Here is a 128,631-nt window from a genome sequence, read left to right on the forward strand (position 1 = left end):
GTTCAGAAGCTCCCCGATGCTAACAGACCCAGCAGCGCCCTCACGGGCCTGCACGGCGGCACAGTATCATTTCTTGGTAGTGACACGCACTGGGTTGCTATTCAACCTGAATCCTTTGAAACCATTGCCCATGGCACCATTAAAGAGTTCGCTAAAAATATTAATGGCAGCTGCTGTGGATCTCTCCCTTAAATCTTCACCATGATGGTCCCATTGTGATATATTCAACAACTCCTCCTTAAAAGGCCATGGGCTACATTTTTGTATCAACGTATGCCCTAACTGTTCTTGGTTTTACTGGGGTGCCTCCTTCCTCTAGCAATTTACTTAACACTCTTTCGGTTTGTTTTTTACTAATTTCTGATCCCATATTTCTACTATAAAGATAACACAACCCAACAAGATAACACAAAACAAAACCGAAACAGAATGAAACAAAAAACGGAACAAAAATGCATTGTATCAATTTTCCTATTTTCCATGTATATTCATGGTCTATCTTTATCTCTTCCTCAGGGCCGACCAACTTTTCTAGCATCCTATTTATTTCTAGGGGCAGGCAGCTTGAAACAGAAACGTAACAAATCAAAACAAGAACACATTGTTTTTTGAAATGGTCACCCATTCTCTCGCCCTGCCCTCAGGGGCGAGCAATTTCACTTACCCCCAAGCTTCAGGCGTCTGCACAGGCCACCAAATGCCGCAGTCTGGCTGGGCACAAATCACGAGCCACTCAAGCAGGAACAAACTTTATTTCCGAATTCACGCGAACGCCACCCACGCGGCCCTTCCAGGAACTCCACACACCAACCAGAACTCCCTCCACCAGAACTTTTTCAACCAACACGAACTCTCCAGGAATCCCTGCAAGAGCTCAACCGGAACTCTGCGAGAACTCAAAAGTAGCGGGCGCCCCAGGCAGCAGGAACCACCCTATTGCCGGACAGCAGGGGTCTATATACAACTGAATACACAGCCTGTTTCAATCCAGCATCATCCAGTCACAGGGATTATACACAGTTTAACTTAATTATCACCATCTTAATGGCTCCCTGGCCTCACCTCTCAACCACTCCTTCTGGCAGAATGCTAGGCGCCATCCCGACTCAGCTGTGGCTCTCAACAGAAAAGTGTGCAGGACAGTCGGACACCCCAAGAGCCAGCATGGTCACGGCAGCAGGAACAAGCACAGGACATCCCAAGGGGATCCCTGAGGACAGAGTCCAGGCCCTGGTCTCTCTGCTGAAACCTCAGCCGTTGCGGGTTTTGGGTGAAGAAGGACACTCAGGCCTTCCCCTTCCTCTAGAAAGGACTTCAGAAATGTCCAGTCCCTCCTATTTGCTTCCCAGATGAGGAAACCAAGACCCAATAAAAGATCAAGGTGGGAAGGAAGGAAGGAAGGAAGAATCCTAGTGTCCCTGATAGACCCCAGTCGGCTCCAGAAAATCTGCCACCGTTTACTTCAACCAAAAAGCTAAACTCCCTGTTTGCTTAAACCAAAGAAAGGGAACAGGAAATGGCTAAGTCCACAGAGGGAGGTGGAGATCATTCCAGAATTGAGGAAAGTGCTGAATGAAATGACATGAGAACTAACTGGGGGCGCAGAGCTGAGGAGCTCCCCGGGCCCCACCTGGAAGCTGCTCACCTCTAGATAAAGCCACTCCCTGTGACATCTCTCCTCCTCCATGACTTCCTCTCTCTGCCACTGGACTTGCCCTGTGATTCCAAAAGGGCTGCTCCCACCCCCACTCTACTTGACATCCAAGTTCAACTGGCACCACCAGGTGGGGAGGTTCTACCTAAGTCTAGTTCAAGTCCCAGGGCAGAATCTGATTGGCCAAGCCCAGCTTCACAAGCCCAGCCCACACAAGGGATAGGCGGAGGGGCAGCCAATGGCTGGGCTGCCTTCCAGTCACATGACCACTCTGCTCCAATCAGCCAGGGCCAGGCAGAGAAGGCGTCCCCTGTCACTCATGACAGTGGTTCAAGGTGGCCAGGGCTGTAAGCAGGAAAGTGTCCCACAGATGTCGGAGGATGGCAGGTGTGTCACGAGCAGCTTCTCAGCCTTGTCCGGTTACCAGGAGTTCCCTTCCGGATATCTGCACTGGACCCCGGACCGCGACGTACGCGAACACCAAGCACGAACTCGATTGCCTTTTGAAATGCTGGTTTATTCGCACACCACACAAAGCAATACACGAGGTGGCTGGCTCACACTGCACGATCTTACTCTCAGGCGATGAGAGTTGATTGTGAGCAAATACATGGAGTTTCCCTCGCGCTTATATACTCTATATGTTTACAACAAACTTGTTTGTGTCTAACTTATCTAACATAAGCACACTACCTAGTTACATCATCAACTTATCTAACATGGGCATACTATCTAGTCATCCTATAGCCAAAAACATGTTTACAACTAAAAAGTCACTTAGTCACTGCAAAGTCCAAAACAAGTCCAAAACAAGTCCTTTTGCTGATTCATGTTGTTTGTTCATCCTTGATGTTTACTCCTGTCAAGGTGGTAATTAGTATCTCTAGTCTTTTTCACCTGTAGCCTTTGTTATTCGTGGGGAACCTACTCCTGATATCAGAGCAGAGGGTCAGAGATGTGGTGATCAGCATGAATGTCTTTTAGATAATCTGTATCTCAGAGTTAGAAAAAATGAACAAGACAATAATTAAAAGTGCAGGTTTATAGAGACAGCAAACAGTGATCTGCCACTTAATAGCTGGGTGTCCTCGGGCAAATTACTAAACCTCTCTGACCCTTCCTTTCCTCATCTGCAAATGTAATTAACAGTAGAACCTGCCCCATAGCGTTGTGAGGATTAAACGTGATGGGACATAATGTAAAGTATTAACTCAGAGCTTAGGACAGACAAATAATAAATGTCAATTTGCTCTTCTGAACAGAGAGCAGCCCTCATCAACAGACACATGGCCACAGCCTTTGAGCCCCTGGATGCAGCCAGGCCTGAAGTTACTCACCCTGGACTTTTTGTATGAATAAACTCCCTTTTATTTTCATGGCCTGTTTTAACTCTTGCTATGACACTTGCATCACAAGGCATCCTGACAAGAATTCCTTTAAAACATTCTTCTCACTTCCCCGAAGATTCATCACTTCACACAGGAAAACACTCTGCTCACTCACTAGTTCTCAGATGCATTTCCTTGCGTAGGGAAGGAGAGCAGGGGCCAGCACAGGAGACTGAGGGGACACCTTTGAGCTTCACCCACCCAAATCGGCCTCCTCTCACCCACGCCATGGCTCAGCCGTAATGGCACTGGGGTCTCCACACACCCCATTCTCTCTCCCCTCCTCCTCTCCTCTCTCGCCCTCCCTCCCTCCCTCTCCCCACTCCCCCGTCCCTCTCTGGGGACACAGTGCTGTCCAGGGATGAGGACGCCGCCCAGGTCAGACCATGTGGATCTCCAGGGCAGGGAGCCATTCTTTCTCTCCCTGGCTCTTCCTGGTTTCCTGTTTAATGTCCCATTCTTCTTCCTAATGCACATGTCCTCTCTGCTGGGTACAGGGGACACAGAATGAATGACCACCATCCCGAGGAGCGAGAACTCACAGCATCACAGGAAAATCAGCCGTGGACAGAAGCGGCCTTACAGCCCGTGGTCAGTGCCAGAGGAGAAGAATGGACACAGGTCGATGTTCTCAGAAGCAAATGCCAGGCCTTGCCACGGGGGATGGGATCAGGGTGGCAGAGACTCTGGGGAAGAGACCTGGCCAGGGCGATGACAGGCAAGGGACACCGTGTCTGGAAATGGAATGTGGACCATGTGAAGGTCGGTAGGTTGTTCGGGAATATTGTTGCTCCTCTTTCTGGCTGTGCAATAGGATCACTGTCTTTACCTTAGATGGAGCCATGTGGCTTGTTTCAGCCATGATGTGTAAGTAGAAGTGACAGCACATGCCCAGCTGGGAAAGGCTCCGTCCACCAGAGTCCCTGCCTGAGGAAGATTTGAGTGGAGCCCCCATCAGAACTCCTGAGGCATGGGAAGTACATGGGAGAAGGGAATCTTTGCAGTTTTAATCCATTGAGACTGAGATGTGGGGTTGCTTGTTACTGCAGCATAACACCATCCGCCCTGACTGATACACTCAAGGATGAGGATGAAGGATGGAGTCTGCTCAGTGGTAGAGCACTTCTTTAGCATATGTGAGGACCTGGGTGTGAAAGAGAAAAGATGGAGGAGGAGGAGGAGCAGGATGGGAAGGGGAAGAGGCAGAGGAAGGAGAAAGAGAAGGAGGGTGGGGATGAGATCAGGGACAGCACTTGGTCAGGATGGAGAAGGCCTGAGACTTCGCAGTTCCCTCCCCTTTCCATTTCACCCTGGCCCTGCAGACAGAGCTGTTGTCTGAGCCACAGCCTCACCCAGGCTCCCAACACGCAGGGAGACAGACAGGAAAAGACAGCAGTTGTCTTCATCTTTATTCCAGAAATTTTGCCTGATTTCGCTGGAAGGGGCCTGGGGAGCGCTCTCCCTCTCTCTCTCTCTCTCTCTCTATTACATTCTGAGGATTCCCCCTCCCCTCCGTGGAGCCTGCATTTATCCTGAGCTCGGTGAGCTTGGCTGAGCAGCTGTAAACCAGGAGGTGTCAGAAAGAGACTCTGCTGAGGAGAAAGTCAAAGCCAGGTGCTCGGGCACAAGAGGGGCCTCTGAGAGCGGAGACCCCGGGGGTGCCCACTGCCCCTCGCCACAGCCTCTCCAGAGGCTCTGACAGTGGCAACCCGGATTTATGGAGACCGTATTTCAGCAAATCCGAGATGCCATTGATTGCAAGGGGCATCTTTATGTACCACTAAGAAAGAGAAAATGGTACCAATTAAACCAAGACACGATGCTTTATTAGTACTCAGAATTTTTATTTTATATGTATTGAAAGGGCTCTCTTCAGCCTGTGTGGACATATTTTTATTATATATCACTGTGTGCATGCAGAAAACGGAAGATATCAGCAAAGACTCTTGTGAATCTCCTTTCAACCCGATTATTGATGTTTGCGTTTTTCATACAGTGGCCTCTTCTAGGGCACCAAGAGGGTAGGAAAGCTGAGCACGGGGGCCCACGTCTATAATCCCAGCTACTCAGGAGGCTGAGGCAGGAGGATCTCAAGTTCAAGGCCAGACTGTGCAATTTAATGAGACCCTATCTCAAAAAGTGTGGTGGCACACACCTGTAATCCCAGTGGCTTCGAAGGCTGAGGCAGGAGGATCACTAGTTCAAAGCCAGCCTCAGCAACTCAGCAAGACCCTGTCTCTAAATAAACTGTAAAAGGGGGGGGGAGGTGTATGGGGATGTGGCTCAGTGGTTAAGTGCCCCTGGGTTCAATCCTTGATGCCCAAAACAGGGGGTGAGGGTGGGCTGTAGACTAGCTCAGAGCACTCCTGGTTTCAATGCCCAGTAACCCACCCCCCCCCCGACCAAATGGAAAGAAAAGATGGTCAATGATGAAACATTTCTTGAAAGAACGCTCTACTGTTATCTCGCAGGCTTTATTTCAAACAGACTGCATAAAGTTTTGACACTGCAATTTTGTTTTCATGTTTTTAAAATTAACTTAGTTTTATTGCATTGTGATTATAAAAAGAGGGGATTCATTGCGACTATTGTCACATGCACACAAGACAACGACTTCCCCTTCACCTCCCCTCCCCCCTCCCTGGGCCTCAGGGGCACTCAACCACTGAGCCACATCCCCAGCCCTATTTTCTATTTTATTTAGAGACAGGGTCTCACTGAGTTGCTTAGGACCTCGCCATTGCTGAGGCTGGCTTTGAACTCGAGATCCTCCTGCCTCAGCCTCCAGAGCTGCTGGGATTATGGGCGTGCACCAATGCACCCCACATGACCTTAATTCTTTCGGAAAAAATACCAGGAGTGGTATAGCTGGGTCACATGATGCCTAGTCTTTTGACCAAACCTCCAAACCTATTTCCACACTGATCGTCCCAATTTACAATCCCACCTAGAGTGTAAAAGCGTCCTTTTTCCCCCAAATCCTTGCTGTCACTTATAATTACTTGTATTCTTGATGATTGACGCTGGCATTTTAAAATCTTGCCAAAGTAATGACAACTGTGTCACGGTGCTGACAGGTTAACAATGGTTACGAGATGCCATTGGTTATGAGGTGAAACCTGATTACAGAAATGTTAAAATACAGAGAGAAAAATGTGAGTCCTTGAATCAATATGAAACCTCGCCCACCTTCCGGGATTCTCCATCAAATGCAAGAGAGAAGAATCTGGGGTCCAGAAAGGTCTGAGTTCAAATCCCAGCCACACCTCTTCCTAGCTGTATGATTGATGCATTAAGCAAGGTGGGCTGAGATCTGCTGCAGTAACAACAACCCCCACACTTCAGAGGCCGCCGAGCACCATAAAAGTTTGTCTTCATGCAGATCTGCTGCAGGACAGGCCAGTTGTCAGCACAGCTGTTCTTCGTGTGCTGATTTCTGTTTCCATCAATTTCACAAAGCCTCATCCACCACCACCAGGCGGGAAAAGAAACTGGGTATTTGCAGAAGGGCTTTGCCTGCTTCAGCCTGGAAGCCGACACCCAGTCCTTCCGCCCACATTTCCTATCTGCAAAGGGCTGGGAATTGGACTTTCCTGTGTCCTCAGGAAAGAGAAAACAGTCGTGCCAATAGTAAAATGCGGCACAGTGACCTTAAGAAATTGGCTGAACCTCCCTGAGGCTTTGGTTCTTGTAAAGAAGGGGTTTGAACACGCTGGCTTCGCTGACCACGTAGATGATACCACACACAGCACTGTGAATGGTGCGTCGCGTGGTGAGGGTCCTCGCCCCTTCCCACCTGGAAATGGCTATTCAATCCTCCCCTGTTTTCTGCCAGCAAAATAGTCCCAACTCCTCCATCTGCTTCTTCTCTTTCCCATCCTCCCCTCTCCACCCTTTTAGGCATTCAGTTCTTTTCCCAGATGAGACCCTCCTATGAATTCATCTTTCCCTCTCTGTGTCTCTGGTTTCTCATGGTCCTCAGTTCTGACCCCAACTATGCCAGACACTTGCTGTGTGACCCTTGCCAATCCCATAGTCCTCTCTGGGCTCCAGCAGAATCCTCCACCATCAATTGCCTGGGGCCAGAAGGGAGCATCAGTGAGTGGACTGGTCCAGGAAAGTCCATGCTAACTCGAGAAGCCTCACCCTTTCTCTAAAGGGAAGGTCACTCCTCATTCCAGCCTCTAGTCGTCATTGCCAGAGCTTTTGGTGTTTAAAAAGAAAGTGAAAATCCCCATTTTTATGTGAAATTTGCTACTGTTTAAAATGTTGACAACTACTTAGGGGAAAAAGTGATTCTATGCCTGCCAACCAAAAATATGTTAACGAGGAAGGTCTGGCTGGTTTACAAGCTCCGGAGTCCTTGAGAAGCGGGGCCTAGGACATTTTCTCTTTTAAAAACTCTGATTCTGGGTCCAAAGGCCTCACTGGGTCCCTCTCCTCAGACGACATGCCACACCCAGGGAACAATCTCACCCAGAAGGGCTGCTAGGCAGCGGGAGGGGCTGGTCCTGGAGGACCCAGGCAGGAGGCAAGGCATTGGATATGGTTGTGATCCGATCCGCGGGTTTGACCTAAAGGCAGTCCTAACAGTACAAATGTCTATGAGCAAAAGCAACCAGCCCTGCTCAGTGGCGCACGCCTGTAATCCCAGCGGCTCAAGAGGCCAAGGCTGGAGGATTGTGAGTTCAAAGCCAGCCTCAGCTATGGTGAGGTGCTAAGCAACTCAGTGAGACCCTGTCTCTAAATCAAATACAAAGTAGGGCTGTGGACCAGTGGCCCTGAGTTCGATTCCTGGCACCCATAAAAATGTTTTTAAAATCCAGACCTGGGAGACTCTGTGAGGAATCAAATCCACGCCCTGCACTGGGGGACTGGGGGGGGGGGGCGGGTGGACTCCTGCACACAAGGCAGGAGAGGAGGTGGGCTGGGGATGTGCCCTTGGAACTCAGAACACGGGGCAGGTGCTTTGCAGGCATCTTTCAGCCACACCCCACAGAGAGCTGCTCTGGTGGAGGAGGCCTGGGGGGTGAACGTGCAGCCTGAGACAGCTGCACTGCAGAGAAGTCTCCCGGTTCCTAGGACCGTGGGCAGAGGGCAGAGTTAAGTCCCCTGTCCCCTCCCCCTAGCACTAGTTGGCATCGATCAAGAAAAACCTTCAGCCCAGCCACAGCGGCAGTCTCCCCTGGTTGTCCATCAGGATGATTTTTAAAAGTCTGGAGGCTTGTTCCGCAGTGCCCAGGCAGGGACCCAGGGCCTCCTGGGTGCTAAGCAAGGGTCCCCCTCCAGCCCCACCCCCAGCCTTGGTGACTCCGAGGTGCAGCCAGGCAGGGAGCCAGGGGCTGAGCGTGGGGGCCCCACTAGTGTCAGGAAGGTAGCGCGTGACGGACAGAAGGCAGGAAAAGGGAAGGGCGGGCGGACCGATCACAAGTGGCATGAAAGGGGAGGATGAGGAGCGCCAGCTGCCGTCCTGGGGGAGCTGGAGTCCCGGAGCAGCCACCGCGGAGCGCGGGGTCGGCGAGCCTCGCCTTGTGGCCTCCCAGCCGCGGGCCGCCGCCCGGGGACGTGTCCGGCATCCACGGCTGCGTGCCGGCGGCGGCTGCGGGGCCCGGCTGCCCCCTGGCGGCGGCGTGCAGCACTGCAGCGGCGGCGCGGCGGGACGGGGTGGTCCCTCCCCCGGGGCCAGGGCGCGCCGCCGCGCGTTGCCTAGCAACCCCCTCTCCAAGCCCCTCCCTCGCTCCCGCGGCGGCGCGCCCGCTGCAAACTTGAGCGCCCGCGGGCCTGGCCGCCGCCGCCGCAGGGACGAGGGGAGGGGGAGGAGGGGGAGGAGAGCGCTCGCCGGGGCCTTTTCCTGGAAAGGGCTTCTCTTCCCTCCTCCGTGAAACAGGATCCCGGTGGGGGCGGGGAAGGCGATGGTTTAAGTTATTTTAAACTCCGTCCGCCGCGGGCGGCCACCGAGGAAGGTTTCCCTTTTCTTTTCTCTTGGAGCCTCGAGGAAGCGGGGAAGCTCTTTGCTGCCGCCCAGCGGCCGCTGGCGGAGCAGCCAGGAAGCTGCCCGGAACGGCCCAGGCAGCGCGGCCAGGGGGCATCCCAGGTCCCCGTGCCCAGGGAACCCGGGGACGGGTGCCGGACCCTGGGGACAGGGTGGCCAGTACCGACTGGGGCTCGCTCTTTGCCAGGCACTTTTCCCTGGTGAGCCCTGAGGTTGGTAGCACGGACCCTGACTTTGCAGATAGGAAACAGGTCCCCCAGGAATGAAGGACACCAAGACAGTGACAGTGACCCATGCTGGGACTTTAAACGCTCAAGTCCATCCAGAGCCCGCAGACCTCGGGGCTCCACCGCCAGGGGTGGTGCTGACCTCTCTAGTTCTCCAAGTAAAGCTGCGGGGGGTCCCCAGACACTCATCAGACCCTCCACCCCACCCTCACCCCCCAGCGCGGTGGTGCGTAGTGTTGGGCGTCGGCCTCCAAAATGGCCCAGGGCTGCCGTCCCTGCAAGCATCCCCTATGATCCTGGCTGTGTCAGGGCACAGGGGACAGGGTTCGCCTCTTGCCTCCTGTGAGTGCCACCCCCAGGTGTGACAGCTGCAAGATAGAGCCATCTTCCCATCCTTGTGCCCTGACCTCCTAGGACCCGGTGGCCTCCCGGTCCGGCAGCGCAGGGAAGGAAGCACACACAGTTAACCTGGTACTTGCCGCCTATGGGAGCCCGGAAATGGCCGCTGCCTCTCCCTCCAGGCATTTGAACTTGACCCTGGTTTCAGGAGGGAGATCATAGTGAACCGTCCCCAGCTCTGAGGCCTTGCCCTGCCCAGGCATCTGTTGGCCTCCTCTCCGTTCATCTCTGCAACAGGTCTTTGAAGTAGATCCTGTTACTAGTGCGTTGCACAAGTGTGGGCGCTAAGGTCACACCCCTATTAAAGGAAAACCAAGACTTGAACAGAGAGTCTGAGTTTAGCCCTGTGCTTCTAAACAGTCCAGCAGCCGACCTTACCAGGGAGGAAGTGTTTCAAGGAAGAAGGGACATGGGTCTGTGACCTTGAGCCAGTCACTTTCCCTCCAGTTGGGTGAAACTGCTTGTCTACCTTAGCGGAGTCATTCACTGGGAGAATTAAATGAGATAATGCAAATAATTTGCCTTCCCAGCAAGAAGCCTGGAATTCAGGAATGGGTTGCTTAATTAAAGAATAAATAGATGAGTCCAAAAATTGTAGTCCTCTAAGTCTTTAATGATGCAGAAATAAAAACGTCTACTGGGCTCCAGCTCTGTCCCTACCCTGCACATCTCAGTGACCATCCCCAACCCCGGCCACAAGCCACATGCACTTGCAGCCCGTCTCTAGAGCTGAGCTCATCAGGCAATATAAGCACTAGCGGTGGCTCAAATCTAAGGCAAGATTCTCACTGAGCCCTTCCACACAGGGTGTTCTTGAATCACACAGATCCAGGTCCAAATCCCCACCACAACCACCAACTGCCACTTACTTGCTGTGGGACCTGGAACAGATGGCTTAACCTCTCTGATCCATGAATTCTTTTAAAAGGGATCATGTTTAAACAACAACAACAAAAAAGACACTTGCCTGATAGGAATATCCTCAAGTTCTGGTCCCAGTCCTCTTTCCCTTTGAAGTAGCACAAATCAGCAAAGAGACCAGAGGGGTAAGTCTTCTCACACTCCTGACGTGGAGCTTCCTGAACTTCAAGAGAGGCCAAGGTTGGGATAAACTTTGTCACATGGCTTTGCCCCACCCCACATGCAATCCTCCAGAATTTCCTGAATTTCAAAATGTAAATCTCAGGCTCCTGCCCTCTTCTCCTTCCTCATTGCTTCTATCTTGGTATGCGCTACTGGCATCACCCAGCGGAGCGATCCGAACAGCTTCCACACTGCCACAGTGTCCTAACCTGTGTCAGTCAGTTCCCCATCACTGTGACAAAATACCTGAGAAAATCAGCTTAATAAACAAAAAGGTTTATTTTAGCTCATGGTTTCAGAGGTTTCAGTCCATTGTTTTTTGGTCCTGTTGCTTTGGGTCTGTGGTGGCCCAGTACATCATGGCAGGAGAGTAGGGTGAAGGGTACCTGTTCACCGCATGGCAAATGGGAAGCAAAGAGGAAGAGGAGGGGCCAAGGTTCCAAGATCCCCTTCAAGGCCATGCCCCCAGTGACCTCACTTCCTCCCACCAGGTCCCACCTCTTAAAGAGTCCATTATGAGGCTGGGCGTGGTGGCACATGCCTGTGATCCCAGTGGCTCAGGAGGCTGAGGCAGGAGGATCTCAAGTTCAAGGCCAGCCTCAGCAACTTTAGTGAGGTTCTTAGCAATTTAGCGAGACCCTGTCTCAAAATAAAAAATAAAAAGGGTTCAGGATGTGGCTCAGTATTGAAGTGCCCCTGGGTTCCATCCCCAGTACCAAAAAAAAAAAAAGTGTTCCACTGTGAGAAGGAAAGATGGCAGACTAGAGGAAGGGGCATCTTCCAGCCACTCCTGGCTCAGGACTCGAGCAGCGGGAGTGGGTTCTCATTGAGGTGGATGACAGAGGGGATTCAAAAGAATAGTACTTAGAGCCAGGCCCGTGGCACCAAGGGCACCTTTACCTCAGAGGGGAGGGTGACACAGGCAGAAAAAGAAACATAGTGAGTCAACTTGGCATGGGAGAACCAGGGACCAGAGAGGCCATCGGATCGTGACTGAGCCAGAGGCTGCACAGCAGGCTGGTGTTGGACAAGGGCCCTGGCTGCCAGCACTGAGTGGGTGGGGGCATCCTGGAGGGGACGCACCCTGGCTCTCTGCGGCCAGTGCCTGGAGGTCGTGGGAAGCTTGGCAGACTGTCCCAGCAAGCACCTGCCACAGGGCCTAGAGCGTCCCTGGTGGGGTGCCCAAAACAGGCAGAGAGAGGACTCGGGTAGGGGACATGCAGAGGGGTGTGGCTGGCTTTCCTTGGGTCTGGAGGCTCACAGGACCAGCCAGGCAGAGTCCAGAAGCTGGACAGGCAGGCGCGATTACACCTGGGGACTGATCATTTGTGGATGGTGGTGTGTGTGAGACCCACGGAGGGTTGGTTACCTGCCCTACAGGTGAGTTCTCAGGGGCCCCCTGAGATACAGATGCCCAACAGAGATCAGCATCTGTCCAGCCCTGGAGCATGGTCATCTAAATCTCTCTGGAGCAGACACCACCGGACAAGGTCCTGGAATTCCAGTCAAAGCTACACATCAGCTGGCAGCCCACACCTGTCACCCCTGCAGCTCAGGAGGCTGAGGCAGGAGGATCACAAGTTCAAAGCCAGCCTCAGCAATGGCAAGGCACTAAGCAACTCAGTGAGACCCTGTCTCTAAACAAAATAGAAAATATGGCTGGGGATGGGGCTCAGTGGTTAAGCTCCCCTGGGTTCAATCCCCCATGCCAAAAAAAAAAAAAAAGTTATGGGGAGAGAAGAGGTCCTGGAGATACACTAATGACAAGAATCTCATCAGTGAAATGGAAGGTTTTATAAACATTAGGAATAAAGATGAACATCCACAAACAGGCGGCATATAGAACCCCAGATAGACAGGATCAAAAGAGAAGCTCTTCAAGAAACATCACAACCAAAATTCCTAACATAGAGAATAAGGATAGAATATGTAGACACCCAAGAGAAAAATGTCAGGTTGCATTTAGACGTAAACCAATAACGCCGACTTCTGACTTCAGCTCAGACTCTAAAATCCAGGAGGGCTGGAAATGGAATAACCCAAGGTCTGAAAGAAAACGATTTCCAACCAAGATTGTTATATTCCGCAAAGCTATCACTCAGAATCCAAGGAAAAAAGAAAACTTTTCCATAATAAGGATAAATGAAAAGAACTCGGGACCACTAAGCCAGCACTACAGAAAGTACTTAAAGAATTGCAACACACAGAAGACCTCAAAAAACAACCCCAGAGCCTTAAAATGGAGGAAGCTCACTAGAAGAGCAACCACACAAGTAAAAATTGAGACAAAATTAAATATATGAAGCAAACCAAAATGGTAGGCAATAATAAACCTCTCCACATAATAAGGTTGAATGTAGATGCTCTCCATTTACATAATGGTAAAGGGACACTTTCTTCACTTTCTTCTCAGCAGATCATGGAACCTTTTTCCAAAATAGACCATGCTTTAGGTCATAAAGCAAGCCTTAGCAAATAAAAAAAAAATCAGTACAACCCCTTGCATCTTATCAGGTCGTAATGGAATAAAATTAGAAATTAACCACAAGAAAAATTATAGAAACCACATTAGCACATGGAGATTTAACAATACCCTTGTAAATGAGGAATGTGTCAAAGAAAAATGAAAGAAGGAATTTTTTTTAATTCCTAGAATCAAATAAGAATAGAGTAACATAGAGCCCTCTTTGAAGCTTGATAGGCCTTGGGTACATAAGCAAAGTCCAGGGTGATGGTGGATAATCGGGGTCAGGGATGAGTTGGTTAAATGCATGGGAAAGGGAGAAGGAAGAGAAGGAAGAGGGAGTGGGAGAGAGAGGGAGGGAGAGGGAGGAGGAGGAGGAGGAGGAAGAGAATGAAGAGGGAGGAGGAGGAGGAGGAGGAAGAGAATGAAGAGGGAGGAGGAGGAGAAGGAGGAGGAGAAGAGGGAGGAGGAGGAGAAGGAGGAGGAGGAAGAGAGGGAGGAGGAGGAGGAGGAGAAGAGGGAGGAGGAGGAGGAGAAGGAGGAGGAGGAAGAAAGGGAGGAGGAGGAGGAGGAGAGGGAGAAGGAGGAGGAGGAGGAGGAGGAGGAGGAGGAGAGGGAGAAGGAGGAGGAGGAGGAGGAGGAGAGGGAGAAGGAGGAGGAGGAGGAGGAGGAGGAGGAGGAGAGGGAGAAGGAGGAGGAGGAGAAGGAGGAGGAGGAGGAGGAAGAGGAGGAGGAGGAGAGGGAGAAGGAGGAGGAGGAGGAGGAGGAAGAGGAGGAGGAGGAGAGGGAGAAGGAGGAGGAGGAGGAGGAGGAAGAGGAGGAGGAGGAGGAGGAGGAGGAGGAGAGATAACTAGGGACTAGCCGGGAAGGTGGTGTGATTCTGCAAGGTCAACGTGGATCAAGACTTCAAGGTTGGCACTGATGCTCCTTGACTCATGAGGGATTATGTTCCAATAAACCCTTTGTGAATATTTTAACTCAAAAATGCACTCCGGACACCTAAGCCACCATACGTAATAGCTCAAATGACCCTAAATGTGCTTGAAACACTCCCAATAGCGCACAGTAGAGCAAACTCACCTAACGCAAAGCTTGTTTTATATAAAGTATGGAATATCCCGTGGACGTGTGCAGATGGAGACACGACGGGACGCCAAAACACAAAGCACCACATCTTGCGGACAACAGTATGCCAGGGTGTACCCCAAAGGGTAGCCCAAGACCCAAACTCAAAATTCATCATACAGTCTCTACTGAGTGCTTATCACTTATGCACCATGGTGAAGCTGAAAAATTGTAAGCCAAACCATCCTAAGTCAGCAAGCATCTGCATTTCCCAAGGGATGAGCCCCATGGCCACCACAGTCAGTATAGCCTAAGCTATGCTTCAGTGACAAAAGAACCCTGGAATCTCAGTGCCTTGACAATCGGCTTAGTTCCCACTCCTACAATGCCTGGACGTGCCCGAGCCATGGTATCTGGAATGCATGGCCTCCAGAGAGAAGGGAAATGGACCAAGGACCCCAGCACTGACTGCCACAGCCCCCAAGGGACACATGGCACGCCTGCTCCAGGCCACTGCCCAGAACTGGTTCCACAATCCCAACTGTCTGCAGAGAAAGCTGAGAAATGCGGAGGGATGCACAGATATTTGGAGAGCACTCATCTTTTTCTCCCAGGGACACAGACCAATAAGGGAACAGAAGAGTACTTGTAGATGGCTTCCCGAATAATTTTGGTGAATGGGGGGAGGGGAAGTTAAGGACATTGATTTGCATAATGAGAAAAGTGTTCCCAAATCCCTTATCTCAAAAGCCTTGTAACAATGAGAAAGTCTCAGCTTGGTGACGTCTTTAACACCCAGCCTTCTAGTATCACTCATCTCCTTTATCAGCAGATAAAGAGATACACAGTTGGCCTTAGATGCAGAACTTTCAAGAGAAGGAAGAGTGTCTTGCTAAGCCTACAAAACTCTCCTTGTTCCCATCAAAATCTTTTTCTCCCCTCTTTGCAGTACTAGGGACTGAGCCCAGGGGTGCGTCACCACTGAGATACACCCTTAGCCCCTTTTTATTTTATTTGAAGGCAGGGTCTCACTAAGTTGCCCAGACTGGCCTCCAACTCGCCATCCTCCTGCCTCAGCCTCCCGAGTCGCTAGGTTTACAGGGGTGAGCCACCACAGTGGGATTGGATTTTCTCCATCACCTCCTCTGTAGGGCATATGACACCAGCTTTCTAGACAGGATGGCAAAGTTTCCTTTTAAATACATCAATCTGTTTAATTAAATGGAATTTATTTTAAGAAGAATGTTAAGTTAATAATAGTATAGGTGACCCACGCATATAACAAAATGTGGGGAACGGAGTGTGAAGGATTGAGCCTGGGAGATTCTGCTCCAAGTCAAACTGCCTCCCGTACATTGGGATTGTTTGTTCATTTGTCTGATATTCAATTGCCTAAAGCGATTATGAATGTTTAAAATACACAATGTGATCAGCTGATGCATGCAACATGGATTGTATAATGATTGCCACAATCGGATTAATCACTACCTCTGTCCCCACCCTGCCGGGCCCCAGATGCCGTGTGCCGCACTCCTCAGCCTCTGGAAGCCTCTATCTCTGTGTAGTAGACTTCTTTAGATCCCACGTAAACACCAGATCACACGGAGCCCGTCTTTCTGGGCCTGGCCTGTTCCACTTGGCGTAATGGGCTCCAGGCTTGTCACAAGTGGCAGGATCTCCTTCTTTCCGTGGCTGGTGGTGTTCGTCACACCAGCTCACCTGTAAGCTGGGCCCAGCTCCAGAGGCCTGTACCCCAGGTTCTAGGGAGGCCCCAACAGGAGGGTCCCTTGGGCCCAGGAGTTGCAGACCAGCCTGGACAACTTGGGGAGACTGACTTAAAAAGGTCTGGGGATGCAGCTCAGTGGTAAAGCCCTTGACCCGCATGTGGAAGGTCCTGGGTTCAATGCCTATCACAGCAAAAAGACAAAAGCTTTCAGTGTGTGTGTGTGTGTGTGTGTGTGTGTGCATGTCCTTACATGCGTGTGAGTGCTGTGGTGTGTGGTGTGTCAGTGTGCGCGACCCTTGCATGGTGACCCTTTGAGTGGCCCCGTCCTGCTTTCCTCTAACTCCACTGTCCCCAGGCCCTTGCCCAGCCCCCGCCAACTCCATCTCTTGGCCAGTGGCTGTCCCAGCAGGTGTGAGGCTCCGAGTCCCTGCAGCCTTGATTTGCGCTCCTCTGGGGTCAGCGAGGCCGGCACCTTTCACACACCTCTCAGCCAGGGTGTCTCTTCTTTGGGGTTAAAAAAAAAAAGTTTATTCAGATTCTTAGATATTTTGAATGGGTTATTGGGTTTTGATTGAGGTTTTGAGCTTTGTCTTGCTTTCTGCTGTTGGGCTGCGTGAGTTCATCACGTATTGGGGTGCTGGCTCCTTGCTGGAGATATGGATTGCAGATATTTTCTCCCATTTCATTCCACGGATTGTTTTCTTCACCATGCAAAAGGGTTTTTTGTTTTGTTTTGTTTTTTGCTGCATGTCCTCTCACTTCTTTATTTTTGCTTTGGTCGCTTGGGCTTTTGGTATCGTATGTGAAAGTCACTGCCAAGACCAACGTCAAGGAGCTTTCTGCTGATTTCTTCTAGGACTTTTATGTTTTCAGATTTTTTTTTTTAACTTTGTCTCTTTTGTGTGGTGCTGAGGATCGAACCCAGGGCCTCATGCATGCCAGGTGAGCACTCTACCACTGAGCCACCTCCCCAGCCCTGTTTTCAGATCTTAGTATTAAGTCTTTAAACCACTGTGAGTTTTTTTTGGGGGGAAGGGGGTACCAGGGATTGAACTCAGGGGCACTCTACCACTGAGCCCCATCCCCAGCCCTAATTTGTATTTTATTTAGAGACAGGGTCTCACTGAGTTGCTTAGCGCCTCACTTTGGCTGAGGCGGGCTTTGAACTCGCCATCCTCCTGCCTCAGCCTCCCGAGCCCCTGGGATGACCGGCGTGCACCACCGCGCCTGTCTGGAGCTCACTTTTGTATCTGGTGTTATGTCCGGGGTCCGGCTTCCTTCTTGGGCATGCGGATATCCATTTATTCCTCGTCGATGTCCATCGCAGCTCCCGTTCACAGAGGGGCAGGTGAAGGACAGAACGTTTAGAAGCGTGGAGACCGCCTGCTTCACCCAGCTCTGTCCCTCCCTGGCTGTGACCTTGAGTGGCTTTAGACCAGTGACTAATAAGCAATCAATCTATTCATCCAGTTTCTCTCTCTTCCTCTCCTCAGCTTCCTCCTCTATAAATAAGGACCAAAAATGAGGCCCACTTCTCTGAGTTCTTCTGAAGGTCAAATGATGGAACACTTAGATGGTGAACAGGTGGGTGGGAAAGCTCAACAGATGTGAGGTCTCACTAGCATTGCCCTGGGGACCGCGGATGTGGCTCAGAGGTAGAGCACACCCCGCATGCACAGGACTCTGGTTCTGTCCCCAGTGCCACAGGGAAAAGAAGATAGTATCACCCTACTTTCTTCTGGGGCTGCGTATACATCTTTCTTTTAAATAGCACAAAGGTGTTGCAAGAACCTGGGGGCTGGGTCTCATTACTAGTACTTGGGGGAGGGGTACTGAGGATTGAACCCAGAGTCCTCTGCCACTGAGCTACATCCCCAGCCCTTTCTATTTTAAGACAGGATCTCGCTAAATTGCTGAGGCTGGCCTCATACTCGCGATCCTCCTTCCTCAGTCTCCTGAGTCACCGGGATCACAGGCGTGTGCCCCCTCACCTGGCCCTGTTATTGGTATTTTATAGCTGAGGAAACGGCTCAGGAATGTTCGTTGACGTGCCCAACGCCACGCAGGCAGCCACGAGAGGAAGCTGGGATTCTGACACGGGGTGGCTATCCCGGAAGAGCCTTTGATTTTGATCACGATGCCCTTCCAGGACATCCTGTGAGACACGGGCTGCTGTTGGGTCATCGGTGACGTTTGTTGTGTGACAGTATTCATTTACTGTCATGTTCCCCTTCTGTTCCCGGCAAATGGACCCAGGCTCAACATTTATAAGAACTTATTGAAGTGAAAGAGGAAGTCCCTTCCCACAACGCAGTGTGGCAGGCAGTATTATCACTGGAGCCCCCTGGCTGCCCTTCCCTGGGGGTGGAGGACACAGTGCTGTCCCCTGACAGCCAGCTGGGCAGAGAGGCGTAAAGATGGGCACATGGTTCACTGTCTCCTGTCTTCTCTCTCCCAGGATTGTTCAGATAGAGGCCGTCCCTTCAGCCTGGGTCCCCAAGTGGGGAGGACACAAGCAGAGTTACAGCCAACCCACAGTGGCCACAAAACACAGGGAACATTCAAAGTCTTTTCCTCATGGAGGACTGAGATTCGGGGACATTTGTTACAGCAGCAGAACTTAGCTTATGCAGGCAGATGACAAGGCGCCACTCACAAAGATGAAGTGTGAATGGAAGACGGGGGTTCAGGACTCTGGGTCGACCCAGCAAGGAGATGGGGAGCAGCCGTGATGCTGCCCTCTCGGGAGCCCCTCTGCGGTGCTCGGGACCCTCTGCCAGCTCTAAGGCAGGGGAAGGATCTCACAGGGCATGTCACTCAGATGCCTGTCTGTGTCCAGCAGACGCACCTGGTCCCTGTCCTCGAGTGCTAAGACTCTGTGATGGGGTGGTGCCAAACAGGGTCACTGTGCAGCGGTATCGTCCCAGGGGAGGACTCTGAAGCTGTCACCCACTGTACCATGGCTGTGCCAGTTCCTGTCACTGCAAATTATACGAAGCAGGTTTATTACTTGCAGGTGCCCAGGGAAAGCTTCCAGGAATGTGGGTGGAATCTTGTCCAAGCAGGCTTACACCACAGCGGAGGGGCCCTAGAAGGCAGCCCACCCTGGATCTTATGTCCTGGCTATCACAGACCCCTCTGGACCAAAGCATTGACGGACACCCTATTCTAGAAAGGGCAGGAACAGAGCCCCGACTCTCCGGGCCAGTCCCTCCTTATCTCATTCCACCATTATTCTTGAGACCTGCAAGGGAGAAGGGAAGAGACCTGGGTCAGTCCCCGGCCACCCTGGGAACTGCCCTGCAGGGAAGACCGGGGTCTGGGGTCTCTGCACTCCCAAGGCAGCAGCCACCGTAGACCACCTGGAACTTTGCCTCTGCCAGCCGTTAGCTTGTGCTGGGGTGGGAACCGGGCAGGCCTGGACCTGAAATCCTGGCTCTGCCACTTTCTGGCTTTGTGACCTGGAGGGGCCTGGGTTCTCCCCTCTGAGGCCTCCTAACCAGTGAAATCGGTACCTGCAGCTCCAGTGGCTCGGGATGGGGCTGGAGCTTCACTGGGGCCTCTGACCTTCCTTCATGGAGGCCCTCTTCTCCTGCCCTGGTTGAGAACTCCCCCGAGACCCCCAAGGCTCTATGGCTCCGGATCCCCCGAGGACACCCACGTTGGAAACGCCAGCCCAGAAGAGAAGGCGTCTGTCTGGTCTGATGATAGGACCAGGGACCGGAACGCAGTGATACTCCAGAAACCTTTTGGTGTTACTGGGGATGGAACCCAGGGTCCCCCCTACGCTGGGCCGGCCGGACTACCACTGAGCCATCCCCCCAGCCCCTCGGTAAACTTGTCACATAGAATCACCTGCTCCGGGGCTGGCAGGCGCTGGACACGGACTCTCTCATGGGGGACTCGCTAGCTCTTTGGAGTTCCCTGATGGGGTCTCTCCATCTGAAACGGTTTCCCGGGACCCTACTGCATGCATCTCTGGCCCAGGGTGCCTCTCTGCACGCTGTCTGTCCCCCTCCATGCTCAGGAAGCCCTCTGGGATGGACCCGCAGTGATCCCACCCCGGCTCTCCCTCCCCTGGCTGGCCCCTGGGAAACGTGCACGCCTCATGTGCCCTGAGGAACTCTAGGAGTGCAGACTCACCCAGGGCTGCTTCATCCGGGAGGAGATGAGTCAGGCACTGGTCTATGTCTCCCAGTGGACCCAGAAAGCCACTCAACTCAAAGTTCACCTAGCAGAAGAGTTGCTAGGAATTGATCACGCTCACCAAATATCTATGTGGCCCTCTGTTTCCCAATTTCCCTTGCAGTTAGAATGAGGCCATGTATCAAGTCCTGGCCAATGAAGTAAATGGAATGGCCATGTGTGCCTTCCGGACCAAGGCAGTAAAGAGCCAGATACCGCCATCCTTGATCCCATCACCCATGAAGGTAATGTGTTCCATGAAGCATGATTCTGAGATAGAAGAGGACACCCTGAACTGTACCAGACGTCAACTTGAGCAGGAAATCCTTCATTGTTGGATTATGCCACCGAAGTTTCTGGGTTTATCTGTTACTGAAGCAAAGACTGTCCTATCCTAACTAATACACTCCATATTCTAGACCTAAGGTTGAGCTCCACCCTCATCTTTAGATTTGAGCTCAAGAAAGCAGACACTCTTGGTTCTCGAAGACAGAGAGAGGATAAGGATCTCAGGACAGTCATTTTTTAAAGATGCCTTCCTCACAAATCTTTTGTCCTCCTCTAAATTCTTAACGTTTTGTATTTCTGCAGTCGGTGGAAGGGCAGCGAGAGAGGTGGTACATGTTTCCAAGTACTTCATTTAAAAATCCGCATCTGGTGAGTGAATTGGCATCCTCCTCTGAAATTTCACATCTCTTATCTTGGCACTTAATTGAAACTTCAATTTAAACATCCTGTTGCACAAGACTGTTGTGCCGATAATGAGATCGAATCATATTAATTATCATCTCATGCGTTACACTGTGCTAGGAAAATAATGCTCATGATCGCATGTGATCTCCACGGCGACTCTTAGAGACAAGTCAATGTGGTTATGATCTCCATGTCACAGATGAAGATACTGAGGGTCAGAGAGGTACGTGACTGGCCCACAGAAAGGCCCCATTTTAGCCACAGAAAGGGACAAAGATACCTCCCTACTCACAGCAAAGTGACACAGCCGGAGGCCCCCGACATCCCCTGTCCACCGGCTGGTCAGCAGTTGTGGGGACAACACCAACATCTGTGCCCAGGTCCCCCTCACCAAAGCTGGCGATGACGTGGCCTCTGTGTTTTCCGGGCACCTGGTACATGGAGGGACGTGGTCATGGCAACACATCCTCTGTCCCCAGGAAAATGAGCCGAGTTAACTGATGTTTCTTTGCAGGTGTCCCCAGTCAACCAGCAGGCAGAGCTACACCTGTCCCCACCCTGACTCACTCCCGTGGTTCTGCCTTAAAAGTGCCCCTGTTTCTCGCTCCCCCTGGACAGACCCAGCCCTGTCCCTCCTCCTAGCCGCTGCCCGACTCCACCATTGACCCTTGGCGCTCACTCCAGAGGCATCATCCACAGACAACTCATTTGTCCCTAACGCCGATGTCATTCCCCGAGAATTCCAATGTAATTGAAAGTTATTTTCCGATATCTAATTTGCCTCTTATTTATTCGGGGCAATATTTCAGCAGTAGCCTCCCAGCTAAAGTGCCAGGGCTTGTTGACGGTGCCAAGCCCGCCACGGTGGGGGACCGCGTGCCCCAGACACAGACGCCACCGATTAAAAAAGTAATTACAACGTTGAACACAGCCTTAAATATAAAGGAGAATGCAGAGGACGGGAGGGAAAGCAAAATCATAAATCGGGAAAAGGCTGCTTTCCCCAGACAATGCTGTTTGGTAACATTCACAGCCTGTCTTTATTGGCACCCTGCCTGGGCACATCCGGAGGGGAGGGGTCGGTGGCTGTATCCTGTGAAGAGGTGGCACAAAGTTCCCAACTATCAGAGAGCATCTGTCTTTTATTTTATTTTATTTTATTTTTAGTTGTAGATGGACACAGTTTCTTTTTTTATTTTTATGTGGTGCTGAGGATCAAACCCAGGGCCTCACACATGCTCTACCACTGAGCTACAGCCCCAGCCCCGAACATCTGTCTTTTTGTTTGACGTCTTTCTCCAGTGAGAACTTCTCATCCTCATATTACGACAAGAGACCCACACTCAACCCAACTCAAACTGACTTAAGTGTAAAATGGGTCAGTTCCGGCTCATGATGGTCATCAGTAGCACTAGCTTCAGGCACAGTTGTATCCAGGTGCTCAATATCATGTAGAATCTCTGTCCCTTGGCTCTGATATCCACAGAGTTGACTTTGTTTCCAGTAACACTTTCTCTACCCAGTTCCTAATATAGAATCCTAGCTGCTTACACCCTACCAGATTAGCATCCCCAACAGAAAGGAAGTGATTCTTCTGCCAAAGTTCCAGCAAACATCTCAGGCCAGCCTCTCATTGGCCCTGCTCAGGTCATGTGCTGATCCTTGAACCAATCACTGTAGCCAGGGTGTTTCAATCCACTGATTGGCTAGACCTGGATCAGAGTCCCTCCCCTTTAGAACAGGACAATCCCTACCCAAAGAGTAAGACTGAGAGGTGGGTGAGGTGATCCCCCCAAAATGATCTAGGATCTGTTGAGAGCTGAATGAAAAATTAGACCAATATCCGCCACAGGTATGAATGACTTCTGCCTGTTTCCAGGACCTGCCCTCCCCACATCATCTCCTGACCCCATTCTTAGACTTGTGGGTATAGCAAGGCCCTCTGTGCCCCGTTGTTGAGAGTAGAATAGGATCATCCATTCCCCTGTGGAATATCAAACTTGTGGGTTCCTCCCTCGGCTTTATTTAAAGGATCTGTCGACCACAGCAGAGCATAACTGGGGACAGATGGCATTTTGTAATCACTGGGGGTAGCCTCAGGACAGGTCAAAACAAGTGGCCCAGGATTTACTTCATGATGGCTGACAGAAGCCACAAGGGCTTTCAGGTTTGTGGAATAACTTGTCACATTGTCTAACAGTCGGGCCACCAGGAAGGCAGGAAGCAGTAGGTATCAGCCTGTCATGTAGCCTGACCTTGGAACTGACCCCAGACCCATGCTCCTGGGTTCCAGGGAGTGACTGCTTGTAGACTGACAGAGAAAATTGCAGAAACTGAGATCGGAGGCCAAAGGTGCATCCCTCTGGCCAAGCTCAGCCCCGAAGGAGTCGGCACAGCCTCTCTCAACAGAGAGCCAGAACCTGGGCCAGCACAGAATCAGGCGTTCACAAGACTGCGCCGAACTGAGCTTCAACAGCAACCCCTTTGGCAACAAGAAGCCACTGCAGCCGTGGCCGCCACAGACTCCTGCTCTCGGCTGTATCTGGGCTCTGGGTAGACAGACAGACTCCCTTCTGACTCAGAAAGCCTCATAGACAATTCAAGCTCCACAGATCACCCCAGGGTGCAAGGGGGGAGCATTGGGAGACAGGTAATCAATGGCCTAGTAAGGCAAGAGGTACCAAAGCAATGGATCAGAAAAACGGAAGGGCTTCAGCTTTATTGATGCTTCAAGTTTGTGGGCTCCTAGATGAAGACCAGGGTCACGGGCTCCTGGGAACCATTTCTGATATGTAGTAAATGCTGTTGCGGTTGTTTCTTTCCGGGTAGCATGATCATCTTCTGCTCAAAGAAAGCTTGCATGGGATTCAGTTCTTTCAGAAATCCTGTGAGACAGATAGCAAGGTCATTCATTCCCACATTATAATTTTTTTAAAAAAATAAAGGTTCAGAAAGTTAATATGTCTTGCTATGGTTTGTCCCCCATGTGTTCCTTTGCAGGAGGCTTTGTCCCCAGTGTGATGGTTTTGAGTGAGGGCTCAGTGGGAGGTGATTGCGTCACTGCGGCTGCTGCCGTTGGAAGAGATTAATGTGGTGCTCTCAGGACCCCTGTCAGTTCTCACAAGAGTGGCTTGTTGTAAAGTGAGCCCACCCTACATGTCTGGCCTCCTCTGCCCATGACCTTTTCCCTCCCACTTATCTGCCATGTTGTGATATAACCAGAGTCCAGACAGATGATGCCACCCAATCGTGGACTTTCATCCCCCCAAACTATGAACTACATAAAACTTTTTTCTTTATAAAGCACTCGGCCTCGGGTATTTTGTTGTAGCATCAAAACACAGACTAACGCATGCCCAAGGTAACATTATGGTGGAACGAGGACTTACAGCTCAGACTTCCTGCTTCCCCATACTTCCCACACCTGCTATTTTCACAAAGGCCTTTTGTTCTCAAAAACAGGAGTCAAAAAGAGATAGGAATTTATGTTCACTGCACACTTGTTACGGCCAGGCATGGTGCTCAGCCCTGGCACAGGTAACAACTCATTCAATCCTCCGCCGAGTTCCACGGGGCTGCTGTGATATTGCCCTATTTTAGTAGGAGAGAACTGGATGTGTAAAAAGGTGAGGCACATTTCCCTCCGTCACAGCTCCAGGTGGATCCTCTGAAGAGGCTCAGCATAAGGAGGAGCCTGGCTCTTCTCCAGGAGCAGAGCTCCCCGCTCAGCAGGGATGGTGAGCCTCCCCGTCACACTGTCACGCCGACTCTCTCTCGGGAGACACTGCGGAGCCTGCCCTTCATTTCCCAGGCAGCAGAGTCTGGGCACGCTCCAGGGCTCTCAAAGAGGCTCCCATCCCAGAGCAGAGATGAATGGGCTCAAATCGTGACTCCAGGCTTCGCAGCGGTAAAGAGAAGGCACAGAGATGGGGGACACAGAGGAACCAGGAGGACTTGGACAGAACAGGGGAGAGAGAGGGAAAGGGCAGGGTCGCAATGGCGAGGGAGACAGAGGAAGAAGGGAGGAGGCACCTGGGGTGTGAAGATGCGTGACTTAAGGTGGAAGGAAACGTTAAACCGCTTTGTTAGATGAACTCGGTTCCTAATCTGCCCCATCTCTGTAGCAAACATGGCACAACTGAAATATGACCTCTCCGGCATGTACATGAGTAGCTGTTAAATGACGCAGAATCAATGCTCTGATGTGGAGGATCCAAGGTCCCCGGACATCAGATGGGTCTTCCTCTAGCTGTGGGTCGGGGACCGAGAGGGAGCAACACTTCCCCGTGTGGACCTGGGGGAGAGGAATTCTAGACAAAGGGGGCAGCCCGTGCAAGGCCGTGGGACGCTAAGAGAGTGGGCAGAGTTTAGGGACGTCATGGAGCTGGGTTGAAGCTGCCTTGAGACAGGACAGGACCAGAAACAGGTCGGGCTGGAGATGGTTCCTGGGTTGAAGACCATAGTCCCATTGGCATTGAAGGACCCTGAGAATTTGCTGAGCTACACTTAGGAACTCATGAGTTAGCAAGAACTCAGTAAATGTGGGCGTGCTCGCTAAATAAATGGCGCATCCTGGATCGTTTCTCTGACCACCAGCATTGGAATCCATGTGATGTTCATGTGGGCCATCACTTTGGGGTCTAGGGGAAATGTGTCAATTGTCCCAGGACAGGGGGAAAACAAGATGGCGGTAGTGGGGATAGTGCCGTGATGGTGGTAATGGTAGGTACATGTAAGACATGACGATGGGTTTGTGCCACACCAAAGCCATTGATTCATGGCTAACACGGCCAGTTACAGTTCTCAGAAAGGAAGAGGGGAAACTGAGGCTCCCCACCACCCCCAGAAACAAAGGCAATGGAGCGCCACCCTGCGCTAGAGCAGCAATGAACTTGGAGTAAGTGGCAGTTAAGTTTTAGCAAACCAACATCGTCTATCACCTTAAAAAGAGAATGCTAATTTGAATTTAATTACTTTTTGTTGCTTCATTTCTAATTTGTTTTAGTCTTATAGTTGCTTATGAACTCTTCTCCTTGATACTAAACAATTTTTTCACATTTTGACCCTGAAATTGGCATGCATGTTAACGTACACAGCCTCTTACAATTACACCCGACAGCACTGTTGCCCTCTTAATGCACCTAAAATAATAATGCGTCTTATAATCGATGGCATTGTAGATTTGGAGTGTGCACGAAATGAGTTAATATCTATTTTTTGTAAATAAGTGACATTGAAATTAAAAACGTCAACATGGCGGTCCACGGGATGCTTTCCACCAAAACTCTCTCTATCACACTGAAGCTGGAGTGTCCCTGATGACAGTGGGGCAATGAGGCTTCATCACAGACGTGACGTGGACAGAAGCTCTTGTCACTCAGATGCTCTAGCACTATTTTGGACTGAAACAGAGACAAGTTTGCGGTAGACCGAGTGAGGAATTGTGAGGGTCTAACTGGAGAAAATCCAGGGAAGATGAGGACAGAACTTACAGGGACACAGAGATGGAGGGAGCAGCATCCCTAAAGCACAGAAGGGTGACAAAGGTTGAGGTGGTGTGGTGTGGCCATGATGATCCTGGCAATGATACAGGTATTGAAAGATGGTGATGGTGATGGTGGTGGTGATGGAGGTGATGGTGATGGTGGTAGTGGTGATGGCGGTGATGATGGTGATGGTGGTAGTGATGGAGGTGATGGAGGTGGTGATGTGGTGGTGATGATGGTGATGGTGGTGGTGGTGATGGTGGTGATGGTGGTGGTGGTGATGGAGGTGGTGATGGTGATGACAGCTGTGATGGTGATGATGGTGGTGATGTGATGATGGTGGTGATGTGGTGGTGGTGGTGGTGATGGAGGTGGTAATGGTGGTGATGGTGGTGATGGTGATGGTAGTAATGGTGGTGGTGATGATGGTGGTGATGGTGATGGTGGTAGTGATGGAGGTGATGGAGGTGGTGATGGTGGTGATGATGGTGATGGTGGTGGTGGTGGTGGTGGTGATGATGGTGATGGTGGTGGTGGTGGTGGTGGTGATGGTGGTGGTGGTGATGAAGGTGGTGATGATGGTGATGGTGGTGATGGTGGTGGTGGTGATGAAGGTGGTGATGGTGGTGATGGAGATGGTGATGGAGGTGGTGATGGTGACGATGATGGTGGTGATCATCATGTTTGGCCTGTGTCTTTATAAGCTAATTGTCCTTATAAGGCAATTAGCTTATAAAGACACAGGCCAAACACCCCCACCCAGAAGATAGCTAGCTACATAACAAGACAAGATCCAGAAAGTTTCTCTCTCCCCAGATGCTTCCTTAATTACTGAGGGGAGACTTTGGCCCTGGCTCATGGAGCTGGATTGCCAATCCCAGAATCCTCTGCACCATTTCTCCCAGGGATCCATGGTGATGATGGTGGTGATGGTGGTGATGGTGGTGATGGAGGTGGTGATGGTGGTGATGGTGGTGGTAACAATGAGCCATGTAAGCATACACCATGGTGATGGTAGTAGTGGAAATGGTGGTGATGATGGTGGTGGTGATCATGGTTGAGGTAGCAATGGTGGTGATGAGGGTGAAGATGATGGTGGTGGTGATGCTGGTGATCATAACGGTGATAATGATGGGTCGCATGAGCATATATAATAGTGATGGTGGTAAACGGTGGTAACTGTGGTGATAATAGTTGAGGTAACAACGGTGGTGACGATGGATGATGGTTTTGATGATGGTGATGGTGGTGGTGATGCTGGTGATACTGGTGATGATACTGGTGGCAATAATGGGTCACATAAGCCTATATCATGGTGATAGTGGTAGTGGTAATTAATGATGGTGATGGTGACAGTGGTGATATTGGTTGAGGCAGTGATGGTGGTGGGGATAATGGTGGTCATATAAGCACATATCACAGTGATGGAGGTGGTGGTAATGGTGTGACGATGGCAGTAGTAATGGTGGTAATGGTAATAGTGGTGCAAACAGTGGTGATGTTGATGGTGGTGTTGATAGTGCTGCATGATGTGATGGCAATATAACTGTCTCGAGTATTGATAAAGATATCGGCGGTGGTGATGGTGTTTTTGGTGGAATTAATGAGGATAATGACAACAGTTGAAAAATCATCCTATTTTAACCAGGAGGCCTAGAACAGAGATAGCCACCCAGGCCGGACCCCATCATGAAGCACCTGCTAGGGTACATCCTACCACCTCCAGGCCTCGACCCGGAAACGCATCTCCCCCTCCCTTCCTATCAGGACTCTGGTTATCACTCTAATCACTTGATGGAAACTAAATTAGAAGCAAATGCTGAAATCATTGGACTCCCCCACCCCACAGCAGGAAATTCCCATTATTTACCCATAAAAATATTTCAAGGGTTATTAGCATGTAAACTGTGATTAATTAAATTCACAAAAAATCGTTTCTGATGCATGTAAATGAGGTGGTTCCTGCTGGGCGCGACAGAGGCGCCACTCTGTCTCCTGCTGCCGGGAGGAGACAACGGGGGAGGTTACTCCATTCTGGTCTCAGCCCCACAAACTTTTTAAAAATAGGACCATAGGACCTACCTCCAATTCGGTCCTACCCTGAGCTCTTCCAGATACACCCTTCTAGGTCAAGTCTACACAATTCAGAATACAAGTCTAGGTGGTGGTTTTTCTGTTTGGGAATTTCTTCACACCCACGTGTTCTGAGAGTCCTGGAGATCGTGGAGATAGAAAGAACTAGAAAGAAGACAATGAGCTTTTAGTCCACCCTGACCTCTAAGCCCAGGAAGGGGCCAAGACGTGCTCAAGGTCACCCTGACACATTTCCAGAAGTAAATCTGTAGGCCACCCTAAGTTCCGACATGTTTGGCATGAGGTCAACAAGAACGTGAGTTGCACGCTCCAAGGAAGCTGACCCAGAACTTGTGGCCGGAGCAAAGGAGCTCAGGGAGGCTAAGGAACCCGATGGGGTAGAGTGGCCTCCAAGATCTGAAGCTTTGGGCCATTGTCTCTGTCTTTGACTTCTTCAGCGATCCGCCTGGTGGAATCCTTGGGCTCATGAGGGTTATCGTGGACATGTCCCATTATCCTGAGCCCCCTGTGCCCACCTGGTATAGAAGCAGTTCTCAGCGGAGGTCATTCTCCCGACAGCCTCTACAGCCTCAACTGGGGAGGTTCCTTTGGTCATTTACTACAATGATCCCTTAAGCCCATCTCTCCCCTGAACTTTGCATATGGCTGCCCACTGGTCATTTCTACCTGAAGGTCCCCTGGGTTCAACCAACCTCACGATTTTCTGTTGACTTTCACTAGCTTCTCCCCGGCTCCCCGCCTTGTCCACTCAGTTGCCCAAAGACTACCCAGGGCTCTCCTTGGCTCCACCCCCTTCTCCCCAACTTCTGATCACCAAGTCCCCTTGATTCGGTCTCTACCCTCTGACCCACACGGCTACCATCTGACTCCAGTCAACCTCCTCTTTGACTTGAGTGACCAGAGCAGCCTCCTAACTGGACTCTGGGACTCCACATTCACCTTCCCCCTGTTTACCCTTCACAGCACCCTCTGGGGTCATCTCCCCCTCCCCAGCACCTGGCTCTCAGGTCTTTGGTCTCCAGCTCAGTGGCACCACTGGCCTTCATTCTCCAGCTAGAAGACAGCCCAAGGTAGAAGACTCCTCAGCTCCGTCACCACGTGAGTCCGTCCCCAAAAGAAATCCCTTCGGAGAGATCCTCTCTGTTCTGTTCTCTGATGTATTTCTCAAACAGAGAACTCTGGTCTATGAACCCCAGGACCCTGGAGCACCCACTTGGGACGGCCTCCACACAGCTGCAGGGGTCTGCCGCAAAGGAACCTGGACTAGTTCATGTGGTAGACGCCCAACATTAACCACAGGGAGGCCTCATAGTTCAGGGAATGGGAATAAACATGGTGGACCAAGGCAGGAGGCCACTCCAATCTCTTTGTACCCATGCTGCTCACTCTCTGACATCTTCTCCACGCAGAGGAGCTTCGGGAGTCTTAGAATTGCATCCCGTGTTTCCTCTGGACCCTCTGGGGCCCAGCCAACCTCCTGTCTCCCCAGGTCATTCCCACCCACAGGTCTCGGAGTCCTCTGCTGGAAACCCAGCTCCCTTAATATGGGGGTAACCTGGGATCCTCGCAAACTCAACCCTGAAGTTGACTGAGCTGGTGACGTGGGTGTGGATGGTGGTTCAGAACCTGAGGGTGCCCACGAATCACTCAGTGGTATTTTTTTTTTCTGTTATCCACAAACACAGTATCCATTAGAGACGTCCAGTAGTAAATTAAAGCAATATCAGAGGGCAGAGAGTCAAAAACTAACTTCCACCTGGTTCAGCCTCATTTCCAGTCCCCACCATAACAGTTTTTAGGGGAATCCCTTCTAGAGAGAGTCCTGAGGTACAGACGTCCCCTGACTCAAAGATGGTCCAAACTGAGATTGGTTGTTTTTTGTTTTTTTTTTTACTTTATGGTGGTGTGAAACTGTCCACATACATTCTTTTTTCTGATTTCAGGACAATAGCCAATAAACAACATGAAATATTCAATTCTTTATTACAAAATAAACGTCATGTCGGACGATTCTTCTCAGCCGTAAGCATTCTGGGCCTGCTTAAGCGAGACCGGCTAAACTCTGGTTCTCAGGAGATCCAGTGTACGGAATGCATTTTCTACTCGTGATATTTTTAATATATAATGGATTTATCGGAGTGTGATCCCGTCAAGGGGCATCCGTACGGGCCTACATGTTCATATCCCCCACTTCCCCTCCTCCAACAGACACCACAGACTCACTCTCCTGAATATTTATTGGAGACTCAACCCCAGTGATCTGTGTAAACCTGTCTCATCACTTTTTGGAATCACAGGTGAGTCACAGCGGGATTAACGGGTCTCCTTCATGATGGGCCTATCCCGAGTCACTGAACGCCATGCCTAACCTCCACAGCAGCCCCCAGGACACACCTGTCCCTCCCAGCACGGTGCCACCTACAGTGACGAGACTAGGAGTGGGGACCCTCCATCCTGGCTGAACCCTAGAATGCCCCAGGGGAGCCAGGCTGCACCCCCACCCCGAGGTGCCATCAGAGTGACAGCCTCCCCACTCTCGGTGGCCTCAGCGGCCACCTAAGCAGCTCGAAGCCTGCAGAAGGCACCACCGGGTTTTGAAGGAACCCATCCACAAGTTTCTAATTTGTATTGAAGTCTCGATCCCTGACTGCCACCACTATCTCCAGGCCATTTCTCAGGACATTAACCTTTATGGTCTTCATCTGCCACCATCCCTCGGGACTGTATTTGACTCCGCTCGTAGGACCTGGGGACACAGCTGCTACCGCAAGAGTAACTGGGCAGTTAAAACTCCAGGGCCCACAAAGGGCTACCCTTCCCAGAGGGACTGGTGGCTTTCAGTTCAGCCCCAAGACTGTGTCCTGAAGCTGGTCACAAATGCAGAAAAGGATAGAGGGAATGGAGACTCGTACTGAGAAAAACAGAGAGAAGAGAGAAGGAAATAGAAAAGGGAGCTATGCCCTCATCCCCAAGTGCCTTTGTCTATTTTGTGCTGCTATAACAAAATACCTCAGGCTAGGTAACCTATAAAGTAAAGAGGTTTGTTCAACTCACAGTTCTGATGGCCGGAGGTCCAAACACCATTGCATGGCTTCCTAGCAATGATGTGTGTCACACACAACAAAGAAACAGAAAAGGAACAGGTCCCACGCAAAAGGGGCCCAGGGATAGTGTTACAACAATCTGCTCTTTCAAGAACTAATCCAGCCTCAGGAGACCTGACCCACTCCCACCAGACAGCATTAATCCACTCATGAGGGTAAAGCTCCCAAGACCTAATTACTAGGTCCCACCTTGTAAAAGTTCCACCACCTTGACACTGCTACCCTGGGGACCAAGTTTCCAGTACAAGAATCTTTGAGAGACAAACCACATCCAAACTATATATAAAGATGATATGTGTGGATTGGTTCAAGATCATTCTATATCAAATAAATAAATCATGGATTAAGGCACTGCTATCAATAATACTAGCTACAATTGTTAAATGCCTACCATGTGCCAAAGAAAACACGCAGACATCATTTCTGGTCCTCTCTGAATCTCTACAAGGAGATATTGTGGGAAGAAACTGCAACTCAGAGAACTAAGTGCGTTTGCCCAGGTGTATCAGTCAGCATAAGTTAGGTCATGCTGCAGTGACAAATAAACCCAGATATCTTGGTGGCATAAAACAAGAGAAGGCAGAAGATTAACTCTCACTTATGTTCTGTGGAGGGCTGGCAGGGACTGTTCCACTGAGCTTCTTTAATGGCCACTGTTCTCCACCACTGAGAAAATCCCTGAAAGACTGAAGGATCTGGTCTATTCCACGGCTGATAAATGTTGATACCAATCTCCTAGGGGAAAACTCTGTGTGTGTGTGTCTGTGTGTGTGTGTGTGTGTGTGTGTTTATTATACATTTTACTGATTTAAAGGATGCACAGTGCATAGATCATACGTAGTAAAATAAACAATAGTCTTCATCATGCATTCAATACAGCCAAAGCGTTTTTACAAAATGCTCTCGTTGGTTTGCACTGAACTCCTGCAGCCATAGGAGTTCAACTCTGGCCCAACAAATCACTTTTTTGTCTGTCACAGTGTAACAGGTTCCAGTTTGGCACTCCTCAGTTTAATGTGTCCTTTTTCCATGTCTTTCTCAGGTCTGAACAACTATCCAAATAGCAAACACAGTCCTTAGTTGTACACGTGCCAATTGCCGTGGTGTAAATGCTTCATGGTGGTCAATTTCAAGCTGTGAAGATGGCTGCAAGCAGAGCTAAAGGAGTGGGACCCACCCTCGGGATCTGGTGGCCTTAAATAAGCTCAAGGACACAAGTTGGGGGGGGAATGTAATCAAAACAATTAGCAAGTGATGTGTTTGGGGTATTTGCTTTTCCCTTTGCTTTACATCTTCTAGGTTTTAATGGTGGCCGTATTTAGTGGCTGGCTCACAGAGTCCCCAGCATTCAATGACTTCCTCCCCTGGGCTGAGGGCGGCCAACTCCAGGCCCCGGCGATCCTCCCCCTCCTGGACTCGCCCCCCCACTGAAGAGCTGCGACTCACCCAGCTCTACGCCACTTCCCTGCAGTAGGTCACACCCATGGAGTGGCTGGCGGGGACACAGGAGCTCAGGCGGGCACAGCAGCTGGGCGTTGCACGGAGCCTCCTCCCCGTCTGCCTCCCCTGCTGGCCTCCCTGCCACACGGGAGTGGGTCCCAGGGGCACTGCCTAGTGTCCCTCATGCAGCTCAGTCTCTATCTAGGGGCTCCCGACCAGGGAGCCCCCCGGGGCCCTTTCCTGTGGGTCCCCAGGCTGACAAAGCAGCAGTACCTAGAACTTTCCAGTTGGTCTTCATAGGAGAGAGACAGAGAGAGGTCTGACGGGCCTCACTTCCGCTCACATGATCCTACCCAAGGCTCCTACCTCATGGTCCCGTACCCGGTCCCCAGCTGGGGAACAGCACTTCTGAGATGGAGCGCCAGGGCTCTCCGACCACCCGTCTGCTTCTCCCTCCAGGCCACCTGTGGGTTGAGAACCTCCTGGGCCCTAGAGGACACGAAGATGAGTGACGTTCCTTCCCCACCCCGAGCTTCGCCCTGAAGCACTCACAACACTAAAGCTGACATATAGACGGGTCAGGGTCGGAAATCCACAAAGCTGCCTAATCTGAGTATCTACAGGAGACCCCTAAAAGGCCATTTGTCAGGGTCAGCAAACACTCTCCACTTCTTTAGCTCACACACATTGCAGACGTCAGTAGTAAATCACGGCACTTTGTCCTCATGAGCCTGGGCCGGGCAAGAATCTCAATCCACTGCTCCGGACAGACATGACCAAACTGAGAAGATGCACGACTTAAAAAACCATTTGCCATTCTGAAACCCATTGGTTTTACAGATGGAAAAAAAAGTGGGACCAAAGAAGAAAAGCATAGAGGCCACCCGGTCAGTCTGTTTGGCCACACAACTGACCTTGGGGTACACACATATGTGTAGGCAGAAACCCCAGGTTGCTCACTGCCAAGAGGGAGAAAGCTAACCTTAGCCCAGAAGCCTGCCCAGGCCATCCAACTTGATTGGTTGGTAAGAATATTAATAACAAAAAGCAATGACGTTTGCCATTTACAAGAGTGTCAGTCAGTTTCCTGTTACTATAACAAATACTGAAGATGATCAACTTATAAAGAGAAAAGGTTTATGTCGGCTCACAGTGTGGGAGGTTTCAGTCCATAATCAGTTAGTCCCATGGCTTTGGACCTGTGGCGGCACATCATGGTGGGAACATGTGGAAGAGCACCTCCCTCACTTCCTAAACAGGAAGTGAAAACAAGAGGAAGAGGAAGGGGCGGAGTCCTGCTATGCCCTTCCAGGGAACACCCCCAATGACCTAGTTAAAGGTTCCACCATCTCCTATGAGCATCTTGGGATGGGAAACAAGCCTTTAACACATGGACACTGGAAATCCAGACCATGTCTGTAGGGCACCTCCCATGTGTGACGTCCAGTGCTGGAACACATTTATTGTGCCTTATTCTTACACCATCCTGAAGTGGCTGTGAGCATTAGGTGGCATAATGTCTGCCCATTTCCAAGATGGAGAGACCGAGACACAGAGAGGTAAAGTGATTTTCCCAACATCACACAGCCAGGAGCGATGCTACTCAGTCACAGTGAGTGAGTGTTTGTGACAGGGAGCTCTTGAAGGAAGGATTTACGTGTCCTGTCTCTAGGGATGGGATGCCTCGCCTCCAGTCTCCGGAGAGGAAACTTGGGACTTCGAGAGATCATCTCTCCATGTCTCTTCCTACCAGGTCAGTGATCTCATTCACCAGGACTCGACCCTCCACGTTGCCTAACCATCTCCTAAAGTCCAGCTCCGACAGCTCGACATTAGGTCTGAGGGCTTCACCGCGTGACGTGGTGGGGCCACAAACATCCCACCCACGGGCATCGCCGCTTCACAGCACTAAGTGCCGGAGGAGAGAAGCGAGGACTCCGACACCCTGTTGGTCTGACGCCACCGACCACCAAATGTCCCCACCTTTGAGGCGAGGATAGTCCAGCCGAGCAGGGGCCACGCAGCCAGCAGGAAGCGGAGACCAGGAGGAGGACGGCCTGGACCTCAGGCCCAGCCCTTCCCCTGCACCCAGGCCAAGCGCAGGCCTGGAGCACGTGGGCTCAGACGCGTGGACACACTGCCGACCGCCCAGCGGGTCACCCAGAATACAGTGGCTTCAATCCACGGGCTCTGCGGGTGGCTCACGACTCCACGGGTTTGCTGGGCTGGCTCCTGGGTTGGAGGTTCCAGGGGCCATCGGCTGGGACACCATCAGAGCACAGGTCCTGTGTCACCCGCAGGCTAGCCCAGGCTCCTCACACAGAGGCCCAGGGGGGCAAGAGGGCACCAGTGTCCAGGGGCAGGTAAGGACTTCGCACGTCCTGTCCCTGGATCCCGCCATCCTGTGGGTGGCGTCCACAGACAGGACACCTGGGACGTCACTCCCCACCGCGGGGTTTGCCGACATCCCGTTGGCCAAGGGCTGACCTGTCACTCGGCCAAAATTACCCTTTGGAAAACCAAACTCTACTTCCTGGGGGGAGGAAAGAGATGGCACCCAGCCGGAGGGTGACGTCAAGGTGAGCCCTTGAGTTCCGCGTGACCTCAGAACCTCTCTTACTACCAGACAGAGAGAGAGAGAGAGAGAGACCCTCTGTCCATGGCAACAGGGTGCCATGGTGCAGGCCTATAACCCCAGCAGCTCAGGAGGCTGAGGCAGGAGGATCGCAAGTTCAAAGCCAGCCTCAGCAAAAGTGAGGCTCTAAGCAGCTCAGGGAGACCCTGTCTCTAAGTAAAATACAAAACAGGGCTGGGGACGTCCCTCAATGGTCGAGTGCCCCTGAGTTCAATCCCCAGCGCCCACCCCACCCCCCAAAAACTGAGACTAAGTGACCAGAAAGAAGTCAGAAGAGGCCGGAAGCTGGGAGGTCCATGGGCTCCGTTGAACCTGGACCCTGTGAACTCTTCCCAGAGGCCGGCCCCAGGCGAGACCAGAGAGGCCCATGGAGCCAGCGGGGTCGCCCGGGTCCCTCTGCCCGGAGGCGCACTGCCCAGCTCCTGCGCTGTCCTCCGCCCCGGGGAGGTGGGTGCTGGGTGTCATCGCCGTCGATTACCCACAGCCATTACATTAAGTTTTAAAATGTTCCCTTCAAATTGAACAATGTTTTTTCAAAGTCAACAGCTGGTTCACAGCTTGAATGCCACCGTTAGGATAAATTAAATAAAAAGGGTAATAAAATCACAGTCTAAATTTAATTTCTGAAGAGTGCATAGGCTCAAAAAAAAAAGAAAAGAAAAGAAAGCCTTTTTTAAAAGCCTTTAAAATACAGCCAGAAAAGCAGAAGTGGGTCCCCTCCCGATGGCTTCCGCTAATGGACACAGCGGTGCAATTAACCCCTCAGGGCCCTGCCCCAGACACAGCCCTGGGCTGGCTCCTGGGGTTCTGGGGTTCAGACCTCGGGGTCCAGGGGGGAGGGGATTGCTGGACGGGGACTTGTGCAGATGTCCCACGGATGGGCTCAGGAAGGAAGCTCCCGTCCCTTGAAACACAATCATGACAAAGGCTATGAGCCAGGCAGCCCCGCCCCAGCGAGTCTCCGCACTGCCTGTGGCCACCTGCAGCCACCTCCACCTCCATGGCAGGGTGGCAGGGTGACAGGAGCCTCTTCACATGTGCTTGTGCGGACTGCAAAGATCGACTTCTGCCCCAAATCAGTGCACTGTGAGATCCACTTAAAAAGACCAGGCAACCCTGCCCTCCCGACTGGATCCCACATCAGCCGTTTATTTGCACCGTGACCCTAGACAGGTGACTGGCTCATTTCTCTGAACCTCTGTGAAAAGGGAACTCGAGTTCAATTGACGGGTACCAAGCACCTGCCCTAAGGGAAGCACTGTACCTGGGAGATGGCAGTGAACCAGCTTGATCTTGTTCCTTATTCCCCTGTTCTGTTCTCATTACTTCCTGATCTTGTTCATTATTCATCCAGCCTACTGGTATACACACTCCTACAGGCAGGATTTCCTGTAGTCCTGACAGTAGGAGTGTATGTACCAGGAGGAGAGATGAATAATAAACAAGATCAGGAAGTAATGAGTACAGAACAGGAGAAGATAATTAATGCTTTGGGGAAAATAAAATAGGGAAAGGGAATAAGGAAGGAGGCATAATATGATTTTAAATAAGATGTTCAGGAAACATCTTGTTGAGAAGGCAGGTTAAAGAAGAGTTCTGAAGGAAAGGGAAGCAGCAAGTCACCAAAGTATCTGAGCTAAGAGTGTACAGGTAAAGGGAATGTGCAAAGGTCCTGAGGCAGAAGTATGCCTGGAATGGTCCCCAAATACACAATAAGTGCCCCATAGGGTGTGCCTGCAGCACAGTGATCTGGGAAACTAGAAAGAAATGAAGGCAGAAAGCTAACAGGGAAATATAGTACTCAACTTTTATATGTGGTTTCACTTTCCACAGTCTCAGTTACCCATGGTCAGCTGCAGTCTGAAAATACAGAAGATAATATTCCAGAAATAAACAATTCACAAGTTTTTGGTCACGTGGCATTCTGAGAAGCATGAAGAAATCTCACTCCATCACACCCCATCCCGCCCAGGACAAGAATCAACCCTTTGTTCAATGTATCCATGCTGTATATGGTACCCACCCGTTAGTCACTAAGGAACATCTCAGATTAAGTCACATTTTTAGAGCAACTGCTGTGGTGTCACATTGCTCATGTTTAATAACCCTTATTTTAGTTAATAATGACTCCAAAGTGAAAGAGTAGTATGCCAAGGAGGCACCAGGGTATAAAACAGGCAGAGGAAATCTAGCAGTCTGTGACAATGCCAAGGTAGAATAGTCTACATGGAGTTTGATGCCACCGTTTCAGGCATCCACTGGGGTCTTGGGAAGTGTCTCCTGCAGGTAAGTACAGACGGCGGTGATAATACCCAGTTCAAAGTCTTCTCCATCAGACAGAGGGTTGTTGTGCCGATTAAATCAAGAGAGAAAGCAAAGTCAGTTTCTGATAGTGCCCCATAGTGTTAGCTGTCAGAGGTGGACTCCCAGCAAGTGGGAACGTGGGCGCTGTTCAGAAGAACTCAGATGCTGGCTCTGCTCTCTTCCCTGGGTGACGAGGCCCTGGGAGAATCTGGTTCCAAAACCATCACTGCCCAGGGTGGCAACAGTCTCTTCAACAGAAGTTCCCGGATCATCGGGGTAAGCTCTTCCGGATGTCCGTCTGCGCTGTAAGGTCTAGGCCATGGCAAGGACACTGCTGTCCTCTCAGCTCTGGCAGGACCATAACTGCATGGAAAGGGGCCCAGGAAGGGACTCCCATGGAGACCAGGGAAAGTCATGGCAAATAAGTCAAATGTGCTCTGGGGCCCCACATGGGTGTGGCCTTGGCAAAAGAATAGGACACTTTGGGCAGGGTATGCATGCATGTGCGTCTGCATGTGTGTGTGCGCAGGGGTGGGGTGGGGGAGTGGGGGGTGGTATGTAGCCCCTCCGCAGCCTGCAATTATCTCCTTATTTCCTGGGTTACCCCTGCAACCCAAGCGCCTTTCTACTCAGTACCCAGGTGGGCCACCAGGGGGCGCCGCGGCGCCGCGTCCTCTCCCTCCCAGCCAGGCGCTGTGGCCCAGGGGACTGGGTGGACCACAGGATGCAAACCTTCGCCTTCCATAAAACCGGCCTCCCAGCCCGCTCCTCGCCACACACACACCCTGGCTCCTCCTCTCCCAGTCCTGACTCTTTCAAGTCCTGGCTCCTAGACTAGCTTGCCAAGAGGTAGCCTGGGTCCCCTGCTTTGGGGCATCGTGGGGTGGGTGACTTTGTGTTTCTCAAAGGCGAGACTAGTTTCAAGTGAGCAATGGGTGACCTGTCTCTACTGATGTGCTCACACCCACGTACCTCGCCCCTGACAGCCAATGCCCTTTGGGATGAGTGACAGCGAGGGGCCAAGTGATTCTTTTCCCACGACTGTCCCTGGAGGCTGCCTCCCCTCCACTGGGTGACAGGACCTTGAAGAGTCACAGAGACGCCTCTCCTCTGAGGTTCAGGGTGGGTGAGACTCCCTCCTTACTGCCCAGGAGGGAAGTGCCACTCAAACTTTTCAGTGCCTGGGAAGCCCTGGGGGATGCTGTTCAATGCAGATTCGAATGCAGAGGGCGTGGGGCCTGAGACCTGGATGGGTCCAGGGTGGGGACTTATGTGCAGTTTCCATCCATTTCCTTTCCCTTTAGTGATGCACTGAAGACGACCCATTTATATAAATATACACATGTGCACATATGTTTCAGTCAACTCTAGAACTCGTGGATAAAACCCTAGTGCAGAGGCTCCCTCACGTACCCTAGGGTTACCCCCTGATCAACCCATAGTTGTAAACATCTTAAGTCAAAAATGCATTGAGTATGGCCCAGAGCCAGCCACGGCAGTAAAGGACAGAACATGATGTCTGTTGCTCGTATTTGCATAAAGAGCCCCTGGAAGAAAATACAAAAAGCATTGCATGTGAGCCGGGCGGGGTTGCACACGCCTGTCGTCCCAGCAGCTCGGGAGGCTGAGGCAGGAGGATCGAGAGTTCAAAGCCAGCCTCAGCAACTTAGCAAGGTCCTAAACAACTCATCGAGACCCTGTCTCAAATTTTAAAAATAAATAAATAAAAGAAGGCTGGGGATGTGGCTCAGTGGCTAAGCACCCCTGGATTCAATCCCTGCTACCCCCCCCCAAAAAAAAAGTGGGGAGAGAGGAAGAGGGAGGAAGACAACAGATGAAGAAAAAGGAGCGGTTGTGCTTTTATAGACGCGCCCGTGGGTATTGTTTTGATTTTCAAACTATGCACATACAGCCTTGCACTTATTCCAATAAAACTAAATTAAAAAGAATGCATATCAAAATACAATCAGGAGCCCTGGACATTCTTACAGGGGCCACAGGGATGGATGGCCCTAGAGCTCCTGGGGAGCCAGAGAGGCCCCATTTTCTTATATTTCTACATCGACTCACAGCCCCGTTAGTGCGGGCAGTGAAGGCAATCCAGGCTGCTCCGAGTTCTCTCCTCTCTGTGGATCTTACACACATCCCAGGATTTGGTCCAAACTAATTAGAAAGGGCTCAGGCTTCAGTTCTGTGGTCAGCATCCTTCCAGTTTCTGCCTGAGGCTGTAGAGAGTCACGGAGCCAAGAACAGACTGACAGCTCCCTGCCTACACCCAAAGCCTGCCTCTGCCTGTCACTGGCTGTGTGACTTTGAACAAGATGCTAAACATCTCTGTGCTTCTGCTTCCTCATCTGTAAAACAGGGTCCATAAAAAGTGAGAGTAGTTTCAAGTGAGCAATTGGGGACATGTCTCTACTGATGTGCTCACATCGACGTACAATGCCCCTGACAGCAAACGGGGACCCTTTCCTGGTAGGGTCCCACGCCCAAGAGAGAAAAAGGGAAAACAGACACCAATTAATTTTTCAATAATTCACGCCGGTCCCTGGAATGACTCTGAAATCAGCTGCAATTTTGTTAAAGCAAATCATTCTTCAATGTTGACACATTAACCACTTTTAACACCTAAATGACGGTGACCAGCCACTTCTGATGCAGCCACACCGCAGACTTGGGAGGCAGGTACTAGGCTGCAATTTTTTTTTTTTTTTAATCTCAGAAACCTTCCCGTCCACCCAAGCGTCTCTACGACCCCCCTCCAAAACGGCACATCCCAGTCTAGGCAAATTTTCATGATGTGATTTGGAAATGGGGCGATTTAAAAATATTCATAGAGCCTCTCTGTATGCTCAGATTTTGAAATAATACAGATCTTGCTTTACATTCATCCCTCTGGGAAATGTAGTCTTAAATAATGCAGAGCTTCAAGAAGGAAGTCCGGGTGTAAATTTGATAAAAGCTGATCTTCTTTATGGGGAGACGTGGGGCGGGGGGCACTAGTTACCCCTCTCTGTCCCCTGCTGCCTCATTGTCCCATAGGAAACTGGACCCTGAATACTGCTGGGCTGTTCGTTCTATTTGGGGGTTAGGGGGAGGTGGGTACCCGGGATTGAACTCAGGGGCACTTGACCACGGAGCCCCATCCCCAGCCCTATTTGGTATTTTATTTAGAGACAGGGTCTCACTGAGTGGCTGAGCACCTCCTTAAGTGGCTGAGGCTGGCTTTGAACCCGCGACCCTCCTGCCTCAGCCTCCCGAGCCGCTGAGAGTAGAGGTGTGCGCCACTGCGCCAGGTATTCATTCTATTTTTAAGCCAGATTTCCTGGACGTGTCACTCTGCTAAGACCTGTACAAGTGCTCACTGCATACAGATCTGTTAAGCGCCTACTGTGTGCCCTCACTGTGAGGCGGGGAGAAAGATCAGCAAGTTCTGGCCTCGGGGCAGGTCCGTGGTGCTCTGGTTGCTGGAGTCAAGGACTTTGCTGTTCTGTTCCCAGGCTTGAGGTCACACCTCCAGCCTATTTTTTTGTGCAAGAGCCCAGCTTGAACCCAGGTTGCCTGAGTCCAAAGCCCCATCTGCAGGGGGAGGAGGAAACCAGATGCTGACCCCTATCCCTCCCCTCTGCCCCCAGGCGTCTCCTGGCTCCCGCAGGGCGGGAGGGGAAGGGACAGCCGAGCTCACGTCTCATTGGCCGGGTCTGCATCACGTGGCCCCCCTCCCCCTGAGCTCAGGCAGGTTCAGCTGAGCATCTCGCCCACTTCCCTCCCCCCACCCTACCACTCTGGCTTCAGAAGCGGAAATGGACCCTGGATAGGCACCCCAGAGGGGCTGTCAGAGAGGAGGGATGTGCTGGAATGTTCCAGATGGACAAGGGCGTGGGAAAGACCAAAGGGTGCTGAGAAGCAGGAGAAGGCATCTGGTGACTTTGGAGATCCAGGAAAGGAAGAGGGTGACTGCAGGCTACAGGCAAGACCACAGGAAGGACTGGAAGCTAAGGGTCTTGGGCAGCTCTCTGAGGAATCCTTAGGGGACACTCCCCTTCCCATCAGGCGGGGGCTGGAGAAGGAGGGAAGCCAGTCCAGGGCTCTCCTTGCACGCCCACGTGACTGCTTCTACGCGCGTGTGCACATCAGCGTGATCAGGGCACACGGGCCACCCGGAGCGAGTGGATGCTTAGTGGAGAGGCGAGGATGTTGGGGCAGGGCCGTCCCCAGGCCAGTGAGGCACGGTCAAGCCTCCTCTTCATCAGAGCAGGTGAGTCTCCCTCAGGAAACTCGAGATCTGTGAAAAGCCGCATTCGCTCTGCAAGTTCCCGCTTGGGACTCTCCGCCGACATAGAGCCCAGAACACCATTAAGGGTCAAAAAAAGTGGCCATCTGCCCTGATCTGGCATTTGGGGACAGCGGGGCTTCTCCAGCCCACACCTGGTTGGATGTAGAGTAAGTGGCAATGTGACCTGGAGTCCCCAGCCCTGGTGGCCTGATCAGCGGCCGTGACTCCAATTTACTTTCTTTTAAAAGCACCTCTGGCCTCCGGAGTTCTAATGCTTCCCATCAGAGGCACTCTGGGGTCTCTCCGGGTGCTCACGTCAACTCGAAGGCCCCCCAGAGTCCCCGGGAGCAGCTGGGACCTCGCCAGGCACATGCCCACATCAGACCCCCAATGTCACCAGTGAGTGGTGTTCTGGGATGGCGAGGGGGGCGCAGAGAAGGAAACCGATTCTCCCTTGAATTTGCCATGTCACTGTGCCCTCGGATCAGAGCCACGGGGGCCCAGCGCGGGTCAGGATCTTCCCTTTGGGCCCTTTCCAGACACAGAGTGGAGCCACCAAAAAGATCCCAGTGGCCTCTCTGGCTCTGGAGATAGAAATGTGCGTGGCCAAGGCCGCCTCGGGGGCATGTCCGCCCAGCTGGCCATGAACCCTTCCCTGGAAACCACCCAAGGGACGGGAGGGGACCCACCGTCTAGAACTGGGGGGGGGGGGGGGGGGGGATGTCATAAAAATTCCAAGAGAGCACATCTGTGGGGTGGAGCACATCTGGGGGGTCCAGGACCAGCTCACGGATGGCTCTCCGCTTACCCACTGCCCCCCGGCTCACGGCTCGGGCACATTCCTGCCCTGAGAGGCCCCTCATGTTGCCTGTGCTGATAAGATTCTTGGTGGCCAGCAACGGGACCCACCACGGCTGGTTTAGGTCACAAGACGAGCCCAGGCATCAAGGTCGGCGTCCCCGAGACCAGGAACGGTCCCCAAATCACACTGCAAGGAGAATATTCCAGCCAAGACCACGGCCACCAGTCACTGCCAGGCCCTCCCTCACCCCGTGCCCGGGGTCCAGGTCCTGCACCCCAGCTGGAGGGAAGCCTGAGCAGCCTCCTGCCTCTAGAGTGGGAAGGAAGGGGCCCCAAGGAGAAGGAGGGGTTCAGGGAGCTCAGGTAGAGCCCTTGCCCAGCAGGGGAGAGGCCCTGGGCGCCTCCCGAGCACCAGATAAAGAAACGCAGAGCACTGACATGTCGCTCACCCCTCTCGGGGGCCCCCACAGGGGTCTTGTGATGGGACTGCTCGGCCTGTGACCCCGGAGCAGCCTGGACACTCCTGGCTTCTGAGGAACCAAGGTGACACAGAAGAGCCCCTCAGGACGCAAACTGTAAGGAGGCCCTCACCCTCGGGTTGGTGACAGTGCTGTCCCCTTTTCTGCCTCAGTGGCCTCTCCCTGCTCCAGGCCCCGCTTCCTGTGGTGCCCCCACTGGTTTTCCTAGCACAGAGAGGTTGTACATCTTGCCCAAGGTCACACAGCTAGTAAGCAGCAAAGCTAGGATTTGGACCTCAGTCTCCCCACTGCCCTGTCAGGCCCTCCCAGAGCTCTGGGAGCGGTGGAAAGGACCGTCGTTAACTCATTCAAGACGTGTCAGAACGGCCACAGGGCCACTGAATCCCGCCCCTGCATCCGCTGACGATTGTCACGATTAGCACTGGGGTGTTGGCGCTGGTGCAGTCACGATGACCAGGACTGTGAGCAGATTGGGGAAACCGAGGCACCAAAGTCAGCTATGCAGCTGGGTAGTGGGAAAGCAGGTCAGTACCCAGCGGTGGGCAGAGGCATAGGGCAGGGACGAGAGGGGAGCAGGCCAGGAAGGGTCCACCCCGCACCTCCAACCCTCAGCTGCAAGCTCTTGAGATGGCCCAGGCTCAGCGCGGGCTGGGCTCGGCTCCTCTCCCCTCTGCAGCCCGGGTGGGAGGTCACTTGCTTTCCTCAGAATCCCCACCAGTCCCCCAAAGACAGTGGCCTTCCAGAGGCCCACACAACCTGGGCCGTGGGAAGCGCATTCTTCCCGTCTTCTGTTTGGAGCCAAGAGGCGTTTACTTAATGAAGGCTCGTACCCCCCACGCACATGTGCTGATGATTAGTGACCTCACCGGGCAGGGAGGCCCTGAAGCCAGGAGCAGGACGGCCAACGACAGGCTTCAAAGATCTGGGAAGGAAGGGGCCCGGACGGTGCTGACCCCGGGCAGAGCCCAAGAGGTCTGTCTGCAGGCTCCGCCCCCTGGGGACGATGGGGACGGCAGCAGCAGGGTCCTGTGGCATGTCTGGGTGTTGAGTGACTCAGACATCTCACAAGCTTCTGTGCCACCCAAAGCCACCAGCAGGGAGTGTCCACGAATACATCATTAAAGAGGGCCACCAGCAAGTGGCCTTGGGAATGATGGTGGCCCAGTCCCAGGCTCCATTCACACACTGGACATTCAGCACCAGCCTCGAGTTGCAGAAGAGACTCAAGACTTCCGCCACTTGAGTTGTTTTGGTGACGATCAAATATCAGCCATGGTGGCGTGGCAGAGGGGGTGGGCCGGTCAGCGTTCTGTTGCTGTGACAAAATACCTGAGAAAAGCCCCTTAGAGCAGGAAGGTTGGCTGGGCTCAGGGCTGCAGAGTTTCCGTCCCTGCTCGGGGGCTCCATTGTTTCTGGGCCCAAGTGAAGGAGGACGTGATGGCAGAGGCAGAAGCCAGTGCACAGGAGGCTGGTCAGCTCCCGGCTGAGGGAGGGAAGGGAAAGGACCAGGGACAGGAAACGCCTTCCCAGGCCACCTGGGTGTCCCCAGGGACACCCTCCCTCCCGCCCCCTCCCACAGGAGCCCTCCAGTGGATTAACCGCTGCTGAGGTCGCCTTCCAAAGGCCACCTCTAGCCCCACGGCACCAGGGACCAGGCCTTCCACACAGGAGCCTCTGGGGACCGTCCAGATCCAAACCCTAGCAGCCGAGGTGGCCGCAGTGACCATGGGCAGAGCAGACGGGCAGCGCTATGAAGGGCGCGGTGAGCCAGAGGGCCGCGGGTTGGTGCTGTGAGGGACAGTGAGGGCTGTGTGCCGGGCTCCCGGGGACACGGAGTGGTGTGAGGGGTCCCAGTGGCACCGACAGCCTGGCCACGGCTTGGTGCTGGTGGTGCTGCTGCCCAGGGTCATTGATGGGCAGCGTCCTGGTCATGACGTAAGGAAGGTGAGCCAGCGGTGACCACGGGGACCATGGTGAGCAGGAGGTTATAAAGGACGGGGTGGGGGTGCAGCGATGACCACAGTAAGCAAAACAAATAAGGAGGGTGACAAAGGGGGAGGGGACACTGTGTCACCAGCCTTGTGTTTTATTTTTTTTTCTTTAGTACCAGGGATTCAACCCAGGGTCACTTAACCACTGAGCCATCTCCCCAGCCCCTTTGATTTTTATTTAGAGAGAGGGGGTCTCACTGAGGTGCTTAGGGTCTCGCTAAGTTGCTGAGGCTGACCTCAAACTTTCGATCCTCCTGCCTCAGCCTCCCAAGCCGCTGGATGACAGGCATGCGTCACTCTGCCGGGCTCTTTCCTCAGCCTATGGACAGGAGCTCAGTCTGTTTCTTTCCCTTTGATCACTAGAGAGCAAATGCTTATATTCTCCAGCCCAGGGATCTCTCCACTGCCACCACGCCAGCTGGGATGCACAACCTTGAACAATACACTTCTTAGTAGGAAGATTGGGCCAAATCGAGTGTCATAAATGCCCAGGTGCCCTCCCTCCTTCCAGTGTCTAAATCAGCAAGTGCCCAAAGGGGTAAAGAGCTCAGTTAAAGAGTCTGGGCTCTGCAATCCACATGGATTTGAATCTTTGGTTGTGCTGTGTGACCTTGGGTGAGCTAATTAACCTCTCTGAGGCTTGGTTTCTTCATATGTAAAATAAAACTCATATTTTTAGGAGTTTTATCTTATAAAAATCCTACCTCCCAGGATTGTCATGGGGATGAGAGTCATAGGTGACCTGTTCGGACTGTTCTCAGGGCCCCTTGAGGGATTCAACAGTGTTGGTCACCATTATTACAATTGCTATTATTCACCAGCGCTGCTAGACAAGCAGAACTGGGCCTGGACCCAGGGCCAGACTCCAGGTTCTGGGGGGCAAAGGGCGTTGGCCACCGGCTCTCCCCACCCACCCCTGTGCTCCTCGGCGCCCTCTGTCGGTGGGGACACGCCCCACAGGTCAGGAGAGGCCGCGGCTTTCCTCGCAGTTGCCCAGAGATGGCCCCGGGAAACCCGCACCAGGGCCCCGTGAGCCAGGCTGGGTCGCCCCTGGCTGCAGAGGGTAGGAACAGGTGTCCACCTGAGCATGTGGCGGCGGGCCACCTGCCTGGACAGCCCTGGTCTGGCTGCAGCGCTCTAGAACCCAGCCATCTGCCCAGCCATTGTCATCCCTCTTCCCTAGGGAGCTGGCCGCACGGGGTTCGCAGGGGACCCTTGGCCCAGACGTCTGGACTCGCAGCTTCCGGTCTGTCTCCTCGGACCAGTCGCTGGCCTGGTCCACGCCATAGGGCTTCCCCTTGGCCCTGGACCCTCCGCAGGCACCTCCCAGGACAGAGGATGGGCCCGGGCAGTGCTTCATCCAGAACGTCCCGAGAGCCGGGTCCTCAAGTGCCCGGCCCAGCGCTGGAGAGGGGCTTCCACGGCCACGTGTCACACAAGCTGTGACCAGAGCAGTGACCGATCAGGGAGGCCAGGGCTGGGGTGCAGCTCGGTGGCCGAGCACTTGACTGGCACACAAGAAAAGAGACAGACAGAGAGGACCTGACGAGGACGTCGTGTGACCTTGCTGAGCCCCGCCTGCGGCAGGTGCCCTTCCTAAGTCTCCTAATTCACCTTATTCCCACACCACACCACGGGGGGGACCGGATCCTGATTCCCATTTTCCAGATGAGGAATCTGAGGCAGAGGGGAGTGCGTCACTGACCACTTCCAAGTGGTCTCTCAACCAGGACTTGAAGCCTCCCAGCCTGACCCAAGCTCAGCTCCTGTCCACGGAGCTCTGCTGACCAAGGCTAACAGAACACCCCGTGTTGAGGGACAGAGAGGAAGGGGACTTTGCCTGGAAGCACTGTTGGCCACCCCCCAAGACCCCCAAGAGTCCCAGGGGTCAGTGAACCCAAGAAAAAGGGAAAGAATGTTCTCGGCGGAAGAAACAGCGGCTGTGTGCGAGGCGTGGATGTGGAAGCCAGGCAGCCCTGAGCCACTCCAAGTGTGACTGCGACGGTTTGGATCTGGAGGTCACCCAAGGCCCACGCGGTAAAGGCGTGGTCCTGGGCCATGCGTCCCAGCACAGCCCTGGGGACCGAGGCAGGAGGAGGAGGGTCAAGGCCAGCCTGGCAACTTAGCAAGACCCCACTCAAAGCACCAAACAAAACCCTCTCAGTCCTCAGCTCAGCACAACCGGAAGGTGGTGTGGTTTGCGAGATCGGGCTAAGGAGGTCAGAGGTCACTGGGGGTATGCCCCCCAAAGACATAATGGGAGTCATCCCCTTTCCTGTCTCTCACTTGGCCTCCTGGCTGCCACGAGGCAAAGCTTCCTTCACCCCGCGTTCCCTCCATGATGTGCTGTCTCACCACAGGCCCAACAGCATATGAGCCAACCGAAAGTGGCCTGAAACTTCCAAACCATGAGCCCAAAGAAACCTTTTCTCTTTATAAGTTTATCATCATCTCAGCCATCTGTCATAGTAACAGAAAGCTGACTGATACCACGAGAGCATACCGTGAGTATAAAACTACAGCGTCGGGGAAGGAGTTATCATCTGCTTGCTCACAACCTGCCAGGCGTTATATTCATTGCCATAAATAATACCGGTTGCCTTAGTAAGTAAACCACAAGACATCAAAGATTTACATGAAAAAACATGGACTTCTTGCAGCTGGAGACGCCTGGCTGCCACGCAGCCTTCTGGGTGTTACTCAGAACCAGCTCCTCTATCTTCCAGGGCACATTTTTCCTGCAGAGTCACATGGTAAATATGTTTGCCTCTGTGGTCTCTGTCACAGTTGTTTAGCTCTGTGTTGTTTGACGGCAGCAAGAGCAACAGGAAGGACTGGGCGTGTCTACGCTCCCATGAAACTTTGCTTACAAATACAAGTGGGGGCAGGATCCAGCCCAGGGGCCACAGTTTTCCAGCCCCTGTCTAGGGTGTGATTGCCTGTGCTGTCCTGCACGCAGCCAGCAGACAGGGAGTGAGAAGGAGCAGCTCACGCCCGAGGACGTACCCAGTGACTTAGCAGGAAGTCGTGAAATCACTCAAGTTCAGTGACAAGGCCACCTTTACGAGAAGGGGAGCATGCTGAAGCCTGGTGGCTCCCCTCCCCTCACCAGTACAGTTCCTGGGTCCAGGCAAGTGGGGCTCACCCCTTAGAGACGTGCACAGTTCTCCTCTGACCAGCCTGCTCCAGCATGGACGCCTGATGCGAGGCTGGCCTTCTGGGTCACTACAAAGAGATACCCCCCAGGTCAGTATAACAGAACGTGTTTATTTTGTGGGGAGTGAGGGGGCACCAGGGATTGAACTCAGGGGCACTCGACCACTGAACCCCATCCCCAGCCCTATTTTGTATTTTATTTAGAGACAGGGTCTCACTGAGTTGCTTAGCACCTTGATTTTTGCTGAGGCTGGCTTTGAACTCTCGATCCTCCTGCCTCAGCCTCCCAAGCTTCTCGGATGACAGGTGTGTGCCACTGCACCCAGCAGAACATGTTTCTTTGAATAGCATTGCTAGCTTGAATTATGACTTCTAAATATGAACAGAGGGCATATGAACTTCCAATTCATACACCCTAACAAGTGGGGACAGGGGACTGGTGGTCTCCCTAGGCATTGCGCAGTGACCTTAAAGCCAGATCACCTGGATCTGAATCCCAGCTCTGCCCCACACCAGCCGTGGGGTCTTGAGCATTTGGTTTAGCCTCCTCTGTGCCTCAGTTTTCCCATCTGTAACATGGAGATGACTACCTTATCAGGTTGTGGCAAGGATTTAATTGAGTTAAAATCTGTAAAACACTTAGAACTGTGCCTGGCTCACAGTGAATATCCTGTTAAATAAATAGATTGTCCCCAGCTTCTTCTTGCTGCCGCAAAGCCCAGTCTCTCCTCACCTCCAGGGAAATACCGCATGAATAACCAGAGTCATCAGCTTGTAGCTTTCCTTCTCTCTCTGAAAGTAATAGCCCCAAGGTGGCAGTTACTGTCTCTTGCTGTTCCTGTAAAGCGACCTGTTCAAATGCCAACTGCCACATGTCACCTTAGCTGGCAGAAAGTTGTTCCACCTGGTAATCACTCAGAAATTATCATGCTTCCCTGTTCTGCATGGAGGCGGGGGCCAGGGCTATCTGTCAGCTTTGGCGCCGTCCACCCTTGGCAGAGCAGAGACAAAACTGCAGGACCAGGCAGGATGGCGAAGAGCTGGCCTTCCTCACAGCGGCACTTTTCCCTGAGATGCACCCGAAGTGTATGGAGCCTTCCCTGCCACAGACCACGGATGCAATGGGAGGGGTAGGGGGTGACCCAGGAAGGGGCTCAAGGTCAACCTCACTCCCAGCCCAACCTTAGAAGCCTCCTCCCACATTAGAGATCTTGGAACCCTTCCCTCAAAATAAAGGAGAAGCTATTCATTGCTGCATTCTACTAATCGGTTGGGGTTTTTTGCTCTGTTTGTTTTGGTGCTAGGGGTCGAACCCTGGGGTGCTTAACCACTTAGCCACCTCTCAGATTTTTTTTTTTTTTTTTTTTTTTTGAGACAGGGTCTCGCTAAGTTGCTTAGGGCCTCATTAGGTTGCTGAGGCTGGCTGTGAACTTGCAATCCTCCCGCCTCCGCCTCCCGAGTGGCTGGCATCATGGGTCCATTCTGATTGAAAGTCAAAGTCATCGAGGGTGGATCTCAAGCTTGGCAGCACGTTAGAGTGACCTGGGAATTTATATGAAATACCCACCTGTGCTCGGACTTCACCTCTATCAAATGAATCAGACCCTTAGGATGGAGACCGGACACGGACCAGTGAACGCTCCCGGGTAGTCCCCGGGTGCAGCGGTGGGTGCGAAGCCCGGACTCGGATGCTCGTTCAGACTGACCCTGCTCGGCCCACGGGGTAGATGACTTTCTCCTTCAAATAACCTGCAAGACCCATGTCACCATCTTGGTATTAGAAGAAACCAAGGCTCGGAGATAAGGGATTGCCCGGGTCGTGCGGCCGACGTGGCAGCCCCCAGTCCAGGGCCGCAGAGCCCGGTCCAGGGCCGGCCGCCATCCAAAGCTGCTCCCCGACCTGGGCCCTTCGACGCCATCCGCCTTCCTGCCCTTGATTTCCCCGCTCTTCCCCGGGAGGATGGGAAGCATCGTGCCCAGGGCCAGGAGGCCCGCGCGCACCCAGCTCGGCAGTCCAGCCGCGGTGCTAGCACCTCCTAGAGGTTTAATGACAACCCCGCTCTCGAAAACCCTAGGGAGAGGCCTGGTGTGGCCCGCCAGCCCCACTTCGGGTTTCCACCGGGTACACCTCCCAGGGTCCCTTGCGGTTACCTGTGCTCACGTGACTGAGTTCTGGCCAATGGGACTGAGCAGAAGTGATGTCACCATCTCCAGGCCCCGCCCACTGAAACCTCCCGGATGAGGAGGCTCCTGTCTTCCCTGCTGCTGTCGCGATAGGGTAGAGGGGGCTGTTGTGTGAGGGTCCCCGCATGTACAGTGAGGACTTAGCGCGTGCCACCTCATGAGCCCCATAAAAATGCAAACGCTCCCTCTGTTCTCTGCTCAGGGCTGTGAGGTCAGGGATGTGCTCATGGCTGGGCTGGGCCTCGCTGGAAAGGCACAGGGAGTGGGCCGTGGTTGGGAGCTGGGGTGGACAGACCTACGTCCAAACCTGCTCTGCCACTCAGGGCTCTGTGACCTTGAGCAAGTTAACCTTTTTGGCTTTTTTCTTCTTAAAAAATGACCAATTTTGCATAAGAAGAGTAGAAAAACTAAGAGGATTCTCTATAAAAGAGTGTTTCTTAAAGTGTGGTCCGCAGACCAGACCAGCCTTCCCTGGGAACTTGTGGAAAATGCAGATTCTTGGGCGCATCCAAACCTGGGATTGGGCTTTTCCATCTGCCCACTGGTGAAAGGACTTCTGGGGAAGTGCCCGGCAGGCCATTGTGCTTGTTATGTGACAAGCCCTCCTGGAAAGGTATAGTTTGACAGTCGTGCACTGACCCTGAAGAATGAGTAATTGTTGCGATCCTTGAGACTAAAACCCTCAGGGTCACTCCAGGGGAACTGGGCTGCACGAAATAACCATAAAGAGACAGAGAGACCTTTTTCTTAAGGGTCCTGTGACGGTTCCTCCGACCTTAAGGGTCTGCAGAGAGAGAGAGAGACAGAGCACACACATACTAAACCTTTTTACTAGGGAGAAGCCATTCAAATGAGGCAAGGGGTCAGGTTTCAGGGGTTGAGTCTAGCTTCATGATGTCTACTGTCAGCAGGTTGACTGACATCTAGGGAGGCCACACCCAAGGGCAGAACAAGAGAAGGGGACATACAAAGGGTATTTCCATGGAACATTCTACTCCAAACAGGGCAAAGGGGTAATATCACAAAGGAACAGGTGAGCGTAGCTCAATCCATGGGGCCACACGCCTACGTCTGAAGATGTGTTCTCAACCTCCGTGACTAGGGCAATGTCCAGGTCACTCCAAGATGTAGTGATGGTCAGAGCCTCGCCGCTCAGGGAAGGAGAATGCGAAATCATTCAGCCTGGCTGCCACAGTAATGTATGGCAACAGCCCTGCACGTTGTTTTAGTCAGCTTTTTCACTGTGGAATGTAGAGGAGGAAGAGTTATTTGGGGGCTCCTGGTTTCAGAGGTCTCAATCCACAGACAGCCGGCTCCATTCCTCAGGGCTCGAGGTGAGGCAGGACATCATGGCCGAGAGTGCTTTGGAGGGAAGTGGGTCACATGATGGTCAGGAAGCAGAGACTCCACTCCTCAATACAAAAAGTATATCCTACAGCCACGCCCCCCAGTGCCCCACCTTGAACACTGTTGCATGTCAATTTGGGTCATTCACTCTTCTCTTTATTGAGCACCTACTATGTGCCAGTCACTGGGATAAGTCCTGGGGAGCTACAGCAATTAGGCAATGGGGTGGTGTCCAGGCAGCTACCCTCAAGGACCTGGGCTTTCTGTGACCCCCAAGTTTCAGAAGGGGGAGGAGTAAAAATGGGACAGTGTGTTCCCCCAAAAGAAAAATCCATGCACTGATTCCGTAAATAGTGAAGCACCTACTGTGGGCCAAGCAAGGTTCCACAGGGAGCAGGACAGATGAGACCCCCCATCGCGAAGCTTCCATGAGACAGAAAATCATCCAGGGGGGGAAAAGTTGTGTATTGTTAGAAAGGCTGCGAGTGCATTTGAGTATGGATTTGAAAGGGGGTGAGGGTGTGAGCAGCACAGGAGAGGGACAGCGGAGGCCCTGAGGAGGGGCCCTGCCTGGCCTGATCCAGGAGCCGCAGAAACCTTGGGGCAGGAACAGTGAGAGAGCAAGCAGGAGCCAGGACCAGGAGAGAGGACAGGGGCCCCTGCACCATGGGGAGGACTTTGGCTTTCACCCTGGGTGACACTGGGACTCATCAGAGGGCCACCTAGGCAGGGCCCCCTGCCCTCAGCGGCTGCCTCCCTGGGTGCGTCGTGCCCTTAGGTCCCTGGGGACTTGGGAGCGACACGCCCGTTGGCCTCTCTCTGGGCCAGCAGCGCCAGCCTCTCCCGGGTTGTGTGTCGGGGCAGCTGTCCCCTTTACTGCCTTTGGCCACGGTGCCCCTTCCCAGATCCAGTCGCCGCCTCCCGCCCCACCAATCGCAACAGCCAGTCAGTGCCAGCGACACCCCTGCCGCAGTCGCCAAGGGAAGAATTCAAGGTAAATGCGCACAGACGGATGCTGCCGCTTAAAGGACCGATTCATCTCGCAAAATGCCCCACTTACGACTGAAGTGGCACGCCGCAGAGCGGGTGTCTTGGTGGCATGTTAATGAAATCGGGAAAACACTGGTGGAGCTGGCTGAGGGGGGTCCAAAGGAGCCAGTGGACAAGGACAAGGCGGGGACTCCCGGCCTCCAGGACCAAGAGCCTGTCCTCGCACCTGCCCTCCCACGTCTCCTCCACCTGACGATGACATCAAATCAGATCCACTCATTCTTATTCTGTGAGACTCGTAAGCCGTGGGATATACTGCGGCCCACTTCATGGTTTCTAGAAAACTAAGGGCTCACAACTGGACACTTCTCCCAGCCTTCCTCGCGGTCAGGAATGTGCTGAGGGGTCAAAATGGGGACAGAAGTGGCCACTGGGAGGCCTGGCCCAGAAAACCTCCCTTATGAGGTGGGTGCCCTGGCTCACCTGTCACTCAGAGACTCAGGAGGCTGAGGCAGGAGGATCGAAAGTTCAAGGCTAGCCTTGGCCATTGAGTGAGACCTTGTCTCAAAAAAAAAAAAAAAAAAAAATTTTTTAAAGGGCTGTGGGGCTGGGGCTGGCGCTGGGGCTCAGGAGTGGCACACTTGCCTGGCATGTGTGAGGTACTGGGTTGGATTCTCAGCACCACATATAAATAAATAAAGGTCTATCAACAACTAAAAAAATATATATATGTATATGTATATTAAAAAATAATAATAAAAGGGGCTGGGGATGTAGCTCAGTGGTAGATTATCCCTGGATTCAATCCCTAATACCACAAAAATTGATTAATTAATTAATTATTAAATAATAAATAAAATTTAGCTGAGCAACTACAAAGTTAAGACTACTTGCTCTTTTGATCCCAAAAAGGAGTCTCTAATAAAAAGTTAATTACATTGCATCTTAAAATACCAGCTCATCTCAAAATAGGCCAGCCTTAGAGAACTCAAACCACACATGCACACACACACACTTCATAAAGGTTAAAAGCATTCCATCAAAATAAAGCATATGGTCACCCACATCTGCATTTATTACGTCTAATTGGAAGAGACATAGTCAAGTACACGAATATTTTAGCAGTTTCCAACCTGCAAATCACCGAGCCAAGACCCAATTGCTTGCTAATCAGCACACGCCCAGCTTTGCTACATCAGGTTGGAACCATGCCCCACCGCTCCCTCGTGGCTGCAGTGTTCCATGGGCTTTCGTTCTAAGTCCCTTGTCATTTGTGCAGCCTTTCAAGAGCACCCCATGCTCAGAAAGATTTGAAAAGCCCCTTCTCGCCAGGTTTATGCCCTTGATTGATGTCTGTGGGACACTATGGGCAACCGCACGTTGTTGGGCCATAAAATCAAATAGAAAATCTGAATCTCTTGATGTAACCTCTGACTGATCAGCTTTAATAAAGAGATTTTGGTGATTGTTGTTTAACCCACTGAATGCACGGTGAACACACGGGAATGAGAAGGGATTTATTTTCTGAGCAATTCTGAAGAAGTCCAGAGTTCTCCTACAGAGAGTAAGATGAGAACAGGATGATAGTTGTTTTCCAAAATATTGGTCATGTGGGTCTTTATGCTCAGTATTTCCACCATGTCAGAATATCACCTATCAAATTATGCCCCTTGGTGTTTTTTTTTTTTTCTTTTAAATCAACTCACTTTTTAATTTTTTGGCAAATTTGGCATCATTTCATATATGAATAAATCTAGTATCACTTGCCTTATTTAGCAGGTGTGTTAGTCAGGAAAGGCTAAGCAATGCTGCAATAACGACCAGTCCCAAGAGTCCGGAGGTTTAATATATAATCAATGTTTCATATTCAGTGTCCACTTAGAGAGTTGGGTAGAGGGAGGTGAGGCCATTTTAGGACATGTGGTCTCCTTGGTCACTGAACAGCAGATGAGAACATTAGAGGGTGATTCACTGGTTTTTAAATCATGTACCCAGAACCCAATGGCCAAGATTAGTCACATGATCCTGCCTAAGGGCACCAGGACCAGGAGATGTGGAGGTGCACCAACAGATGTCTGTGCTGCAGAGGGTGACCACAGAGTCAATCAGACAATGTGACTAAGTTCTCCCCAGAAAGCTTTATGAGAACGCTCTGGGCCAGAACATTAAGAAAGAAGAAATAGCAAGAGACACAAATACGTTCAAGACGTGCGTAGCCCCAAGCTGAAACTTTCTCCTTGACCCGCATGAAAGGATTTAGGAAAGCATCAAAACGGAAATGACTTCCTCACCGTGTGACTCAGGGTGATTTAATGTGTGTCCCTGATTCAATTTAAAAATACCTCCAAGAAAACCCAAACCATGGAAAGAGTGTCTCTGCAGCAAAACGGAAACCAGACAAGGATGACAGATGTGTTAAGAATCCCCGGGAGGATGTGCTGTGCTGCTATGAGAAGATGGCTTCCCTCTCTGTGCCCTTCCTCCCCATCATTCCAGTCTAATCGGGAGAAAAACATTCCAACAGTTTCCTACTGAGGGACATTCTACAAAACAAAGGGTTTCTAAGAGACTCTCACAGCCTTCCTAAGAGACTGGAGGACCAAATGCCATACGGGTCCTGGACAACAGGTAAAAACTAAGGAGGGCTGAAGAAAGCACGCCTGTGGTGTAACTCTGTCTCCACACTGGTTTGTTAACTGTGACCTGTGAACAAAGCAGAAGCTGAATTTCCTCCCATGGTCCAGCTCCGAGGTCCCACGCATCACCTCTGCCATGTTCTGTTGGCTGAAGCAGCCACAGCCTGCCGAGCTCAGGGGAGGCATGGAGGCTGCACCTTTCACGGGGAGGCCCTGTCCAGGGTTCCTGGCCATCTTTAACTCTGCGCTGACCTGTGATGTGAGCTCGTGGTTCCTGCTGGGAAAAAAAAGTCGCAGGAGGCATGGTCTGGACTAAGTTCTTCACCAGGCACCAACCCACCGGGCTAAAAATCAACGTGGAGCCACTCACGCCCCAGTTCAGCTCTCCAGGCTGAAAGGAAGCTCTCCTCTGATCTCATGAGAATCAAGGTTCCCAACAGCCCAGTTTCACTGGCACCATGATGCAGTCCCTCTGCTTTAATCCTGATGTCCACCACCAGCGGCTGGGGTCTCCTCTCCCCATCTCAGCTGGCAGGACAGCAGCTTTGACACACAGTGACCAACCACTCTTTGCTATTTGCTTCTGCTTTCTCCAGCCTTTCTCTCTATAAAACCAAACTCCTCCTCAGAACATGTGTTCTATCTTAGGGAAGGAAGAGTGGCCCAATTCTAAATGGCAGATGAAGCCAACGAAGGTCTTTAAACGAATTTGTTCTGATTTCATCTTGAGACATTCCCCTTACGTCACCTGCCGGAACAACGCTCGCAGGTATTGCTACTTATGACTCTTTTATTAAGTATCCCTGTACCTGGCTTCTCCTCCACACTGTGAACTCCTCACACCTGCGGTGATGTTGCTCTTCTCTCCCAAACTCCACGTGGCCTCAGCTTCCCGGCCCATCCCCAGGGCTCTCCCAGGTCCTCTTCCAACCTTCGTAGCCTCTGTGCTGTGCCTTTAGACGCCCAGTGAATGTCCTTCTGTTCCCTTGGCCGGAGTCTTTCTTCCCACAGATGAGCACGTGGCTCAGGCTCTCCCTGCCTCAGTCTCTGCTCAGGTGTCACCTTATCAGAGAGGTTTTGAGCGTCCTGTGTAGTGAGTGCAGTTCCCCGACCCCACCTGACACGACTGACCTGCCTTCCCACCTTATTTATAATATGGCCAGCCTCCATTATCTAAGGGTTCTGTTTGGTTTTGGTACCAGGGATGGAACCCAGGGGCACTTAACCACTGAGCCACATCCTCAACTCTTTTTATATCTTATTTTAAGACAGGGTCTCACTGAGTTGCTTAGGGCCTTGCTAAGTTGCTGAGACTGGCTTTGAACTCGTGATCCCCCTGCCTCAGCCTCCCAAATTGCTGGGATTACAGGCATGTGTCACCACTTCCGGCCCCCTATCTATGGGTTCTGCGTGCACAAACCAACCTCAGGTAGAAAACCTCATGAAGGAGGTTTTCAGGGGGAAAATAATTGCATCCATACTGAACAAATTCTTTTCTTGTTGTTATTCCCTGAGCAATGTAGAATAATAACTCTTTGCATAACATTTACATTGCATTGGGTGTTTTAAGTAATCTAGAAACGATTTAAAATATGCTGGAGGGGTGTATAAGGAGTATGCAAGTCCTACACCATTTTATATAAAGAACTAGGGCAACATGGATTTTGGTATCTGGTGAAGGGGGTCCCTGGAACCAATCTCCCGCAGATACCAAGAGATGACTGTGTAGATAATTATACATATAATTATGATTTTTTAAAAAATTCTGTTTCCCGGGCTGCAGCTGTAGCTCAGTGGTAGAGTGCTTGCCTGGCTTGTGAGAAGCACTGGGTTCCATCCTCAGCACCACATATAAGTAAATAAATAAAATAAAGTTCCATTGACAACTAAAAAAAAAAATTTTTTAACTTTCTGTTTCCATTGCCAGAATGTGGGCAGGGATGTGTCTGTTTGCTCACTGTGATCATAGCAAAATTTGTCATGACTCTTCAACTTCTCTGTAGCTAAGATTCTTGCGTTGTGACTTCGCGTCTCTGCTCTTCAGCAGTGGATTCTCTTTTAACATTGTGCTAGAGTTTGGATCCTGAATATTCCCAGTGGCACATGTGTTGAAGGGTTAGTCCTAGTTTGGGCTACTGAGAGTCATGGAACAGTTAGGAGGTGGGCCTAGAGGGACATCTTTGAGTTACTGGGGAGGGGCGTGTCCTCAAAAGGGATGCTGGAACCCCAGCTCTTCCTCTTTCTTTCTCTTGACTTCCTGGCTGGCCTGACGTGAGCATCGCTGCTGCACCAGGTGCTTCCCCGCCATAGCTCCCTCACCACAGGCCCCAAGGCAACAGGGCTGACTGACCATGGACTTAAACCTCTCAAAATGTAAGCCAAAACAAACCCTTCTTTCTAAGAGTTGATTCATTTCAGGTATTTGCACAGTGGTGGAAAGTTGGCTAACACACCCTTGTGACTTGTCCGTCCAGTAGAATGTGATTTGATTTAGCCAACAGAAGTAGTTCAAATCATGGATGAGTTAAGAGGCATATAGCACCTGTTCCTTCTTTGAAATCCTGCCACACTTATGTGAACACGTCCGTCGGGTGATAACAGGCTCATGACTCATCGCCTTAGCCAACAACTAGCTGGCCACTCATGTGAGCAAGTCCCACCAAGATCAGCCAAGCCTGCCACAAAGGTGATCTGTAGATTTATTGTTTTAAACCATTGAGTTTGGGAATGGTTTGTTACCCAGCATCAACTGTGGTCCTAGATAACTGATACAAACACTTAGCCCCCTTCCTGGTATAGAATCATGCTCAATAAAAATTTGCAACACAGGTGAATCAATGAATGAGGAGAAGGAATACATTCACCTTATTGGTCATTATTACTCCAACACCATATACAGTCTTTGATAAATATTTGTTGAATGAATGAGTAGAGAATGATTACAGGGTTCTACTGTGGGGTGGGGTGGGGATGAGAGAGATCAAAGAAGATCCATCTTTCAAGGGCTTAAAGTAGTATCTGAGTGGGGAAAGGCAGTATCATTCATCTAGAAGGGAACTAATGCTTGCTCCTGTCTGACCAGGAGCTTTGGGCCGGCTGTGGCCCAGGTAAGGGTTCTGTGTGCAACACGAAGAGGTACTACCTGAGAAGTTTTCGAAACAGGAAGAGCTAGGAGCCAGCCCTGGCCACGAGGCTCCAGGCCTGAACCTCAGGTCAGTTTGATGCAGTTGCCAGACCCTCTAGACCCTCTGACTCCCCCTCTCTGGACCTCTATAATCCCCTGGACTATTTCTCAAGATATGGTTGCCATCCATCTCTGAGCTTCCTAAAATGTTAGTGAAAATTCAGAATCCTGGGTCTGACTTTAGAGCTCCTGAATCAAAATCTCCAGAGGAGATGCCCAAGAACCTGTATTTTAGGAAGCTCTGCACTTGCTTGGGGGTCCTTGAACTTGGAACAGGAAGGGCAGACTGCCGCTACCAGCAGGTGAATGGAGGTTTGGATCATGTGAATTCTGGGACAGGCAGAGCAAGGAGAAGAGCTGGTCTTATCTAACCCTCACAACGTCCTTAGGAGGTAGTGGTCAAACCCATTTCAGGAAGATACTGAGCCCCAGAGACATAGCAAGTATCCCATTTGGAAGGTCTTGCTTGCACCCTAGAGGAATCCACACAATATGGTACCTTGTGTAATAAACTAAGGTCATTTTAGGTCACCAGGTCCTAGCTCAAGCAGGGATGGTCACATGCCACAGAGGAATTAAGGCACAGAATAGGTGAGCCACGCCCTGCTGTGTGCAATGGAAGGTCTGGGTGGAGTAGCTGGAGGATCCCGGAGGTGGGAGGTCTCACTCTCCTCTTTAAGCAATTGGAATAAATCCAATGTCTCTTCCGTGGCAAGCTAAATGTTGTTTTCGAGTCTGGAGCCTTGTTTGTATATTTTGAATAAATTTGATAATTAAGCCACACATGCTCCCAGCACACTTGGATATATTTAAATTACAAGCTTTTGATCTAATGAAGAAAAATCACAAATATGGGCCAAAGCAATGGCTCTTTGTGTGTGTGGTGCCTTTCACAACACTCAAATGGGTCCGTGAGCTTAATGGCCAATTCCAAAGCCACCAGGAATGGGGGGAAGGGGTGGGGTGGGGGTGGCAACAAGACTGTGGGAAGTGAAACCCAACCGTGAAAAATCGTGGTTCTTTTCTATTAAGAAAACATTTCACTTGTGCCCATGATTCATCTTACCAAACCACTCTTGGAAACAAGCAAGCCCGGGGGCGGAGCTCGGTGGTGGGGCAGGCTCAGCCTGCCTGAGGTCCTGTTCAGTCCCCAGCACCAGAAAAACAAAACAAAAACACAAAAGAAATCCGCAAAAGGGTTTGTCTCTGTAAACAGCTGGGCTCCATTCCTGAGCACTGTGGAAGGAGGCCCTGGAAGCCGGGTCCTGGGTTCAAACCTCCTGTGGCCCCCATCGTGGGGCTTGTCTCGGCAACTTGGGGGCCAATGTGCACCCGACTGGGTAATCTCTGAAAAGTAAAAGCCCATGAACTGTCCAGTACACACCAAATTCAGACTCAGCAAAGAGAGATTTCTATTTGAGAGGATTACTACGAGGAGGAAAGGGTCTATGCTTTGGGGGAGGGAAACTTGGAATAGCGACACTATTGTGGCCATTGCGAATGCAAGCACCCTAGGAATTAGGCAAGAAAAACTTTGCTTTTATAGGGAATAGGCTAGTGGGATTAAACAGAAGAACAGGAGAGGTAAGGAGGTGTGGGCTAGAAGGCCATGAATACTTTATCCTGAGAGCTAAAACATTTGAGGCTGCTTGCTGTCCCAGGCTGAGGGTGGGCCAACTTCCAGGGGCCTGGAGGAAGGGGAGGAGCTAAACCAGAGTTTGGTGCACAAGCACTTTGTTCTGACTTGTGGGGACAAGTAGTTCTGTGCATCACTTGTGAGATACAGTGTTATGGTTTGGATGTGAGGTGTCCCCCAAAAGCTCAGGGGAGAGACAATGCAAGAAGGTTCAGAAGTGAAATGATCAGGCTACGGGAGCTGTAACCTCATCACTGGATTAATCCACTGATAGGATTAACTGGGTGGTGACTGTAGGCAGGTAGGGTGTAGGCAGAGGAAGCAGGTCACCGGGGTATATATTTACATTTCATTCCTGGCAAGCTGAGCTCTCTGCTTTCTGGCTGTCACATCCTGAGCTGCTTCCCACCATCACACCCTTCTGCCATGATGTTCTGCCTCCCCTTAGGCCAGGGCCATGCAGTCAACCAACAGTGGACCGAACCTCTGAAAACCCATGAGCCAAAGATGAACTTTCCCTCCTGTACATTGCTCTTGCCAGGTCTTCTGCTCACAGTAATAAAAAAAGCTAACTAAAACCCGAAGTGTGGTGATCGCGATGGTCTGTGTCTGCCCTGGATGCAGGAAGGTTAGCCCAGGGGGGGGGCTTCCCGGGTTATCACCAAAATCCTACGAGGAACAATGTTGTGCTTTCAGCGAGTCGTCCTCTGGCTCGCAGACGGCTGAGAGCACTTCCTTTTTGCCTGCACTGTTTTCCAGGGGCACCGAGCAACACTGCCCCACTCAATGGTGGGGTCATCCCCCGGGGCTCTGGATGCATGACCCTGGAATCAGTCCCCAGCTCCCAGTGAGCCTGACAGGTTATGGGGACGTGCTTCTGGGAGGCCCAGATGACAACAGCTCTCTGACCACATACACACCCCCTGACCACCTCCCAGCCTGTTCTCGGACAAGGTCTCCCTAATTTCCGAGGCTGGCTTTGAACTTGAACTCCTCCTGCCTCCGCCTCCGAAGCCCCTGGACGGCAGGACTGCGCCACCGTCCCGGCTGATTTGGACACTTCCGAGGTGTCCTGCGGCGGTGGCGGCTGCGCTGGCCTGGAGCCTCGGCTCCCCGTTGCTAGATAAGGCTCGGTAACCCACCTCTCGGGTGGGCAGCCGGCGTGGTGAAGGGTCCCCGTGCGGACCGGCCCCAACCCAGGGCGGGCCGCGCTCTGAGCCGCCTCTGCTCACAGGGAGCGCGCCCGAGGCCGAGCGGGGCTCAGGTCCCAGGCCATCTGCCGGGTCCTTCCCGCGGAACCGCCGCGGACGCAGCCTCATTGAGGGTCCAGATTCTAGCGCTATGGCCACTTTATTTCACCCAGCCTGTTTACTTTTCTATAAAATGGAGAATACTCCTCGTTGCGGGAGTCAGAGCAAACGGAGGGTGTGAACCCGGCGGTACGACGCCGCACCTCCGGCCCAAAGGCGCCCTCCCGCCTTCCGTAGGGAGGGCGGGGCCGCCGCATCCGTCGCTCGGCGCTCTCCTAGGCAGTCGGCCGTGGTCAGACGAGCAGTGAGCGATCGATAGTCCGTGTGCCGGCCTGACCACTGAGAGAGGGCCGCAGTGTCCCGACCAAAGAGGACAAGACATCGTTTACATGTGAGAGAGGTGAGTTTGAGCAATTGGGAAGCGTCGGCACCTCCGGCTTCTAAGAAATGGGGTCGGGAAAGACTGCGCAGGCGTCCAGATAAGGAACCGAAGGGGGGGAGAGGTACGGCATTACGCACGCGAAGCCTCTGGACGCAGCGCGTGCGTTCTGAGAACGCAGTTTAGCTTGCTCGTCCTGCTGTCCTGTGCTGCGGGAGGATTGGGGAAAAACCAAGGCGTGCGCAGTGTGCGTCCCGTGGCAGTCTAATTGCACATGCGCCAGACCGGCCTCGCGACTGCATTGTTGTGCGCCTGCGCTGTTCTTGGAGCGGTGTGGGTTGCTTTGGTGGAACGCCAGTGCGCCTGCGCGGCTGTTTGTTAGCGTCTATAGAAACGGGTCTTCGCGGTGCTGGGCGGTGGTTGTCCGCGTGGAGATAGGCCCACTGAAGACCCTGCGCTCGGCCCCCAGGACTAGCCACGGGCAGTGCAGCCGCGGGAAGGCGCTGGGGAGCGGGAGGCGGACGGTTGCTGTGGAGCCCGCCTGCAGCCCCGGGAGGAAAGACAACAGTCTGTCACTCGATAGGGTTAATCCAGCATCGTGTCGCCCTGCCCACTCAAGACCCAGCAAAGGGAGGCCCCTGCCCTCGAGTGTCAGGTAGCAAGGTCAAGGCAGGTGTTAGGGCCAGGATGACGACATGGCACACCCGAGACGTCTGCGTGGCCCTTAGAGAGCCGGAGGTGCCCCGTGCAGTGCAGACCTCCCTGCAGGGTGTCACAGAGCTCTTCCTGTGCGATGCTGCCTGGAACTGAAGAAGTTACCAAACTGACGGGCGCCTGGAAAGCCGGACGGAGGCTGGAGGGAGGCTGAGGCAGGAGGATCACAAGTTCAATGTGATCTGGAAGTCCCCCTTGGGAGGCTTCCTCATGGCCCGCGTGGTGCTGGCTATTGCATCAGGCCGGCTTGAGACCTCCGGAACCTCGCTAGGCTTCTCCCCGCACCCCCACCCAGGCCGTCTCACCAGCCTGCTTCAAGGCTGCTGGGGGCGGGGGTGCTCCAGAGCAGTGGGGTTTAAAAAATAATGGCCCCAGTGGTTTCCTAGAAGGCTGTGCCTTATAGCCAACCGGAACTTGCTTTGACTGTGTTCCCGCAGCACCATGAACTCTGGATGGCGGGTTTAGGAAGCCGAGACCTGCCCTTGGCTCCTTGGTTTAGTACAAAGCCCCACGGTTTATAAAGCCAAGTAAAACCACTCAGGCTAGCTCACACAATCTTTATCTGACCCTCTTAACAAAAAGGTTTGTACGCCAACAAGCTTTTATTTAAAGCCTTTTAGGGGCTGAATTATTAAGTCTACTGAGAAAAATTGTTGATGCAGCCTGTACCTGACCTTTCCCTATTACATGTGGCACCTGCAGGCCAGTGTGCAAAGCCAGGACACAGGACCACTCAGGTTATCTCTATAACAGACACCACCACTGCCAAAAAAAAAAAAAAAAACAACCGAAAGAGGTATTGAAGGCCACTACCTGTTAAGTTCTGGGAGACCGACTTGTTAAGCGAGGACATGGGACCACTGCGGCTTTTTCATAGGTTACATTCTTGGGTGATGGAGGTATCATTTTGCCTGGAGTAACCGCAGCTCTTTCCTTTTCCAGACACTTAAATGAATAACATCCTGGTTTAGATGATGAGTCTTATGTATAGTTAGTGTGCACCTGGCTCTTTATGCAACTCACAGTAAACCCTTTGATGTGAAGCTCTGGGAAGCCAGCCCGCACTGCCATTCTAAAAAGACTTCCACATCTTACACTTGTCTCCCTCCTGGGGAGGGCTGTTGGGTGACTATGACCTTTTCTAAAAGGATCTCACTGAGAAATTCCAGGAAGCCGATCGATGAGGCCAGCTCACCAGGCTACTCAGGCTGGTGCCTTCTGGAAAACGGCTTCAACCATCAAGAAATCTTTTTACCAGATCCACACATGGAGACTGCTCAAAGTTTGTCTCTAAAGCCTGCAAAAAAGGCTGTTCAGAACTATAGCTTCACTGAGCCTGGACTGCCCTGCCCTGACCTGTGGGGCCAGTCCAAGCAGCTGCCTGTGCAGAGCCTGTTTCTTGCAGCCCACATGGGGCCAGCTCCTCTGGGAGACTCTCAGAGCCAACAAGAACGTGTTGAACCCTATAGTCTAAGGCTCCTCCTTTTTTGGGGGGTGGTACCAGGGATTGAACTCAGGGCCACCCAGCCACTGAGACACACCCCCAGCCCTATTTTGTATTTTATTTAGAGACAGGGTCTCACTGAGTTGCTTAGCGCCTCACTTTTGCTGAGGCTGGCTTTGAACTTGTGATCCTCCTGCCTCAGCCTCCCGAGCTGCGGGGATCACAGATGTGTGCCACCTTGCCCGTCAGGCTCCTCCTCTTGTAAGGCCATCCACTAAGCTGACTGGAGCCAACACGAGGCTGCTTCCTGGAGACTCAATAGATAAAATCAAATGGCACATTTCAGGTGTTTGATTATAAAGCAACCATGAAAGAGTGATTTTTAAAGTGAAGACAAAATCCGATGACACCTGGTCCTCAAGCCTCAATCTATAAGGAGGCTAGTTTTAAAAACAGGTCACAATGCCACTTTGGAAGAGTTCCACCGACCAGGCTGTGGCGCCTCTTGATGTGGCAACATGAGAGCTTGTGGGAAGGCCCTGGAAGCAGACTGGCAAGTCCAGCGTGCCACTTGACTGTGACCGTCTCCTCGTGCTGCCAACAGACAGCCCTGGCTGGGGGTCAAGGGTTCCGTCATCCGTGAGGCCTGTTGGGAGACCTCCAGGTAGCCACAGAGGTGCTCTGAAAGCCATTTTGACTCACCTGGCCTGGAGCTCTGGGCTAATGCCCAACAGGGCTGACCGCTGGCAGACACCACCTCTGCGACTCCACATTTACAAGACAATCTTATTTGGTCCAGAGGAGACCTGTACAGCCAGCTCGGGACCCCTGTCCCAGAGGGCTGTTCGCGTGGTCTTCAAGCTCCTCCCAGAGGCCAAGGAGCACAGGACACCTGGGGAGGACCAGTGAGAAGACACACGGGCCCCTGGGAAGTTGGCTTTGTAAGGCCCATGTGACCCTGTAAGGGGCCATTTCAGAATCCACCGTGACACCAGTATACACAGCCCGTAGTCTGCATCCAGGAGACTAGTCCTAGCCCATTGGAAACCCTCCAGAGACCATTCACGGTGGCTCTGCAGAGCAGCTCACAGAGCTGCCAGGGACGTCCCCAGTGGGGGCCGATTTTGTAGTCAGGCGGGGTCTCCTGGGGACCTTCTCACAGACGTGTAGGAGAAGCCGGGGGTGGGGCCTCTGGGATCTTGGGCCCAAGGTGAGGCTTGTGTGAGGCGCTCAGGCCGTGAGCCAGGAGGCCCTGGGGAGGCCAGCTGGTGGGTCCCCTTGTCATGCCAGGGGACACCACATTGGAGGTTTGGGTGTGACTCTCCTCAAGAAAGCTGAATGGGGCCAGCACTAGACCCCCAGGAACTTCCTAGGGGGCTGGCAGTAAGACCCATCCTGGTGGCTTGGCCAGGCCAGCGGGGCTCCCCAAGTCCCCCATCCAGCCACGCCAGCTAGAGGCCCATCCCCTGTGAGCCCAGGACGGCGACAGGCCCTGATGCAGGTGCCCCGACGCTGACACCCCTGAGGCCGAGGGCTGCTGTGGGCCGTCACTGCCCCTCCTAGTCTTGGACCTCAGACCTCGCTGCCGCTCTGCGGGTGTCACCACAGGGCTGCGGGCTGTGCCACGGTTTCCACGCACTGCTGGCTGGGCTGCGCCACGTCGCTTCTTGCTGGCTTTAGTTCCCTCCTCAGCACGGTGACGGGGTGGGGCCGTGAGCACGGCCTCTCCATCTCCCGCTGCACGGGGAGCAAGACCCGAGGGAAGGGCTCGGAGCCGGGGTGCGGGCCGCAGAACCCCAGCAACCTGATGCCACTGTGACTGGGACAGGAGGAGGGACTGCAGAACACGGAGGCCTTGCGGTGAGGAGCGGGGTGCCCTGTGTGCAGCTGACCCCCGCGCCTCAGATTCCTCGACTCGGTTTCCTCATCCGCAAGGTCGCGGGTCCAGGGGACGTGCCACCTGGGTGGAGTCTCTGCGGCCCCCGGGGTCCTTTTCCGCCTCAGCTGATCTGGGACGTGGGGACCATCATTCTCCTCAGGGCTTCAGCGAGTGCTCCGAGTCCCTGGCCTGTGTGTGTCATCAGCTGGGGTCACGGTGAGGGGGTCACGGTGAGGGCTGAACGAGGATGGGGAGTGAGCTGAGGAGGAGCCCGGGGGAGGGGGGTGGCACCTTCTGGGACCTCTCCAGCGCCCTCACTGTCCTTGTCCCCGTCTGCTGCTGGCTGCACTAGTCACATGTGAGCTGAAGGGGGCCATGCCTTCCCGAGCTGCTGTGAGTCTCCCACGAGGCCCGAGCTGCTGTGGAGGCCCAGGCTGCTGCGGAGGCCCAGGCTGCTGCGGAGGATATGGCTGCGCTGGGTGCAGCAGCGCCGTGGGCAAGTGCTCCCCTGGTGCACAAGGCCCTGGGTTCTGTCCCCAGCACCATAGGGGGAAAAAATGTCTCTGAAAGTCCACGTGTTGGAGACGTGGTCCCAGCGCAGCCGTGTGGAAGTGGGGACCTCTCGTGGGGGCTCTGCACTCGTGGACAGAGTGACCCACTCGTGGACTCTGGGGTTAACGGGTCAGGGAGGGAGCGGGCAGTCACCTCCCGGGCGGGTTTGCTACAAAAGCCAATTGGCTGTGGCTGGTGGCCTTGTCCTACCGCCAGGTGGAGGAAGTCCCCAGTGGCAGGACAGCCCTCTGCAGGCTGTTCATTTCTTGCTCACCTGGACCTTCTAACCACCGAAGCCATGAGCTAAATGCACCCCTAGTTATAAATGCCGTGTCGTGTGATCAGTCACCGCGACAGAACACGAAGACCAGGTGTCCCTGAAACCTGGACCAGCTCTGTCACTGCGCAGCAAGTCACAACTGGGTGGCCTGAAACAGCAAGCATCGGGACTTCGGTGTGTGGCATGGTCAGCGAGGTCCTCTGCACGGGGAGCGCTGGCAGAGCTGCAGTCATGTGTCAGTCAAGGCCAGTTCCCACCCAAAGGCTCAACTGGACAGGGGTCCAGCTCCTAGTCTGTGCCGTTCCTGCAGGTCTGCTGGGCAGAGGCCTCAGCGCCTCACTGTTGACCATAGCTTCCCCCAGTTGTGGCCACCCAGGCGCCTCCAACGTGGCCTCTGTGTCATCAATGTGTGCAAGCCCAGTGGGCAGAGGGTCTGCTGACAGGGAGCCCCTCAGTCTCACGGAACCTCATCACGGAAGTGGTGCCCCCAGCTTCACCCAGTCCTGTTGGTTAACACGAGTCGTACTGTCCACGACTGCTGGGCAGATCACCACAAGCCTGGAGCTGCCAACAGCACACATTCATCACCTCTCACACCTGTGGGTTAGAAGTGTGCCGTGGGTCTCACTGGGCTAAAATCAAGGACTCAGCAGGACCTCCTTTCTGCAGGCCCCAGGGACAATCCATTTCTTTGATTTTCCCAGCATCTGAAAGTTGCTCACGTTCCCGTGGGGAGTGGCCTCTCCCTGTGTTCCCAGCCAGTGCTGCTAGGTACCCCTGTTAGAGACCCTGAGCATGTTTCCAAAATCACAGTTAAAGAAACCATTCCTTAAGGCCTCATGTATTAGGGTGGCCTCATCCAAATAACCCAGAATAGTTGCCCCATCTCCAGGTCATTATTCTTAATCACCTACAGAGGCCTTCATGGGTTATAGGGAGTCGGGTGTGGACCTCTGCAGGGGGCCATTTTCAGAAATGATAAGCCTGTATCAGGGCAGGGTTGCTGTTGTAACAAGCATCACCAGCACCTTCGTGCCTAAACAAGTTTATGTTTTGCTCACGAACCATTCCAGCCTGTCTGTTCCTGGCTGGGTGGCCTTCCCAGGCTTCTTTTCTTAATGTGCCAACTTCCTGCCATCCTGTGGCTCTCTCAGGGAACTTCACTTGCAGCCAGAGGACAGGTAAAGTGTGTGGGATCCTGTGGGAGCTGTTTCTGGGCCAGACCTGGGAGCGGCACACATCCCTGCATTCATAGTCACCAGCACACAGCAGCTGACAACTAATTGCAGGTGAGCCTGGGAGACACAGCCTAACTCTGTGCCTGAAGAAGATGAAGGACTTTGCAGCATACAGGAGGGGTTGGCAAGCCACATCTAGCCCACCATCTGCTTTGGCAAATAAAGTTTTATTGGAACACAGTGATGCCTATCGGTTCATAAATGGTGTATGGCCATTTATATGCTGCTGTGGCAGAGGAGCAGCAACAGCGTGTGGCACCCCTAGCCTAAAACATTCTGCAAAGAGCATCATGGCCCCTGTCACTTAGCTCAGATGAGATGAGGGATGCGTCTCGTTCTGTTTTGTGTTGCTGTAACAGAATACCTGACCCCAGGGAATGTATGAAGAAAAAAGTTTTCATTTGGCTCACTATGCTGGTGACTCTACGTCCAAACAACATGGTGCCAGCATCTGGTGAGGGTCCCTGGCTGCATCACAGCATGGTGGACAAGTGAAGGGGAAGCAGGTGCAGGAGGCCAAACGCAGGGGACCTCACTTAACAACCTGCCCCGTGGTGATGGGCCCACCTTGCAATGGGAGTCCCAGTGACCTTCTCACCTCCCACGGAGCCCCGCCTCTTAAAGGTCCACCACCTGAGCATCGCCACACAGGGACCGCGCTGCCTGCAGGGGACCTCTGGGAGGTGGACTCGTGCCAATCACGCACATGAACTGAGGGAGGACTGCAGTCCCGGGGGGTCTTGTGCTAGCGCCCGGGGGGCTCAAGGCCTGGCGGTGGAGGGGGCTAAGCAAGTGCGAGGGCAGTGGGGACCGGGGACCTGGAGAGCCCTGCAGTCCTCACAGGGGTCGTGGAGGTGGGCCTGAGGTGGGTGGGGGTTTGCCAGGTGTGGGGGGGCTGGGGATCCAGGCTCCGCAGCATCCACCCTCCCTGAGCATGCACTTATGCAGTGCTGACTGCATACCAGGCCCTGGAAATCGCACACCTGGACGGGGGGCTGCAGAGCCATGGCTAGCAGAGAAGGCCGCTCTGAAGAGGGACCCTGTGGGCTGCGGGCCAGGCCCCTCCTGGTCCCTAACGCTGGTTTTGTCCCTGTCAGGCGCTGATCTGACCCCGCTGGATGGCCCAGATGACAGAAGGCACCCAGAGGCACGGAGGCCCCGGGGTGGCAGCTGGCGCCCTCTGGGAAGCCCTCAGGTCTCTGCTGCCGGGCACTCAGGAGGAGCTGAGGCTGGAGCTCGGGGACGCGGTGGACAGGAGCGTGGTGCTGCTGCTGCGGCAGGCCACCGCGCACTTCTACGGGGACCGGCGGGCCGAGTGCCTGCAGGACAGCGAGGCGCTCCTGGACGTCGCCTGGGAGAGGCTCAACACGGGGCCCTGGCGGGACGTGCACAAGGACTGGCGGCGGGTCTACGCCTTCGGCTGCCTCCTGAAGGCCCTGTGCCTGTGCCGGGCGCCCCGCGAGGCCACCGCGGTCACTGAGGCCCTGCGGGTGTGCGACATGGGCCTGCTGATGGGGGCGGCCATCCTGGGGGACGCCCTCCTTAGGGCCGCCGCGGTCCTCCAGGCGCACCTGGGCTCTGGAAAGAGGCCCGCCCGCCCCAGCCCGGAGCCGCCCGGCGCCAAGGTACGGGGATGTCCACCCTGCCCCGCTCTCCCTGTCCGCTTCTGCCCCTGGGTGAGGCCCCCCACGGGGACCTGGGCGCCCTGACAGTAGCCTCTCGGCTGATGTGAACGAGCCCCCGGGTTCGTTTTGTCAAAAACCCTTTTTCCCATTTCTGCCAGAGCAGCGCCCTGCGGAGCCGGGGTGGGGGCCCTGTGCTGGGAGAAGCAGCTGAGGGGCCCAGGGGGGCTGGGCGACGTCCCCCAGGCCCAGGGCGGTTGAGTTTGCGCAGCAGGCGTCAGAGCCCAGCCCCTCCCAGACCCCGGGCCACCTCGGCTGAGCCAGGACGGCTCCGCTCTCAGCCTCCGTCCCCTCCTGGCTGTGACGGGGCAGTTAGGGTCCTGAGCCCCAGAAGCGAAAGGCCAGCTTGTCAGGCACCGGGAGGGGCCTCGTGGCTGTCCCTGTGGCCTGGACACTCCCCACGTGAGCAGGGTTTTACACCAGGTAAGTGAGTGGATGTCCTTGTCACACAGCCCAACGAAAAGGAGATCCCACTGGGAAGGGAGAGGGACCGTCCCTGTCACCCGCCAAGTTAGGTCAGCAGGGCGCGGGAGCCTGCCGGACTCCAGGCAGGGGACACGCTGCTGATGGCAGGACCGGAGCCGTGGAACCCTGTGCCAGCAAGGGGCGACTCCACCTCTGGTTAAAGAGGAGAGAGACGCGGCCGGCACAGCAGCCGGGCAGCCGCAGGCTCTTCCTCAGCCGCAAGGCCACGCAGGTCCCAGTGTCCCTGAGGGTGCCAGGGGCCAAGGGCTGGGCATGGCACCTGGCCTCGAGACAGCAGGACAGGTGCACAGATCAGGAACCAGTATCTGTCCCCTGGATCCCGGGTGCAGCCCCCAGTCCACCATGTGTCCCACGCGAAGGTGGAGGTGACCTGGCCCAAGGTCGTCCTGCTGGGGGGGTGGTGTGTGGCGGAAGGAGCCGGGAGCCGCGTGTGCCCCAGCTGGTCTGGGCACTGTGACCTTGCCCGGCAGATGTGGACAGAGGCCCAGGGACCCAACACTCCTGTCAGGTCCCCAGGTGGGAGAGGCCAAGGAAAGCTGCGTGGCCACATGCTAGTGACCGGGTGCTGGTGACAGGGGACTCTTCATCATGCTGTCACCATGCGGTTCCCAGGGGTGGCTGTGAGGGCGGGACACTGTGGTTAAGGTGGCGTCCACGTGGGCAGCACAGCCTGCGAGTCCACAGACGTTTGTCCTGAGATGCGAGGGGCCGGCGGCGCTGGGTCTCCTGGTGGCCACGCAGCAGCCGTGATTAGTGCTGTGTGGCTGTGGTGTCACCGAGGCCACCTCAGCCGCTGCCACTGTGTGGGTTCCTGGCCGCCGCCTGAGCTGGTGCCTTGTGTTCTGACTTTGAGCAGAGAGCCAGACGCCAGCGCGTCCCCACTCCAGAGCTGGAGCCCGGGAGGGCCGTGCCCCGGCTGTGCCGCCCGTCCCTGCAGCACTTCCGGGAGCGGTTCTTGGTTCCCGAGAGGCCCGTGATCCTGGAAGGCGTGGCTGACCACTGGCCGTGCATGGAGAAGTGGAGGTGGGTGGTCACCGCGGACCACGAGGACTCCCCTCCCTCCCACCCAGTGTCCCCAGGCCTCCCTGAAATCCTCCGGCTACCCACAGGTCACCAGAGTCCCCACAGACACTCACTAGCAAGCCCCCGGGATGGACGACAGGAGGCTCGAGGGGCCACCAGAGGCCATGCTCGCTCTGCCCTGAGCCGAGTTTCACAGGGTCCAGGTGGCGGTCTCCAGATAGGTCCACTCTGCCCCTGCTGGGTCCAGGAGTCCCGCAGCCTCCTCAGGGCCCCGAGGCCCAGCCCAGAATAGCCCAGAGACGGCCGCTCCCCAGACTCAGGCCGCTGGACAGTGACCGCGCCCTGGCTGGGCCTGCCCTGGGAAATGAGATGGCACAGTGGGCCCTCATGGCCGCGGGTTCCACTCCTCAGTGTCCACCAACCACGGGTCAGGACTGGACGCAGAGCTACCGTGTCGCCTCTGTGCTGATCACACACAGACTTATTTTCTTGTCACTGTTCCCTAAGCCAGGCAGTGGGACAACTGCCCACAGCTTTTACACCACATGCCGTGTGTTGAGTAGTGAGGAAGTGACAGGTCTATGCTGGGTTGTTGTTTTTGTTTTGTTTTGTGCCAGGGATTGAACTCGGGGGCACTTGACCACTGAGCCACACCCCAGCCCTGTTTTGTATTTTATTTAGAGACAGCGTCTCACTCTCCCTTTTGCTGAGGCTGGCTTTGAACTTTCCATCCTCCTGCCTCAGCCTCCCAAGCTGCTGGGATTACACTGTTTTTGTTTTTTAAATAAGGAACTTGAGCATCACTGGATTTTTGGCATCTGCAGGGGACCTGGAACCAATCCCCTGTGGTGCACAGGTCCAACTGTGTAGCTCAAGGGAAGTGGACTGGGGCAGCTTTCCATCACTGTGACAGAACAGCTGAGAAAATCAACCTAAAGGAGAAAAAAAAATGTTTTTTATGGTTCCAGTCCGTGGTCACTTGTCTCTGTTGTTTCTGGGCCTGTGGGGAGGCAGGACATCGTGCAGGGACACGTGGTAGAGCAGGAAGCAGAGAGAGCCAGCAGGGGGCTGGGGACAAAATACAAATGACCTCTTCCTCCTGGCCTCCACCACCCCCAGCAGCCCATTAACACTGCGGATCCCCCCAGGGAATCACCCACTGATGAGGTCTTAGCCCTCAGAGTCCAGTCACCACGGCGTCCGTGGGGGCCAGGCCTTCGGTGCCCTGAGCTTTGAGGTCCAATCAGCACAGTGGGCATTGAGGGAGTCCGGGGGAACACTGAGGCTGGCGAGGGGGGCGGGGCTGCCGGAGCCGTCGCACAGCAGGCCTCCTGGGTGCTGTCCCTCGGTCCCTGTGCCAGGACAGGCACGTGGCGTGTTGTGCCTGGTCTCATTCCCTGTGGGTCAGGCACTGTTGTCACCTCCACCTTGCATGGGCACAGGGACTCAGAGAGGCTGGGCAAATTGCCAGAGGTCCCCTGGTCTGTCATGGTGAGGCCCGGACTCCACCTCAGGCCACCAGAGTTCAGAGCCAGGCACCTCACCCCCACCGCCACCTCATACTGCCCACCATTTGCTAGCTCAGTGACAAGATGAGCAGAGGGAGATTCAGAGGGACCACAGCCCACAGGGGAGCGGAGCGGCCCAGCAGACCTGGCTCTGTGCATTTGCTGTGTGACCTTTGGCAAGTAACCTCGCCTCTCTGTGCCTGAGTAGTCTCTGCCTCATGAGGTTTTGTGGGAACTAAAGGAAACCACAGCTGAAGTTTGCTCTGTACCATGCCCAGCAGTCGGTAGTGATGGTGACAGTGACAAGGACAATGCTTCTGTCTTTGACAGTTTGGAGTACATCCAGGAGGTGGCTGGCTGCCGGACGGTGCCCGTGGAAGTTGGCTCCCGGTACACAGACGAGGAATGGTCCCAGAGGCTCATGACCGTTGGGGACTTCATCAGCAAGCACGTCGTGAGCGAGGTGTGCACAGCTGTCCCTGGGGTGCGGCGGTGGGAAGGAGCGTCCCTGGGCTGTGGCGGGGCTTGGCCAGAGCAGGCAGGTGGGCTGCAGTGGCACCAGGGCTCCTCTTTCCAGGCCACCTTGTCCTGCTGGTGCCCTGGGGGTCATGCCCCCCCCAGGCCCCCCCCTCCCCTTCCAGAAGTCTCCCGCCCTGGGGACGCCCCTGCACATTGGTGTCCTTTCCCGTCTCCCTTCCCCCACCCCCGTGACCTCCAGTCGGCTCCCGTCCCTGTGCATGCGTCCATTCTCTGCACTTCACACCAAGGGATGGCACAGCGCGTGGCCGCTGGGGTGGCCTCTGTCCCTCTCCTTCACTCCTCAAGGCCCTGGGCTGTGCCGTTCCCAGCCGTGGTCCCTGTGAGTGGCTGGGAATCCCATCTTGTGGGCCACGTCGGGTTCGCCCTCCACCCGCTGGTGGGCTCCGGGCCGGGTCCCTTCCTCGTTCGCGGGCGGGTTCCTGTGGGTTGTCACTTCCACCCCCGTCGGTGCACTGGGAGGGGAGTCGAGGCTCACGCCGTGAATCCCACAGGTGACACTCGCACAGGGGCCAGTCAGGTTTCCCAGCCAGCTGTCCCCAGTTCCCACTGGAGATTCGTGGCAGTGAGGCCCGTGGGTGGCAGAGAGTGTGACTGTGGCCTCGTGTGGGCTGAGATCAGGGCCGAGACCCTTAGAGTGAGGGGACAGCTGTGGCCTGTGGGCCTCGGCCTGCATGGAGGGGCCGCGGGGCTGTGCTTCACATGCCACCAGCCCCCGTCCCCAGCAGCCCGGGCCCAGCCTCTGCCTCTGGAGCAGACTGGATTGTGGATCCTCTCAGAGAAGCCTGCAGACCTGTGGTCGCATGGCCCCGTCCCCGCTGTCCATCTCAGCTGCTCACTGTGAACTCCTGGGGGACCCCAGGGCCCCTCCTCGGTGCCCTTCCTGCCCCATCTTCTCAACCGGGGCCCCAGCCTCATCTGCGGGCACTTGGGGACTTGGCCGCCTTGGCAGTCCGCCTCCTGCTATCCCTGAGGCCTGGGAGGCAGCATGGGCTAGAGAAGCCCCGTGACACCAGGGCACCTGGGTTTCAGGGTCAGCCTGGCCGGGGAGGCCGTGGCTAGGCCCAGGGCAGAGGCAGCACCAGCGCGGGGTTAGACAGGCTGTCCCTCGCTGGCCTGGGCCTCGGCAGTGTCCTGGGCCTCGCCTGTCCTCGGGGCCCGACTTTGGGAAGCTCAGCTTTAGTGTGGTGGGTGACTCAGGGCTGCGGGTGACGATGCCTGTGTCCCCGTGGGGATTAGAGCTCAGTGCTCGGCACCGTGTGGCCAGCATTCACCCGGTGTCCTCCCGACCCGCTGTCCAGGATGGAGATGGCGTCAGGGCTGCTGAGTGTGCTCAGCCTGGGGTCTGGCTTGTTGTAGGGCTCGGTGGTGTTTGTGGAGAGGACGGAAGGACGGAGGCTCTGGGGGCCTCCTGAAGAGGGGCCCCCCTGCTCCGTCACTGCCCGGCCTCAGCTCCCCAGCACCCACTGGCTCCACTCTGCCTGCAGGGGGGTGAGAGGTGCCCTGAGTCCCATCGCTCCCCTGCTGTGGGACCCCTGAAGAGCTTGGCATCTGAGCAGAACCCCGAGCCCTGGGGGCCCAGGCTGTGAAGCCCTCATCTCCAGCTCATTGGCAAAATTGTCACAGCGTGATGACCCCCAGCGTGGGCCGACTGTCGGGCAACAGGAGCAGGAAGAGTCTAGCTTGGGGAAAGAACCTGGCGGAAGTGTGGAAATTTAAATACACGCACACGTGACTAACGGTGCTTTTGGAAGCGCACGTCCCATGAACATAAGCACAGTGTTTTGGGGCTGTTAGTCGAAATGCTGTAGCAAAACACCCTGGATGTCCCCAAACGGGCAAACAGTTGAATTCATGCCCTCAAATCCTGTTTATAAAACATCGTGGAGTCTTTAAGAGAAGGAGCCGTTGCCTGCGTGTTGACCTGGGAGAGATTCACGTGGGGTCCAGGTTCTCATCAGTGGGCCAAAAAAATGTAAAAAGGAAACGTCAAGGTCGGGAGGCTGGGGCAGGAGGCCGGAGAATTCAAAGCCAGCCTCAGCAATTTAGCGAGTCACTAAGCAACTCATTGAGACCCTGTCTCTAAATAAAACACACAGTAGGACTGGGGACGTGGCTCTGTGGTCTAGTGCCCCAGTGCTTCCTGAGCGTCGGGTTCCACCCAGCAAGGTAGAGAAGGTTCAGAGGTGGGTGGTGGCCCTGGCTGTGCAGCGAGGTAGGTGTGGTTAACACCAGGACCGTGTGCCTTAAAGGGATTAAAATACAAATTATGTGTATTTATCAGTTTTTTAAAATGATTTTTTAAACGGAAAAACAAAAATCCTTGTATCCATGGTTGTCTCCATTTTCCCACCAGCAGCCGCCCTGGGGACCAGGTGCTCAGATGGGGCGGAGCCTCGTGGGGTGGGGCGGAGCCTCGTGGGGAGGGGCGGGGCCTCGTGGGGGCGGGGCCTGGGGCAGCCTCCAGAAGAAGCCCCAGGCTCATGCTAACAGCGCTTCCTCTTGCTCCATGTCTGTCCAGGCCAGTGACATCGGGTACCTTGCGCAGCACCAGCTCTTTGACCAGGTGAGTGAGGCTGGGCTCCTGTCCTTCACCCTCTCCCTGTCCCCCAGGGAAGCCTGCTGGCTCACTGCTGCCCACTCGTGCGGGTTCTTGCCCCTCCTCACCAGGGCCAGCAGGAGGCAGGTGAGGCTGCAGGCCTGAGTCCCAGGACCCCCAGTGAGGAGGGGCTCCAGCCTGCAGCAAGGGGAGAGGGAAGCCACTGGCAGTCACCGGGGGTGGGACACTGTCAGAAGTCCAGGTGCGGCCAGAGCCGAGGAACACGTCCCAAAGGACCAGCGAGGCCTCAAGGCCATGGGACCTGAGCCCCCCAGGAGGGGGAGAGTTGCCGCCTTCATCCGCCCCCACCTGGCCTGCTGCTTCTGGGTCCAGCCCTGGCAGGCCAGATAGATAGACCCTGAGCGCAGACTTGCTGAAGACCAGAGAGGGCAGGACGGTCCCAGTGACAGGTGCCCCCCATATGGGGGCAGCGGGGCCCAGCGCCAGCAGTAGCAGGTGTCTGACAGTTCAGCAGCGGAGGCCAGGGGCAGGCAGAGTGGCGCAGACTGTTCTGGAACCTCTTGGCTTCCGTGCTGCTGAGCAGCTCCCCCCAGGTTCCTGCCCCAGGACCTTTCACTGGTTTCCTCGCAGGGACTGGTTTCTAAGCTTGGCCACCTCTGCAGGCCTGTCTCCAACTGCTTGTCACATCATGAAATCTTTGTTCTCTTGGGGTCTTTGGTCAGTGATTCGGATTGCAGGATCGGTTCAACCAATCACCTCTCAGAAATCCTGATGATGTCATCAGGAACCAATCAGAGTTCTGCTGAGTGTCCCACAGGGCCACGGCTGGTGCCACCCCAGCCAGAAGCAGCAGTGTGATGTGACGGGGAGCCTGAGGTTACTGGAGGCATTTGAGAATCCTGCAAATGGCCCGAGACCCCCCTGTGGCACTGGGGGGTCTCAGTCCATGAAACTGTGTCTTAGCTCAAAGCATGGGACACCACTACTCCAGGTCTCTACGCTGGCCCCGGGAGATGGGCTCTCACAGGACAGAAGGGCAGCGTCTGGGCCCAGCTCCCTGCAGGGGGACATTCCTGCCTTCCCAGGTGCTGCTGGCCAAGTGGCAGGTGACGCCCCTGCTTCATTCCTCTCAAGCGGGAAAAATACCAGCAGCTCCAACGGGGTCTGGGGTCGGAGCCTCCAGGGAAGGCTGGCCTCTCCCTTGGGCCCTGCCCTGAGCTGGCCCAGTGCCTGCTGAGGGCTGGTCAGGCTGCGGTTGCCTCTGAGCGAGTGGCTTCTCACTCTGAGGCCTTGGGCCTGCGAGGCGACCCCGAGTGCTGGCGACAGTCCTGTGGGGCTCTGGGAAGTCCACCCGACGGTGCTGTGCTCACCCCAGGCCCGTTTCCCCGGAGGCCAGGCCTCGGCTGGGGGCGCCTCGCTGTCCCAGAGGGCGCAGGGGCTGGGGGGAAGGGGCTCACGAGGAAGCACCACAGGGACAGCGTGTGGCCTTGGCCAGCTCTGCCTGGGACATGTTCAGCACTGCCTGTCCTGGGGCCACCAGGCAGGTGCACTGACAGTGTGGCCCCGTCCACCTGGAAGCCTCCTATCACGGGCTCCTCCATGTCCCGCTGGCCACGAGGGGCCGGGCACCAAGCCACTCCCACTGGTCAGATGCAGACGCTCTTTAGCCCTGATCATGAGCCTGTCGCCGTCACACAGGTTTACCACTCCTTCCACTCCGTGCCCACACGCCAGACGCCACGTCCCGCCACGGCTGGGTTATCATGCTTTCAATCTTTCTTATTTGATTAATGGGGAACGATGACTCATTCTTGGTTTCACTTGGATTTATTTGCTGAGACGGAAGCCCTCTGTCATATTTGTGTCCATCTGCTTCTGTCTTTTGATTTATTTGTGTGACATATGTACTGAGGTCTTCGTGTCTTCTGCACTGTGTCCTGACCTCCCACCTCAGCCAGCAGGGAGGGGCTCTGGGGTTTCAGTCTTTAGAGCCGTTAATTTATAAAATGTAACATAGGGTTTTTGTTTGTTTGAGGTGCTTTACTAATGAGCTACATCCCCAGCCCTTTTTATTTTAAGAAAGGGTCTCACCAAGTTGCTGAGGCTGGCCTTAAATTTGTAATCCTCCTGCCTCAGCCTCCTGAATAGCTGAGATTACAGGCAGGCACCACCATACCTAGCCAATAGGGATTTTTTTACCAGTAGTGAATTTTAGGAAATCCTCTCTGGATTTCCTAAAACTATTTTCTTTTTGTTTTCCTTTTTTTTTTTTTTTAACTTTAATGCTAGAGTATGACAAGCTGTTGTGTGGTTTTTGTTTTTAGTATAAAGCATTAATATCAGGTTTTTAAAAAAGAAAGAAATAAGAAATCCGTAGACATGGCAAAAGATATGAAAATAAGACTACAACTATTATCTGCTGATTACATATTTGTTTTTTCATTGTTTTTAAATTCTTTTCCATTAAAATGTGGCCCTAGCTAGGAGTGACATGTGCCCACCTGTCAGGCACTTCCGGCAGCAGGTGCCGGCCTCTCCTCGACCCCCCATCTCTCTCTGACACCCGCAGATCCCGGAGCTGAAACAGGACATCGGCATCCCTGATTACTGCTGCCTGGGCGACGGGGAGGAGGACGAGATCACCATCAATGCCTGGTTCGGTCCCCAAGGAACCGTGTCCCCACTGCACCAGGACCCGCAGCAGAACTTCCTGGTGCAGGTAGGAGCTGCCACCAGACCAGTGGCTCTGCCTCCTGCTGGCCCAGGCACAGGGCTGACCTCAGGGTCCACCTTCAAACTCCAGCTCCTCAAAGAGATGCAGGGACCCTGAAAGGGAGGAGAGCCGCAGGCCTGAGGAGGGTCCCCTCCAGGAAGGACAGTCTCCACCTGGGGCCCTGGCGGAGGGGCTGGTCCTGGGAGGTCCCGCGAGGGGAGGGGCACACGGTGCTGCCCAGGAAGCCCCCCTGGCTCTGACGGGCTGAATGAGTGGGAAGGTTGGCATTGCCCTGGGGGAGGTGGACAGCCCGCCTAGCAGCCACCAGTGCCATCCCCAGGCAGGTGGCTTTGTGACCCTGGGCTGTTGATTTAATCTCTCAGTGCTTCATTTTCCTCACCTGGAAATCGGGGGTGCAGATGAACCCCCGAGGCCTGTGTGGGCTAGCCAAGGTGACGCGCTGTGAGCAGCAGCCAGGCTTGAGCCACAGCCACGAGCTGCCCCCCACCGTGTGCTCCGAGGACAACAGCTCTTGGCCTCTGGGCACCTAAGCAGGTGAGGCCACTTAGCAGCCCCTGGGCCTTTCCAGGTGATGGGGAGGAAGTACATCCGGCTCTACTCCCCACGGGACTCGGCAGCTTTGTACCCACACGAAACGCACCTTCTTCACAACACCAGCCAGGTGGGCGCGCGGGCACCGGGGTGATGTGGCGGTCCCTGCTGCGGTCCCCAGACTCCAGCAAAATGACATCTTTTGCTTTCTTCAGGTGGACGTGGAGGATCCCGACCTGGAGAAGTTCCCCCGGTTTGCCAAGGCGCCCTTCCTGGCCTGCACCCTGTCCCCTGGAGAGATGCTCTTCATCCCCGCCAAACACTGGCACTACGTGCGGGCCCTGGACCTGAGCTTCTCCGTCAGCTTCTGGTGGTCGTAGCCAGGAGCCACTCGGCGTCCGCTGACCGCTCGCTCGCTCCTGGGCCTGGGCCTGGGCCTGGTGTGGTTCCAGCCCCGGGCTCTGGACGAGCAGAGCTGTGCCCCGGGCCCATTGTGGCACGGGAGGCGGGAGGAGCCCAGGAAGACATTCTGGGCTGTCCGCCCACATGGAGCTGCCGCGTCGGAAAGCTGGACACGTCTGGGAAAGGGCAGGCGGTGTGTCCAGTGGAAAGCGTGGGGGTGAGCGCAGCTGCAGGGTCCCAGCCGGCCCACTGCTGCACCTCCATGGTGGCCAAGAAGCCTGGCCCCGGTGCCCGCCCCTCTAGAACACAGAGCGGTGGTGGCCTCTCCCAGAGGCCGCAGAGGCTCACGCAGTGGCCAGAGCTCCTGGCACTCATCTCAGCTGTGATGTGGACTTCATCATGGCCAGGCCCGGGGAGCACCACAGCCTGCAGGCTCTGGAGAGGTGGGTGAGGCCCTGGGTACAGGGGAGGGTCCTTGTCACCTGCATAGCAGCCTAAACCCAGTGGCAGACTTCTGTCCTCCTTACTGAAGCACAGACTGCTGCCAGTGTCAGTGCTAGGTGGCGGGTTTTCCTGAGCACACACCCAGGACAGGTGCCCAGGGAAGGACCAGGGCTGCACCCCTAGGAGAACCTGCTCTCCCTCGGGCCTTCAGGTCAGCAGAGCCGGGCCTCCCGCCTGTGTGGGCCGCCAACTTCCCGCCTCCTACTGCAGACAGGAGAAGGGCAGAGGGTGGGCGTCGTGTAGCAGGGTCTGGACCTGGACAGCATCCATCCACCAGGTGACCATGAGGTGGAGGATCCGCTCCAAACCAATCACAAGAGGAAACTTAAAAACCAACGAACCTTTATGTAAAACATCTCATTCCTTCAACTAAAAACCTCCAGGTGTTATGCCAACATGTTAATCATATTCAGTTTGGGGTGGCAATATGTGGCGGGTGTTAAAACAAATACAGGGCTGGTTGTGACTGAGTGGTGGAGCACATGCCTAGCACGTGTGAGGCACTGGGGTAAATAAAGGTCCATACGTCTAAAAAAGTATTTTGCAAAAATACAACTAATGCTCAGACGTGCAAATTAAAACAGACTAAATCAGCACCTCGCGCTCAGTGCTGGGAGGGACAGCGCCCGTGGTGGGCCTTAGCAGGAGGTCAGCAAAAGCAAGCGCCTCCGACACTCAGGCCCACCGTGGGCGGCCCGCCCCGCGCTGGGAACCCGCCCTGAGGAAGCAGCAGGAGGATGGAGGTGTACGGCCTGCGGTGGCGTGAGAGACGTGCCATCATGGGGTACAGAGTGGCCTTCAGGGAAGGAGTGTTGTTCACCCCTGGAACCTAGGACGGTTTTTCTTTTTAATTTTGTTGGTCTTTTTTTTTTCATTTTTGGGTTTTTTTTTGCTTTTTGTTCTGAACAGTTAGAATTGTTAGGGCCATGGAGAGGGGCTGTCCTGTTAAGTGAAATGCATGTTCTTCATTTTTAGCTAGTGACCTCACGTGCATACCTGTCTAGGTGTGCGTCTGTGGGCATGACAGTGTGACTGTGTGCGTGTGCGCATGTGCGCGTGTCCCAAGGGAAAGGCTCCAGGTGAACTGTGGGCACGTCGGGGCCGGCAGGAAGACTATGGGTGTTTACTTTTTATAACATTTCTCAGTGAATCAGTTTTTTTCAATAATATAAATAAACAAGAAAAATATAATTATATTTTAAAAATCATTTGTTCAACCAAATTCCCGTGTGGGCAGGGTGGGCAGCATAGGAGGCCCCGGGAGGGAAGAGCGGGAGCCCGTCCCTGCCACCAGGGGGCGCGTGGCGTGGGAGCCCTGCATGTCTGTGGCCCCCAGTGCTGGGTGGGGAGCCACAGGAGAGCCCCACAGAGGGAGGAAGGCGGGAAGCAGGGCCAGGGCAGGGAGCATGGATGGAACGATGGGTGGGTCAGGGCCACCGAGCCCAGGACAGGGTGAGGGAAAGGGTGAGGGACGCGGCTGGAGGCCGGGGGCTATAATCCCAGCGACTCGGGAGGCTGAGGCAGGAGGATCAGGAGTCCGGGGCCAGCCTGGGCAAATTAGCAAGATCCTGTCTCAGAATAAAGAGGGCTGGGATGCGGCTCTGTGGGAAAGCGCAGTGTCCCCAGGACTGAAAAATAAACACAAAAGCAATTAACGATCCAGTAAGTGTAGATGGCGAGGCCGGGCGGGCGCCAGGGGGTCTGGAACCCATCTGGTCGGGATGGAACCCAACTGGAACTGGTTTAGGCAAAAACAAAGAAAAATGGACCAAATGGACCAGCAGGGCGGCTGGGAACAGGCCTGGCGCAAGGCCTCCACCCGCCCGGCTTCCGGCTTCCCCCTCCCGGGCTCTCTCCTCGGTGCCATTCTTCCCTTTCGCCGGGGAGGGTGGCCCTAGCAGGGTGGACACCCTGACCCTTATGCACTGAGACGCCAGGCTCAGCAGCTGGTCCTGCTAACCAGGAGACCCAGGGAAGAAGCTGGTGGCCAGGCCCGGGACCCACCCCAGCCTGGCACAACCCCGAGCCACAGGGATGTCCACTGACTGGTTGGCCCAGCTCGCAGGCCACTGGTGGCCACTAGGAGAAATGGGAAACTGGACAGTGAGGGTCAAGGGACCTGAACTTTGTCAGCAGGTCCTGGGGCCCCAGAGTTCTGAGCAGAGGCCATCAGAATATGCATTTTAGAACCCGGAAACGAGTATGCTGAGGCCTCCGAGGCCATGAGAACCGTGAGGGGGTCCACAGGCGCGGCAGGCAGAGTGGGTGTGGGGGAGGGGAGGCATGCGACCTGACCTCAGGTGACACTGGCACAGCTCTGATCAGCTGCTCCCAAGGAGACTCTTCGTCCCCTACCTGGGACTTAGGAAGTTCTTTACGTTTTCATATGAAATTTACACCGAACGTGGCCACTAAAGGTCATGAGGTATGAGGCAGGAAAGCCACCATTTCCAGGGACAGCGGTTGCTTGGCAGCAGCAGCGTGGCCACCTGGCTCCCCCTCCTAGCCGAGGAACACAGGCCTAGACTCCAGCTCCCACCAGTGGCCCAACCTGCGGCGTCCCCTATTGCGGTGGGCAGGCCTGTGGCTGTCCCGAGCCCCTGCTAGGACGAGCAGCCTGTAATAGTGGGACTCAAAGTCGGGCACCGGAGGCAAGTCGATGCCGCAGGTGGGGGCTGCCGAGGCAGATGTGCGGGGACAGCAGATGGCAGGCTGGGAGAGGAAGCCCTGCCCGGGGCAGAGGTCGCAGGGTGGCTGGAGTCACGCAGGGAGGGCTTCAGCTCTGAGGAACAGGGCCTCAGGCTGGCCGGGAAGCAGAGTGCCACGGGGCATTCAGAGACGGGAGGCACAGGGACTGGCCTCCCACCGTCACCCATCCCGGTGGCCTGCCCAGGACCACACTGACACAGCGACAAGTGAGTGGAGGTTTTACCCACCACAGGGACAGTGGCCACGGAGATCAAGAGTGTCGGTGGTAAGGTCCACGAAGACCTCAGAGCAGAGGGCAGCGGAGAACACGGCACAAGGCGGGCACTGGGGGACAGGTTTACTGGTGGCTGACAGGGAGCAGGAAGCGGCTGGAGTGGGCAGAGACCCAGGCCTGCGGGCGCAGCAGGGAGCCACGGTGGGGAAGGAAAGCCCAGCCCTGCCGCAGTCTGGCTGGGCACAATCAGGAGCCACTTGTCAAAAGAAACTAACTTTATTTTTAGAACCACACACGCCAAACAAAACAGCCTCTCAGGAAAAACCCTCAGAGCCTCAACTGCCACCACCGGCTTCCCACAAGCCTCTCTCCCCCACACAAGCTTCTCTCCACCTCCCACAATCCTCCTGCTCTTGAGGCCGATTGGCTGGGTCACATGGGCGGAGCCAAAAAAGTCCCCCAATGAGCAGCTCCGTGGTCTGAAAGGGCAGGGAAACAGCCCAATGAGCATCACCGCAGAGGAGCCAATCAGCTAGATGTTGCTGGGGCCGCTGTGAGCCAATCATCAGCCGGCAGCTGGAAGTTTGCTGGCAGCTGGAAGTTTGCTGGGGCCCCTTCGGCTGTGGCTCTCAACATCTCCCCCTCTCTGTTTAAACAACAAGCATGTGGCTTAGGGACCGTGCCTGCCTTAGGTTGTCCAATAGTACATATGGTCCTTAGGTTGGTACCATTGCAATTGGATCTTACCCGTCACTGACTACCGGTCCAGTATACAGCCACACCTGTGGAGAGGTCTTTGTACCAGCGGGGGGGGGGGGGTGAGGTTCTTTGCCTCACCTCTGTTGGCCCCCAAATTTTAGCTGGACGATCATGACAAGCAGAAGGGAGGAAGATACACCAAGCCAATTGACGGCTCCTTTTGGAAAAATTGTACCACCAATGACATCATCAGCAAAAATACCCCAACACTACCACAAGTCGATGCACCAACAGATAGTTCACAATGCATACAAGTGAGCTCACAATGTGTCCAGGCAAGTTCTGCAAGCAGTTCAGTGATGGCTATTGTAGAAGCTGTAGATTGGTTTTATCTTTGACTTCACCAGCACTGGAATGAAGATAGGAATTCTGGCAATAATGGCTAAAGAAAAAATTATGTAACATTACAGAAGGCACTAAAAGAAAACAATTTTCTTAACAATTTACATTGTCTTCACCGGCACTGGGATGAAGATAGGAATTCTGGCAATAATGGCTAAAGAAAAAATTATGTAACAGTACAGAAGGCACTAAAAGAAAACAATTTTCTTAACAATTTACATTGTCTTCACCGGCACTGGGATGAAGATAGGAATTCTGGCAATAATGGCTAAAGAAAAAATTATGTAACATTACAGAAGGCACTAAAAGAAAACAATTTTCTTAACAATTTACATTGTCTTTAAGAGAATTATTAAATATAATGAAAAGGAAAGGTGAAAGTAAACAAACAGATTTGTTAACCTTCTTTTTTGTTTACATATTAAAACAATCCTCAACAATTGTTTACCCAATTTAAATTAAACCATATAAATCACGTGAAAAAAAATATTTGGATCCATTTTATCATGAGCGCTCATCATATATGATATATGGACATACATACATTCAAACATATAACACAAAACACAAGTGTGCACACATAATATAATACATACAACACATAACATTATAGTAAAGGCCTTATAACTTTTTACAGGTGAAATCTCCATTGCAATGTTTAAAAACTCTATAGTCAAAAAATAGAACTGATCAGCAAAACATTAACCTAGGTCTGTATGAGCTCAAAAAAACAAAATAGAACTTCATGATATGGCAAAGGGCAATAATAAAATAGATATTGAAAAAAGCATCCTGGTTCTGTTGCAGATGTAAGAATAGCCAAACTGGAGTTTTGGATATCAGTTGTTATGGATTTGAGCCAAATCATCTTCTTTTTGGTCTGTAGAAATCGCTTTAGTTAATCTTTCTGGAATCCAAATCGGCTGCTGTTCTCCCTGTGGAAACACACAAACAGACCCCCGACTCCAGACAATTACTGGGTCAGGACCTTTCCATTGTCCTGTTAGAATATCCTTCCAAAGTACCTTGGGCTTATGTACATTTTTTGGACACATATGCCTTTCCGCAGCACTAAGTCCTGATGAATCCAAATTTAAAAAGTTTAGAGTAAAAAGGGTTATTTTAAGTTTATCTTTGGGGAATATATACCCCTTCCCAATTCCTTCTTTTTGCTTTAATAAGTACATTTTAATAGTTTGATGAGCTCTTTCAACTATGCCTTGTCCCTGTGGATTGTATGGGATTCCTGTTATATGAGCAATGCCAAATGTTGAGCAAAATTGTTTAAAAGAGGTAGAAGAATAACCAGGGGCATTATCTCTTTTTAACTGTTTTGGAACACCCACAGTGGCAAAATTTTGTAAGCAATGAGCTATAACATCTTTAGTTTTTTCTCCGGCATGAAGGGAGCCCATCAAAAATCCAGAAGAAGTATCAACTGTAACATGCAAATATTTTAATTTTCCAAATTCTGGCAAGTGTGTGACGTCCATCTGCCAAATATGGTTAGGTATCAATCCTCTAGGATTGACTCCAAGATTAACTTGTGGTAAAAAGGTCACACAATTTTGACATTGTTTTATTATTTGTCTAGCTTGTTCCTTAGTTATTTTAAAGCGCTTTTGTAAAGTATTAGCATTGACATGGAACTTTTTATGAAAATTTATAGCTTCTTCTAGTGTAGAGAAAATATGTATGTCATGTGTAGTTTTATCTGCTAAATCATTGCCCAAACTAAGGGCTCCAGGCAATCCTGTATGTGCCCTGATATGTCCTATAAAGAATGGATCTTTTCTGTCCCAGATTAGACTTTGTATAGTGGAAAGCAAAGAGAAAACAGTAGAAGAAGGGGAAATCCTACCAGCATCTTCAAGAGATACTATAGCATTAACTACATACTGACTATCAGAAAATAAATTAAATACAGAATCTTTAAACATCACAAAAGCTTGTAAAACTGCATTAAGCTCTACCTTTTGAGCTGATTGTTTGGGTACTAAAAATGTAAAAGTTTGATCAGGGGTAACTATTTGGAGCATTCATGATAGGTGTTTTTCTTGTCATTTTTGGAAAAATTACAGGATGCAATGACCAAAAAGACAATAAAGGATTAGATGGTAAGTGGTTATCAAATGAAACATTAGATTTGCACATGATTATTGCCCAAGTATTTAACTCATTAGCTAACTCATCAATTTGATTCATAGTATATGGAGTAATAATTTTATTGGGAGAAATTCCAAACACTCCCTTTGCTGCTTTTATTCCTTTGAGTATTAATTGTCCTACAGCCTCAGGATACCTAGTAAGAATAGTGTTAGGAGAATAAGATAAATGTATCCATAATAATGGACCTTCTTGCCAAAATACTCCTGTAGGAATATTTTTTGTTGGTAGTACAATAAATAATAAAGGCAAACTTATATCAATTCTATCCAAATGCATATTTTCCATATATGTTTCAATGATTTTTAATGCCTTTCTTGCTTCAGGCGTTAACATTCGGGGTGAATTTGGATCTGATGGACCTTTTAGGATATCAAATAAAGGTCCCAACTCTCCTGTTGGTATACCTAAATAAGGCCTTATCCAATTTATGTCTCCTAATAACTTTTGAAAGTCATTAAGTGATTTGAGTTGATCTACTCGTATTTGAATTTTTGGTGGACGGACCATGGTTGAGGATAATAGAACTCCTAAATAATTAATTGGAAAATTTAATTGTACTTTATCTATTGCTATCTCTAGGTTATAATTTTTTAATAAGTTTGTAAGTGTGGCATAACATTCTAGCAATGTGTTTTTATCTTTGTGTGCTAATAATACATCATCCATATAGTGAAATATTTGTAGTTCAGGATTTTGATTTCTAAGTGGCTGGATTACTTTGTTAACATAAATTTGACACATAGTTGGGCTGTTAGCCATCCCTTGAGGGAGTACTTTCCATTCATATCTCTGATCAGGACCTTCATGATTCAGTGCAGGGATAGTAAATGCAAAACGTGGACTATCCTCAGGATGAATTGGAATTGAAAAAAAACAATCTTTAATATGTATAACTAAAACATACCAGGTTTTTGGCAAAGCAGACAACTGAGGAATCCCTGATTGAGCAGGTCCCATAATAACCATCTCATTATTAATGGCTCTTAAATCTTGCAATAATCTCCATTTACCAGATTTCTTTTTGATGACAAAAATGGGAGTATTATGGGGAGATACAGAAGGTTGTATATGTCCTTCTGCTAATTGTTGTTTGACCAGGTCATGGGCTGCTTGTATCTTTTCTTTAGTCAGGGGCCACTGAGGAACCCATACTGGTCTTCCTGATTTCCAAGTAATTTTTATTGTCTCAGTGGCCCTTTCTGAAAATCCAACCCATGTCTGTCTGTTCCTTGATCTATTTGTATTGGTGCTGCTATACCTTGTTCTTGTTCTCCTAATCTTTTTCCTTTCCTAAAACCTTGTCTAGTCATAATAGTGGGTGCATTTTGGTTGATGTTATTTGTTAATGTCAAACCTAATTGATCTAGGACATCTCGTCCCGATAAATTTACGGGAAGATGATCCAATACATATGGCTGTATAGTTCCTTCACATCCTTCAGGATCCTTCCAATCTAATACCATTGCACTTCTATGGGGATTAGTTGCCACTCCTAGGCCTCGAAGCGTTTGAGTGGCTTGTTGTAATGGCCAATGTTTTGGCCATTCTTGACGAGAGATGATGCTAAGGTCTGCACCTGTATCCAGTATCCCATTAAATTCATGTCCTTGAATATTTAGTTTTAGCATGGGGCGAGAATCTAAATTTAAAGAAAGCATAGTCCAATCTACACCTGTGGAGCCTAATCCCTTGGAACCTCTTTCTACAGTACGACTGGAAAATTTATCATGTAGGCTGGGTATTATTAGTAACTGTGCTATTCTATCTCCTGGTGAAATTACTGATATACCCTGTGGAGAACTGGCTATAATTTTTATTTCACCTTCATAATCGGGATCAATTACCCCAGGACTTATCATAAGTCCTTTTAGAGTAGAAGAGCTGCGTCCCAATAATAAGCCTACTGTTCCTTTGGGAAGAGGTCCTTTCACCCCTCTGGGAATGATTTGAACTCCCATCTCTGGAGTTAGTACTGCTCTGGCGGAGGCGCAGATGTCCAACCCTGCGCTCCCTCTGGTTTGTCTGATGAGGGATCTGATGGACAATGTGTCCTGGGAACTACCCTGATGGGGTTGCTGGGTTCCTCCAGTGCTCCGTATATTTGTGGTTTTGGGCCCCGGAGCATTGGGCCCCCCTGTCCATTTTTTGGCAATGGAGCCCGATGCCTTTCTCCACGATATCGTGGATAAACACCTGGTCCTTGTTCGTTTTTTGATAATGGAGTACCCTCTATGGTGGTTTGAGAACGGCATTCATTAGCCCAATGTCTCCCTCTACGGCATCGTGGGCAAATACCTGGTATTCTACTCCTTTGATACCTAGTTTTGTTAAACCCTCCTCCAATGGGGCAATTCCTTTTAAAATGTCCTGTTTGTTCACAATTGTAGCATGTTCTTGGCCTGGCATCTAAAGCCTGTTTTACTGCAGCTGCCACGACTTGCTCTTGTTCATTAATGTCTCTACATAATTTAATATATGTGTTTAAATCTTCATGTTTCCATGGTCTAATGATATCTCTGCACCAATGATTCGCTTGCTCATAAGCCAGGTGTTTTAGTAATGGCATTGCTTGTTCTGTATTCCCAAAAACTCTGGTAGCTGTTTGAATAAGCCTATCTACAAATTCAGCATAAGGTTCATTAGCTCCTTGTATTACCTTAGATAATTGACCTTGTAAACCTCCATGTCCTTGTAAAGTCTTCCATGCCTTAATTGCATCTACAGCAATTTGTGCGTATACGCCAGGATCATATGCAATTTGTTGCTGCTGATCCTCATAAGGTCCCTTTCCTAACAACATATCTAGATTTCTCTGAGGATAATCAGCTGCTGCATTTCGCCTAGCCGTCTCCTTGCAAAATTCCTCATTGGCAACCTTCCATAACAGGTATTGTCCTCCATTTAGCACAGCTTTACACATATTAGCCCAATCTGCTGGCGTCATGTTCAAGTTGTTAATGGATTCGACCATGCTTACAGTGAAGGGTGCTTGAGGACCATAGGTTGTTACAGCCTCTTTTAGCTGCTTCACTGTTTTGAAATTTAAAACTTGGTAAAATCGCTGCCCTCCTGCCTCAAATACAGGGCATGTTAATATTTGAGATCTTGTCTCAGGATCCCAACTATCAACTGCGGGGGTTGGGGACCTCCCAGCATATGGAGGTGGCCTTGTTAGTTGGACACTTACGTCCTCTGGTGATAGAAAGGTGTTAGTAGCAGTCTCCTGTAGAGGTGGTGCTGTTGGTTGGACACTTACACCCTCTGGTGATAGAAAGGTGTTAGTAGCAGTCTCCTGTTGTAACTTTCCCCCTGATGGCTTTTTCTGTTTTACACTTTCTTTCTCTGTCTGACTAGCTTGAGAGGCCTTCTCTTTTACTTGAATCTTTTCCTCTGTCTGACTAACTTGAGAGACCTTCTCTTTTACTTGAATCATTATGTCTTCTCCTTCCTCTACCATTGTCTGAACTGAAGGCTTTGGACTAAGCAAACAAGATACGAATGTCCACAATGGCAATGTGCCAACTGGCAGAGTCCCTGGGCTTTTCTTTTCTATTCTTTTTAAATCTTCACCATGATGGTTCCATTGTGATATATTTAACAACTCCTCCTTAAAAAGCCATGGGCTACATTTTTGTATTGTATCAACGTATGCCCTGATTGTTCTTGATTTTACTGAGATGCCTCCTTCCTCTAACAATTTACTTAACACTCTTTCAGTTTGTTTTTTACTAATTTCTGATCCCGTATTTCTACTATAATACAACCCAACAAGATGACGCCAAACAAAACCGAGACAGAATGAAATAAAAAGGGAACAACAAAAAGTCATTATAGCCTTTCTATCCTCCTGACATGGGCATCCGTCCTTTCTCCCTATCTGTTCCTCAGACGTAAATAGTTTTTCCTCAGATGTGAGCGGTTTTTCTTCCGTCTCACTCATCTCCAGGGACAGGCAACTTAAAACAAAAGTGAAGCAAAATAAAAGAGGAATCTTAAAATGGCTACCCATCCTCTCGCCCTGCCCTCAGGGGCGAGCAGTTTCACTTACCCTCAGTCGCTCCCCGTGTGAGCCACCAACTGCCGCAGTCTGGCTGGGCACAATCAGGAGCCACTTGTCAAAAGAAACTAACTTTATTTTTAGAACCACACACGCCAAACAAAACAGCCTCTCAGGAAAAACCCTCAGAGCCTCAACTGCCACCACCGGCTTTCCACAAGCCTCTCTCTCCCACACAAGCTTCTCTCCACCTCCCACAATCCTCCTGCTCTTGAGGCCGATTGGCTGGGTCACGTGGGCGGAGCCAAAAAAGTCCCCCAATGAGCAGCTCTGTGGTCTGAAAGGGCAGGGAAACAGCCCAATGAGCATCACCGCAGAGGAGCCAATCAGCTAGATGTTGCTGGGGCCGCTGTGAGCCAATCAGCTAGATGTTGCTGGGGCCGCTGTGAGCCAATCATCAGCCAGCAGCTGGAAGTTTGCTGGCAGCTGGAAGTTTGCTGGGGCCCCTTCGGCTGTGGCTCTCAACACAGCCCCGGTGCCGGTGACAGTGATGGGAGGGGCTGGGAAGGCCCAGCGGGGAATTGCCAGTGCCAAGCTGGCGCCACAGCCTGATCGTGCGGCACCTCACAAAGGCCCGGAGGGGGAGGCTGGGGACCAGGAGAGCCGTGAGTCACTCTGGTCCCGTCCATGACTCCCGGAGTGAGTCAGGGCGTCAGGGGAGCAGAGGGCAGCGAAGGACGGGGCGGGGCCTGGGACGCCAGCCGAGGAGCTGGGAGTCACTGAGGGCTTGGCCAGGGAGTGCCACGTGGATGGGGATGGGCACATTGGCAGGTATGAGTCATGCAGGCAGGGTACCAGAGGGCCAGCAAACCAGGCCAAGGTGCTCGAGACCCTTGATGCAGGAATGTGACCACTGGAACTGCGTGACCAGACAAACTCCTGCCAATGCATGTTGGGTGCTGTCCCCGGCCTCTGCGGCAGGGCTGTGACCCCCTGGCTGGGGCCCCCTCCCCCAGGGGCCAGGCCAAGGCCTTTCTCTCTAGACCAGCCTCCTGTCTCCCCCAGCCCCTCCCCTTGCTAGTTAAGTGGCCCAGTGGTGTCGTGGCCCTGCCCTGCTGCCTGAGGCACCACCAAGCCCGGCTCCCTCTTGACAGGGAGGGGACACAGGGCCCAGGAGACAGAACTTGGCGCTTGAAGGGTGAGCCTCTCCCACCACATGTCATTTGCCCACCGCGTCCCAGGTGCCTGCTCTGTGGAGGGAGAAGGCGGAGCTTCCCTCTGCCTTGGGGAGGCCACCTGTACACCGTGTCCTCGTCCTCTCCCCTGGTCTGGCAGAGCACCTGGCGTTGGCTGAGGGAGCCCCTCCCACTCTGCCCCAGGCTTGGTAGGACGCCCTCCCGTGGCCCAAGGGTGAGCCTGGATTTTCCCACGCCCATGGCTGGAACTCATCCCAGCTGAGCAGTGTCCACACGGGAGCCAGGACATGTGCAGAGGCGCAGAGCCACTGAATGGGACCCTCCCTCCCACTCCTGGCACCTGGGCACTGAGGTGGGAGGGCAGAGCACGGCGCGCATGAAGTGGCTGTGTTCTGCTCTGGGAGAGCACCCTGCAGGCCCTCAGCACGAGGCCAGCTCACAGAGCAGAGGTAGAAATAAGGTGCCAGGTGAGGCCCCTGGGCCACCAGAGTGAGGCCACAGATCACGCCTCCCCTGAAGGGCTGCTGTGGCCAAGCCCTTCCTAGTTGGAGCCGGTCTGAGGGGTCCTGGCCTGCTGGGGTAGAAAAGAGGCAGGTGGACAGGAAGTCACAGCAGCGTGGCCAGTGTGGTGACCAAGGAAATGCAGGGAAGGGAACAAAGCATCAAGGTGGTGAGGAGAACTGAGACCCAAGGGTGGAGGGCAAGGAGGAGAGCAGAGGGGCCACCCAGAAGGCGGGAGGCACACCCCAACCTCAGGCAGGGGACAGGCACCAGGAGGAAGGTGCGGAGGCCACTTTGGAGCCTCCAGTTGCCCTCCTGTCATTCGGGGAGACCACGCTGGTCTGGCGCAGGGGACAGGAGCCCAGGCCCCAGCAGAGCCGGGTGGGGCGAGCAGCTGCTGAGGTGGCGGGGGGCCGGAGGGGGCCGACTCAGAGCGCAGGATGGGCAGACTGCCAGTCACCAAGAGGGGACAAAGGAGCCCCAGGGGAAGAGCGACTCCAGCCAGGCCGCAGGCCTTGTACCCCAGGTCAGAGGAGGGTCCAAACTGGGGAGCAGGGACGCCAAGACTCAAGTGCAGACCAGGGGCTGGCCAGTCCTGCGGGGGTGACTGGCCAAAGCCGGGGGCTGAAGGCAAAGCCACCCCAAGCAAGGACAGAGCTGCCGGGCAGGGGTGGCCCTGGACAGTGCGCCACCAGGCGGGGGAGCCGGCCATCCTCACCAGCTGGAATGCAAACCCAGGGCTCGGGGTCAGGTGAGCTCTGAGAGAGGACAGGCCAGGACGCAGGACCCACGCACCGAGGCCGAGCCGCAGGCAAGGCGGCAGCAACTCCTGGGAACAATTTTATTCCAAACCTGTCACCAACGAACATAAAAAACAGAGAAGCCGGGGAAACACTGATGCCCTCCACGGACCCGGGCCTCGAAGGGACCTCCAGCAGGACGTGCCAGCTAATGCTGCCTGGACCGCAGGGACTTTTTGTTGGACTTGGAGACGCCAGCTTCCCTCTCCTTCTCAGGGTTGAAGACCTCTGTGCACAGAAAAGACCAGAAGGCACAGTGAATGGCAGCGCTGGCCGCGGTCACCACCAGCGGCGACCATGCTGTGCTTCCCATGCCAAGGACGCTGCCTGTTTCTCCAAAGCACTTCCCTGCGTCCCTCCCCCTGCCCAGGGGCAGGCTGGCATTAGCCCCGTTCACAGAGCAACCACCTCGGGGAGCTGCAGACACCGCTGTCACATCCCTGCCTGAGGTGGCTGCAGGCAGCAGGCCTGGCCCAGAGACACTTGTGCCCAGGGGCCTCCACCTGCTGCCTCTGCCCACTGCTCACCCTGCCCTGCACACGCCCTCCCAGGGCTCCCCCGGTGCCAGGCCTACAGCGCCAGGTCAGCCCTGCCCGCCCAGCCCTCCATACGGGCCCTCCGGGCTGCAAACCTGGAATCTCATGGGGCCAGTAGTCATTACAGTGGGGACAGTGCGGTTCAGAGATCGACTGGAAATACTTGGCCACGCAAGGCAGGTGCATCCTGATGCCGCAGGTCTCACAGCTCTGACCCTGCAACAGAAGGCCAGCTCCATGGAGCCCAGGCCCCCAGACCTCCAGTCTCACCAACCTCAGGAGGCTGCGCGCGAACGGCCAGCACGCTGTCCAGTCTGAGCGTCCAGGCCCCAAAAGAATACCGAAAATAACCCCCAGTCCTCGCCGGGGTTCCACTGGGAACTCTGAGCACATACACCCAGGCAGAGGGGCTGAGGTCCCTGCAGGCCACCTGTGGCACTCGGGCTTCCTGCTCACAGATCCCGCAGGGGAGCCTGTCCCCTCAGCTCTGCAAATTGGCGATGTGCGTCCACAGCCAAAACACAAGAATGCTCTGTCCCAGAGACGACACTGAATGAGTCAGAGCTCTGGCAGTGTCCCCAGGGCCGTGGACAGACAGCAGGCGGCACCACAGACCGCACCGAGAACGATGCTGGAGGAAAGGGCAGGAAGCACCGACGTCCAGCCCAGATGGATGGCGGGACAGCCCTACAGCGCACACAGCGGGAACAGACAACTCAGAAAACGACGCTGACACAGAAAGACATTCGCCAAAAGCCTGCCAAGAGGCACCTGTCACCCAAGAATCATCACGGCCTTTCTGGAGAAAGAAACCTAAGCAGGAGCCCTTGGGCTAGGGCGAGGGACGGGGGAGGAGCTGTGTTCCCACGGGCAGCAGAGACGGCCACCACGCCCCGTCCAGGAGGCGGCCTCCCTCAGCTCCGGGCACTCCTGGGGGAGGAGGTCCAGCAGTGCCAGAGCCGGCACCAGAAGGACAGGAGGGCCTGGGGCGGGCCTGGGAGCCGCTGGTACCTGGATGAGGAGGCCGTGGCAGATGTCGCAGACCTTCACGGCGTCGGGGTACGTCTCCCGGATGTACTGCTCCATCTCCAGGATGGCCCGGCCGTGCAGTGTGAACTCCCCTTCTTTCTGCAGGGACAGAGGGGGTGGCGGCCACCTCAGCCAGGGCCTGCCTGGCTCAGTGCCTCTGTCCCTCTGCCGCCCCACAGCCTGCAGCCCAGGAAGATGCCAAGGTCAGACACCCATGGCCACGGCAGCTTTTCACCAGCCCAGCCGGCCAGTGTCAGCGGTGTCCCTTTGGACAGGAAAGGCAAACTGAGGCCAAGAACCCACAAGACAGTGGGAATGCGGTCCCCGTGCTGTTGTGCTCAGACACAACTGCTCCGTCCGTGCAGCAGCCCTGTGGCAAGGGTCTCGGCAGCCTCCAGCAGGGGAGGACAGGGCTGGGCAGGGGGACGCGTCTCCCCGGGATGGACACAGACAAGCCCTGCCAAGTACCTGCTGCCCCCACCCTCGCAGCAGCACCCGCCTCACTCTCTGAAAGCAGGACCGCTTTAGGGACATCTGGGCTCACTCCCAGCCGCGTCACTTTACAAATGGAGCTGGAAGGAATCCAGGCCCCAAGCACGATGGCAGCACCTCCAAAGAAGGCAGGCTGCCTGAGCACAATGACACAACACAGCCCGAGGACCCGGGAGAGCCACGGTGTGGCCAGCTCAGCATCAGCACAGGGAAGAGGCCAGGTCGAGGGAGCCCTGCAGGGTGGGCGAGGCGAGCCAGGGGTGGGCGCTGCAGGGAGCTGGCTCTTCAGCCTGAGCACGAGGGCAGCCCTGGGTGGGCAGAGCCTCAGGGAGGGCCTGTGCCCCAGCGACAGGCCACTGCAGATGGCAGGAGGGGGCAGCAGAGGATGACGGCATTGCAGGTGGGTGTTTGAGGAGAAGAGCCTGTGACTGAAGAGGCCTGGGGGTCAGTCAGTAGCTCCCCCACAGCTGGAGGGGAATAGCGCCCCTGTCCACCCCGCAGCAGCCCTACCCAGCCTCCCAGGGCTGCCCTCCATGCTCAGGCTGAAGAGCCCAGTCCCTACCGAGCCCGTCCCCCAGTCTTTAGGCTCAGACAGGCCCCACCACCACCACAGGGCCTTTGCACAGGCTGGCAAGGTGCCCCCCAGGGAACTCCAGCGGCTTCAGCACTGGTGTCACTCCTCAGTTGAGGGCCAGTTCCAGATAGAGCTGTCAGAGAAATCCTATTCCCCTTCCACCTGTTACTACTTCAGTGAGGGGATCAGCGAGGGTCTCTGGGGTCCTCGCCAGTCAGTCCCCTGAGCACCATGGCCAGGTCTGGTTTTGCTCACTCCTGGCACCTAGCACCTGGGTGGGGCCAGCACTGGGCACCCCATGAGGAGCACCTGCAGAAAGTTAAGTGAACTCGCTTGGACCCCAGGAGCCACGTCCGAGGCCCTGGACATGAGCTGAAGCCCAACTCGGAGCCCGGAGCAGTTATACAACACCACCACGATGTGGTGAACCAGCACCGCCTCCTCACGCCTCCCCGCAGTGCCCGGGGGCCAGTGGGGGGGGGTAAAGGGGTTACCCCAACCCTCCAGAGAAGACTGAACCCCAAGTGACCTCCCTGGTCTCAGAACACCTCAAGACGGGGGGCTCCGAGGGCTCAGAGACGCAGCCGGTCTATGGGCCAAGCTCACCCCCAGGGCCTCCTCCCAGGGCTCCCCCTGCTCCAGACGCCTGCTCAACCGCCCAGCTGCTGCGGCCTCCACACAGGACAGCACTCTCCCAGCACTGGACAGACCTCCCGTCACCAAGGATAAAGTGTCCCTGGAGAGACACCCCCCACAGGAGGACTCCAGTCAGCGCGAGCCAGGCTACTCCTGGGGGGAGTCCCAGTTCTGAGGCTGAGGATCAGGCTGTGAAGCGTGGTCCCTCTGACCAACGTGGCCCCTTGAAGGCCCCTAAGCCATCCCCCACAGAACCCCAGGCCCCTGGCGAGGCCGTCCAGTGAGAGCACAGGCCCAGAGGCGGCAGAGGAACCTGGAGGGTCCTTACAAGCCCGTCCATCCCCGGGGTCTGGAGCTTTCTTTGCAGGCCAGACAGTGAACAGGCAGAGCCCTACCTGGACTGTCCAGTGCCAGGCTGACAAGAAGGTTAGAGATGCCAGGGCCAGGGTGCCAGGGCTGGGGGGGCATCGGGGCCAAGGCCCCGCCTGGAAGCTCACAGAACTCCCCGCCTGCCCTCCTCAGCTCGGAGCCACCCCAAAGAAGGCAGCAGAGCATCCCACTCAACGGGGGAAGGCACAGGAAGGGCAGGAGCCCGGTCCAGAGTGCGGCCCCAGCGCCTCTGCTCCCGCCCACAGGCTGCCAGGCGACAGGCCAGGCCAGGGCAGAGCTGCACACAGCCAGCGGGCACCTGCCTACCAGGTTTTGTGAGTTTTAAACAAAGTCTGTGCCTCTGGAACTTCACCACCTGTCCCGTCGCCCACTCAGCAGCAGTTCCTGAGTGTCTGCAGTGCATTCTGCAACAGCGGGAACGAGGGCGGCTAGCCCTGCCCCTACAGTGCTTGACCAGAAAAGAAACCACACCAGACACAACCGCTGGTCACAAGCCAGCCACCCGCGACAATCTCTGATTGCCAAATCCACCCCGAGAGGAAGGACGACTGTGACACAGCGCTGCACCCGCCAGGCCAGGCCTGAACACGGCCACTGTTGGTAGAATGCCAGCGCAACCAGCCAGAGCTGCAGCCGCGAGCACTGAGCTCACGAGCCTGTCCCGGCAGCAGGACTCTCGGGGCCACGCACAGGACGTGCCCAGCAGACCCAGACACTCTCCAGGAACCCTCAGCCCTGCCCTCGACCCCTGGGGCCTCCCCTGCCCTGTTCTCCAGAGGCACCAGAGAGATGGAATCAGCTCGGACTGCGAGGGGTGGCCACTCCCCACGAAGAAGTGAGGCACTCGGACGGGCCGGGCGGCTCTGTGGGAAGGAACTGGAGGACTGCGGAGGCCACAGCAGCCTCCAGCCACAGTTCCCACCAGACAGGAAACGGGGGCTGCGTGGGCTCAGCCCCCCAGACGCGGGGCAGGCCCTTCGCGGCAGAGCTGTGGAAACTGGCCACTGAGCCCCTCGGCTGACCTGGGAAACGGTGCTGCCTTCCTAGAAAAAGAGCTGACACGTGGGCCAGCTCTCCCCAGGGGGCCTCGTTACCAGGCCTCGTCCTCTCCCACGTGTCTAGTCACCTCCAAAAGCGTGCCCGCACTTCCTCTCCGCTCCTTCAGAGCTACCGTCTTCAATAAAAGCGCGAAGAGCCCCGGCCCTGCACACGCCAACGCTGACACTAACGGGACCCTGCACCTGCTCCCAGCACCACGCCCTTTACTCTTGCCCCTCCTCCTCATTGTTCCTGCTTAAGCCTCACTCTTGCCTCCCAGGAGGGGACTGTGCCACACCAGTCACAAGTGGTAAAGTAAGTCACCTGGACCAGAGGTCAGGCCCAGGTCAGACGCCACAACTGTGCTCACACCTGCTGCCCTACCCACCTCACTGTCCCCGCTGACCTACCCACCTCACTGTCCCTGACCCACCCACCTCACTGTCCCCGCTGACCTACCCACTTCACTGTCCGTGGACCAGAAACTCAAATGAACCCTGGAGCCCAAACCCTGGGTGCAGTTCCCAGCTCCACCACTTCCGGCTGTGGCATCAAGAGAACATGAGGGGCCCGAGTCCCCCCCACAGGGCCCCCGAGGGCATTAGAGCAACAAGGGTCCCAAAAGGGCCTGGCTCTACAGACATCAGCTGGACACAAATATGGTTTTAAAGAAGAAACCGTCATTTAGTCTAGAAAGTGCCCAGGTGGGAGGCCACGGGCAGTACCTCGATCAGCCACTTGCTCTGCACAAACTTCTGCAGCACGTGCTCCGCCTCCTTCTTCCTCATCTTCTTGCCTTTCAGTTGATCAACCAGGTTCAAGATGTTTGTAGAAGATGCAAAACCAGTTTCCGAGTCAATAATCAGCTCCAGCTGGAAGAGAGCCCAGGCACCTCAGTCATCGATTCAATTGGAAGAACAACTCTCAATTCTGGAAGGACAACCGCTCCGTCCCTGCCACCTGCACACAGCCCTCAGAAAGGCAGTTCCATAATATCCAAAGCCAGAAGCAGGTTCAGTCCTGCGGACTCAGGGCCACTCCTGTAACCATCCCAAATCAATGATCTCCGTGTCCAGAAACCCAGGAGGGTCGCCTCCTTCTCACGCCCCACCCACCTCCCTGAAGGAGAAAAGGCAGGAAAGGAGCGAGAGCTGAATGGGGCAGCGCCTCTCCTCACTGAAGGTGTGTGGGCAGGAAAGGCAGGAGAGTGGGCCACGGCTGGCCAGGGCGAGAGGCCACGCAGACTCAGGGCCAGGCAAGCACTGTGAAACTCCTGCACACAGCAGGACAGAAGCCAACAGGAATGCGGCTTCTCACGCACGCAGCTGAGTCCTAGAGCCTGGCTCTCCACTACGGCCGCCGGCAAACCCCCCGGTCTGTAAAGGACTGGCTCCAGGCCCCGTCCTCAGAGAGTCGGACTCCACAGAGCTGGAGGGAGGCTGATTGTGGCCTTGTTCACCTCCCCAGTGACCGCCATGGTTGGAGGCTGAGAACCACTGGCTCAGCCAGGTGCCCAGCCAGGCGGGTGACTAGAGGGCTGAGCCAGCAGCTCCGTGGCCTGGAGAATGTCGCCTCTCAAGTGTGGCTGTGCAGGTGGCTCCGTGGGTACCTGGTTACCAGGCAAATTCAGGTTTGTCAGTGTGAGTGGACCAGGGGTCTAGAGTCCCCACCAAGCCCCCGGGTGCAGGTGCTGCCATCCCTGGACAGCACCCAGATGGCAGCACTTGTCACTCCCGCAAGGCCCTGCTCATGCAGGCCAGCGCTTCCTTCCCAGGCAGCTGCAGTGGCCTGTGGCGTCCCCCGAGTGACCCTCAAAGACTGTCGTCCCCTTTCTAGAGGTGGAGACAGAGTTTCCCATGAGCAGCACAGGCAACGGAGCCTCTGTACTTACAGCCTTCCTAAACAGATCAAGTTCATTCTCTGCAAAATCTGTGGCCATTTTTGAAATCGAAGTTGTAGCAAGATTGACCTAAAAAATAAGTCAGCACGATGATCAGGCTGTACCCTTCACCTGAGGGGCGACGTGTGTCGGTTCTCCCCGTGTCCCTCCCCCTGAGCCCCGTCAAGCAGGGAGCTCTCCACCGCCCAGGGGAAGCAGCCTGTCCAGCCGTTCCAGCTCCTCGCAGCGCCACCAGAGGGCACCGCCTTGCACTTACCAGGGCGTAAATGGGTCTCCCGTCGTCTTCAGTGACTCCTTTCTTGATCTCGATATACAAGGACTCCAAGACACTGTTGATGTTGTTGATGAAGTCCTCCAGCTTCTCGACGGTGGCACTGCCTGGGAATCAACATGCAAGAGGTGGAGGGCTTCATCAAAATGTGTGGCCAGTCTCTGCCATTCCATGGCACCTGAACACACAGGCGGCCCAGCAGACAAGAGCGGAGGCCCCGCCTTGCGGTTTCTGTCTTCCTGGAGTACTCAGATAAGCAGAGGCTGGACGGGGGCTGCAGGGAGGCAGAAGGGCCTGGAGGGGGTATCTGAGACCTCCACAACTGCTGGGGTCTTCCTGTCTCTGCCCACGGCCAACAGCTGTGTCCCCCTCACAGTCCCCTGATCCCAATTACTAACCCAATGCACACCTTCAAGACATTGCTCAGTGTGTGCAGAACCTGCAGTGAGCTCCCACTGCACACAGCATCATGTTCAGATCGTCACCGTGTCCCCACTCAAAGCCTGTGTCCCTGCACATTCTCACACGCATGGTAGGCACCTCCTTATCCCTTTGTCCCCTCCTTCAACGTCCAAACGTGCACAGAGCACTTGCAGGCCGGGCCTGAGCTGCATCCTGGGGGTGCAACCGTAAAGAGCAGCTGCCAAGTGAGGAGAAGGCTCGCTGGGTGCCTGTTCTAGGCACCTCTCACGCAGTGACCGATGGGTCCCACCAGCCCTTCCAGGTAGGCCTTGGCACCTCCTGAGTACAGGTGACGAGGCTGAGATGGAGACAGGAGTCCAGAGTCACACCACCAGGCCCGTGGAGCCAGCAGTGAGCGCAGAGAGTCTGGACCCAGCCCTGACCTGCCCACTCCTCTGCCTGCAGGAGCGAGAGGCAGAGGGGCCCACACGCCTGAGAAGGGGGTACCCAGCGCCCAGTACGAGGGGGATGGACATCCATCAGCTGGAGAGGAAGGACAGGGAGGCTGCGGTGGGCCACGAGACAGGTGCCCTTCCTCCTGCAGGCAGAAGGCCGCTTTAAGACTGGCAGCAGAGGAGGGGGCTGGCCAGCTCTGTTGTGGAGTCCCCCTTGGCGCAGGGCTCCCTGTCACACTGGGCGCATTACTGAATGCGATACTGTTTTCATGTATTAAAGCCATTTAAAAAGATCTGTGTGTAAAGATCCTCTGAAAACCACCGCAGGACAAAGCAGACAATGTCTCCCATTCCCGTCACAACAGGGACCGCCAACACAGCAGCACTGCGGGCAGCCGTGACTGGGCCACCATGGGCGAGGGTCTGCAATGGGAGTCCTCACAGGGACCCTGAGCGCTGTCCGTATCTGGCTTCTTACAGAGAGAAGGGGTTTCTGAGCTACCTACGTACCTAAAATGAATTAAGTTTAAAAAATAAAACACCATCTTGGTGGCAGAGGGCACGGCCGCGTAGAGGAGTGGACCAGCCCAGGCCCAGGCACCCCAGCAGGGGGGCCGACCTTCTAGGACTGCAGCTCCCAACCGGAGTTCACCTTCCCCACCCAGCACAGTTGCTAAGCCTTGATTTTGTTTTGCTGTTTTTGTTTTCAAGGTGGGACGTGGATGTGGCAAAGTTGAGCAGGAAGCATGAGGACGCCCCCTGGCCCCACAGCTGGACCCTGCTGGGACGGAGGCACACGCCGCGCCTCCCACCTCCTGCCTCCCTCGCGCGCCTTGCTTTCTGGCTCCTTCCTGTGGGCTGCCCTCCTCTCCAGCGCCCATTCCTGCTCCTCATCACAAGCCACGCAAATGGCTCTTTGTCCAGGAAGTGGCTCTTCTGTCCAGGTCACAGTGCCCAGCCGTTCCTTGGAGCAGCCTTCCACACAGCTTCCGCCCCCCGGTGAGCAGAAGGCCACAGAGTGCCCAGCTCTGGAAACTCGGGTGCGAGGCAGGCAGGCATTCATGACCCACCTAGACTGGGCACAAGGCAGGGAGCACCCATGTCCACTCAGTATGACACAGTGGCAAATCCTGAGTGGCAATTCACATTTTCCACCCAAGAGGTCCCTCCGGGGTGTCGGGCAGAAAGTGTGCTCCGTGGGCAGATTAGAGGCACCTAAGGCACTGGGCTTTCTGCGTCCGCGTGCAGAGGAGCCGCAGCCCTCGCCCCTGCCCTCCGCCTCTGGCTCACGACCAGCCCCAGGTCTGCCGCATGAAGGTTCTTCCTGCATCTTCATGAGAGAGAGAAGAAACGGCAGCTCCGGGCTGGGCTCTGCACAAGGCCCGCAGCAGCGCAGAGGCCCCCTTCCTCCAGCTCCAGCCCCTCCTTCCACGCCAGCCCTGCAGCCCACCGTGTCCTCCTCAGCTGGCGACCCGTGGAGGCTCTTCACACAGGCCCTGGTGCCCCACACTGCCCCTTGACCCCGCCCAGGCACGAGCTCCTCTACGCAGCCCCCAGCCCCTCACCTGGATGGCTTTCTGGTGGCGACCCTGGCAGCCTGCGCTGTGGGCAGCATCAGAGCCGTGGCACAGCCTGGTCTTGCCCTACCTCTGTGGGCCCTCAGCCTCCTCCTGTCCAGGGCCTTCCTGCCCAGACCAGCTGCGGTCAGCTCTGCCCTCCCCTGGTGGCAAGCACCTCCTCATCACAGGCACTCCAGGTCCCCCGTGTCAGCGTCCCCCACGGCGGTCAGGTGGCAATATCCAGGTGCCTGACAGCCAGCTCCCGCCCTGACAAACCCGGCTGCTTTTCTTGGGTTTGTTTTGAACTCTCCCCCATCCGTGGGCTGGGAGAGCAATCCCCAGCGCCCACACCCGGGACCCAGAAAGCTGGAGCTGAGAAGTGCAGAGCCAGCATCAGCCAGGAGTGGGCTCCGCATCGGTTCACCCTGAGCAAGGGACAAAGTGCTGCCTGGAGCTGCTTCCAGCCTCAAAGCTACAGAGGAAAGAGATGTCACTATGCTTCCTGTCCATCCTCAGCCCGTCACCCAGGTGCCAATCAGCCCTACTTCCTTTGCCCAATAGCCTCCCCAGCAAATTCCTTTCTAAGTTGGCAGAATTGGGGTCTCTTGCTGTGAGCAAGATCCCTGGCATGCCCACAAATGTCAAGGCCACACCAGGTCGGCACTGCCCAACCTCCAGTCTCTAGACCAGCCAATGTCCCCTGCTTGGCCCCCACTGCTTCCCTGTCCCTGGAGGCCTTGGTGGAGAAGCTACAGGGTACAGATCTGCAAGGACACACAGGGCTAACGGCATCTGGCCCTGATATCCTATGAGTCCATGGAGATGTCAAGTGCATGAGACAAAGACAACGTCACGTGACCGGGGTAACTGCTTCCAGTCCTAGAAGGACTTTGAGGGATTTAAGAGAATTAATTAGTAACACTGCTCCTCTCTTCAGAATCCCAAATCAAAACACACACATAAAAGTGCACACACACACAAGTGCACACACACCCAGGCTTCAGGAAGTACCAAAATACCTAGCGTCCTGCAGGTCCAGCTGAGGAGAGAAGAGCACTGCGTCTCTCTTCTCAGGGAGCAGACACCCAAACTAGGGCAGCCAGCACTGGGCCCGAGCCAAGCACGGGGTCTGTGCAGCTGGGGTACCACCTGGAGGGCAGCAGCACCAGGCTAGAGCGGGCAGGCCTGCAGCACGGGACGGGACGTGCCCCGCCTCGCCGCGGGCCAGGTGTTACTCATTAGCTCGGCACATTTCACCAGCTGGTTCCAGGAACTCCAGCTGGGAGACGGAAAGCAGGGGGGCAGCAGCGAGGTCAGACACCCGAGGGCTTCGGAAGGAGGAGGCAGCACTCGACGGGAGACTTGCCAGAAACCAGGCCCAGTGATGTCCTCCTCCCCTGGGTCCAGCCTAGAGCCCTGGGTCAGCACACACCAGCAGAGGAGGAGCTGAGGACAGGAAAGGGCCCAGGAGAGGACAGCGGCACTGGCCTGACCGGGAAATGCCTGGCAGTGGGCAGTGAACGCAGGGTCCAGGCAGCTGATGGGTGGCGCCAGCAGCGCCCTCCAGGAGGGGCACCGGCTCCGCTCACTCCGACACACTGCTTTTTCTGGCTACGAACATACATATCTTCTCCTTTTCTTTTAAAATTAAATCTTACTTTAACGTTACCAGTGAACCGCTTGTTAAAACAGGGCCCTGCTTCCCAGAGGCTTCTGCAACCTAGGGCTCGCCGTCCACTCAAGCAGGCATCAGGAGGCCAGCTGGCCTAACCTCTGACCCCAAAATGGCTCTGTTCTCAACCAGACACCAAAATGGAAAATGCTATTTTTAGGCAGAGAAAATAAGAGCAAATAATAAGCCCCAGGGGCCCGAACCGCGTGCAGGCCAACTTGGTGCTATGACAGCCCTCTCATCTGACTGGACAGGCAGGTGGCCCTGCTGAGTTCCACACTAAGGATGGAGCAAGCCAGATCCTACACGGGACTCAGGTGCTGGGCAGAACTGGCCCCAAGACGCAGAGCCCTGGCTTCGAAGAGAGGCTGGCGGGGGACTCTGGGCCCACTGAGCAGGCAAGGGTCCCACCCACTGGCACTTTTAGAGCACAGCTAGTGCACAGTGATAGGGGGCAGGGCTGGAGGGAGGGCCATTTCCTGTGTGGCAAATAATTGACGCACTGGCAAACCCTCTGTAGAAGCAGGCGCCTCACCACACGCGAGCACCGCCCTCACTCTCGGAGCAGACCCCCAGGGACACTAGCATGGCAGGTGGGGGGACAAGTGTCAGAGAGGTGAAGAACTCACCCAGATCACAAGGCCACAAAGTAACAGTCCTGACCAGATGACTGGCCACTGGTTTAATGCAATGACAAAGACTTGGGCCCTCATTAAAAATAAAATCTTACTTAGATGAGCAATGATGCCGGAATTCCTGCAAAATGGTGAATCACTTCCAGGGTGTGAGCAGCAGGGGTACAGAGGACAGCAGGTCAGCCATCGCTCTGACTGGGAGGTGGAGACAGGGCTCTCAGTACTGTTCTCTCTACTTTTCTCTATTTTCTATAGTACATACTTAAAAAAAAAAAAAAATCCTGGTGCCACCAGCCACATAAGCTGACTCCTGAGCCCTCAGGAATCAGTCAAAGGAGAGAAGGATGAGCACCGGGGGCCAGGTGGCCATGCTCGGGCCCACAGCTCTGGAGGGGCGGACCTCCAGGCTGCTCTGTTGGAGAGGTAGCGCTCTGAGCTCCGAGCCCAGCACACAGACCATTATTTGAAAAATCAAGAGCTCATTTCAGTAGGAAAGTCTGCTCTCTGCCGGCTGCAGCGGGGGCATGAACTTAGTGCAGTATGCAGCAGGGCTCCTGCATCCTGGCGGCCTGGGTTAAGGGCCCCTAGGAGAGCACCCCTGGCATGGCTGGTGAAGGGACATACCTGCTGCTCTGAATGTAAACCCACCTGGGTGCCTTCCCCCAAGAGAGGGCTGCTGCCTGGTACTGCTGCCTGTTCTCAAGCCACCATTCACACATCGAAGGAAAGTTCTGAGTTATGACACGAATCAGCACAGAAAACGCAAATCGCCCTTGGCAGGACCTCACTGTGGACACTGCTGATACGCATTTTGCTGGAATCACACTCTGAAAACAGGAGGGCCTTGAGTGGGTAGCAACTTTGATACCTTCTGTGATGCTCTGTCCCTGCCCCTGCTCACCCCTGAGCCTTCAAGGAGCTGATGAGAGGACTCCATAGGTGAAGGGGCGGAAGCTTCCTGGATGCCCCGACAGCTGAAAGCAGAGCAGCGCGGCTCCTCCTCAGATCCCAGTGGCGCCAGACAGAAAGCACAGTGAACAGCCACAAATCCCACCCAAAGACAGGGCTGCTCTGCCCCCAGGTTCTCCAGGAGGCTTTTAGGAAACCTGGTGATTGGTTGTTTTTAACACAAGGAGTAGTTTTTGAAAATGAGAAACACCCTAGGGCAAACCAGCCATGCCCTGGGCCAGACTCCAGTACCCCGCCTCACCAGCTTCCCAGTCCTGATTGGGCGGGCTCTGCTCTGAGGAGCTCCCTGGCCCCAAGGCAAGCGCGGCTGTTTCTCAGGCCGGAAGGTGAGCACCTCAAAGGACAGACTGGCCTCGCTCCTTCCCTGGAGGGACTGACACACAGGCAGACGGCAAAGGCCAGATCACATAGAAACAGAACTCTGACCCACGATCCGCAGCACCAGCCTAGGAACCCACCATGGCTGCAGTGCCTGCTGGGAGGCCAGCTCCCCACCCCAGGCCAGACCACAGGGAGTCAGACCACCACCTCCAGCAACCAGTCCAGGGAGCCCCACGAGAGCCCCGATAATAACTGGATGAATAACTCACCGTTTCCCTGTTCCCAGCCTAGGACCACCAGACAAAGGCAAATGCCCATCCCTAACCAGTCCCACAGGATGGCCACTGATCACCCACCTGCCTCCAGCGTCAGAGCAGCCCAAAGCCTTGCTTCCCTTAGGAGGCCTTCCCGATCTGCTGCCTGACCGTGTCACCACTGAAACACAGGAGTGCGCTGGCTCCCCGCTGGAGAAGGCTCAGGACGGTGGCCTCTGCTTGTCTTCAATCACCGTCTACGTGCAGGACCCAGTTCAGGCCCGTTCCCAGGAGAGGCAGTGACCTGCAAGTGCAGCTGTGTGGTCCTGTCGGAGAGATGGCGCCAGCCTGCCACTTCCATGCCAGCCCCTGTACCCAGCCCTCTTCTGAGTCCCCACCTTGAGCCCAAAGTGTGCAACGCCTCCTCTGGTCTCTGGGTGTCCCCTCCATCTGTCCTCCGCAGGCAGCCTAAGCAGAGACAGATGCCAGCATCCCGCCTGCAAGCCACGGTGGCTCCCTGAGCCTTGCACACTGCTGCGAGATCTGCCCCAACTGCTCCCCCACAGGGTCCCTCTCCCACTGCCACAATGACCTTTTAGTCACTTTTGCCTGAGGTTCCCCCCATCTCAGCCCCTCTGCATGTGTCCTTCCGGGGTACAGGGTCTCCCTGTATCTGCAGGGCTGTTCCTGGTCACCAGGCACTCCCCACGGCACCTCCACAGGAGGCCCAGCAGCGGCCACACCCAGGCGCACTCCCCACACCACCAGGTGCCTTCTGCCAGCACTGGCCACCCCGCGCCCTCCCTGCTCTCCAGAGCCCTCACCCTCCACTCTGCTCTCTGCGATGAGGGCTCTGAGGCTGGGCTGCTGTCTTGGTCACCCTGACCTAGAGAACACCCAGGCACAGCCGAGGTCTGACATGCTCACCAACAGAGTCCCATGCTTGGGTCTTGAACGCCCCCCAAAGGTCCATTGCTGAAGGCCTGATCCCCAGAACGTGGGAGATGTGGTACCTGTAGGAGGTGGGGCTGGCAGAGCCAAGTCACCGGGGCCTTGGAGATATGGGACCCCCCATCTCCCATGCTTACAGGGCTTCCTAGACCCAAAGGATCCCGTCTCAGCACGTAACGACTGCCTGCTGTAAATTGGGCATTTAAAAAATTCGAGTCACAGATGTCACTCTTCATGCTCATTTTTTGCCACTTTTCAGTTGTGGTCCTGGATTTGATCCCGATTAACTAGAGAAGCAGCTGGCGCTGACGTAGTGAGCTGTGTTCCTCATGGCCAAAGGGGGAAATGAACGATGGAATCATGAAACACAAGGTGGTGTTATTTGGACAGAGCTTCTAATCATTACTGAGTCTATCTTGGGAAGAGAAGGTGCTTATAAATGTGATGGCAGACCCAGTAAACTGCACGTCACCAGCACCGTCACCACCACGACCACATACAGCCTGATGACGCTCACAGGCCTAAAATCACGCAAGGACACTGGAGCCAATGCAGGCAGGGGAGTGAGCATCTGTGTCCTGGGCAGAGCAGATGGAAGATCCCACAGAGACCAGAAAGATCTGCAGACGTCCACGTTCCGGTGACACTGTCCTCACCGACCTACTCTTGTGCACACGCACTTCAGGTGGCTGGGTTTGTTCAAACTTATTACACTCAATGGAAAAATTCCAGATCCTAATTTTTTTAATCTAAACTTTTAAATATGGTACCTAATTTGTCTTTAGAACACTAGATAATTCAAAAAAGTCACTAAAATTAACATGAAATATAACAATACAGCAAAACCAGTCACAAAACATTGGAGCTGGAGACTATGGACCGGCACCTCACAGCAGGTGGCAACACGTCTTAAAAAGAAGAAATACCAACAGATGCTAAAACTAGTGGGTCAAGTTGGGAATGCAATACTTGACCTTGTCTCAAAATACCATCCTGCAAAACACTGACCCCAGAGAAAGAGCTTTGCAGTGGAGGATCCTGGCAGGCCCATCCTCCTCCGCATCACGCCCCGGGCAGGGAGAGCACACCACTCTGCAGGCTCCTAAGGCAAAGCCTGACTCTGATCAGGAGGAAGCATCGGACAAACCTAAGCTGAGGAGCACACCAGGGATCAGGCAAGGGGGCCCCCAAGAACTGGGCCAGGAGGCAGGAAACAACACTTGTGGTAAGCCTGGCACCTGTGAACCACCTGGCTGGCACACCAAACCCTGAGAATTTCTGTTTCCTGGTTTGCAAGGTGAGGGAACTGGACCTGATGATTCCCACCACAAAATTCTGGCTGCCCAAGCTCTTCTATCAAAGAACAGAAGATCAGCTCCCAAACATCTTAAGGCAAATAACTCTGAGGGAGCTGTCACCAGTTGTGGGTTTGGGTGACTTTGTGCCTCTGCCCCTCAGTAAACACACATGATAAACGGAGTAGAGACTCCAATCAAGAGTGGGGCTCAGGCTTGAGGGCACACTCAAACCCCACACAGGGACACACCACACAGCTCACTGCAGGGACATTCTACCACAGAATGGGCAGGCCTGAGCACCTGCTCCCCGAGGGGCTTTGGACCCTGGGAAGGCCCCAGAGTCCAGGCTCTCCATGTCTCTTATTCTTACAAAACAGAACAGAAGGCACTTCCGGTAACTAATGTACCTACTGGCTCTCTTCTGAGCAGACTTCAGGAAGGTGCTTCTTGCAGGTGGCCTAGGTCAGGGCCTGCACAAAGCCATTTCCTGATAAGGCACCTGTCCTCCTGGAGTCCCATGCAGACAGCATAGGGCTTGACATTCTAGAATTATCCCATGTGGCTACTGAGCACTTAAAATGTGCCCTATCTAAATTCAGACATGATCTGAAGTATAAAATACACACTGGATTCCGAAGACATATTTTTTTAAATGTGAAATAATTCATCAGTAACCTTTTATGTTGATAATATATAGAAATAGTATTCTTTTGGAAATTCATTTCACCTGTTTCTTTTTACTGGAAACTTACCTACATGGCTCACATTATATTTCTATCAGACAGTGCTGTCCACAGCATAACTAGCCAGTGACAGTTCCTGCCTGCTTTACAGTTGGGGACCTGAAGCACCCATGTATGGGGGCTTGACCAACACTATACAGACACCAAGTAGCAGACTGAGTTTAAGCTCAGATTTTTCGGTTTTGTTGAGGTACAACTGACACAAAATAAACAGTCCACATTTAAAATGTACATTAAAGTCTGACATATATACATGAAACCACACCACAGTCAAGATAACACATATATCTGTCACCACCCAAGTTTCCTTGGGCCTCTCTGTAACCCCTCTCTCCCACCTCCCTCCACCCTCCCTTACACCATCCCAGGCAATCACTGAACTATTTTTTGTTCTGCAGCCTTATGTGTTGCCTAGAATTATACATAATGGGTTTCATATGGTATATGTTTTTTTTTTTCCTGGTTTCTTCCACTTAGCAAAACCACTTTGGGATTCTTTCACACGGGTACCATGTAGCTTTTTATTGCTAAGTAGCACACCATTGTATGTACATACCATAATCCGTCATCTGTTCACCCACTGATGGGCAACTAGTGTTTCTCTGGGGCCATTACAAGTAAACCTATTCTGAATATTTCTGTGTAAGACTTTGCATGCGCTGAGTGCAGTGGCGATTGCCTGTAATCCCAGCAGCATGAGAAGCTGAGACAGGAGGATGGCGAGTTCAAAGCCAGGCTCAGCAACTTAGCAAGGCCCTAAGCAATTCAGCAAGACCCTGTTTCTAAATAAAATATAAAAGGGGGGTGGGGATGTGGCTCAGTGGTTAACTGCACCTGGATTCAATCCCAGTACCAAAAATTAAAAATAAAAAAGACTTTGCACAGACATGTATCTTCATTTCTCTGAGTAAATACCTAAGAGCGGAATGGCTGGAGCATATGAAACTGTCTGTTTCCCCAAATGGCTGTCACATTTTACACTCCTCACAGTGGTATATGGAAAGTTGAGTTCTTCCGTGTCCTTGCCAATTCTTAGTATTCAACTTCAACCCCTCTCACAGGTGCACAGCGGGGTCTCCCTCTGGGTTTGCACCCCCGATGCCTAATGCTGAGCATCTTTTCATGTGCTCACAGGCCACCTGTATAACTTATTAGAAGTGTCTCTTCAAATCTTCTGCCCATTTTTTATTGGGTTGCATGTTTTATTACTGAGTTTGGAGAGTTCTCCAGATTTTCTGCATGTAAGTCATTTATCAAATACAGAACTTGTAAAGGTTTTCTCCCAGTATTTTGCTTCTCTTTTCATCCGATAAACAGTATATTTTAAAGAACATGAGTTTTTACATCAAAATCTTATTTGTTCTTTTTTTAATTTTTTTTTTTAGTGGTTGATAGACGTTTATTTCATTTATATGTGGTGCTGAGAATCAAACCCAGTGCCCCCCACATGCCAGGCAAGTGCGGTACTGCTGAGCCACCATCCCAGCCCCTATTTGTTCTTTTTTTTACATTTTTTTTTTAGTTGTAGATGGACACAATGCTTTTATTTATTTATTTTCATATGGTGCTGAGGATCAAATCCAGTGCCTCACACTTGTGAGGCAAGTACTCTGCCACTGAGCCAGAACCCCAGCCCTCTAATTTTTTATGGATCATACTTTTGGTGCTGAGTCTAAGAAATCTTTGCCTAACCCCATGTCACAAAGACTCTTTCAGTTCTGAAAGAAGTTTCAGTTCTAGGTTTTACTTTTAGGCCTCTGGTTCATTTTGAGTTAATTTTTGTACAGGGGGTAAAGCATGGCTCAAATTCATTTTTTAAATCTGGAGATCCCATTACTCCAGCACCATCCTGGAAAAGACTATTTCCACTGACTCGCCTTCACACTTCTTCAAAAACTACGTGTGACCATTTCTAGACTCTGTATTTTGTTCTACTGACCTATGTGTCTCTTTGTACCACTGTCCCATTGTTACGACGACAGGAGCTACCCGAGTCTTGAAATCAGTGGTGCCAGTCCTCCAAGCTTTCTGAATTGAATTCTTCATAATGACCCAATAAATAGATGTTGCCTGTCCTCCTGAGTCTTGTGAGTCATTCCAACAAATTATCAAACACAGGAGAGGGGCTGTGGAAACCCAAGCTTCACAGATTGTCAGCCACAAGAACAGATGGCCCAGGACTTGCCATCTGAAGTTGTGGCAATCTACAGACTGAGTCCTTTTAACTTGGGGACTCTGGTGCTAACTCTGGGCGGACAGTAAAATAAACTGCTGAATACTCAGCTGGTATCTGGAGAACAGGAGAAGTGGTGTCACAAAAGGTATCGTGTGTTTAAGGTCAAGAGGGAAAACTGCCTGCCTCTCAAGGGACCACTGTCCTTCACCGACTAATGTCCAGGATTTCATACGTTTGCCCACTTCTGGATTGTTTCAGGAGGGTAAGTACACTGGTCCCTGTATTCCCTCTGGGTCAAAAGTGGAAATCCTCAAGCCTGAGTCTTCTTACCCACTGCTCTCTAACTCCTGGGCCTGCTACCACCAAGGGCTTCTGCTGGAACCCTCTGACCCCCTTGTCTGTTGACTCAGGAGACCCAAGGAGAAACAAAAACTAGCAGATACATGAGGCTCTCACACAGCTTTGCTGGCTAAGGGGACACATGCACAGAAGCTAGCTGTGGCTCAAAACCAAAAGTCTCTAGGAACACAGGCCCTCAGCACCGTTCTGAAAGGGCAGACCCAAAGCTTTGCACTGGAACTTCAGAAAAGAATCTAAACTCTTCACTGGCCCGAAGAATCTGGGAATGTTTCCCCTGAAAGACAGGAAGAAGAGAGCCCCAACAAAACCCCAGAACAAGAAGTGCTTTGACAGCTGGACGCACCCCGGGCAATGGCACGTAGACGAGCCTGCAGGTTCAATCACTCCGCAGCCTCCCAGCTCTCCTAGAAGGGAGATGTTTTCCCATTTGATTTGAGGGGATTTTCCTGGGCGTCTCTTCACAACACAGGAGAGTCCTGCAATGAGACTGAGTCTGGGAAGTACTGACTTGATTTTAAATAGCTTCCTCTCATCATTACTTGTTTTAAAATCTCTCTAGTAACAAAAACACATGGGAATAAATATTTTTTGTTTGTCTTTAATGAGGAACAGGAGAAGACAGACTGTTGCTATGTCCTGCTCACCCCGCCATGACCACATTTGGGGCAGAGAAATCGAACATAAAGTGTGAAAAATACAGTAGCCCAGCCCTCACCTCCAATCCACGGTTTCACTTTCCACGGTCTTAGTCACCTGAGGTCAACCACAGTCAGGGTCAGTACAAACAACAGGTATCATAAGAAAGAGAAAGAGACGCTACGTTGACATAACTTTACTCAAGTGTACTGTTTTTTGTTTTGTTTTTGTTTTTTAATATTTATTTTTTAGTGTTTTGAGGGGAACACATTATCTTTATTTTATTTGTATGTGGTGCTGAGGATAGAACCCAGCGCCTCATGCTAGACGAGCGCTCTATCTCTTGAGCCCTAGCCCCAGCCCCTGGAGTGTACTGTTCAAGTTGCTGTCTTTATCATCAGTTGTCCATCACTACTGTCTGACTTATAAATTTTATCACAGGTATATATGTATGTCAGTATAGGAGAAACCACACACACACACACACAGTTCAGTACGACACCTAGTTTCCGGCATCCACCACTGTGGATCGTGCACCATATCCCCTGTTGATAAGGGGGAAACAAACCATAAATCAGTTCCTAGACACAGTCTATAGGACTTTCCTAAATTAGATCATAACTATTTTAAAGGTCAAGAAAAGGCAAAAACACTTTCATTCTGACTACTCAGGCCTCTGTGGCTCCTTGCACTGAACTGTGAAACTTCCCCATCGACAGTGAAGCTCACAAACGGACTTGTGTAAGAAACTAAAAGGGAGAGAAATGAATTGTCACAGAGATAAGAGTCAGTCTCATGCTATCTCTGGAGGACCGAGAGGCCCCTTTAAAGGCCTATTGTGCTTTTAAAGAGAAGGAGAAGCCAGATTGACAAGTATCATATTCCCTTTCAGTACAGAAGTCTCACATTTAAAATCCCTCCCCCCCACAGTTCAGACACAGCATTCAGCACAGATCCTCACAGGACAGTTCTCACCTCAGCGTGGGTTATGCCTCTTCCTCCCTCAAGTTCCCCAAGAGGTCTGCACTGCCCCAGGAATTAAGCCACAGCCCACCACCTGGCTCCGGGCTCTCACAGCTTCACCTGCACTTGAGGAGCGTGCACTCCCTCCCTACAGGTCACAACTGCTCTTCAGGTCCCAAGGCATGTTTTTAGTGGGTCAACGACATCTGGGTACACACAAGTGAGCACAGCTACGCAGGGCTCCTTACTGCAGGACCCTCCAGGTCTCTCACGTGTTCCTGTGTACCGCTGAGCTCCAGGAGGCCCCCAGAGGGGCTCAGCGGGACCAGAGCTCGGGATAACACACCTTCCACCACCTCCTTACACTCCTCCTCCTTCTGCACAATTTGTAGGAACAGTCTCTGTGCCCGCCCGCTCCTCTGTGCCCGCCAGCCCGCTCCCCTGCTGACCCCGCACTGAGCAGCCACCTGGGACCCGCCTTCTGACTCCATCATGCTGCACCGACTCAGTTCTGGAAGCCTGGCGCCCTCTCCCACGGGCAGGGACCTGTGTGCTGTGCACCCCACACCCCAGCCCCCTTTTCTCACTCCTCCTGCCTTGACTCACCGCTGTTATTTTTCTACTTTTCTCTTGAAAAGGAGAGATGCAAAAAGACAAAAATGCAGAAGAAAGATCACTTAATTCTCACAAATCAGAAGTGGCAGCCATTAGACTGTGCTAGGATGGCACTTGTCCTCAAGTGTTCTTTTTAATAAAAGACACAACAGGATGAAGATTGAAGAGTCCTCCGACTTCCACTGCCCACTCACTCCCTCCTCTCACCAAAAGCAAGTGGCTCCCCAACGCCTGCTCACTCTCTCCAACGCCTTCTCACCCTCCCCGACGCCCGCTCACCCTCCCGGTCTCTGCTTCACTTCCCCTGTGGATGAATTCCAAAACAACAAAAATTATTTTGTACTTTACAAAAAAATGTAACAAATTGACAGCATACAATCAGTATAACTCTTCGACTTCCTTTTCAACAAGATCTACTCATACTGACACTCAGCCAGATCTTGCATTTGTTTGGTTGTTTTGTTTTGATGCTGGGATTGAACGCAGGGGTGCTTCACAGTCCTTCTGCAACTTTACCAGCCCTTTGTTTTTAATTGTTCATTTTGAGATAGGATCTCACTAAGGCGCTTAGTCCCTCACCAAGTTGCTGAGTCTGGCCTTGAACCTGTTATCCTCCTGCCTCAGCCTTCCAAACAACTGGCTGAGATCTGCCAATATTGATTCTACTGATCCCTCAGGATCCACCCTGATGGTTGACTGCTCTCTCCAGGTCCTGAGAACATGAACCAAGCCCTGACTCCAGGGCGCCACACGTTCCCACCGACTCCTCCCAGTGACCCACTGAGAAGGTGTGCTCCCAGCTGGCACAGGGCAAGGATGGCACTCGTTTCAGGTCTTATTGGGTGTAAGGCTGTGCCCGCTGCCTGTGCTACGCTGCCCTCTTGCTAAAGAGAGCACTGAGGTCTTTCCCGTGGTGCTCTGTACGCATCACCTCTCCTGGTGCTCTGAACCACCCTACGAGCTGCATAGAATTACTATCCCCATTTAAGAGTCCAGGAAACTGAGGCCGAGCACATGCTGGTGCCTTGGTGTGAACCACGACTTTACGGCTTCAGAGTCCAAAAGTTCTCCTCTGTTGGGCTGAATGTCAGATTGACTTGGGGGGCTGGGGAGAAGTGGGTGAGGAGATAGAGAGACAGCTGATGGAAGAGACCTGAATGCTCTCGGCAGACTTACTGGCAACTCGTCACCTGGCATTATACCAGTATCATCAGTCCCAACTGACACACAACCAGGACGTGCTGGGAACAGGGAGGCGGCACTTACTGTCATGGACCCTGTAGCAGTGCTTCTGCAAGCGCCTGACGTCCCACTCTTCCAGCACACCGTGAGTCATGAGCAGCTGCAGGAAGCGTCGATGGACATCGGTCATGACGCCCATTCTCTTCCCGCTTCCCTGCATGTGTGGAGGAGCTGGAAAGAAACAAACGAAACCCAGTCACCCTAAGCACACCACAAGCACTGTCCTGGTTTGTATTAATTCATGTTAATATAACTTCACTATGGTTTTAAAAATCAAGTTTTGCATGCCAACTACTACACAAGGGGCAGGGGCTGGGTCCTAAGGTGGGGAGCGGGCAGGGATTCTGGAGCCAGAGGCCTGGGTTCACAGCCGGCTCCGCCACTTATTAGGTGTGTGCAGTTAGGCCATTTAGAGTCTCCCCGGGCTTCTGTTCCAATCTACAAAGTGGGAATCATGACAGAAATAGCCGCCAAAGAACTGCTACAAAGACTCAATGAGTTCATACATGTAACAGTCTGGGAACACAGTACGCACTAAATCACTGCGAGCCATTTTTACTATTAGATAATTCTGAATCTGACCCTTGGCTCAGCCACTAACCAGATTTATGGCCTTGGAGAAACTTAGCAGAGGCCTTGTTTTCTTCCTATAAAATTATAATAACATTCATTGCTTAGAAAACTGCTAGTAAACACTTAATAAAAGTTAGCTTCCTTTTCCTCTCCACAAACCTCCAATAAATCACCTGTCATGGTCGGGCTGTGGGCTATTCTTAACATCCCTGCTCGTCAATAAAATGGGCTTTTCACAAACCACAGAGAACCAAATGACACAAGGCCCGATCCAAACACCTGCTCCCACCACAAAGAGGCAGCACAGTGCAGGGACCAAGAGCAAGGACTTGGAACCAGACAGGCAGCCCTGGGACCTGGGTTGTGTATTCAAATGCAGATTCCAGGGCCCAGTCCTGGAGGGTGCAACTGCAGTGGAACTCAAAATTCTAAGGTGCTAACAGTCACCTTGGGTGAGACCATGACTCAGGACACGAGATCCGCTGTGACTTCAGGGAATCGACAGCACAGAGACATTTTCAGCTAAGTGCCCAGTGTCCCTAAGGCTAAGTCTACTCAGCTATAAAGCAGGGAGTAGAGTTAAGTACTTTCAAGGCATAAGATGAGGTTCAAGAGGGAGGTGACCAGCAAAGGCTTGCCAAGAATCTGGCACGTGACAGATACGCAAAAATGCTGCATCATCAGCTGGACCTCCAGCCCAGGTCCAGCGACTCTGCCTGCCTGCCTGCCTGCCTGCCAGATGGCTTCCAGAATACCTCACCAGCATCTCCGCCTCAAATGAACTGGACCATCCTTTCCTCACAGCACCTCAGCCCCTCTCCCCGCTGAGTCTCTCTGTCAATCATCTGACCTGGAAGGTCCCAGCCACGCAGCCCTAGAGACCACTGACCTCAACTCAGACTCCTGTCCTCCTTTCCCCCAGCCTCAGAACCCAGCAGTCCTCAGGTGCATCACCCACCAAGAGGGTCAGAAGCCTTCGTCCACCTGTTCTGATTTCATGAGTTCAGCACCTTCTGGCTTGCAGGGCACACGGGGATTCGATGTGCCAGGCCAGGGGACTTGGGCTTTTATCCTGGAAACTGCGGAACTGAGGCCTTCCAGACTAAGGGTCTTCAAGGAGGAAGACGACTGAGCCACACTGTGGAGGTGGACTAGCGGGGAAGACACAGAGTCCAGTAAGCAACCTACCCAACACATCCAGCAAGCGGGGACGACGGTATCAATGAAGTTTGACAGAGGGGACAAAGGATAGGAATCATGATCACAACCATGATATCACCATCAAATCCAAACAGGATGAATTCTAAAATATCTAGCGAAGCATATCCTAGTAAAAGTACAGAAGAACAAAGATTAAAAACAACCAAAGAGTAGGCAAGGTTACTTTCAAAAGAGCAACAAGGAGACTTGACAACTGACTTTACAACAGTAAAAATGGAGTGTGTCACATCTTCACTGTGCTGGGAGGGTGTGTCCTTCAACAGACCATTTGATACCCAGCTAAAGACTGAGGGTGAAATAAAAACATCTCCAAATAACAAAAATAAATAAATAAAAAGGAAGAGTAAGTGAGACCCTCCCTACGGGAAATGCCAAAGTACAAATTTCAGGAAGAAAGGGATACCAGCTGAAAATGCAGGACAGAGTGAAAGTGGTAAATATATGACCACGTTCTAGCTGATTTGTTAAGTGTGTAAAACAGTAAAAAGAGGATTTGAGATCTTTTTAAATTAAGATAAATGAAAATAATATCATATAAATTGGGAGGTAACTGGCCACTAGAATTTCTGTTCTAACATCCTTATGATGATTGTGAGAAGAATCAAAACACTTATGAATTGTACACTTGCATTTTACAATTTCTAGCATAACTATTTTAAAAACCAGAAGTAGCATACATTTTCAAAATTAGGAAAATAATAGGAGAAAAATATAATTAATCCTAAGGAATACAACAAAGGAGTAAAGAACAGAGAACAGGCATACATAATAACCATAAAAAAAAGACGAAATAAATCCAATTAGATTAGTAATCACAATGAACAAAAATCGACTACATATTCTGATTTAAAGAAAAGGACCATCAGACCAATTTTAAAACTTTTAAAGTTAATAATAAACAAAATCTAGCTATATATTACAAGCTACTTGCAAAATGTAAGAATGCTGAAAAACCAAAGGCAAAACAGTCGAGAAAGATATACTCTGCAAACTGACAGAGTTGGTGTGATTTTTAAGATGAGACAAAATCAATTTAAAGGTAAAAAAAGATTACTAGCGATAAAGAAGGTCATCACAAAGTGATAAAAAGTTTCATCAAGAAGATATAACAATCTAAAACGTTTAGGCAGTTAATAACAGAGAATCAAAAACACTCTAGATAAAATTGTCCAACTACAAAGCTAAACTCAGAAGTGCACAGTGGGAGATGTCAACACAGCCTTGGATTAAAGTGGACAGAACAACCAGTACAGAGAGGAGATCTGCAGGACACAGTAAAGCTCTAGCTGACAGGCGAGCATAAACACTGTCCCCGACAGCTAGAATACACGCATCAGCACACCCAAAGTAATCATGCCAACTGCCCAACAAATTGGCAAATTTCAATGGGCCTCCTACTGACTGCGGCTCTGACCCTAAAGGAAGGAAGCTGGAAACCACAAAGACCCTCATTTGTTTAGAATTTAAGAAACACATTCTAAACAATCCATTATCAAAGAGGAATTATTAGTAGGGATCAGGAAATACTTTGAACTGAACAATCACAAAACATTACACAATAAAAAGTGATGGGAAACAAATCAAATAGAAAATAAACAGCATTAAGTATTTGTGTTCTTTTTAAAAGGAGGAAATGAAATAAAGCAAATTATGTTACTTGTATACACAAATGTCACTATGAACACCTCTATTGTGTATAATTATTTACAAATATGTCACTATGAACACATGTGTAATGCACTAATAAAAGGGGGGCTAAAAAATTAATGAGTTAGGAATCCATCTAAATAAGCTATAAAAAGAACAATAAGTGTTAAAGGAAAATAATGCACAGCAAAAATTAATAAAATAAAAAAATAAGCCTATACCTAAGAACAAAACCAAAAATATTCTTTAAAAAACCAACATAGTGAACAGACTCTGATGAGATTTCCCAAGAGAACACTTACAAATAAATAAGCAGTATTTGGAATGAGAAAAGAAAAACTAATTGCAGATGACACAAAGATTTTAAAAGAAAAACAATTTATAACAATCTGAAATTTTAAATAAGTACAAAGTCATAGGAAACTCATTCAAAAGTGATGAAAAAAAATTTGAAAACATAAATAGCCAATATCTTTCAGGATCACAGCTTCAATAGTCCTAAGCAAAATGTTAAACCTAACTCCAGCAACATGAAAATGAAACATTATTATTTATTTGGGTTTATTCCAGCAATGATTATCATTTGAAAATCAATCACTGTGAGTCACCACATTATAAGGGGAAAAGCATACAATTATCTTAATAGATGCAGAAATAATTGACAAATTTCAACATTTATTCATACTAAAAACAACAAATTTGGAATAGAGGGAAACTTCTTTTATATACTGAATGACATCTACAAAAAACCTACAGCAAACATAAAATGTTGAAAACATTTAAAAATTCAAACTAATCCACTGCAATTCAATCAGTGAAATTCCAATCAGAATCCCAGCAGGCTCTGTGTATATGTCAGTATATGATTTGACAAGATGATTCTAAAATGTACATGGAACACCTGGAGGCAAAACAGCAGACATTCTTGGGGAAGAAGGTGGGAGGACCTGTCCTACTGGATATCAAGACTTATTGTATCAATACAATACTTACTGTATGGATATCAAGATATCAAGACCGGAGTAATGAATAGAGATGGCAATGGTATGGGATGTCAGGACAACTGGTCATCCATGTTTAAAAAAAATTAAATATGATCTCATACAATATATAAAAATTGATTCTGGAAAATTAAAAACTAAGGAAAAGCTATAAAACTTTTTAGCTGACAATATAGGAGAATATCTTTTATGTCTCAAGAGTAGGAAAGAATTTCTTTTTTTTAATATTTATTTTTTAGTTTTAGGTGGACACATATCTTTATTTTACAATTATGTGGTGCTGAGGATCAAACCCAGTGTCCCTGCATGATAGGCGGGCACTCTACCAATGAGCCACAATCCCAGCCCCAAGAATAGGAAAGAATTTCTTGACAATTTTCTTTGAAAAGGTACAAACCAGAAACAAATATGCTGATAAATTTGAATGTTCCCTCTAATATGAGGATACTAACCCATAGCAAGGGAGGGTAGGGAGGGGCAGTATAGAAATTCACTGGATTAGACAGAGGAATGAAGGGAAGGGATGGGGGATGGGAAGAAGAAAGCCGTGGAATGGAATGAATGGGACATTATCATCTGGGGGGAAGGGGTGGCAAAGTGGGAGTGGGAGAGACACAGACAGACATGCTTGTTCGCGCATGTCAGGTGCCTCTATGAAAGACTGTGACAGGGGGACTAACTGTAGACATGTACTACTGAGCCAAACAATTTAAAAATCAAAATGCTTGTGTGCCACAAAGCGTGCTGGACAAAGCGCTGTGCTTGACTAGCCTCCTTCACTCCTCACCGGAACCTTAGGAAAGCATGATTGACCCCATTTCACAGATAAGGAGACTGAGGCCCAGGTGACAGGGAGGGAGCCGGAGGTTTGCAAGTCCAGGTGAACGTTAAGGGTGAATGCGTGAACAATAAAACCGTGTCCTAGGTCCCTTATCTGCAAGTGTCTGACCTCCGGGAGCCTGAGAACAGCACTTTCTTCTGTGTCAAAACCTCAGGGGACCTGAGAGGGGCTCTGGAGGGTTCTGTCCCCACCACGTGAACACGCAAGGTCCTTGGCCACGGGAACGACTGCGGTGTGGGGCGCGGAGACGCGGCTGCGGCCGGCGGGGTGGGACACGACGGGGAAACGCACGTGCACCGCGGTCCTCGGCCGCCCCCGGGGAGCTCTGGATTCGGAACACGCCCAGCCGCGGGGCTTTCTAGCCGGGGCTGCGCACTCGCGGCCCGGCAGCAGCTCTGCACGCAGGAGCGGGGCCCGGGGCGGGGACGGGCCGGCCCGGCCGGGTGCGCCACAGGTGGGGCCGGCGTGGACCGACCTGTCATCGGGGCCAGTCGGGCCTCCCCGCGTCGGCGGCCCCGCTCGGGCTGCTTCCTCAGCAGCACAGAAGCCCCCGCCCCTCCCGTCCCCAGCCCCGCGCTCCGTCACGGCACACCGGGGCCGACCCCGCCGCCGGACCCGCCCAGCCCCACCTTCCGTCCTCCCCTCTTCCTTCCCCGCGGGCCGCCCGCCCGCGCGCCCCGAATTACCCGCCACAGCACCCCAGGCAGCCGAACTACGCCGGCAGCTCTGGCCGGAAGGCGGGCTCGGGCACGCCTACGAGGCGGGGCTAACGCGAACGCCGCGCTCCCATTGGTGGACCCCGGCAAACGTGCCCCGCCCGTTGGATGACGCATTTCCGGTTACCCCGCCCGCGCCGCTGGCCTGGCTTCGCAGAGCCGTGGGTTGGGTCCGGAGTTACGCGGTTTCCCGCTCGGCTCCCGGTTCTTACGGGAAAAGGCTTCCGCTTATCGCCCTGCGGCACTACAGAGGCATCCCCGACCGAGAGCCGGGAAAAGCAGGCTCGCTGCCTGTGCTTCCCCTCAAAGCCGCGATTCCGCAGCTGAACAGACCTTCGTTTCCTCTTCTGGGGACCCACTGGCCTCGTCGCAAACCCTGAGGGCCCTGTGGTCGTGCAGCCTGCGCTAGAATCCCAGCGCTGCCACTTGCTGGTTGCCAAGTCACTGAGCCACTCTGAACCTCAGGGTCTTCTTCTGTTGAATGGAATAACAGTCCCCATTGATGATGCCCCTGAGATTTAAGAGTTACTGCGTGGCCCGTGGTTAGCGCACACTTGGAAAGTGTTGTCAGCAAGTGCTGGTTAAACGTCAGCTAGCATCTTACCTGGGGGCTGTTGCAATAAGTAAACAAGGTTGTAAAGGGAAGTGAAGGAGCTGCTTGGAATTACCAAGGCATTCATTTTTACAAATGTATTCCAGACCCTGGTCTGAGAGCCAGAACGCAGCCTAGCGTTATTACAATAGTAGTAGTAAGTGCAGGATCTGTCTCACTGAGGATAGCTCAGCAATTGTTACTTGGCACTTACCGCCCCACTGATGGGGACAACAACCCCCTCGCCTCTCTGAGCCTCCCTTCCTCATCTGCTGAGTGGGGACAAGTGGATTAAAAGCTGGAACTCTGAGCTGGATGGTCCAGATGGAATCCTGGTCTTTGAAGTCAGAATCTCTGAACTCCGGAGAAAGCACTCAAGCCCCGGCCTGTTTGTTCATCTGTAAAGCAGGGATGACCACAGCGGCCTGTTGATCAGGTTGTTCTGAAGATTAACTACAAACCACTTAGGTGTCCGGAGCATGGTGACCCCTGAATAAGTGTGAACTACCTTTACTAAGAGAGCACTTTACCAGTTGCCTTCTGGGGCTAAGGAGGAACATGTGTTTTGTTTGCCCTCCCAGTTTTGTAAGAATTTCAAGTATCAGTATTTAAAGTTGAGGTGTTTAAACCTGGAGAGATCTGACTGCTCTCAAAGGGAAATCTGGTAACAATGGGCCACCGTCCTCCCTTGGCCGCCTTCCTTTAGAGCGTGGGAGAAGCTGCCTTCTTTATTACAAAGCCTGTGCTTTCTTGGTGTGTAGAGAGAGGATAGTTGAGGTCAAGACTAGGGAAAGCTGGGAACAGCATATTTTGGGATCCAAGGGCCAGAGAAAGGTAAAGAGAGAAGCTAGAGAATCAGTTCTGGTTTCAGAGACACCCAGGTAGTAGGAGAGACCTTGGAGAAGTAGGGTGTGGTCAGGATTGTCCATGCTCTGGAGAGTTCTAGAAAAAAGTGTCACTGACCTGGATGGTCAAGAAGAGCAGCCTTAATAGAGAGGGGAGGGAGCTAGGTTGGACTCCAAGAGGAATGAAGAGTGGAACTGGGGGAGGGTGCTGGCTACTCTTAGGGTTTAGGAAGATAAGAGTCTTATCTTTCTAAAGAGGGGATAATGGATTCAATAAAAAGTGACGAGAGGATAGGTTGAAGGGTGTATGGACACAGGATTACTCCTGTCCTAAAGAGCAAGAGGGACACCTCTAAGCTGGGTGCATTGGTGCACTCCTGTAATCCCAGTGGCTCAGGAGGCTGAGGCAGGAGGATCGTGAGTTCAAAGCCAGCCTCAGCAACTCAGCGAGGCCCTGTCTCTAAATAAAATATAAAAAGGGCTGAGGATGGCGCTCAGTGGTTAAGCGCCCCTGGGTTCAATCCCTGGTACCAAAAAAGAGAGAGACACACACCTCTGAGAAAAGAGGAAGGTAGGTAAAAAGGATTAAATAAAGGCTCACCCCCAGTGTCTTGTGTTTTCTCCACAGAGGAGCCAGTCATACTCTGCTGAATAAAGGGCTGCGCTGGGCTGGAGGGGAGGGAGCGGAAGGTTCGGGACAGATGCCCAGAGAGCTGCAGAAGGGAGGCTGCAGCTGAGGTTGCAGCCATCAGAGATGCTATCTGCCCCCCTCAGCCCGGGACCCCATCCCAAGGGTCCACAGCAGAACTCATCTGAATTCATCAGCCGACTGCGGTTGGGGTGTCAGAAGGCAAAGCAGCTAGAGGATGTCTTTTTGAAGTGATCCCCCAGGGCACAGAAAGGCAGAAACAGCCAGAAGGGACAGTGCAGCCAGAGAAAAAGGTGGCTCCAGCTCAGTGGGAAGAGGCGGTGGGAAGGGATTGGAGTTCCTAATGCAGGTGGCTCCAGCAGGGTGACCGTCCTGCTTCCTGGTGACTCTTGTGGGCTCAGTGAGTATGTACAGGAGCTTTGACATGCCAGGCCTGCTCCTGGACAACTCTTTTTTTGTTCGTTTGTTTGTAGCAGGGATTGAACCCCGGGGCACTTAACCACTGAGCCACATCCCCGGCCCTTTTTCATCTTTTATTTTGAGACAGGGTCTCACTAAGTTGCTCAGAGCCTCACTAAATTGCTGAAGCTGGCCTCAAACTTGCAATCCTCCTGGCTTAGCCTCCCGAGCTGCTGGTGGCAGTCATGCGCCACCACACCTGGCTTCTAGACAACTCTTGATAGTTTAAATGTTCTTCTGAAAGCTGGCCCTAACATCAGAGCCACGTGCACATAAATTTGCTGTACGTTGGGGAAGTGGCCAAGGCTCCGGCTTGAGAGGAAGGTCAGGGTCATATAATACGCCAAGAGGGTTGTTCCTTCTCCTGGGACCATAGAAACTATCCTATCAGAGAAGAAATAATGAAATTGGATTCGCATTTTAGAGCAAGAACTTGGTGTATCTAGTTTCAAACATTCTTGGAACATGCACAGAAATTGACTGCATGTTGGGCCACAGGAGAAGCTTTGTTAAATTCCAAAGAATCCGTCGACCACACTCATGAACCACAACACAGCCAAGTTAAAAATCAACAACAAGAAGAGATCCAAAGAGAAACCCACACCACACAGAAAACACACCTTAAATTAGTAACTGCAGTTGCTTCTCAAGAAGGGGCCAGGAAGTCAGGATGATTTATTTTTCTATGCACATCTATAACTCGTGAAAAATAAGGCTAAAAACTGTCAGCATACATTTGAGTTTTCCTTCTTAAGCTAGGTAATAAGTACAGAGGTGTGCACACGAGGGTTCAGTATATTAATTTTTCTACTTTGCTGAAAGTTGGAAGATCTCATCATCCATTTTAAAAAGAAAAAGAATACTCTGGAAACTGAGAAATACAGACAGATTAAAAAAAAAACCAATTATGGAAATTTCAAAATATTCAGAAATGAAGAACAATGAAAGTCTGACATAACACACCAAAATTGTAAGATTCAACTAAAATAATAATGAAAGGGGAATTTAGAGCCTTAAGTGTACTTATTACAGAAAAAAATGTAAAAGGGTCAGAAAAATAACAACTAAATAAACCCAAGGAAAGCAGAAGGAAGGATGTAAGAACAACTAAGCAAAAATAAGTTTTAAAAAAAAACTGAAGTTGATGTTAGAAACCAAAAGCTGGTATTCTATTAGAGACTAATAAGCCTACGAAAAACCTCTTATAAGACTGATCAAGAAAATAACACAAATAAACAATATTATAGAGGATGAAGAGAACATTCCAGATAAAGTAAGAATTTTAGAAAATGTGAGCACATACTATGAGCAACTTTATGTTAACATATTTGACAAATTAGACTAAAGAGGTAATTTTTTAAAATTATATTTTAGTTGGTAGTTGGACACAACACCTTTATTTCACTTGTTTATTTTTTTATGTGGTGCTGAGGATCAAACCCAGGGTCTCGCACGTGCAAGGCGAGCGCTCTACCGCTGAGCCACAACCCCAGCCCTAACGAGGTCATTTTTTGACCAAAAGACCAACTTCAAAACTTGAAGAAAAGCAGACTTAATAATCTTTGACGAAATTGAAATGATCTTCCAGAATCTGCTCCAACTCCTAAAATGCCCCGGTCAAGTTTTACAGCAGTGATCCACAAACACAGAGATTGCACTGTGCACACTGCCCTGGAGTGGTGAGGAGAATCTTTCCTGTACGTTCTATGAGGCTAGTCTAGTCTTGATGCTGCAAAGATCAAGCAACAGCAAAGTTAAGGGAAATGGCAGGTCCACTGACATCACAAACTCAGGCAAAAATTGAGTCGACAAGTGTATCAAAAGAATCTCTTACAGAAGAGGAAATTCTAATGGCTAATAATATATTTATATGAAAGGTTGTAAAACCTTATTGGATATGGAAAGTGACAAACCCCCAGGTAGTGTGGCCTGGGGAGCTGTGTGGATGAGGGAGAAAGCGATACATGATCCTTTCCCATTACCTTCTTTGGCAATGACAAGACAGGCCCCCCGGGAAGAGATGTCCACCAAGCCTGGAATGAGTCTCTGGGAAGAGGCCAAAGCATTGATTCTTCCCCAAACAAATCCTTTTCAGATGCTGACCACTGACCCCAGACCCCCATCTCTCCCAGTAGGAACAGATCTCAAATTCCTGAGAGCCCAAACTGACATGCTCATTAAAAAAGTCACCCCTCAGTGTAACCTGTATAAGCATAAACTCCCCCTTTGGTCAGTGGCTCATTTTCCACGAGGAAAGTGGGTCCATCAGAGTCGTGACTCCATTTGCTAAATAAAAGCTGTGCTGATCCAAAAAGTTTGCGTCTGGCCTGGTCCTCTTGTGCTAACAAACCTTCCTATTAGTTGGAAATAAAACAAGGAAACAAAGATACCGATGTTTCCCCCACGAGAATGGCACAATGTCACCGTGGTGAGGTGGGACCAGTGTTCTCATATGCACCTACTGGGGTTGTAAGTATTTCTTAGAACCACTCTGAATTGCAATCCATGGTTATTGAAATTGAAAAGACTCATCTAGCAATTTCATTTCTAGGAATTTAATGAGAGAAAAATGTTTCTCACGCACCCCAGGTTTACTGCGATGATATCAGCAATACAGTGGGGAAATGGGGCCTACTACATCCCATTAGTAAGGAAACGAAAAAGCCAAATGTGCATGCCCAGCAGAATGAGTTAACTCACAGATATCTACCTGAAGGAATCTTGGAAGCACAGAGTGGAGAGGCAGAAAAATACAGAAATGATAAAGCAGTGTTACCGTTCATGCAAATTTGGTAAAATGCAAAATAGTGATTTTAGGTATTTTCAGTGGATATGCGCATACATGTGAAATTATGTTCAAGGCTTGAAAAGATGGTTATAGAATTCAAACTAAAAGGCTCTTAGGGGAATTGCTAGTCGGAATAAAGAATAAAATATCTTCTATCTTATCTGTAATTTCTAGTTCTAAATTAAAGTAATAAAACTATTCTTACAGTGTCTGTGTAATTTTTCCAAATTTGCATTTAGGAAGGGGATGTAGGCAGAGAGGCCAACATGTCAACAGCAATTGGTGTTGGGGGTAGAAAATGGAGGCTCAGTTCCTCCCCCCCCCTATTTCTACTCTTCTGTCATTTGTTGTAAATTTCTAATACGATGAATGAAAACATGAAAAAAAATATTTTTTAAGTGCCCAATAGTAGAGAAGAAAATGGGAAGGGAAAGACTGGAGAGCAGCTCTCGCTACGGCCTGGTCACTCTCCCCAGGAAGGTCCTGGTCAGTATCTGCAACTCACATGATTTTGGATTCAGCACATTTTAAATTTGATCCAGCAGCAGTGACGGATCCAAATTGGTGGGAAGAAGGGGAAATCATCCCCTGGGTACACACTGCCGTCTTCTCCAAAAGTCAAAAAAGATTTATTTGAAGATCCTGATGGGCCTTTTAATTCACAGATCTAAAGCGAGCAGCCCTCTGAAGCAGAACAAGTTCAAAGAACTCCAAGGTCGTAGGCCAGACCAATGACGGACAGAGGATGAAACCCAGATCCAGAGGCAGCTCCCAGGTTAGGACGGGGTGATTGGCTCATGTGAGTCAGCCCTCCTGCCTGCCTGTTGCCGGGGCTGGGCTGCTAGACTCAGCCATTTGCTTCCAGAGGGTTCTGCCACGTTAGGTACCACACCAGGCTGCAGAAGCCCTTTCTACAGAAGGGCTCAAGCACAATGACTTCCTCTGGTTTAAACCTATCTTAACATCTCAGAAGGATGGTGACAGTGGCCCAAGGTCAACTGTTAGCACACTTCCTGAGTTGAGAGTCGGTGAAGGCTCAACCCTGGGCTCAGAAGCAAGCACACTGCTAGAGGCAGCTTAGACGGGTCCATGTTTCTGCAGGGCTGTGCTCATCAAGAGCCCGGATGCGCCCATGTTCTTTGACCCCGTGATTTCACTTGTGGGAATCCGAGTGATCAGAGATGCCCACAGAGTTTGGTGTATCAGGAAGTGCATGGCGTCTTAGCCAAGTCAGGCAGAAGTGGAAATGTCTCCCTGGGAGAATGTCCAGAAAGGAGAATGGTTGGCGTGAGTCAAATTCTTGTGGAACACTGTGTAGATGAAAAATTGTGTTTCAAAAAAACACTTGATGTCAGGAAAAAAAGCAACTTAAAGAGAGAGAGAAAATTAGAAGGGCATACATCAAAATATTATAGGCCAACTATCTGATCGAGAGTAACTTAGGTCAAAATGTTTTGTTACCTTTTTATATTGTCTAACTGTTCTCCAAGAACATGTCTCATTTTATAATCATAAGATATGTTATTTTTAAAGTAATTGAGTCAGTGATCATAAATATTTTAATTTCAAGAAATTGATACTATATATGTACATATACATATAAACACAAATAAATGGATGATAGATAGATGAATAGATACAGATATATTTGGGATACTGTTACAGCCATATTTACCTAGTATCCTCTGAGTGTTAACGTAAGTGAATTTTCCATGTACCCTTATAAGCCCCAACATTTTAAAAAGCTTATTAATGGTCTGTGTTAATAAGTCTAAAATGTATACGTCAATACACAATATCTCTTCGTGATGAGAACAAACAACTAGAGTATTTTGCCTTTACAGGTTGTCCTAGTCAGCTTTCCGTTACTATAGCAAATACTTGAGATAATCGACTTGTGAAGATAAAAGGTTTGTTTGGGTGGTCTTACTGGTTTTATGCCTCTGCTGGTGGAGGTAGGGGCTGCAGCCCATCTTGGTGATAGCCCGTGGCCCCTTCACCTCTTTAGCTGGAAGTGAAAAAGAAAAAGAGGAAGAGTGCCACTATGGTCTTCAGGGTCATGACCCCAGTGACCTGAAGACCTCCAGGAGGCCCCACCTGTGAAAGTTTCCCCGTCCCCTAATAGCAGCACCCTGAGGAACAAGTCTTTAATACTTGGGTCTTTGAGGGACAT

The 128,631-nt window shown here is 52.6% G+C and overlaps 3 protein-coding genes across 4 annotated transcripts; 2 read left to right on the forward strand and 1 right to left on the reverse strand.

Annotated features, from left to right (window-relative positions):
• The first annotated feature begins 37,861 nt into the window (after positions 1-37,861).
• Positions 37,862-49,338, forward strand: LOC124099345 (uncharacterized). Its single transcript, XM_046454374.2, has 5 exons — positions 37,862-37,921; positions 38,066-38,215; positions 41,670-42,197; positions 43,487-43,591; positions 46,670-49,338. The coding sequence occupies exons 1-5, from the start codon at positions 37,862-37,864 to the stop codon at positions 47,030-47,032; spliced, it is 1,206 nt and encodes a 401-aa protein (XP_046310330.1). The 3' UTR covers positions 47,033-49,338.
• Positions 49,339-62,025: 12,687 nt separating this feature from the next.
• On the forward strand, positions 62,026-81,513 carry Kdm8 (lysine demethylase 8). Of its 2 annotated transcripts, XM_046454618.2 has the most exons (8): positions 62,046-62,269; positions 69,453-69,980; positions 71,380-71,546; positions 73,385-73,517; positions 76,113-76,157; positions 78,721-78,870; positions 79,454-79,546; positions 79,632-81,513. In XM_046454618.2, the coding sequence occupies exons 2-8, from the start codon at positions 69,474-69,476 to the stop codon at positions 79,794-79,796; spliced, it is 1,260 nt and encodes a 419-aa protein (XP_046310574.1). In that variant the 5' UTR covers positions 62,046-62,269; positions 69,453-69,473; the 3' UTR covers positions 79,797-81,513. The 2 variants fall into 2 exon arrangements, with proteins under 2 accessions (XP_058438618.1, XP_046310574.1); XM_058582635.1 differs by lacking the exon at positions 79,454-79,546 and having other exon boundaries at positions 62,026-62,269.
• Positions 81,514-93,036: 11,523 nt separating this feature from the next.
• Nsmce1 (NSE1 homolog, SMC5-SMC6 complex component) lies at positions 93,037-121,171 on the reverse strand. The gene is made up of 8 exons (XM_046454642.2): positions 121,096-121,171; positions 115,151-115,297; positions 99,861-99,982; positions 99,596-99,673; positions 98,430-98,576; positions 94,557-94,673; positions 93,641-93,761; positions 93,037-93,237 (listed from the first exon to the last, which is right to left on the reverse strand). The coding sequence occupies exons 2-8, from the start codon at positions 115,284-115,286 to the stop codon at positions 93,158-93,160; spliced, it is 801 nt and encodes a 266-aa protein (XP_046310598.1). The 5' UTR covers positions 115,287-115,297; positions 121,096-121,171; the 3' UTR covers positions 93,037-93,157.
• Between the last annotated feature and the right edge of the window lie 7,460 nt (positions 121,172-128,631).

The sequence above is a fragment of the Marmota monax genome, unplaced genomic scaffold (assembly GCF_021218885.2).
Source record: "Marmota monax isolate L192 unplaced genomic scaffold, Marmota_monax_Labrador192_F-V1.1 WCK01_AAM20220418_F8-fsc00086, whole genome shotgun sequence".
Taxonomy (NCBI): Eukaryota; Metazoa; Chordata; class Mammalia; order Rodentia; family Sciuridae; genus Marmota; species Marmota monax.

Excerpts from the sequence above, each read along its gene's own strand:
- LOC124099345 (XM_046454374.2), top strand. The coding sequence starts at position 37,862 with ATGGAGTTTGATGCCACCGTTTCAGGCATCCACTGGGGTCTTGGGAAG. Across the intron at positions 37,922-38,065 it reads TTGGGAAGTGTCTCCTGCAG|CAAGTGGGAACGTGGGCGCT; the intron begins GTAAGTACAGAC and ends GTGGACTCCCAG. Across the intron at positions 38,216-41,669 it reads GAAGTTCCCGGATCATCGGG|CTCAGGCAGGTTCAGCTGAG; the intron begins GTAAGCTCTTCC and ends CCTCCCCCTGAG.
- Kdm8 (XM_046454618.2), top strand. The coding sequence starts at position 69,474 with ATGGCCCAGATGACAGAAGGCACCCAGAGGCACGGAGGCCCCGGGGTG. Across the intron at positions 76,158-78,720 it reads AGCACCAGCTCTTTGACCAG|ATCCCGGAGCTGAAACAGGA; the intron begins GTGAGTGAGGCT and ends TGACACCCGCAG. Across the intron at positions 78,871-79,453 it reads AGCAGAACTTCCTGGTGCAG|GTGATGGGGAGGAAGTACAT; the intron begins GTAGGAGCTGCC and ends GGGCCTTTCCAG.
- Nsmce1 (XM_046454642.2), bottom strand. The coding sequence starts at position 115,286 with ATGCAGGGAAGCGGGAAGAGAATGGGCGTCATGACCGATGTCCATCGA. Across the intron at positions 93,762-94,556 it reads GCCACGGCCTCCTCATCCAG|GGTCAGAGCTGTGAGACCTG; the intron begins GTACCAGCGGCT and ends CTTCTGTTGCAG. Across the intron at positions 93,238-93,640 it reads CTGGCCCCATGAGATTCCAG|AGGTCTTCAACCCTGAGAAG; the intron begins GTTTGCAGCCCG and ends TTCTGTGCACAG.